General features: G+C 46.8%; 2 protein-coding genes and 1 long non-coding RNA gene across 7 annotated transcripts; 2 read left to right on the top strand and 1 right to left on the bottom strand.

Moving 5' to 3' along the window:
* The first annotated feature begins 21,254 nt into the window (after positions 1-21,254).
* LOC118664019 lies at positions 21,255-23,533 on the top strand. The gene is made up of 3 exons (XR_004970253.1): positions 21,255-21,406; positions 22,984-23,032; positions 23,485-23,533. It is a non-coding gene; the product is annotated as an uncharacterized LOC118664019 (long non-coding RNA).
* Positions 23,534-32,730: 9,197 nt separating this feature from the next.
* Positions 32,731-57,204, top strand: CAT (catalase). 2 transcript variants are annotated; one of them, XM_036326258.1, is made up of 13 exons: positions 32,731-32,889; positions 40,815-40,986; positions 42,094-42,204; positions 43,377-43,507; positions 43,974-44,078; positions 44,642-44,767; positions 47,714-47,905; positions 49,125-49,277; positions 50,524-50,662; positions 53,925-54,058; positions 55,155-55,262; positions 56,064-56,147; positions 56,471-57,204. In XM_036326258.1, the coding sequence occupies exons 1-13, from the start codon at positions 32,824-32,826 to the stop codon at positions 56,534-56,536; spliced, it is 1,587 nt and encodes a 528-aa protein (XP_036182151.1). In that variant the 5' UTR covers positions 32,731-32,823; the 3' UTR covers positions 56,537-57,204. The 2 variants fall into 2 exon arrangements, with proteins under 2 accessions (XP_036182151.1, XP_036182152.1); XM_036326259.1 differs by lacking the exons at positions 55,155-55,262; positions 56,064-56,147; positions 56,471-57,204 and adding an exon at positions 54,632-55,126.
* Positions 57,205-63,364: 6,160 nt separating this feature from the next.
* ELF5 (E74 like ETS transcription factor 5) lies at positions 63,365-87,865 on the bottom strand. Of its 4 annotated transcripts, none has more exons than XM_036326254.1 (7): positions 87,754-87,865; positions 80,862-80,986; positions 70,097-70,330; positions 67,217-67,267; positions 65,333-65,401; positions 64,174-64,369; positions 63,365-63,665 (listed from the first exon to the last, which is right to left on the bottom strand). In XM_036326254.1, the coding sequence occupies exons 2-7, from the start codon at positions 80,980-80,982 to the stop codon at positions 63,569-63,571; spliced, it is 768 nt and encodes a 255-aa protein (XP_036182147.1). In that variant the 5' UTR covers positions 80,983-80,986; positions 87,754-87,865; the 3' UTR covers positions 63,365-63,568. The 4 variants fall into 4 exon arrangements, with proteins under 4 accessions (XP_036182147.1, XP_036182146.1, XP_036182148.1 ...); XM_036326253.1 differs by lacking the exon at positions 87,754-87,865 and adding an exon at positions 85,582-85,829; XM_036326255.1 differs by lacking the exon at positions 87,754-87,865 and adding an exon at positions 85,671-85,772.
* Positions 87,866-142,876: the final 55,011 nt, after the last annotated feature.

Below are 142,876 nucleotides of genomic sequence, written 5' to 3'. Positions count from 1 at the left end.
TCTCGAAAAAGAATAGCATCTTCAGAAAGCAAGCCGCTCATTGTTTGATCAGCGTGGAATGGCCCAAGATCACGTACACTTTCAAGAAGGAACTATGCCTGTGGTTTTGGCTAGCCACAGCTAAACGTGGCCCAAGAAGAACCTTGCCGAGAGAGCACTAATAAAGTGTGAGATACAAACATTAATATCAGAAAAAAAAATATCTGAAAACAAACAGAAAACAGGTGGGGAGGTTTTCTGCAAGTTATCCCTGTCAACCTGTCAACCAGGCTTTAAGGAGATGTTACATTTCAGAACCAATCACCATCCCGTGTTGTGCAGAGAGGAGATACCTCCAGCTGGCTGCAGGGGTACAAGCCACTGACCTTTGGCGCATCCCTCTTGGATCAAGTTTAGTCTACAGCAGCGAGTACCACAGAAAGCAGCGAAGGTGGGAGACATCTGTTCTGGCCATTGCCTCCCAATCTGACTGCAGATGGAGAATTTCAAACCTTACCTAATATCACATCTTGGAATTGGTGATAAAGAAATAAGAATGAGCACAGATATTTAGCAACAAAAAAATCCATTGCAATATTGCTAGTAATTGTAAAAAGATAGAGGTATTGTTTAACAATAGCTGACTGCTAAAATAAAGAATAGAATATCCATGTCATAGAATAATATGTAACTATTTAAAATGATGTGGTAGAAATATGTCTTATCTTAAAATATGTTCATGATATAGTAAATGAAAAAAAAAAGAGATTATAAAACATGTATGTTTTGATTCCATTTTTTTTATAGAAATAGAAAACTTAAAATACTAAAGTGCTGCCCTGGCTGGTGCACTCAATGGTTAAAGCATTGTTCTGCGTACTGAGGGGTCATGGGTTCAATTCCTAGTCAAGGGCACATACCTGGGTTGCAGGTTTGATCCCAGGTCCCGGTGAGTGCAGGTGTGCGAGGCGGCCAATCTATGTGTCTCTCACACTTCTCTCTCTCTCTTTCGTTTTCTCTCTCATCTTCTCTCTCCTTCTCTCTTCTTCCCTCTGTCTGTCCCTCCTTTCCACTCTCTCTAAAAAAAAATCAATGGAAAAATATCCTCCAGTGAGGATAACAAAACAAAACAAAAAATACTAACATATATGCACCCAATGCAGGAGCACCCAAATTCATAAAAAAACTCCTGGAAGATATCAAAGGAGAGATCGACAACAATACAATCATAGTAGGGGACTTTAATACACCACTAACAGCACTGGATAAGTCCTATAGACAAACAATCAGCAAAGATACAGCAATCCTAAATGACTCACTAGATCAGATGGACTTAATAGACATCTTCAGAACACTTCACCCCAAAGCCAGGGAATATACGTTCTTCTCAAGTGCTCATGGGACATATTCAAAAATAGACCATATATTGGGTCACAAGCAAAGTATCCCCAAATTCAAGAAAATTGAAATCATAAAAAGCGTCTTCGCAGACCACGATGGCATAATATTAGAAATAAACTACAATAAAAACAACCCAAAATACTCAAACACCTGGAAGCTGAATAGCATGCTATTAAATATTGATTGGGTTACCAATGAAATCAAAGAAGAAATTCGAAACATCCTGGAAACTAATGACAATGAAAACACAACAATCCAAAACCTATGGGACACAATGAAAGCAGTCCTGAGAGGGAAGTTTATAGCTCTACAGGCCTATCTCAAAAAACAAGAAAAAATGGTAGTAAATCATCTAACTCTACAACTCAAAGAATTAGAAAGAGAGCAACAAGAAAACCCCAGAGTGAGCAGAAGGAAGGAGATAATAAAGATTAGAGCAGAAATAAATGACATAGAGACCAAAAAAAAATACAGAAAATCAATGAAACCAAGAGCTGGTTCTTTGAAAGGATAAACAAGATTGACAAACCTCTAGCCAGACTCACCAAGAAGCAAAGAGAGAGGACCCAAATAAACAAAATCAGAAACGATAGAGGCGAAATAACAACAGACCCCACAGAAATACAAATGATTGTTAAAAAATACTATGGACAGCTCTACTCCAACAAACTAGACAACCTGGAGGAAATGGACAAATTCCTAGACAAATACAACATTCCAAAACTCAATCAGGAAGAATCTAAAAATCTCAACAGGCCAATAACTATGGAAGAAATTGAAGCAGTCATCAAAAAGCTTCCAGCAAACAAAAGCCCAGGACCAGACGGCTTCACAGGGGAGTTTTACCAAACATTCAAGGAAGAACTAAAACCTATCCTCCTCAGACTACTACAAAAAATTCAAGAGGAAGGAACACTTCCAAGCTCATTCTATGAAGCCAGCATCACCCTAATACCAAAACCAGGTAAAGACAACACAATGAAAGAGAATTACAGGCCAATATCCCTCATGAACATAGATGCCAAAATCCTCAACAAAATCTTAGCAAATCGGATCCAGCAGTACATCAGAAAGATCATACACCATGACCAAGTAGGATTTATCCCAGGGATGCAAGGATGGTACAATATCCGCAAATCAATAAACGTGATACATCACATAAACAAATTGAAAGAAAAAAACCACATGGTCATATCAATTGATGCAGAAAAAGCATTTGACAAAATTCAACACCCATTTTTGATAAAAGCTCTCAGCAAGGTGGGAGTAGAAGGATCATACCTCAACATAATAAAAGCCATATATGACAGGCCCACAGCCAACATCACACTCAATGGACAAAAACTAACACCATTTCCCCTAAGAACAGGAACAAGACAGGGATGCCCCCTCTCACCACTCCTGTTCAACATAGTACTGGAAGTGTTAGCCTTTGCAATTCGGCAAGAAAAAGAAATAAAAGGCATCAAAATTGGAAAAGAGGAAGTAAAACTGTCCTTATTTGCAGACGACATGATATTATACATACAAAACCCTGGAGACTCCATCAAAAAGCTACTGGACTTAATACATGAATTTGGCAATGTAGCAGGATACAAAATTAACCCCAAGAAATCCGAGGCATTTCTATACACCAATAGTGAACTTTCAGAAAGAGAGATTATAAAAACAATCCCGTTTACCATCGCACCAAAAAAATTAAGCTACCTAGGAATAAACTTAACTAAAGAGGTAAAAGACCTCTACTCAGAAAACTACAGGACGTTGAAAAAAGATATAGAGGAAGACATAAACAGATGGAAGAACATACCGTGTTCATGGATTGGTAGAATCAACATCATTAAAATGTCCATACTACCCAAAGCAATCTATAAATTCAACGCACTTCCCATTAAAATACCAATGGCATACTTCAGAGATCTAGAACGAACTCTCCAAAAATTCATCTGGAATAAAAAAAGACCCCGAATAGCTGCAGCAACCCTGAAAAAGACCAAAGTAGGTGGGACCTCAATACCAGATATCAAGATGTATTACAAAGCCACTGTTCTCAAAACTGCCTGGTACTGGCACATGAATAGGCATATAGATCAATGGAATAGAATAGAGAGCCCAGAAATCGGCCCGAACCAATATGCTCAATTAATATTTGACAAAGGAGGCAAGAACATACAATGGAGCCAAGATAGTCTCTTCAATAAATGGTGTTGGGAAAATTGGACAGATATATGCAATAAAATGAAACTAGACCACCAACTTACACCATACACAAAAATAAACTCAAAATGGATAAAGGACTTAAATGTACGACAGGAAACCATAAAAATTCTAGAAGAATACAAAGGCAACAAAATCTCAGACATATGCCGAAGCAATTTCTTCACTGATACAGCTCCCAGGGCACTTGAAACGAAAGAGAAAATGAACAAATGGGACTACATCAAAATAAAAAGCTTCTGCACAGCAAAAGAAACCATCAGCAAAACAACGAGAAAACCCACTGTGTGGGAAAACATATTTGCCAATGTCATATCTGATAAGGGCCTAATCTCCAAAATTTATAGGGAACTCATACAACTTAACAAAAGGAAGATAAACAATCCAATCAAAAAATGGGCAAAGGACCTAAATAGACACCTTTCAAAGGAGGACATTCAGAAAGCCAAGAGACATAGGAAAACATGCTCAAAGTCACTAATCATCCGAGAGATGCAAATCAAAACAACAATGAGGTACCATCTCACACCTGTCAGACTGGCTATCATCAACAAATCAACAAATGACAAGTGCTGGAGAGGATGTGGAGAAAAAGGAACACTTGTGCACTGCTGGTGGGAATGCACACTGGTGCAGCCACTATGGAAGACAGTATGGAGTTTCCTTAAAAAACTGAAAATGGAACTCCCATTTGACCCTGTGATCCCACTTCTAGGAATATATCCCAAGAAACCAGAAACACCAATCAGAAAGGATATATGCACCCCTATGTTCATAGCAGCACAATTCACCATAGCTAAGATCTGGAAACAGCCTAAGTGCCCATCAGTAGATGAATGGATTAGAAAACTGTGGTACATCTACACGATGGAATACTATGCTGCTCTAAAAGGAAGGAACTCTTACCATTTGCAACGTCATGGATGGAACTGGAGAGCATTATGCTAAGTGAAATAAGCCAGTCAATGAAGGAAAAATACCACATGATCTCACTCATTCATGGATAATAGAGACCATTATAAACTTTTGAACAATAATAGATACAGAGGCAGAGCTGCCTCAAACAGATTGTCAAACTGCAGAGGGAAGGCCGGGGAGGGTTGGGGGGCAGGAGGTAGGGGGGTAAGAGATCAACTAAAGGACTTGTATGCATGCATATAAGCATAACCAGTGGACATAAGACATTGGGGGGTAGGGGAGGCTAGGGGACTGTCTAGGGCGGGGGGATAAAATAGACACATATGTAATACCCTTTGTAATACTTTAAGCAATAAAAAAATAAAAAAAAAAAAGTGCTAATGGGGCTCAAGGTAGATAAAGTAGATGGGATGACAGATTAAATTTGTCTTTTTTAAAACTTGTCTGCATTTTCTGATCTTTCTAAAATGAGTTTGTATTGCTTTGTTATAATAAAAACAATACACTTTAAAAATAGAAGTACAAGGCCTGGCTCTATGTAGTATCATGGAAATAATGAATGAACCAAAGGTTACGTAATATCTAAGTTTCTCCACATGGCAATTTGTGCTATTGTGATGTGTGATGAAATGTTTTAATAGCATATTTCACATCACATTGTAATTTATCGGTTTACCTGTCTGCCTCCCCTTCAGCCCCAGCTCCTCCAGGACGGGGATTGCTATCAGATGCCGGGGTCCTGCCCCAGCAGGTCCAGGGGTCCCCAAAGGTGTGGACGGAGTCAGTGAAGAAGGAATGACACAGAGGCAGCGTTCAGGTGATCATCATAGCCAGGATCTCTAGCCAGGATCTCCAGCCAAGTTCTGGTCTGGATCTCCAGCGAAGTTCTGGTTAGGATCTCCAGCCAGGTTCTGTGTCCATGTTCTCCTGCTAGGTTCTCCAGCCAGGTTCTGTCCAGGTTCTCCAGCCAGGTTCAGTCACCAGGTTCTAGTCAGGTTCTCTTGCCAATTTCTGTAGTCAGGTTCAGTCCAAGATCTTTTGCCATGTTCTCTCCAGCGAAGTTCTTCTGTCTCTAGGTTCTGTGTAGGTTCTGTCTTCTTAGTTCTATGTTCTAAGTTCTGTCTTCTTACATCTGTATTTATACCAGTTGATTCCAATCCTATCAATCTCTATTCCAAAGGTTAGGGCGTTTCTTATCTCCATTCCAGGGAGTAAAGATTATGTAGCTTAAGCATGATTGTTCGTAGTTAAAGTGATTAACTACCCGCCTGGCACTTAGTTGAGGGGTTTCATCCCCTCCCTTACTTCAGGGGAAAATCCCTACCTGGGGAAAGAACCTTTCTCGGAGAGGTGACCTTGGTTAAAACACACAGCGCTACGGGGAGCAAACATATTAAGAACAGTATGCTATATACGCCAGGTCCCTTGAAACATATGCTGTGCAGATGTTTCTATCCTGCAGCGACTGTGTCAAGCAGCAAGGATGGACCGGCTTCCGGCAACCATTCCTCTTTATATCCCTAGCACAAGGGTCAGGAATCTAGTAGGTGATGAGTAAACGCCGAATAATTGAGTGAGCACCCACTGAAGAGTGTTGAAAAATTTCAATTTTCGTTTCAAGGCATGGTGTGCACAACACACCACCTGTCGTTCTCTAGCTGGAATGTAGTCGACGTACTTATTTGTATGTTGAGAACAAACTTTGACCTGAAAAAAAAGCAGTGGTTCCTCAAACCTAGATAATGACCATAAATATGGGGGAACCCTACCCCCAAACAACCAAATCGGAATCTCCAGCTGTGAATAACACAATGGCAAAAATCCAATCCACCAAAGGAAGTCCTTGAGGCAAAATTAAAGTAAAAGGTCAAGGACCAAGGGCTGAAAGCAAATAATCCCCGTGTCGTGAATGCTACATCAAAGATGTCATCAAATCTGGGAATCCTTTAAATATATTTTTTATTGATTTCAGAGAGGACGAGGGAGAGAGAGAGAAAGAGAAAGAGAGAGAGAGAGTGAGAGAAACATCAATGATGAGAGCGAATCATGGATCAGCTGCCTTCTGCACACCCCACACTGGGAATTGAGCCCGAAACCTAGGCATGTGCCCTGACTGGGAATTGAACCACGACCTCTTGGTTCATAGATCGACACTCAACCACTGAACCATGCTGGCTGGGCTATTCCTTTAACTCTTGATTTCATATTTGGCAACTTCTAGCAAATCTTCAGAAACAAATTAATGCTAATGTGATAAAGGATATAGGTGTGATGATGACGTGTCCCCCTTCTAGGTCACATGTATATTTAATAGAGGCCTTCTAGAAATTATTCCTGAAGCCAAAGAATTCTCAGGGTAGATAGATATTTTGGACCCTGCAGGGGAAATGCTTAAGGCATCAATTGCTCAGCTGGCTGAGCTGACAGCTGTTCCCAGTCTCCTTATCTCCTGTTAACTCCCCTAGAAAGGCTGCAAAAGCTAAATACTGCTGTTCCGGCCTTCCTTGCAGGGAGGGGCGGCCGAGCAGCACAGTTCTAGCCAATCAGAAGTAGGCGGCTGTCTATTGGGGGTTTGGGTCTAAAGATTTTGCTTTTTTCATAAAAAGCAAAACGTTGATGCTGGTTACCCCCCCAGAGCCACGTCCTGCCCTCCACCAGGTGCCTTCAACCGGATACCTAGAGCTGTCGAAGGCATTTGTGGCCACGAGGAAAAGGCCAGAAGAATCAAAGAGATGCCGACCCAGAGATCACTGAGCGGCTGACCCCAGGCCAGCAGCTGCCCCCATGCCCAGGTTTGTGTTTGTTTTTTAATATCTGAAAATAATGTTTCTTAAACCGCTGTTCGCCAGCTGTCAGCCAAAGCCTTCCTGATTGAATAACGCTGTGGACTTATTCAGTAACATACCCCCAAGGGACATACAAGAGGAAGGATATACAAACTCTCACATAGGAGGCATGTGCGTCACGGTGACAGCGAAATACAACAAGGATCCATACCAGCTCGTCCTGTTGCCCAGCCTTCACCAAGGGCATGGGGCCATTTCCGACCTCAGGTTCCTTGTGAATCAGCACCTAATCTCACAGCTTCCCCTTAAGGAAATTGGCACATGACGGGGTTGGTAACATGCCATAAAGAGGGCAAACATTCCCTGGGGTCACGTAAAATGTAAATCGTCCTGTCCTCACTCTTCCCAGGTGGCTGCTGGGAGGGTTAGATTTTGCAGCCTCTAGTGCCAGGTAGACCCTCTTTGATCTTGAACCTGGAAGGCTGTGCGCCTGAGCACCTTGCCTGTCCAAGGACTCACTGAGTTCAAGTCAATACATCCCCCCCTTTCTGGTTAATATTGCAGCTCAAGTTCAGAAGGAATCTGTCTCAGTCACTGAACCTTAGCTGCAATAGTCTCACCAGTTAGAGTGAGATTTGACTTGTGTCTCCTCTTTTACTCCGTGACGTCAGTTCTTCTGATGAGAGCAAATGGTACCATCAGCAGCGGGATTCTCAGAGTGAAAATTATGACGTGTTCATAGACACCAGAGAACGGGGGCGCTGAAGCCCTTGCGGTCATGTCAACGTCACCATGAGTCACAGAGAGGTTTTACGGTTTCCCTGGGTCACACAGCTTGTTAGAGTCCAGAATAGAGATTGAAATCGAGGGGGTGGGGGGCTCTGATTCCTGGGTCAACACTCTCTACACTTCAGGCAGCCCCTAATCTACATGGCTGGCCTTGGCCTCTAACAGGCACGGAATTTAGCCAATAAGAGAGTCTGATGGCGTTAGAAGCAAGAATCTTTCAAAATTGACTGCTCAGGACTTCCTGACCTTGTGAAGGAGAGAATAGTTGGCACTGTGGTTTTCTGTGCACACAGAGGTGTGACTGCTTAAGTCATCTTAGCGTGACCCTTCATGTTGAAAGTTCAAGTACAGAACTACTGAAATACATTTGATAATTCTCTCTGCTTTTTGCCACTTCTCTGTGAGCTAGAGAGCTAAAGTAAGGTGCAATACCTGCAATGTTTGAGACATAATTGAATTTGCTTGACGATTCAACCGTTCCTCTCATGCTTCAGCATATGAAGAGAACTATCGTGAATGGATGACTTGCCTCTGTTTAAGGGTTCTCTAACGTGATTACAAGTTTTCTGGGGGAGGAAGCCATCTTTTTATAGAGAACAGCCGGATCCTATTTTGGTACCTTGCAAACATTTCAATGTAACCCAGATGGTAGCACATCCTTGCCAGGCTTTCTGCCCCTTCCTGGTGAGGTTTCCCTCTGGCTGGTTCCAGCTCCCACAGGACTGTTGGGCTGGCTTGAAGCAAGCCTCCTTTGCAGGGACCTGCCCCTAGCATTTGTAAGGACCTGCTCCTAAAATTGTGTAGGGCCCAGAGCAGGGCAGGGATAAGAGGGGGGCTCGCATAGCAATTGTCTGACTAGTTAACTATTAAGTAAAATTTGTACTATCTTCCTATCTTGATAAATATACCTTCATAACAACCTAGAAGGCCAAGTTGAAATTCACATTTTCCTCAGGCACCCCCCCCCCCTTTCTTTTCTTCCTATGCTCCCTCCTCTACCATCTCACAACACAGTCATGGACATCCCAGCATGTCTGGGCTCTGGACATTTACCCTCAAATAACCACCCCTCGGGGCAAACTTAGCCTCAGGGATGTGTACACCAGCAACATGGGCTGTAATCTGGAGGATGGACCCGGGGACAAAGCTTGTGCAGGCTGGACGTGGACTGGGGCCCTCTGGGAAGGGTGCCTGGGGCCTGGGCTAGAGGGAGGGAGGGTGTGGTCATCCTCAGACCAGCAGCAGCAGCAGCACCATCATCCAAGGGCTTGTTGGAATTGTACAATCTCAGGTCTCCCTCTTTACAAGCGCCCTGGGGGACCCCAGTCACACTGTGGTGTGAATAGTACTGCTTTAGGCTGGGGCTTGGAGTCAAGTTTAAGGGAAACATTACCTTTCACTATATTTTTCTCTCTGCTCAGTAACGATGCAGACATGCAAAGCGGTCATGTTTTCTTTTTTTAAAATTTATCTTTATTGTTGAAAGTATTACAGATGTCCCCCTTTTCTTCCCCATTGATCCCCTTCACCCTGCCCCTGTGCCCCCCAAGCCTTCACCACACTATAGTCCATGTCCATGGGTTATGCATATCCTATATAATAAAAGCCTAATATGCTAAGTGTCTGGTCATCCGTTCAGCCAATCAAAGCCTAATATATGCTAATGATATGCTAATGATATGCTAAGGCCACTCAACCGCTCACTATGATGTGCACTGACTACCAGGGGGCAGATGCTCCAACTGGTAGGTTAGCTTGCTGCTCGGGTCCAGCTGATCAGGACTGAGCAATATGGGCTGGACATGCCCTGGAGCCCTCTTGTGGTCCCCTCCCTGGCTGGCCAACCTCCTGCGTCCCTCCTCAGCCCGATCATGCATTGGTGGGGTCTCTTGGCCTGGTCTGCGCCCTCTCACAATCTAGGATCCCTCAGGGATGTCAGAGAACCGGTTTTGGCCCGATCCTGCAGACCAGACAGAGGGACCTCACTGGTGCACGAATTTGTGCATCAGGCTCCTAGCATGCATATAAGTTCTTTGGTTAATCTCTTCCCAGGCTCCCCACCCCCTTTCCTCTGAGACTCGTCAGTATGTTCCATGCTTCCATGTCTCTGGATTTATTTTGTTTGTCAGTCTATTTTGTTCATTAGATTCCACATGTAAGTGAGATCAGATGATACTTGTCTTTCTCTGACTGGCTTATTTCGCTTAGCATAATACTCTCTAGGTTCCTCCATGCTGTCTCAAAGGGTAAAATTTCTCTCTCTTTTTTTTAGCTGCATAGTATTCCATTGTGTAAATGTACTATGGCTCTTTTTCTCCACTCGTCTACTGATAGGCACTTGGGCTGTTTCCAGATATTGTAAATAGCACTGCTATGAACATAAGGGTGTATATAACCCCACAAGAAAAAAACAATCATTTATTGAATCAGACATTTTCTGAATATTTGGAGAAAAGAGCAACATAACAACGCATAACAATATTGAATCAGATTCTTTTGTTCTTCAAAATCCCCTCGGTTATTTCTAGGTCTCTCCCCTTCCCCACAGGCCAGACCCATACCACTGGACCTCAACAACTTCAAAAATAATTCCTTTTGCTTTACTAGGCAGAGCTCTCTCCACTGCTCCAGACTCAACTCCAGCCCTCGCCCCCCGCCGGCACCCCCCCCCCCTTCCTTAGCAAAGAGCTCATTGATGTCTCTGCTTGACCCCAGGCCGGGCTGTCTCTCCCCATCACTGTCTGCAAGGGGGAGAGGGGTGCATGATTCATACTAGAATTCATTGATCGAAATTATGCTTCCACTTGGGCAAAAGTAGCAAATATGTACTGTGAAATTCTTTCTATGAGATAGATGAAATAAAAGCTATTTTTGATCACTGCCTACTGATTTACATAACTTAGTAAAAATTACATGAGAAGGAAGCAAACAAGCTTGAATGAACTATACAGTTTTATACAGTTTTTTAAGCATGGCTTCCAGTGGTCTCTGCAACGTTCTGGCTGCTCAGATCGTTGTGTATACAGCAACTGTATTCCTTCGTTTGTAGTGCAATGGCCCATCAGGGCAACAGTCTTGATTTGAGTTCACTTTGCTGCTTTATGCCAGGTGATGACCCAGCACTTTCCTCTGTTTAAACTATGGTGACATGTCCTTGGTGCCCTACATCTTGACATCAATTGGCTTTACCTGATGCGCATGTGGCAGGTGTTAAGTCTACCTGAGTAATCTCTCATCATTAACCTCCTGGTGAAGTTACCTCCTAGAATTATTATGAGATTTTCACAATGTCAAACCAAAGTCTATTTAGCGGTGTTGCCAATGGTGAGTTGGAAGGTTTTGGTATTACCATAATCTCTTCTTGCCCTAGCCACCCCAAATTAACTACTAATTACGTGAAGAAGACACTTGCCTTGCCCAGCCGGCATGGCTCAGTGGTTGAGCGTCAACTTATGCACCAGGAGGTCACGGTTTGATTCCTGGTCAGGGCACATGCCCAGGTTGAGGGCTCAATCCCCAGTGGAGGGCGTGCAGGAGGCAGCTGAAGTATGGTCTTATAATTGACAACAACAACAACAAAAAGAACTCTAGGTATAAATGTGGGAACATTGCTATTATTTGACATGAGATCATGCCAACCCAGTGGCAGCCACACATGTTTGACAACACATTCAGGTTAAACCCATTAGAAGTTACCAAGTTTATAATCAGGAATACAAATGCCTGCACTGAGCTGTCATTGCATTACTTGGCCATCCCAAATGTGCTTCTATTAATTTTTTAAATGTGATCTTGAAAATAAAAATACAAAATACAAAATGTAAAGGTTCTTGAAGAGAATGTGTCGGCCTCTGAAAATAGGTCCCTCATGATCTGTTTGAGAAACAGTGAAATTACAGGCATAGATTTATACTCACCTGTTTTCTATATGCTCTCTCTTTTGCTTTGGGGCCTTGGGGGAAAGGGCCTAAGCCCTCTGAGGCAGTTTCTGAGTTTTAAAATTGGGAACACTGTCTCATGGGGTTGTTGTGAGAATTACACATGACATTGGATCTGCCACACCTGGTACACCTGATAGAATAGCAAGGTGTAGGTGGAGCAAAGCACATCCTATCTAATAAAAGGGTAATGTGCAAATTAACCATCACGCTGCCACAAAGATGGCAACACCCAGTCCTCTCAGCCCCACTGGAGTCCCCCAGTCCCGGGGGAGTGGCTGCTGAGAGTGGGCAGCGTGGGCAGCCTAGTGGAATGCTTGCTTCATCACCGTGGCGTTGAGGCAAGTGTTCCACCCCGGCTGCGGAGAGCCTCTGGGCAGCGGCATGGAATGGCTAGGGGGTGGGGGGTAGGAAACGCTTGTGTCATCGCGCCGGTGATGAGGCAAATGTTCTGTGCCCAGCCACGGAGAGCTTCTGGCCAGGCCAGGTGTGGAACACTTGCATCATTGTAGGCTGGGCTGAGGGACCTCTCCTCCCCCCCACCCCACTCCCTACCCCCCTTTCCCCCCGCATGAATTTCATGCACCGGGCCTCTAGTGGGACTATAATCAGGGGAATATCAGTCAGATCAGGCATTGCGTTTCTACTCATGTAACCCTGGGCAAGTGACCAGTTTGAATTTTGATTTTTTTTCTCATCTATGATGTAGAAATGGTATCAGTATCCTTCCCAACTGGATTGGGAGAGCTGGTGCTTGTGGACATAACCTCAGTGCTATGTATGGCACACCTCTTTGCTCTTTAGTTTCTCCCATTTCCCACTTCTCTCTCCATTTGCCTCCCCTTCCCCTCCACCCCCCCCCCACCTTGCCCCATAAAATACACATTCCAGGTGTTGCCTACATTCCTTATGAACCCTCGGTGCTTTGTGTCGATAGAATTTTTCCTGGCCCTTCTTTTAAAAATAATTTTTTTTGAGACAATTAGCACATTGACTCCTTGACAATTTTCTTATGAATTCAACTGCTCTATCTAGTACGGTGATGGAGAACCTTTTGAGCTCGGCGTGTCAGCATTTTGAAAAACCCTAACTTAACTCTGGTGCCGTGTCACATAGAGAAATTTTTTGATATTTGCAACCATAATAAAACAAAGACTTATATTTTTGATATTTATTTTATATATTTAAATGCCATTTAACAAAGAAAAGTCAACCAAAAAAATGAGTTTGCGTGTCACCTCTGACACGCGTGTCATAGGTTCGCCATCACTGCTCTAGTACCTTAAGCTAACGGATGTTGAATCCACTGGATGCCAGGAAGAAGAAATAAATAGGACAGTTTAGCCTGTCTTTCTACTCCTAAACATATTTCACAATTTGCCACAGTCTCACACATTTTTAAAATTACTACTAATCCCCCATTACTTCTAGTACAAAGGATTTGCTAAGACCTTTTAATAACCTGACAAAGAGACTTATAGGAATATTACATGATGAAAAGTAAGCTTTCATAAGGCTTTCCTGATACACATAAGAGATTAATGCCATTATTGCACCGTTACCTTTTAAATCCATCCATCAATCAAAGTTACAGTACGTGAAATACTTCTCATGTGTTCAGCTTTCTGTTGGACTTTGGTTTCAAAAAGAGAGAAGGTTTCATGAAAAACAACTTTATGTCACAACTGTACTCCGCAGTTGGCAAATACACCAGACAAATAGCGTATTGCATTTGCCAGAGTCAATGGTCATTGATTTCTGCGTGTGTCAGCAGACATTTACTGGGTTGAGGACTCGAAAATATGAAGCGAGGCTTTTTACTTTTATGAGCAGGAAAGTAGAGTATCACCAAAGAGGGTAAACCTGGGAGTCTGGAGCTGGGTTCTAGTCATGGCTTTCTAACTAGCTTCGAACCCCAGATACACAGGTATAATCTCTGAGGACCCTAAGTATTTATCCCCCCAGGATTTATTAAGGTATACTTGACAAATAAAATCTGTATGTATTTAAGGTGTACAAATGTTGCCATGGACATGGGGTTGTGGATTTCTCTTGGAGACCCTGATTTCATTTCCTTTGGGAATATACCTAGAAGTAGGATTGCAAGGTCATATATGGTAGTTCTATTTTTAATATTTTGAGGATCCTACTGGTTTCCATATGGCTGTACCAATCTACCTTCCCGCCAACAGTGCACAAGGGTCTCTTCCCTTTTCTCCACACTCTCACAAACACTTATTAGCTCTTGCTTTTGCATAGTAGCCATCCTAAAAGGTGTACAGTGATAGCTCACTGTGGGTTTGATTTCCATTTCTCTGATGATCAGACATATGCAGAACCTCTTCACATATCCGCTGGCTATTTGTGTCTCTAGTTTGGAAAAATGTTTATTCAGGTCCTCTGCCCATGTTAAAAAAAATCAGGTTGTTATTTGTCCTTTGTTTGCTACTGGGTGGTAGGAGTTCCTTATATATTTTGGATATTAACCCCTTATTTTTATTTATTTTTTTAATCTTTATTGTTGAAAGTGTTATATAAGTCCCCCCTCTTCCCAACTGACCTCTTCCAGCCTGCCCCCGCACAGCACCCCCAGGCCCTCACCACCCCATCGTCTGTGTCCCTGGGTTATGCATATATGCATGCAAGTTCATTGGTTGATCTCCCACCCACCCACTCTCCCCTGTCTTCCCTCTGAGGTTTGACAGTCTGTTCCATGCTTCTATGTCTCTGTTAACCTTTTATTTTTAAACTGATGACTTGAGGGGGATGGGTGGTTCTAGAAGCCCAGTCTATTGCCCTTTGGGGACAGATTCCTGCCAGTGTGATACTACTGCAATCTGGAAAGCCGGCCCCTAGATGATAAGTTCCTAGGGCAGGGATCTTGACTGCTTATTAACTGTTTCCCCCCACCCCCGCCCCACCCCCACCAGTGGCTGCACCTGTAGATGCCCAATAAAAACCTCTTGAATGCTGAACAACTGAGGCCTGGCTAGCCAGCAGACTTCCATTTCCAATTCAGACTTAGCTCTGCTGGTAACTCTTAAGCCAGGAACCTAAAAATTCCTAGCCAGCACACATGTGGAGAAACCACAAAGGGAACGAAAATCTGCAATGACAGCTTCCGTTGATGTCAGGTTGAAATTCCAAGACTCCAATCCGCCGTCTACAGGTTGGATTATTGATGATATACCCAAAGAGCGTGACTTACCCCTAAGTCCCCGTATGTTAAACAAAGATCTTTTCTCAATGGAACAGATGTCTATTGTATTGATGCCGCCCTACTTGATAATAACTGACTTCTCCAGTGGGTCCCTGACTCTCTCTTCCTCTTTCCTCCTAGCCTCAGCTGCCACCAGCAGTCACATGGGCCAGTGGCAGTTTTCCATGGGTCCAGATATATGATCAAATCCAAGGAAAACTAAAGGGAAGGCAGAGATCGTGTTACTTGTGCACACTGTTCTCAAATTGAGAAAGTGCAACCTCGGCTCCACTCCCAGAGATCCAGTTTAACTGGATGTTCCATAACTAGGCTGCCAATGGGCTGGACCCATCCCAGGAAGGGTGGGGAGAGTTACAAAAGCCATCCCTGCCCTTAGCACAACCCAGCCAGTAAGCAGGAGAGGGGACTGTTTTTCCTAAACTTAGTTCTCAAACTATGAGAACTCCTACCCCCAGTATTTGCTAGTACTGTTTTGTTCACAATTACTTTTCTTTTTTAGAACTGAAAACATTTGTGTCGAGTGTCTTTGAGGTTGGCCACACATTTGCACTTCTTTAAGTTCCCAGCTAATGGAAAGTTGGGAGCCACTGTGATTTTCTCAGGAAGCTTTAGCATGCCTCATTAGAACCACATTCTATATTAAGTGATATTTGACAATGTTGGGATTGAGAGTTTCAAAATACATATTAGTTTCTCAACAAAAGAAGTCATGATTAGATGTGTCAAAGTTTTTCCCTTTTAAAAAATATTTTTATTGATTGCAGAGATAGAAACATCATCAATGATGAGAGAGAACCATTGATCGGCTTCCTCCTGCATGCTCCCTACTGGGGATCGAGCCTGCAACCCAGGCATGTACCCTTGACTGGAATCAAACCTGGGCCAATGCTCTATCCATTGAGCCAAACCAGTGAAGGCTCTTTTTGCTTTTCTGATGCCTGTGTTTAGAAGTGAAGTTCAACACCATGGCATTTGACTTCCATTAACATTCAGATTAACCAATTACTGACGTATCATTAGCTAACTTCCAAAAGTGACTCAAAGATAATCATTATTTCTTTTAGTAAACAGGAGTTACAAATGAAAGAATTTAAATATTAGTAATATTCTTCATTCTCTTGTTTGGACCTTTTGTTTAGTAGATAGGAAAACTGTGTTTTCAAAGTTAAATAAGCCCGGCCAGTGTGGCTTAGTGGTTGAGCATCAATCTATGAACCAGGAGGTTGCAGTTCGATTCCAAGTCAGGGAACATGCCCGGGTTAGGGGCTCTATCCCCAGTGTATAGTGTGCAGGAGGTGGTTGATCAATGATGTTTCCATCTCTCTCTCCCTCTCCCTTCCTCTCTGAAATCAATTAAAATCACCTTACTACTGGGAATGCCATTGAAAATTTATGATTTGTTGTAAAATTTGGGAGAATCAATACCGACTTTCTTTCATATAGGATTTGTAAGATTTCAGGGCATTTCAAGTTTTCTTATGCCATAGCTGATCCTAAATACTTTTGAATTGATGATATGCTGTGATTCTGTGCTATTAGTTTTATGCAATTTTTAGTATCATCAGTATTCACAGTTTACAACACCTCCATTCCTGGAGGGGAGGCCCTGCTCCAGTTCCTATTTCACAGCGTGAGATTGGATCTGACTCTCCGCTGTGCTTTTGGTTCCTGCTGGCCAGCTCTGCCCCGCCCGAAGGAGACCCATCCAAAGCTTTATCAAATTGCTTGATTTAACTTCGACAGAAGGACCCCTGGGTGATGTTTAGTTCTCTGTTAGATCTGGATAATAGCTCCACATGGTTGGATGAATTGCTGCTAGATGATGTTTGATACCCTAATATACCTCCAATACCCTACTATAGAATGGCCAAAAAGGAAAGAATCTATCTATCTATCTATCTATCTATCTATCTATCTATCTATCATCTATATAAAAGCCTAATATGCAAAATGTCCCCCTCGGGAGTTTGACCGACCTGGAGTTTGATTGCTCACTATGATGTGTGCTGACCATCAGGAGGTGGCTTGGAATGAAGGAAGGCCCCTGCTGGCAGCCAGCAACCACTAGGGACCCTACCTGTGCACAAATTTCGTGCACTGAGCCTCTAGTAACTACAATAACAACAACTTAAACTCATTTAGAATAAGGCAACATAGGAAACATTACACAGCAGCTATGGTTCCATAGCACATGTTTCTCAACAGGCAGGAATAACAAGTTTCCTTTTCCTTGACAGAAGTGTGAGCTCCTGGGTCAGTCACTCTGGCTACCAATGGAGTATTTGGCCCTTGTCCATTGGCAAATGTGGCCATATTTAAAAAGGCTTTGAAGAGGAAGTTCTTGTGGGGGCTGTATCAATTTCAAGCCCATTTGATATCTCATGGGTTTAGGAGTCTGAGGTTGGCTTTAATGCCCAAGTAATCACAAGCTCTTATTGTTGGCCAGGCATGCGTTCTCTGGAAATACACCCATCTTTCCCTACCCAGCACTGAGCATTCAAAGCAAAGACAAGGGGTCAAACCTGAGAGCTTAATGGGGCCTTTGAAAAAATGTTTTCAATCATATTTCCATTTGCTTAACTCCTAGGTCAAGTAACCAGGGATTAGTTAGTCTTTAACTCCACAATCCTGAGAATGTCTTTCTTCTAAAAATAGGATGGGGCTCTGCCCGTCCCTCAGTCCTCAGTTGAACTTGGGTTCTGCCTCCTTGTTCTATCACATGCCGTGAGGGCTAAGCTTGGTCCTCTTTAGACTCAGCTTTCACAGGGACCCATCTCAACCGAAGCTCTCCTACTTCTTACTGAAATTTGACTTAAGGTTGAAAGACAAAAAAAGGGCAAATAAATGCAAGAAACAAATACAAAAAAACAGGTCAAGAGTCCAGCCTAGAAGAAATAGAGTAGTTTTCTCTCTTTTGATTCCATCTTTATCGCAGGGAAGAGGGCATTACTAAAAGGAGATTGCCTAACCCCGTGGTCGGCAAACCGCGGCTCGCGAGCCACATGCGGCTCTTTGGCCCCTTGAGTGTGGCTCTTCCATAAAATACCACGTGCAGGCGCGCACGTACAGTGCGATTGAAACTTCGTGGCCCATGTGCAGAAGTCGGTATTTTGTGGAAGAGCCACACTCAAGGGGCCAAAGAGCCGCATGTGGCTCACGAGCCACAGTTTGCCGAGCCGCAGTTTGCTGACCACTGGCCTAACCATGCGGGTGGAGGAAATGGCCTGCAGTGAGGCTGTGACAAGCTTCTCAAATAGTGAAAGAAACAGGGGCTTTGGTGTCAGGGTGACCTGGCTTAGACCCCTGGGCCTCACCCACTACCCGGGCAAGTCCCCTCCTAGCCCCTCCTAGTCACTGAGCCTCAGGTGTATCATCTACCCATCTCAGGATTGTTGCAAGGATTAACTGATTTGGGGTGTCAAAAAGAACCTGTCAACCTTCATAACAAACAGTGGGCACCAGTTCATCTGTTTGACCCTTGGCCCCAAGTTGCCCCATGAGGAATCTGTCTGTTAGAAAAGAGAGTGCACTGAAGTTTGTCAAATATTTAGAAATTTTTCCTACCCAGCACTGAGCATTCAAAGCGAAGACGAGGGGTCAAACCTGAGAGCTTAATGGGGCCTCTGAGAAGATGCAGACGTCTACTTTAGGACTTAAAAGTGCCCGTTTTATTATTCATCATTTCTCATAGCCTCTCTCTCAGGCCACCATTTTGAAATCCTGTTTCATACAGACAATACTTCTACTTTTTGCTCAGCCACATTCCATGCGTGTAACATGAGTGGCCTGTGAAACAAGCTGCCTCGACTGAGACTAGCCAGCGGCAGCAAGTGGACGAAAGTAGGAGGTGGATGGGAGTGGGGGAGGGACAGACTGGATGCCTGACTTTTAAGGCTGGTATGAGGAATGTCTGGCCAGTGTGGGAGTTTTATGCATAAGAGAAGGGAACTTTGCGATTCAGTTTCTAGGAATTTAAGCTACGGGAAGACATAAAAAAGTACACAGAGTTGTTCACCCAGGATATCCGTGACAGCACTGCTTGTAAACACATTGGAGGCCACCTAACTGGTGGGATTTAGGATGATTTTTGGTTTTGGTTAAGTTTATATGATTTTCTCTGTTTTCCAAAGCATTTGAAATGAGTATATGTGGCTTTTACAAAACCCAGCAAATTAATGTCCATTTTGACTTTTTAAAAGCGAGCTTTTGGTGAGATTAAGAAACTTCTTGAAAGATTTTACTTCTTTCTTTTCAAGAAAGTTATCTGGAAGAATCATTGTCTGGAAGTATCCCTACCATTTAGCATTTAGCATAACACGTTGGCAGATTTTCAAGTAAAAAAAAAAAGCAGCATTCTGCATGGTACCTTAGTGCACACATATTTGACAATTGCAGTGAGATTGGTACAGGCCACAGCGCTCAGCTGTGCACTGGGCCTCTAGTAACTACAATAACAACAACTTAAACTCATTTAGAATAAGGCAACATAGGAAACATTACACAGCAGCTATGGTTCCATAGCACATGTTTCTCAACGGGCAGGAATAACTAGAGGCCCAAGTGCACACCTGAGCGCTGTGGCCTGTACCAATCTCACTGCAATTGTCGAATATGTGTGCACCAAGATACCCTGCAGAATGCTGCTTTTTTTTTTTTTACTAGAGGCCCTGTATCAATCTCACTGACAATTGCAGTGAGATTGGTACAGGCCACAGCGCTCAGGTGAGACAGTGCGGGTCCTCCCAAACCAAAGGGCATTGGTGAGATGGCAAGATCCGGCCTGGAGGCCACTCTGTGGGGAGGTGGGCTGGACACAGAACTGTCATGGAGAGTTGACTGAAGAGAGGAAGTCCCACTTCCCAGGGCTGCAGAGTTCCATCCGGGAAGTGAAGAGTTTCGAGTCTCTCCAGGGGCCCCGCAGGGCATTCAAAGTGGAGGAGAAAGCTGCCCCAGGGGTTTTTCTTAGGACAGAAATATGTGCCTGATTCCACTGTTCTCACCTTGAGGTCTAAGACACAAGACGGTGGTTGGTAGTGGCAGCTGTGGCCACTATGGTGGTAGGATGACCAACTCCCTTGGTTTGCCTGGGACTTCCCCATTCTAGTGGCGCAAGTCCCACATTGAACCCCGGGAACCCCTCAGTCCCAGGCAAAACCAGATGGATGGTTGCTCTCCTTAGATGGTGGGCACATCAGCAGTGATCAGGGGAGGTACCAGGATGGGCAGCAAAAGATTGTGAAGGCCATGGCAACCAAACGAGAGAAGATGGCAGTTGCCATAGTGACAGGGATGGGGTCTATTAGAAGAGATGTTAGGATACAGTGATGCCATTGGTAACATGGAGCTGGGCTCCAAGTTATAAGCAGTGCCGACAGCTCCAGCAACAAGGAAGGGGTTTCCAGTTTTCCACTCTTGTCACCAGGAGATTGAAGGCATTGGGATGGAGGTGGAAGGCTGGTACTGGTGGCTAGGATTCCAGAAACTGCATTCATGGAGGCCACATATTCTTATTATTCTTATCTGCCTCTGTCTCTCCAGTTGTCCTCCCCCACAGGAACTGGAGAGCACTAGCTGGTTCTTTGCAGAGTTTATCTGGTTTTACTGGTCTTTTTGGGGCTAGAGTCACCTTTAGGTCATGTACACATTATCACTTATCTTTCTTGTTCATGGCCCTGTGTAACAAAACAAACAAGAAATCCCTAGCATTTAAAAAAGTCCCTCCCCCCCACCTCCCTCCCTCCCTCCCTCCCTTCTTCTTCTTTCTTTCTTTCTTTCTTTCTCTCTCTCTCTCTCTCTCTCTCTCTCTCTCTCTCTCTCTCTCTCTCTCTCTCCCTCTCCCTCTCCCTCTCTCTTTCTTTCTGTTGCCAGGCAATGGAGTACACCTTAGAGAATAATTCACTGAGTCGTTTTGCCAATGGGGATAAGTCAAGGGTTGGTAACTGCTCCAAAGTAAACATTGAAAACTAGCACTTGGGTAGAAAACAAATCCACAGGCTCTTTGCTGGTTAAAACTAGGTCCCTGGTTCACTGGTGGGAAAACAGGTTCTAGTTAGATGCTCTGAGGGCCTCGCATACCTGGGGCACTCGAAGTTCATGGTCTTAACCAACTGCAGTGGCCGAGAACAGGTTTTGCAATGTTCCGTTTTGCTGTCTCCCAGGTAAGTGGCTCTAAGTAGGAATTTCTCTGAGTAGAAAGGTCTCCTATAGCCAGGCTTTGCTTCCTCCGCTCTCCATGTTAGGCCCCTGCTGCAGCCACCATTCCCTGGGCCTTGCTGCAGCAAATAGTACTTCCCTCAGCATTTCCGAGTTGAGATCGAGTCTTGATCACCATTTCCTCCCCCTTTTTATTTGGTTAATAACATCACATAGGTTTCAAGTGTAGATTTCTATGATTTGTATATTGTTGCATTGTGTGCCCACTACCCAAAGTCAAACCACCTTCCATCACTATATATTTGTCCCCCCCCCACATTAATTGCCATTTCTGTTTTTCTGTCCTCCCTCCTTCCCTCCCTCCCTCCCCCCTCTCCTTCCCTCCCCACCGTTTTTCCCTAATGAGGGCAGCTCTGTAATCTCCATCAGCTCACCACCATCTCTTCAGTTCCTTCTATTCCTTTACAGCCCAGCCCCCACAGCTAAAGCTGTCTTCACAGCCAGTGTGTGGCTTGGGGCTCTCTTAGGGAGGCGTAGCCTTGCTCCCCAGATCTTTGTTTCTTTAGATCCACAAGAGTATAACACGCCTGGCCAGCGTGGCTCAGTGGTTGAGCATTGACCTAGGAACCAGGAGGTCAACATTCGGTTCAGGTCAGGGCACATGCCTGGGTTGCAGTCTTGGTCCCGGGGGTGGGGTTGGGGGTGTGTGTGTGCAAGAGGCAGCCAATCAATGATTCTCGCTCATCATTGATGTTTCTATCTATCTCTTCCTTTCCCTTCCTTTCTGAAATCAATAAAACATACTTTTTTAAAGAGTATAACATACTAGCACATCTGCATTTTTCTATGATTCAGCGTCCCTGGCTCCACATTCACAAATTTCGAATGCTCTGGAGGGAAGGGATGTTCGCTACAACATTGTCAACAATGACAATGCTTCAATGTACTTTTCATTCCCTAGATATAGTCACGAACAGAGGCAAGCGGCCGGCTGAAGTGGTTGGGCGTGGAATGTTTGGGCCATGGGGCATGGTGTCGGGAAGGCTCCCGCATGTCTGTACTCATACTTGTTTTCTCCTTTTCAGCTTCTATCTTTGAAAGTGTGCTGTTCTTTTTCTTTTCTTTTTTTTTTTAAACACTGGCATGGAACAAATAGAACTTTGACTTTGGTTTCACAATTTACATGGCTGATTTCATAAACTACCATGTTTCACATTGCATAATGTTCTCACAGTTTACAAGTAATTTTTTTTTTCATTTTTAGGGCATAGGGCTTTCACGTTGGTATGCTTGGAGGGGCAAAGAGTAAAATACTGGAGGGGAATCTGATGTACGGGGATATGCACTTTCCTGGTACAAACCACACACCTCCTCCCCTGCCCCCACAGTTTATGTTGAATGGCCGGTCTAGGCAGCCTGTGGTGAGCCTTCTCCCAACAGGGATGCTGCCCGGGGGTTCACTGTGGTGTGACAGATTTTTGGCACCTTTTGCTCATCTTGGGCTTCTGCTGCCTCAGCCCCATTCAGCCATCATGGTACTTTCCTTCGTTCAAGGTTTACTTTATGATTTGATTTTTGCTAGAGACCCTTGGATATCAGGAGCTCAGACTGCCTAAGAAATGCGTGTTGTTGTAAGTACTATGCTTTTCTCATGCTTAATTAACTTCAGACATAGACTTGTGTGGTAAGGGTTCCTGTCAATAGAACAACAAATAGGATAATCTCTAAACCACATGATCCAACAGCAAGATAGGTCATTGTTCTAAACACCATCAAAGGCGGTCATAAAATTGGTACCTATTTTGAAGATAATATCCAATATTTACTAAACTAATATCAACTAATTATGCAGTAATAAACAAGCCAGGAACAAACATTCCTTACCCCGGGATAATAATATGAAGTAAGCTTACAATGCTTTTTGTCAGATAGCCTCAGGGTTTCATAAATGGGAATATGTTAAACTTTGTTATATATTTGAGAATTAAGAAAAGTCATTTCTCTGTATAGCCTGATTGTCTAACTGAGTTTATATCTTCTTATTTTTAACTTCTGTCTTTGTGTCTTAAAATTGTTCCTACAGCCCTACCAGTTTGGCTCAGTGTATAGAGCGTCGGCCTGCGAACTGAAAGGTCCCAGGTTCGATTCCGGTCAAGGGCATGTACCTGGGTTGCGGGCACATCCCCAGTAGGAGGTGTGCAGGAGGCAGCTGATGGATGTTTCTCTCTCATTGATGTTTCTATCTATCTCCCTTCCTCTCTGTAAAAAAATCAATAAAATATATATATTTTTAAAAATTGTTCCTACAAAAAATCACACAAATCCTACAAAAAAGGCAAAGTTATGATGACGTAGGTGAAGTTTGAATTCAGTGGCTTCTACCTCCTCAGGTTTCTTTTCCTTGTTCCTGCTACTACTTCACTCCCTTATGCAGCCTAAACTGGGCCCCATTCAGGCTTTGTCTGAAGAACACCATAGAAAAAGAGTAAACCCCATTACGATTCCAAGGAAAATGGCAAGAAAGCACCAAATCAAAAAGCATAAGGAGAATATGAACAGGTATAAGCTAAGTGTACTGCTTAAGAAACAAGAATTTGAGAGAAAAGCTCAAAGACTCTACAAAAAGAAGAAAATAAAAATGTTCAAAATATTGAGCAAAAAGACTAAAAAGGGCCAACCAAACTTGAATTTACAAATGAAGAACCTTTTTAAAACATATTTAAAAAAAATAAATCAGACATTTTGTGCTTAATCAAGGGTTAAACTACCTGCTGTCTGTTGAGTTCTTTGGCATATGTAATGCATGTCCTCACAACTAAAGTTGTCAGTGTAAACTGGATCACTAAGCTATACTACATATAAAACACCCAAATATTTTTGCTCTTGTAAAAGACAATTTTCTATATACGCCCTACACAATATAACGTGTCTCTCATTTATTTGCCTCTGAAGGGAGGTTGGCCTGAGAATGGAAAGAACCTTCTACTAGTAGCTAGGTGACAGGTTCAAGTGGGTAACACTTTTGTATCACATGAAATTCAGGTGGAAGAAAATGTTTTGAAAATTTAAAAGAAGCAGGACACAAAATTACATATTTGTTATGACTGTCTCTCTAACACACACACACACACACACACACACACACACACACTACATACGCGCGAGAGAACATATTGGTTAAGAAAGATATCTATTACCACAATAGATGATTATTTATTATATATACCAGTGGCCCAGTGCACGAAATTTGCACACTTGGTGGGAGTGGGTCCCCCCGAGCCTGGCCTGTGCCTGTCACAGTGCGGGAGCTCCGCGATCCATCGCTCCAAAGAGGTAGGCCCTGCCCACCCATCCGGGGCTCCTCGATGGATTGTCCCAAAGAGGTAGGCCGGAGCCAGGGGAGGCCTGCGGACCTCCAGTGCAGGCATGTGGAGAGGCCTCTGCTGCGCCTTGCCGCTGTCCCGATGCTGTAAGTCCCTGCCCACTCACACCTGCTGCGCACGCAGCCTCCAGCTGATCGGTCGTTACACGTGAGGGCGTCCCGACTATTTGCATATTACCCTTTTATTAGTATAGATTATTCTGTATTTTCCAAGCTTCCACTAGTAAGCATACATTCCTTTTAAAAAAAAAATAAAAAAGAAGTTAAGGTACTAACAAATTCTAAGTTCTTGTTTCTGTGTTTACTTTTTCTCAAATGCCCAGGTCAAATGGCATAGAACATTCGGCCTAGGGGAGAGAAGGCACATGTATCCGTCCCCCTCTGTTCTCCCCACCCCCCCTCCCCCATCCCCCAGGACAGTTCCAACTATGGCCATTACCAGACCCCAAGGGACATCTGGCCTACCTTCTTCTAAATAATTGTTCTTATTAAAGTAGGACTAAGATGTGAAGATACGGTAAAGTAAGATAGCTCAGCAGAGGGTTCATGCCACTGCTGCACCTTTAAATGCAAATGCCACCTCCTTCTCCTGCCTCCTCAGGCCCAGTCACAGTGGTTGAATCAGACAGCTGTGGTGGCATCCACCTGCCCTTTCCTAAGGGCTTCTGAGTGGCAACACGCCTCTCTCTCTTTGACATTGTGTTCTTTTTTCCTCCCTCCTCCTGACTTTATCTCACAGGGACATTGGGAAGAGAATAAAATTGAATTACATAGAACATTCTCAGCTCCTCTGAGGGTGAATGGAATCTGAACAGAAATAAGAAATTATCTAGGTTTCTGTTGCCCCTCATTCTGCTTTATATACCTGTCATTCAACAAGACTTAGTTCATTCTCTCCATTTTTTTTTCTTCCAAATGGTGGTGAAAGATAATTTGTCTCTAAAGGTTCCTAGTTGACTACCCAACCTTTTCTCTTAAACATTTATTATATGGCCTACTTTGTAAGCTTAGTTTTAGGTTTAGTGATATCAAGATTAATATTATCTTTTGTACCAGTACATTTTGTTTTATTAGGTTCTGAACAGAGAACAGAATTTTCTAAATAACAATTCCATTTAACACCAACAAAAATACTTATGTGTTTATATTAATAAAATATAAATATCTGGGACCAAATTTGTTTACTGAACCAATCATTTGGAATTGCCTTTAGAAGTTAAACAAATATGGTTTAATGTATTTTTAAACTAGGGCTGATTTTTAGAAGTGTTTACATTTTTTTTTAATTAAATCTTTATTGTTCAGATTATTACATTTGTTCCTCTTTTTTCCCCCCATAACTCCCCTCCTCCCAGTTCCCGCCCCACCCTCTGCCCTCACTCCCCACCCACTGTCCTCTTCCATAGGTGCACGATTTTTGTCCAGTCTCTTTCCGCATCTCCCACACACCTTTCCCCCCCAAGAATAGTCAGTCCATTCCCTTTCTATGTCCCTGATTCTATTATGATCACCAGATTATTTATTCACTTGATTCTTAGATTCACTTGTTGATAGATGCATATTTGTTGTTCATAATTTGTATCTTTACCTTTTTCTTCTTCTTCCTGTTCTTAAAGGATATCTTTCAGCATTTCATATAATACTGGTTTGGTGGTGATGAACTCCTTTAGCTTTTCCTTATCTGTGAAGCTCTTTATCTGACCTTCAATTCTGAATGATAGCTTTGCTGGATAAAGTAGTCTTGGTTGTAGGTTCTTGGTATTCATCACTTTGAATATTTCTTGCCACTCCCTTCTGGCCTGCAAAGTTTCTGTTGAGAAATCAGCTGACAGTCGTATGGGTATTCCCTTGTAGGTAACTGGGTTTCTTTCTCTTGCTGCTTTTAAGATTCTCTCTTTGTCTTTTGCTCTTGGCATTTTAATTATGATGTGTCTTGGTGTGGCCCTCTTTGGATTCCTTTTGTTTGGGGTTCTCTGCGCTTCCTGGACCTGTAAGTCTATTTCTTTCACCAGGTGGGGGAAGTTTTCTGTCATTATTTCTTCAAATAGGTTTTCAATATCTTGCTCTCTCTCATCTTCTGGCACCCCTATAATTCTGATGTTGGTACGCTTGAAGCTGTCCCAGAGGCTCCTTACACTATCTTCGTATTTTCGGATTCTTTTTTCATTTTGCTTTTCCAGTTGGGTGTTTTTTGCTTCTTTGTGTTTTGAATCTTTGACTTGATTCTTGCGCTCCTCTGGTCTGCTGTTGGGTGTCTGTATAATATTCTTTATTTCAGTCAGTGTATGCTTAATTTCTAGTTGGTTCTTTATCATAACATCGAGGGTCTCATTAGATTTCTTGAGGATCTCACTACATTTATCGGCGGTCTCACCAGTCTTTTCGAGGGCCTTACTAAGTTTATCGGCAGCTTCTAGACAGTTCTTGAGAGACCTTAAAAGTGTGGTTTTGAGCTCTATATCTTCCATTTCTGACATTTGCGTCCTGTTTCTTTGTCTCCGCATTTTTTTATCTTTTCTTGGTGCACCCACTGGTGGTCTTTGTGCGCAGTCTTGTAGTTAAGCCTTGATTGTTGTCGGTAATACCAGGGGTGATTTGACCTCCAGGCTAACTGGCTATGAGAGTCAGCTGTGTCTGCAGTGGGAGAGCTTCTGTGCTGGATCTCTAGGGCGGTGCTAATCTAGTCTTTGCCTGAGGCTATCCGGCAAATGGGCAGGGCTTGGGCGGGGCGGGTCCCCGGGGATCTACAGGGCAGGGCCGGAGCGAGCAGTTATGGCTGCTCTCAGTTCCGTCCCTAGGGGCTCTGCCTCTCAGAGTCCCAGCAACTGCTGCAAACCTCGGAGAGAAAGGTGCCTTCGAGTTCTGACCGAAGCCAGACAGTCCCGCTTCTCCCGTTTGAGTCTGGGTCCCTAGAGACTCGCCCGGATCTGGAGCTCAGAGTCTGAAACTCGCTCCCGATTGAAAACAACAACGAGCCCTCCGCCGCCAGCCCACTCCGCGCGCGCACTCCGCACCTGAGTATTTCACTTCAGCACTGCGCCTCCTCTGAGTCTGGGTATGATATTCTCTTTCCTCCTAGTTGTAGAATTTCCACTCAGCCAGCCTTCCTGTGGCTCTGGATGATGTCTGTTCTGTCCTTTAGTTATATCTCTGAAGTGGTTGTTTGAGGCAGCAATCTCCGGCGTTAACCTATGCCGCCATCTTGGTTTCTCTAAAACTACTATAGAGGAACTATAACTTCAAACTGGAACTCCAACATTAACACATTATATGATCTTGGAACAGGTGCTTGACCTCTTTGAGCCTCCTTTTCCTCACTGCCTGGGGATGCTCGGCAGCGTAGTTGTCCTGGAGGCGGCGGCCGCTACCTGCACCGAGACCAAAGCCCGGTGGCGGCGGCAGCGGTGGCAGCGGTGGCGGGCGGCGGCGGATCTAGAAGTGTTTACATTTAAACTATATGGAAATTATAGTCATAGAGCCAATGAATAGAATTCTACCTATGAAGCCATTATAAATTCATTGTCATTACTTGTAAGCACATGCCTTATTTCAACATACAAGATATGACATGATCTGAGTGTCTTGCTCTCCATTTCTCATTCGCTGAAAATAATTCCTCAGGAACCCAAACCAACAGTAATGGAAACAGAGAAAACAAATAAAACACAGGACAATCTATAATAATACAAGTGTAATATGCTAATTAGACTGGACTTCCTTCCAGCCAGGGCTGCGAGGGAAGCCCAGGTCCTGGGTGCCTGCTGGCAGCCGGAGGGAAGCCCGGGTCCCAGAGGGAAGCCAGTGCCGACAGCTGGGGGAAGGAAGGCCTACTCTTGCATGAATTTCATGCATCGGGCCTCTAGTGTTTATATAAAGAACAAAGGTTAACACATGACTCCAGGTCACTTTTTATTTACTTTGTCGATATTTATCTTAGTTAATAAAGAAAATGATTAGCTTAATTCTTTCAGTGTTTATTTATTAAACAAACCATGGACCCTGGAAATGAATGGACAATGCTAGAATCCTAGTTCTATCTCTTAATAATTGTGTAACCTTGGGCCAGTTATTTATTTAACTTTTCTATGCCTCATTTTCCTAATCTATGAAATGAGGCATAGAGAAGTTAATCCTAACTTATAGGATTGTTGGAAGGGTTAAGTGAACAAATGTATACAAGAAATTTAGAACAGTCCCTGGCATAGAGTATTCAATCAATTCTAGGTGTGCAGGAGGCCGCCCATTGTCTTCACTAGCAGAGAAGTGCAAACAAGAATCCCAGAACGCTGGTGAACCTTGAACCCATGGCAAGGGCCTGAGTTATGCACCGATTGTCTAGTCCTGACAATGGGGGCTCAAGCTATTTCCTGATCAAATAGTCTCAGAGTAAATCCTTCTAATATTTACTGACCTTTACGATAGTCTGTCTGCTACTGCAATTGCCTACCTGACTGAGGGCTTTATGTGTAACCAACATTGAATAAAAGGCTGGTGAGGCCTGGGCACTGGTGGAAGTCCTTCCCCTTGAGTTGGACTTGCCCGCCTGGCCCCCCAATATTTCCAAATTATCTCTTGTCTCTTCTCTTTCATTTGTGTGCGGCTCCTCTTCCAGATCCTGAACCCTGAACCACGCGGGACGTGGGGGAACACATACACATAGGTGCCCCAGAATACAACAGGGAACAAGTCAAGAGTCCCTCCTCTCATGGAGTCTACACTCTAGTGGCAGTGTGGATGAGGTAGGTAGCAAAAGACATCACACAAATGACACAGCTAATAGCATCTTTACAATTGTGTTGAGTGTAGTGAAGGAAAAATATAGGGCACTAAAGATCAATATGTAGGCTGCTTTTCCAATGAACATCAGATGTTAAGCTTTTATGATTTAGATCAGCTATTTCATTCGGTGTGCCATGGCACACTGATGTGCCACAAGAATTTTCAAAACATGCAATGCGTGACTATTAAGTCAGGGGCACTAAGCTCTTTTCTCTTAAGATTGTCAAATAAAAAAAAATGACAACTTCCAACACAACAACAGCTGTCCGGTGTGAAGGAATCAAAGTATACCTATTTTTTTTTTTTTGTCAGATTGGCAAAAAATATATCTTTTTTGGTGTATCACAGAATTTTAGTAATTAGTTTCTGTGTGCCATGAGATGAAATAGGTTGAAAATCACTGATTTAGAATCTTGATATCACCCTTTGGTAAAATCAAGAACATCTGAAATTTACACTACTATTTATCCACCCATTATATGTAGTGTGATTTAAAAAAAAAAAAATCAAACTTAAAAGTTGAGAACTTTTAATTTAAAGATGACAGTATATTTATATATCAAGATGTTTAAAGATAAATCTTAGCACCTGAGGGGAGAAAAAATTCAATCCATTTGACTTAGAAGACAAACTAGTCCATGACTCATTAAATATTTTACTTTTCAGCTATATTGGTCTTTAAAGACACATAATAGTCTTAGAAAGGCAGGCCACTGTAGTGATTTAGGTTCTGAAATCAGAAGACCAAGGATCTAGCGCTGACATTTGGTTAGCTTTTAAGCGTCAGGCAAGTTCTTCCACCTCTTTAGCACCAGATTTTTCATATTTAAAATGGGAACAACGAAGTTTACATCATGAGATTGTTAAGATCAAGTGATAGTCTGGCAACCATCTAGCAGCCTCTAGCACATAGCAGTCACTGAAAAAAGGGGAGCTGGTATTCTGCCAGCCTGGCTCAAGAGGTTCAATTCCCGGTCAGGGCACATGCTCAGGTTCTGTCTTGATCCCCAGTTGGGGGTGTGCAAAAGGCAGCCAATGATTCTCTCTCATTATGGATGTTTTCATCTCTCTCTCTCCCCCTCTTCCTTCCTCTCTGAAATTAATAAAAGTATACACTGAGTGTCCAGATTATTATGACTACCTGACGTTTGTAAGCAAATCAGCTATAATTTCGCGCTGAAGTTGCTAGAGGGCCAGACCATTATAAATAGGGAAGCAGGTTGTTTACCACGACAGTAGAAGTGATTTTTTTCTGAAGATGTGGGTAAACAATGCGATTTAACAGCCTTTGAACGTGGGATATATTTGAATGTGAGTGGCCAGATTATTATGACCACCCCATCAGTACTTCATTGGGCCACCTTTTGCCTTCAATACTGTGGCAATTCTTCTTGGCATTGACTCCACGAGTTGTTGAAAGATGATTCGAGGAATCTGACACCATGCCTGATGAATAGCACTGTCCAGTTCTGTGAGATTTGATGGTTGCGGAACCAGCTGCCTGATGGCTCTTTTAACTTCATTCCACAAATGCTCAACTGGAATGAGATCTGGTGATTATGGGGGCCACCTCAGCAAGGTAAAGTCTCCCTCATGTTCTTGAAACCACTCCTGCACAATACGAGCACCGTGGCATGGCGCATTGTCTTGTTGGAAGAAGCCATCTCCATTGGGATACGCCATCAACATGATAGGATGAACTTGATCAGCAACGATACTTAGGTATGTTGTGCTATTCAGACGTTGTTCCACACGAATTAAAGGACCCAAATCATGCCAGGAAAACATGCCCCAAACCATAACACTGCCCCCACCAGCTTGAAGGGTTGTACTCATGCATGTGGGGTACATACTTTCATGCTGTTTCCACCAAATTCTCACTCTGCCATCTGCATGATGCAACTGGAAATGTGATTCATCGGACCACATGACTTTTTTCCAATGCCTGACTGTCCAATCCTTGTGTTCCTGTGCAAATTGGAGACGTTTTATCTTGGTAACTGCAGACAGCAAAGGTGTTTGAACAGGCCTTCGGCTTCCATATGCCATACGATGCAGTGTACAGCTAATTTGCCTGCAAACGTCAGATGGCCATAATAATCTGGCCACTCACGTTCAAATATATCCCACGTTCAAAGGCTGTTAAATTGCATTGTTTACCCATATCTCCAGGAAAAAATCGCTTCTACTGTCGTGGTAAACAACCTGCTTCCCTATTTATAATGGTCTGGCCCTCTAGCAACTTCAGCGTGAAATTATAGCTAATTTGCCTACAAATGTCAGGTAGTCATAATAATCTGGACACTCAGTGTAGATTAAAAAAAAGGGAACTGCTAATCCAAATGGGACCCTAAAAGGCTGATCTTTCTTGCTATGTTTTTAAACTATTAAGACCATCAAGACGCCTACCTGTTTGGCTCAGTGGATAGAGTGTGGGCCCAAGGACTGAAGGGTCCCATCGATGTTTCTCTTTGTCTCTCCCCCTTCTTTCCACTCTCTCGACAGAAAAATATTCTCTGGTGAGAATTAACAACAAAAATAAATAAATAAAGACCACGAAGAACTTGTCAATGTTTCATTTTTCTGTTTTTCAAAATGGTACGTTTTTCTGTGCATAGTCTGTCTTGAAGAAAAAGCAATGTCACATCCGAAACTAAGATTACTAGAGGAGCTCAATTGCAGAATCGGTGTCGACATTTATTCTAAATTCCCATCAATCCTTCAGTTGCAGATAATACTAACATTAGGGTATGTATGTCAAAACTCATTTTGCATGGGGGAATTCACCCCAGGATTTCTTAAACGCTGAGAGCCTACTGACAGAGTTCAAAGCTCCACCCAGCAGGGCCTCCCCAAAACTGGCAGGCCACCAGCAGCCCCGTCCCAGGGCGGCCTGCAAGATGCTGATAAGCAGAGGTCACCCAGGTCCGGGTAGCGGGGGTCCGCCCAGGGCTCACTAATCCGGGGGTTTGGCGGCCGGAGGGGTGTGGCTCCCCTGTTTTTCATACCGCTCCCCAGCCTGACCCAATCCTGGGGTCGCGCCAGGCTCTAGAAGCCCCAACTCCTCACCCCGCTGCTCCCGCCCCTATTTGGCTGCCTGGCCAATCAGGAGGAGGCTCTCCCGAGGGGGCGGGACGAGGGGCGGAGCTGATTGGCCGAATTGAAGTCTCGTAGTTCAGCTCCGGGCAGTAGCCGCGTTGGCTGCAGAAGGTGGCGTGAGCCGAGGCCTCCTGCAACGTTCTGCAACCCAAGCCTGTCGCCATGGGGGACTCCCGGGACCCAGCCAGCGACCAGATGAAGCATTGGCAGGGGCAGCGGAACGCGCAGGTACACCCCGCGCCCTCCGAAAGCGGGGCGACCGCGAGTAACGGCCCCGGATTCCCGAGCGCGGCGATGTGCCGGGGCGGAACCCCTGATCGCGGCCTGGGGCCGGGGCCGGGGCCGGGGCCGGGGCCGGGGCCGGGGCCGGGGCCGGGGCCGGGGCCGGGGCCGGGGCCGGCGCAGGCGCAGCTTTTCCGTCCGGACCGAGTTGCGTTCGCGGGGAGGAGGGGAGAGGGTTCCCGCGGGCCTGCAGGGCTGGCTGGCTGGCTCTGGGTTTTGCACTTTTGCCAGGCAGGACAGAGGTCGCAGCTTCAGGGAGAAGTGGAGGCGCGTGGAGGGAGAGGCCGAGAGCTGCAGCTGCAAGGAAGGAAGTGGGGGTGGGGGGAGCGGGGAGCGGGGCCGGGCTCTGTTTTGACCTTGCTCACACAGTGATACAGGCTTTCGTGTTTGCGGGCTGCCGTGGGCTCAGGGACAGTGTTCTGTGCTCTCGCTGACCCCAGCACCCATGACGGTGACGGATACTTAGTACCGCACAGCATTTGAAGGACTAAAGGAAGGAATTTTACCTCCGTGATTTCATTTGCATCGGGAAAACATCGAGCCCAGCATTTGAGAGGTGGAAGCGACATTAGGGAAAACGTGTATTTTCACACGTATTCATTGAGAGCCTGCATGTGCCAGGCAGTGTGCTGGGAGGAGGCGTACAAATACCAGTGAAGCCAGAACTCTGACGTGGTGAAGCTCAAAGTCTCATCTGGGAGATAAGATAGACAATCAGACGATTATTTATTCCATTCTGGGGAGGGCTCTTATAAAGATAGTTATATAGGTATCTATCTGTAAGGTGTAAAGGGAGAGGCCGACTTTGCCTGACAGGCTTCCCAAAGCAGGCGACATCTGAATCAGACCTTCAAAGAAGAGTAGGATTTCACCCAGTGGTGGTGGGTCAGGCATTCCTGGCCGGTACCCAGAGTCTTAAGGGGCATCTTTGAGGAGGTTGGATTACATGAGAGCACATCTGCTCTGAGCTTCCTTTTATCAACTTGGCCCAGAGAGTCTAAGGGACTTGCCCAGTTCCGGTGGTGGCTGGTGCATAGCAGAGAGAGGACTAGAGTTGAGCTTTCCCTCGCTCTTGCCTAGGGCTCTTTTTCAAAACTGGGTTACTAGTCCTGAAATGGGGTATTCATGCTGAGTGCTCATGGATTGCTTTATCGTTACTTCCCAGTTTGCGAGAAGGCTGCCATTCTCCTCTAAGGGCCTGCATAATCTCTCTTCTCATCCTGGCCTTTATTGTATGCCAGTAGCTAGTTCAGTTTTTTTAAAAATTTATCTCGATTGTTGGAAGTATTACAGATATCTCCCCCCCCCCAGTTGACCCCCTCCACTCCGCACCTGTCTTCCCCCCCTTCCCCCCGCCTGCCTTCACCACACTATTGTCTGTGCCCATGGGTTATGCATATATACATAAAAGTTCTTAATCTCTCCTCACCCACCCAACCAGTCTCCCTTTCCCTCTGAGACTCATCAGTCTGTTCCATGCTTCTATATCTCCGGATCTATTTTGTTAATCAGTTTATTTTGTTCATTAGGTTCCACATATGAGTGAGGTCATCTGAGTTTTTTATGAGCTTTTCATCATAGCGAACCCGAGAGACTTGGAGTCTTACTCATCAAGCACGTGCTCCTAGTTGTGGCAGAGTCAAACCCACACCTCGGCTCTTGGAGACAGGACTCTCTCCATACCCAGTGGTTGCTACATCTTGGTTCACACAGAAGTTTGCATAAACACTCGGTGAATTGCAAAAGATACGGGCAATGTAATGAGTTTTACATAGAACAAAATTGACTCCTTTTGAAAGGATCCCCTTTATTCTGAGACTAGCTCGCCTCTGTCTTCATGGTTTGGGAGAATCATGAACTGTTTGTTAAATCATTGAGACGCTGCCGATGAGTTACCCTCCATGGGTTGCCCAGGTCAGACACAGCTGGCCCGCAAAGCACATCTGTACTTGGGGGACTCACGGTTGGAATGCTGCTGTCTCCTCTGCCCGTGGCATTGTAATACACTGTGTAATTGTCCTGATTGGAATGTCTTCGTACTCCTCCTTTTCGCTGCTCTGAGTGAAAACAGCTTATTTTTTTGAAATGTCCTTCGCCCTATACCCCCCAAGAGGAATTTTGCATATGTCATAAAGCCTGTATAATTTTCCAGTGTTTTAGTATAAAAAAGTTTCTAACATTCAGAAAAGTTGAAAGAATTGTGCAGTGTATCTCCCTACCCTCTGGATTCTACACTGAACATATATGTTTTATTTCATGTATTCTCTCTGTCCATCCCTCCATATATTCATTCTCCTACTTTTGGGGGGTGCATTTCAGAGTAAGTTGTAGAGATCAGTAGACTTGACCCCATGAACACCAAGCATACACATGAACAGAGTTCAATGTTAATGTTTTTAAGGTAAATACTTAAACACAGAGAAATACACAAATATTAAGTGGATCATTCTATGATATATACACCTGTGAATCCTATTCCTTTATCAAGATATAGAAGATTATCACCGCCCTGGAAAGTTCCCTCATGCTGTTTCCCAGGCATTTCCTTCAATCCCTCTACAGGCAACTACTGTTGATTTTCTTTTTTAACTTTCGATTTTTGTACTTTTTGTTAATGCTTCATTCAGCAAAAGTGTTTTAAGACTGTGTTAGCTGGTTTGGCTCAGTGGATAGAGTGTTGGCCTGTGGACTGAAGGGTCCCAGGTTCGATTCCGGTCAAGGGCACATGCCTGGGTTGCGGGCTGGATCCTCAGTGAGGGGGTGGGAAGGAGGCAGCTGATCAATGATTCTCTCTCATCATTGATGTTTCGGTCTCTCTCTCCCTCTCCCTTCCTCTCTGAAATCAATAAAAATATTTTTTTTAAAAAGTGTTTTAAGACTAAAAAAATGTTTTCAGATTCATTCATATTATTGCATATATCAAACTTTATTATTATTATTTTTTATTGTTGAGTAGTATTCTGTTGAATAATGTACCATTTGTTTATCCTGGAGCTGGATACCTGGGGTATTTTCAGTGTTTGGCTATTATGAATAAAACTGCTATGAAAAATCTTATACAAGTCTTTTTGTGCACATATACTTTCATTTCTCTTAGGAAATACGTCGGCATAGAGTTGCTGGGTCATAGAGTATGTGAATGTTTTAAAATATGTCTTTATTGATTTCAGAGTGGGGGAGGGAGAGAGAATAATCATTGAGAGAGAACTATTGATCAGCTGCCACTAGCACAACCCCTAGTGGGGATCGAGCCCTGACTGGGAATTGAACCATGACCTCCTGGTTCACTAATTGACACTCAACAATAATGAGCCACACCGGCCAGGCCAGTCTTTTCATTTTAGCTATTCTGGTGGGTGTGAAGTGGTATCCGATTGCAGTTTTAATTTGCATTGTTCTGATGACTAGTGGTGCTGAGAAAAAGTAAACACAGAAACAAGAATTTGGAATTTGTTATTACCTTAACTTCTTTTTCCCAGAGTGGTTGTACCCTTTTATGCTTCCATCATCAGCGTGAGAGTTCTAGTTGCTCCACTTAATATTTGTGCATTTCTCTGTGTATTCTGTCGGCTTTTCGTGTCCATCTTTTTCTCTCTCTTACATGATGAGCCAGAGTGGTTTGAGGTTGAGGAGGGGAGTGAGTACCTGCAGTCATTGAGGGCTTCAGGCTGAAGGAGGTCACCCCTTTGTGGACACGTGACCTTTAAGATTGCCTTGGGCACCGCTGTCTAGCTACAGAGGGTCAGGAGCATGGAGGAGTGTGTGTGAGAGGTTTAGGGGCCAAGCCAGAAGTCGTGCAGGTCACTTCTCATATTCCATTGGCCTGAACTCTGTCACATGGCCACATCTAGCCATGAGGGAGGCTGGGAAACGTAGTCTACCTCTGTGTCCAGGTAGTTTAACCTACTGCATTATCCAAACCATACAAAACATGTTTGGTGAAAATCTATCCAGCCATTTTCTTGTGATGTGATGAAAGGCTAGATAGATTTTCATAATGTGTCTGTCTGCCTCTCTCTCTCTCTCTCTCTCTCTCTCTCTCTCTCTCTTTCCCTCCCTCCCTCCCTCCCCCTCTCTCTCTTCCTCTTTAAGGAAGGACATGATCTCTTTTTAAAGATTATGTCCTCTTTACTTTCTGACATGAAAATATTCTTTCTGTTAGAAAATTATGACAGTCATGGATTTTTAAAATCTCTCTTGCTTGGCCCACGCTTTTGCTCACATGGGCAGCGCTGTATCCGCATCCTCCTCCTCACTCGCGAGGCTGTTTTTACTTTTACTGGACTGTGCAAGCTTTACGTGTCGGAACTCCTGTCGGAGGGCACCATGCTGCCTTCTCCTCCTCCTTCGGGACCCAGGCGCAGAATGCCAAGCTGGGTGGATCCTCTGTTGGAACCAGAGTGTCAGCAAATGTGAAAGCAATTTATGGGGCGTCTTTCCTTGTGGTCAGATTTTGTTGCTGTTAAGTGAACTGGGAGTTTTGTAAACTTGAATAAGTGAGCATCGAATCGGATATGTTCCTAGGTACGACTTGGACCGTCTTAAACATCTTTATTTCTCGTTCTCTCAGAATACATTGAGGGGAGGGAGGTGATGCTGCAGGGGTTCCCAGTCTCTTTGGTTGGAACTTAACCGGGAACTTCGTTGCTCACTGCTTAGAATGCGATGGGCTGGCTCTTCCACTGGGATGCTTAGGCTTCCTTAGTGGCCTCTGCTCCCTTAAAAATTGGAGGCTTTGCATGTCTCAGGCCTTACCTTTTTAACCAGTTAACTGCCATGCGTCCAAAATGGAAACCATCCCACTTGCGTTTACAGCGGCTTAAAGGGTACAAAGGGTTAAGAAGTCTCCTTTTTTTACCTGGGAGAGAGGTTGGGTCTTAGCTCATCCTTTCCTGTCAGTGAGTCATAAGACAGTGCCTGCAGGGCCTATGTATTTTTTTTTTTTTTTTGAGTAATTGCATTGATGTGATGCTGCCAATATTTGGGATGGAGAAAGGGTAACTGATCATTTAATTCACTGTGCACATGTGCTTTCACTTCTCTTGGGAACTACCTAGGAATGGAATTGCTGGGTCATAGTGTGGGGGAGAGAGAGGGAGAGGGAGAGAGAGAGAGAGAGGCAGGCAGACACATGATGAGTAATGGAATAAACATTCCTAGCTTCTATTTCTGTTTGTCGAAATCTAGAACACTTCATATTTTTTCTCCAGGTAAGAAAAGAGAGGCTGATTGCAAAAAATAAAATGAGCAATTCTGTGTTTTTTTTTTTCCACTTTATGTTTTGTTCTGTATTTTCTTTCTGAGTATTATGACCACTGTAGTTTCTATTACAAAAAGTAAAGGAATATTTTACATTTGTGGATCAATTATCCTTCATTTCTTGATCCTCTTTTTCTTTCTTCCTCTTATTCCCTACTTTTTTTTTTAAAGGACCCTGCCAGTTCTCAGTGCTCCCAGACGTATTTAAGAAAGACAGTCTCAAGACAGAGAAAACCTCGTTTGCAATAGCTATTATTCCGTGCATTTTAACGATTTCATTTTCCAGAGTGTTATCCTAAATGCTTGCTGGTTATTGAAAACCACTGGCGATGTTGTGATCATTTCGTGTTGGCAACTCACCAAGAACAGAGGAAAAAAGTTCCCCTGGTGATTCCACGGATAGCTGGGGCTGAAAAATTAAGGTTTAAGTTTAAACTAAAGGTTAAATTGCACAAGTTCACTCCTTTTTCGGATTCATTTTTCTACTTTAAGTTTTAAATGGACAGTGTGCAGTGTCACATGTATTAGCACATGTGTATCTGCAAAAGAGAGTGGTGTGATTGGCGGTGACTGTGGACCCTTAAACTGTTGTCCAGTTCGGAGGGTTTGCTGCTGGATGGGTAGGGAGAGGGCCTGACTGGATGCCTGCACGTCTGTCATGGCTGTCGGGTCAGTTTCTCACAGCCAGTGAAGTGGTAGCATACATGTGCTTACACGTGTGCGGCCTGCATTTTGCAGACATTTAGCTCTTTTAATCCATGTATTAACTCTGGGAGGTAGTCATTTTTTTGTTCATTCTGCAGATGAAAAGTTGCAACTCAGAAATAATAAGTCAGTAGCTAGTAGCTGCTCATCTGGTAACTGGCAGGGCTGGAAGTTGGGCCCAGGCTCTGTGGGGGCGGGACACAGGATTTCTCCACGGTGCCGAGTTGACCTCTTCCCATTTCACTGTGAGCAGAACGCTAGCAGCTAAGGGGATTGTATTAGTGTGTGTGAGGGTCTTCTTTATTAATTTTTCAAATTCCAAGATCTCTCTCTTTTTAAAAAATATATTTTTATTGATTTCAGGGAGGAAGGGAGAGGGAGAGAGAGAGAGAGAAACATCAGTGGTGAGAGAGAATCATTGTTCGGCTGCCTTCTGCACGCCCCCTAGTGGGATTGAGCCCTCAACCCAGACATGTGCCCTAACCAGGAATCCAACTGTGACCTCCTGGTTCCTAGGTCTACACTCAACCACTGAGCCACGCCAGCTGGGCCCAAGATCACTTTTATTCAGTGCATTTTCCCAAAGAGCTCACGGTACTTTTATGGTTTAAGTGACTTCCCTCCCATCTTGCCTTCTAGAGCAGAGGCAGGTATTAACTGTATTTTAAGTTCAGGACGGATGCGCACTAAGTTATATTCTCCGCTCCGGGTGGTGGAAATTCTGAGCATAGTGCTTTTTTGGGTAAGTGAGGTCGGTACCGTTAACTTTCCTCAGTAGACGTTTTTGAGTCGTTCTCCCGGGACAGAGGTGGTGTAGCTTTGTTTCACCCACACATCTCCCCTGCCTTCCTGTGAGGGGGCCATGGAGAGGCGGTTGTCGGAGTCAGAGATGGAGTGTGTGACGATGGAACAAGGGTCATGTGGGGCTTAGAAAAACGCTGCTCCCACCCTAGAGAAGGGACAGCTTCAGATGTCGCTGAAATTGGAGAATTGAGTGGATTAAAACATGCTTGATTACGGTAAAATAACCTATTGTACTTCAGAGACATTTGACATCTTTAGAAAATTACTACTGTTATCCATCTTACCAGTAACAGTTTGTTTTCAGTGACAATGAAAGCTGTTGACCTTTTCTACTTGGGGAATGGAAAAGAAGTGTTGCCGATAGCTGGGATACACACTGCTTGAGGGAGATGGGCAGGATGGCCCACGTTGACATCCGTAGTGTAATAAAGCATGTGTGAGTGCTGAGTACCGCGCTCACTGCCATGGCTTCTCAGAGACCACCTTCTCGCTCTTCGTTTGGACCAGGGGTGGACAAACTTTTTGACTCAAGGGCCACAGTGGGTTCTTAAACTGGACCGGAGGGCCGGAACAAAAGCATGGATGGAGTGTTTGTGTGAACTAATATAAATTCAAAGTAAACATCATTACATAAAAGGGTACGGTCTTTTTTTTCAATAGTTTTATTCATTTCAAACGGGCCGGATCCGGCCCGCGGGCCGTAGTTTGCCCACGGCTGGTTTGGACACTCAGTCTTAGGCACGTATGATCCCTTCTTTGGGGATCCTTAGCTGGGGGTGGAGCCTGATGACTGGATTTGCAACAGGAGCTGAGCAGGTTCGCAGGTTATTTATCTTCCTGTTCTTCAGAGCAGACTTCTTAGCAGATTGGGGTTGAGATTTCTCAAGGACTTCTGAGACCTGATTATAAATTCCAGGCAATGGCCTGACTTGTATTTTAGTACTTTGGACACAAGAAATGTAAAGAGTTTGGGTAGAAAATATGAACATTGCAAAATGATGTACCTATGGCAGTGCAAATGACCGTCGTTTAAAATTATTATTATTATCACTTTTTATTTTGTACTGACTCGCCTGCACTCTTTTCCTTTCATGTTTGCTTAGAAACCTGATGTCCTCACCACCGGGGCCGGTATTCCAATAGGGGACAAACTTAATATTATGACAGCAGGGCCCCAGGGGCCCCTCCTGGTTCAGGATGTGGTTTTCACCGATGAAATGGCTCACTTTGACCGGGAGAGGATTCCTGAGAGAGTCGTGCATGCTAAAGGAGCAGGTGAGAGCTGTGTCCACTTGTTGTCAAAGGATTGTTTCAGAACACCGGGGTTAAAAATGATTTCTCATTTCATACAAGTGCCAAATCTCCATCCCTGGGAGAAAGGAAAAGGTGTCCATCAAAATAGGAATTAGTAGTTACGTGATGCTCATTTCCCTGGATGGAACATTATGTATAAAATACTTTGTTTTATTGAAAACAAAAGTAATCTCCCTTTTCTGCCATTACGCAGTTTAGTGAAGAAATACAAATATGATATACAGACATGGACATACCATAACTAGGTTTAGATGTTGCACTAACTGAGTAAACAATGGCACAGACTGTGCAGAATTGAGGATAGTTGGGTTAGGATGGTGGGTTTGTGGTGATTTTTCCTTTTTTGTTCAAAATATCTGTAAAACGTTTACCTTGCTTTTAATTACAGAAACAAAAGATGGAGGTGGTATTGAAAAGAAAGCTAAAAACTCAATAGGAAAAAGGAAGCTTGATAGAAAGGAAGAAACAGTCTTTCTCTTAGCTGCTTACTTGGACTCCCTGATTTTTTTATTTCCTCTTCTTCCATCTTCTCTAGTTTTTTCATTTGTTTTTTTTGGCCTGGCTTTCCATGGTGACTTTGGTGTGTTGTGCGGTTTGTTGTTTGGCTCTGTGCTGTCCTTCCTACGTGTTTATTGCTTTCCTTGTGCTTTCTTCTCTTCTCCTGTTCTTTTTTCTTCTAGGTCCTCCCTGTACTTCAAGGCCCTCTCAGGCCCTGTGTCCTTGGGGCCACCTTGATCAGTTACTGCCAGCCCTACCCCAGTCTCCCTGCTCTTGGCTCCAGCTGTACAGCCCTCAGTTTAGCACTGTAATAGGGCTTTGACTTTTACTCCTGTCATTTTGTGTTTGGACACCTCCCCTTGCCCTAGCATCAGGAATGCCATATTGGTAGGTGATACAGGAGTTGGCACTCTACAAATGCTTGTTGGTTTAAATTGATTTCATATTGGAGGCTCCCAGAAGGCCAGTTTCAAGGCTAACCCATCAGTTTCTCTTGTCACCCAGATGTCTGTTGAAGGTCTGATAGTCTGAGTGACGGTCTCATGAGAATGTCTGTGTCTTTCTCGTTAGGGGCCTTTGGCTACTTTGAGGTCACGCACGACATTACCAAATACTCCAAGGCGAAGGTGTTCGAGCATATTGGAAAGAGGACTCCCCTTGCAGTTCGATTCTCCACTGTTGGTAAGTCAGCCTGTTTGCGGGACTTGTATTCCCGCACCTTATTTGGGGCATTTGTAACGTAATTTCAAGAAAACCTTGTTAAGAAGACAGAAAACAGGCACTTCTTCAAATTATTGCCACGTGTTACAGTAGAAAAAATATCTTGCAACATGTAGGAAGTTACTTATATATCTCTTTGTTGAGGTCTAAGGAAATCACACTTGATCCAGGAGATCACGGTTTGATTCCCACGGTCATGGGTCAGTCCATGCAATGCTGTGCCATTTGGAAAGAACTTTGCCACAAGTGGTTGCCTCAGATGGAAGCATGGAGTTGGTGCTCCAGTAACCACGATGACAGCTGCCCTTTTTTGAGAATCAACTCCACGCCACCCATGCTTTACGGACATTAGCTGTAATCTAATGTGTAGTTTTACTTTGCAGAGAGGGATTATTTCTGTTGCAGAGAGGTTAAGTGATTTTTCTCATGTCACGGAGCTAGTGAGAATTAGATCTGCCAGGCTACATCTTAACACACCACAATGCTGTGATTCTGTTCAATCTGTTTAGGCACTTTTAAAATTCTTTGGAATGCAAATCTAAATGAAATCAAGAATAAGAACCTATATGTCAGCTCATTTTCTTAATATGAAACTCGTAATTCTGCTAACTTGTGTTCTCTTTGCTCACCACCTTATCTTCATAATTATTCTCTCCCCCTTATTTTAATTTAAATTTTAATTTCCTGTTCGAACAAAGCTTTCTCATTATGTTGAATGAATAATCTTTTCAGCTGTTATTACATACACAGGCAGACGTCCGGATATTGTGCTTTCGGTTCCAGACCATCCCAATAAAGCAGTTATCACAATAAAGCCGGTCATAGTCTTTTTGCTGGTGGAGGGTCTTGCCTTCCATTTGTAAAAATCGAAACATCGGTGCTATAAAGTGCAATAAAGCGAAAGCGCAATAAAACGGGGTATGCCTGTCTTGCTCTCCATTAATTCTTTTGTTTAATTTGTAGACCAACTTAGCTGGTGGGTGGTAGAAATAATAACCTAGGCACTTCCACACCTAATTTACGTCCAGGAAATGGATTGGAAAGGCTAGGTATCAGCGTTTCTTTATGACTCTAGGCTTCTTGGGGGCAAGGTGCTCTGCGTGTGCTTCATTTCCCCCATTTGAATCTTCTAGCTGGAGAATCGGGCTCAGCCGACACCGTTCGTGACCCTCGTGGGTTTGCAGTGAAATTTTACACTGAGGATGGTAATTGGGATCTTGTTGGGAACAACACCCCCATTTTCTTCATCAGGGATGCCATATTGGTAGGTGATAGTGTATTTTGCACTCTACAAATGCTCATTGGTTTAAATTGATTTCAAATCCTCCGTATAGATTGGCATTTGAGGGGCAGTCCTGGGAAAGACAGGAAGAAGAGAATTCAGTTGGAGGGATTGCCTTCTAAGACACATCTTTCTGTAGTTAATGTCTTCTTATAAGATCAAATTATGACAGTTACCATTGGGCTTGGATTTGGCATTTTAGTCTTCACTGACTTAATGGGAATAGTCCAATTTTCCTTGCAGAGCATGGAAGATTAATAAAAACATGCACTTTGCCCTAGAAACAGGAGGAGGGTAAATTTCATGTTAGGGTTTAGCAGTTTAAAATTCTAGGATGATGTTTGGAATTATAATCCATAAACCTAGCAACAGGCATTGAATAATATTCGATACCATAATTCCTGTAAGCGTAATTTGTTTTTTATTCTCTCTCTCTTTTTCCATTTAGTTCCCGTCCTTCATCCACAGCCAAAAGAGAAACCCTCAAACGCACCTGAAGGACCCGGACATGGTCTGGGACTTCTGGAGCCTGCGTCCTGAGTCTCTGCATCAGGTGGGAACACTGCTTGTCCCTTAGGTCACAATATGGCACCTGGGAGGGAACTGGGATCATGCCTCAGAGTGTGTTTCTCCAGTTTTGACTGTTTCATTGGAATTGGTTTCTGACTTTCTTTTTGGGAGGCTTTACTCAGAGTTCTTGATTTTGAATAATTTTATAATGACCGATCTTATTAATCTTGCCCTGATCATAGACCTTAAGTGATGCTAGAAACATTATCCATTGATATTTAGTAATATTAAGGATTAAAATCTCTAGTATGAAGTATTAGGGAAATGAGGGGAAAATAATGCTAAACAAATTTACTATTAAATTTTGAATAGCAAGTTAGGCTAGTTTTCAGGTTTATTTTAGTGTTTCTTTGTAGAGGTTAATGATTTATCTGTCATTCTGCTCTAAAAGTCTTGTTTTTTAAAAAAAATAAATGATGGTAATGGTAACCCTTCTTGTGGGTACTTGGTTAGTATGTTTCACGCTAGGGACTTTCTGGACATGTAGGAGTGTCTTAGAAACCTAGGATGTTTTAATTTAAATGGAAAAATATTTTTGTTCCTTAGGTCTCCTTCTTGTTCAGTGACCGGGGGATTCCAGATGGACACAGGCACATGAATGGATATGGGTCGCATACTTTCAAGCTGGTTAATGCAAATGGAGAGGCAATTTATTGCAAATTCCATTATAAGGTACGTGCTTTCCTTTGGGGCAAGGGATAAAAGGCTCCCACCACCCACATCTCCTTAATTCTGCGGGTTAGGCAGAGATGCAAAAGATCAAGGCCTCTCCAACCTTCCCCTTACTTCCACCCCCAAGGATGAGAAGTATTTATCTATTTGATTAGTACCCTGAATCTTTTGTTTTCTGCCACCTGTTCACCTGCTTAGTCAGAAGAACTGTGTGTAGTCTCCTTTTCATGTGGCTAGACGGTAAGACGACATAGCTGCTGTCCATTGTCAAGCTTTCTTCTCCTTCTGGACCCTGGGCTTTCTGCCATACATATTTGGGAAAATGTTTTTTTTTTGTGCTGGCTTTCTGGTATGGGCAGGTGCACACTGAAATTCTTTTCTCCCTGGAGAGGGGAGATCTAAGGTTTTTATTTGGGGTCAAAAGTAATAAGATATTACAGGCCTCCCGAGTAGGCCAATGGAGATTTCTATCTGGTTGAGCCTAGTTCTCTGGAGTTCTTTGTTGGAGTTTTAGAGTCAAGCCTTCGCAAACAGTAAAGTATCACGCTTTGCCTTTCCTAGCCCTTAGGCATTGTTCTGAACATAGATATATATTGCGGTCCAGTAGGGGACTATGGCAGAAGTGGGGCATTCTGTCAGCAATACCTAGCTCACCGTTACTTTCCAAATCCGATGCTATCTTTCCAAATACATTTCTCCTAACATTTTAATTCATCCATCCATGTATTTAGCATTTATTGAGGGTATATGGCGAACGAGGAAAATAAGTAAAATCAATTACAAACGTCAGAAAACAAAAATTCTGTTTTTTAAATTTACTTTTGTACGATCAGTTACCTTTGGGGAGGTTTTTGAGAACCTTTTAATTAACTGAAATGTTTTAAAGGGCTCTCTCTTAATCTTGCCATTTGTTAGAATAAGCAGTATCCCATGAGAACTCTAGAAGGTTATTAGAAAACCTCTGATTGTTTAAGAATTTGTTTCCAAAACTCCTGCTAAAATAAGAAGAGACAGAAGTGGACTCATGACAGATGGCGTCTCCCTGTTAATGACCTCACAAAGACCTGCTTTCTTCTGTCCTGTCTTAATATTTACTTGAACAACTTACTAGTATGTAGGTATATCAAACAGAAAAACCGTCACTCCTCTTTATACTTATGACTCGGAACTATAATCTTTGGCAAGGAATACGTTGGCTTGTGACTGGCTTGAACATGGCCCATGGGCTTGTCATTGCCAAAAGAAGTGTTAGAGTAGTACTAAATCCGTGGTCGGCAAACTGCGGCTCACGAGCCACATGCGGTTCTTTGGCCCCTTGAGTGTGGCTCTTCCACAAAATACCACGTGCGGGCGTGCACGTACAGTGCGATTGAAACTTCGTGGCCCATGTGCAGAAGTTGGTATTTTGTGGAAGAGCCGGTAGTTTTTGGAAGAGCTACACTCAAGGGGCCAAAGAGCCGCATGTGGCTCGTGAGCCGCAGTTTTCCGACCACTGGACTAAATGATTGTATATGGGACGGCTGGCATGGTTGGTGGCTTTGCAGTTAGACCAGTCCGAACTCACATCTTCCTTCTTCTAGATAACTGTGACTTGGGCATGTTATTAAAAGTTCTCTGAGCTCCAGTTTTGTGTCTATAAAATTGGGATAATAATACCTGCTGTCCATGGTCCTGGAGAGATGGGCTTGCTTACGGGTCTGCTCAGCAGAGGGTCTGAGGTAGCCTGAGATCTACAGAGATTCATGTCTCGATGATTCTGACCTAAGAGAACTCATTTCTAAGCCCAACAGATTTAATTAAAATCAGGAAGGTGTTGCAATATTATTGCACAATTTAATGTGTTAGCTCTCTGGATGATCTGCCGATGCGAACCTCCCTTTTTTAAGTCCTGGCTTTATTTCTAATAGTAGGAAGGGTTCAAATCTTGCCTCTGGCTAGAGAGTTGGGATTTCTGTGGTCGTAATGGGTTAGTCTTTCAGAGTTGATTTTTGCTAAGGAAGTCTTTCCATGGAGCTTGGCGTGATGGGGATCTTTAGATTAAGACACAGGTGGGAAATTTATTAAAGATCAGTATGGTATGAGATAATAGGAGCACTTGTGCAAGTGACTTAACTTCTTTGGATCTTGTTTGGAAAGTCAGAATACTAATTTTATCCACTCATAGTCAGAGAACTGCTTCAGAGTGGCTGTACTGAATGAAGTTCTTTCAGCTCTGTGAACTATGATTCTATAATTTCTTTAAAGAAAAAAAGGAAGAGTATGGGGATGGAGGAATACTAGCTGAGTACAATCTCGTAGTTGACTTGAGCTATTAAAACAAAATTTAAAAATTTCTTCATGCAAAAAGAAAATTTTTTAATTTTCTTATTTGTCCATTTAAAAAATACATTTTGATTTTTTCTGACTTGAAAAGTAGCATGAGTATAAAAATTCAAATAGCAACCACTCTGGAAAACCGTTTTGAAGTTCCTCAAGAAATTAAATGTGGAATTACCATCTGACCCAGCAACTCCATTTTGAGATATTTACTAAAAAAATCCACTGAATTGAACACTTTAAAATGATAAATTTTATGCCAAATGTTTTTATGGGGCTTGTCTGAAGACATTAATACAGCACTCTTTATATGGGAGAAAATTAAAAATAAACTGTATGTCAACAATTTAAAAAATTTAAATAGTATGGAATGATAAAGGGAAGGATATGACTAATTTTAATATGAATTGCAGAGATGGATTCCCTAGACATTTAAAAGAATCAGATTAAGTAGAATTTCTTGTTGAAAAATTCATATTTGTGTCAGATTTGAACAGTGGGATTCCAGTTAGAAGGAAAGGCCAGGCTCTGAGTAGTGTTACTCAGAATCCTACAATGAATTCCTGACTGACTAGAGTTCGCTAACTGTGCCAGTAAGTGTCAGTTTGAACGTTTTCTTGCGTTCTGTAGACGGACCAGGGCATCAAAAACCTTTCGGTTGAAGAGGCAGCAAGACTCTCCCACGAAGACCCTGACTATGGCCTCCGGGATCTCTTCAATGCCATCGCCACAGGCAACTACCCCTCCTGGACTTTTTACATCCAGGTGATGACCTTCAGCCAGGCAGAAAGTTGTCCATTTAATCCGTTCGATGTTACCAAGGTAAGTCAGTTAACAACTAAGCGGTTTTCTTCTTTAAGTCCCTTTGTACCTAATCTTAACAAATTTCCAGTCAAACACTCATCATGGCAGGGAAGTCTTTCCCAGCCTGTGAATGAGTGCTCACCAGCATCTTGCTTCTAGTTCCCGATTGTAAGCTCTTGGATTCGCCTAGGTCAGGGGTGGGCAACCTTTTTGTGAGTGCGTGCCAAAACCAGCAAAATCTCTGATTCAGAATTCTTCTGCGTGCCAGCCCTTATTTTTTGAGAACATGTTACGCCTACTTGATATCTCCTAAGGTGTATGTATGTGAAGAACCTTGAAGAAATAATAAAATTCATTCGAGCGACAAAAACACAGTATATGGTGATGAAAAATACATTTATTTTTTAATGTACACATGTACACTGATAGTCCGACAGAAAACTTTATGACTCCGTTTGATATTATCAGTGGGACTTTTGCTGCTGCATCACTGATGACAGAGATTTTATATCAGGTTTATATTTCGTGACCTTCAGAGATATGCACGAGCTACTACTTCCATCCGTCAGGCTACTCCTATTATGAGACTTAACAAAATTCATCACTGAAAACAAAGATTCACAATTGTAAATGGAAGATTATAAGAGAGGGTTTTGCGTGCCAGCAAAAGTTACTGGCGTGCCATGTTTGGCACGCGTGCCAGGGGTTGCCCACCCCTGGCCTAGGTGGCTTGATATATTGTTGTTGTTTTTTAATTCTCACCCGAGGATATGTGTTTATTGATGTTTAGAAAGAGAGGAAGAGGGAGAGAGAAACATCAATGTGAGAGAGAAATATCGATTGGTTGCTTCCCATAGGTGCCCTAACCAGGGATCGAACCCGCAAGCTAGGTATGTGCCCTGACCTGTAATTGGACCCACAACCTTTTGGTTTATGGGGTGATGCTCCAACTAATTAGCCACCTGGCCAGGGCTTGATATATTGCTATTAGCAGGGAGCAAGTTTTGAAAAGCTGATGTACTTTTGCCCAGGGAAGGTGTCAATATTTACTGTTCACTGTTGTGAAAGATTTAACCAATGCACTTATCTTAAGTTCTTATCATCTTATTGGATTAAACATTATTATTTTTACTTATCATCATTGGCTTCATTCTATTTGAAAGCTGGCATTTTTTGTGGGTGCTTTAATTTGCTTCAGTTGGTTGTCTGGTAATTGTGAATATCACATTATTTTTAGGTTTGGCCTCACAAGGACTACCCTCTTATCCCCGTTGGTAAAATGGTCTTAAATCGGAACCCAGTCAATTACTTTGCTGAGGTTGAGCAGCTGGCCTTCGACCCGAGCAACATGCCGCCTGGCATTGAGCCCAGCCCTGACAAGATGCTTCAGGTAAACCTGTGGATCGGGAGGTACTGAGGCAGGAGTACCTGCAGGTATACGCATGCGCACGGGTACACACACACACACACACACACACTCAAACACACCCTGGAATTTGGTGTGATCTTTTGTATGAAGAATTAACTAGAACATCACTTAAACTTTAACCTGGGTCCTTAGCTTTTGTGGGACTGACTGGAACATTCTGAGATGGACATTACAGTATAAACTACATTTCATGGTAAAGTCCCTCAGTGTGCTAACACTGACATTTAGTCCCTTAATCTTCAAGAAGTTATGTTAGAAAATGCCACAGGTATTTGTAGGGTATAGAAAGCACTCGCTGTTCAGTCTGTAACTGACAGTAGGGAGTATTTTTTAGTTGATTATAACACCTTGGTCATATTGATTTTATTCATTTCCTCTTCAATGGTGATGCTTGAAGAGACCCGGACATGGCTTTTCCATCTGTAAAAAGACCCGGACATGGTTTTTCAAACTAAATTTATTGTTGTCAGTGGTGAAAGGTAGTGGGTTAATTTAACCATTCGTCTTGGTAACGAACCTAGGCATTCGGTCCTTTTTCTTCACTCTCCGATATGCCCTTTTGAGTGTACAAAGAGTGAAAACTTTCCTGTGGGCTAGACATCATAGGAGAATAATTGGCTTAACAGTTACTGAGTAAACCAGTCCTTTTGGATTTTTGGACTGTGATCATGAAACAGAAGTGAAAGCTTGCACCCGGGTCAGACTGCAGTGACTGATGGCTGCTGCTGGACGCGTGTGGTTCCAGTTCAGGTGTCACTCTTTTTTTTAAAAAAAATATATGTTTATTGATTTCAGAGAAGAAGGGAGAGAGAGAGATAGAAACATCAATGATGAGAGAGAATCATTGATCAGTTGCCTCCTGCATGTCCCCTACTGGGGATTGAACCCGCAACCTGGTCATATGCCCTGACCTGGAATTGAACCTTGACCTCCTAGTTCATAGGTTGATGCTCAACCACTGAGCCACACAGGCTGAGCAGGCACCCCTCTTTGGAGGCACGCTAAGAGTTCCCTGTTCTATTGAATATTAACTTTCTTCACTTTGACATTGAGAACATCTGAGACTTTTATAGAAAATACGTTTTTCAATAGTTTTAGTTATATTAACTAATGTACATTGAATACCTACCGTCGTATAAAGTTGATTTTGTAGAATTTTGCTTCTTTTCGTTACTGCTCACAGTGTCCGTTTCATTTATGACTGCAGGGCCGCCTTTTTTCCTACCCTGACACTCACCGCCACCGCCTGGGACCCAACTACCTTCAGATCCCTGTGAACTGTCCCTACCGTGCTCGAGTGGCCAACTACCAGCGTGACGGCCCCATGTGCGTGGTCGACAACCAGGGTAGGCCTAAGACTCTCAGCTCCCTGGGAGGGCGGGGGCACTGCTGAGCAGAGGGTGGGACAGTGGTTTCCAGTCTGGCCCCGCGGGACCTCCGGCCCTGGGAAGGGGCTCACAGAGGCACTCCTGCTAACCACATAATTTTTGCCCAGCAGCAAAGGTCTAAACTGTCTGAGGACTCCCCATACTGTTGTATGTTTTATTGAGAATTCCACCTCTGGCTTTCCTTGCTATCCATCCTGTGGTGAGAGGCAGGGAGGAAGAACTTGCACAGTGACTGTAGTAGAGTCACGTCTAACATAGGGGTTAGGTGTTAAAGACTCTTCAGAAGTGGACAATTCCTTACATTACCCTGGCTTTCATTTCTCTGAACTTCTGCCGGGCTGTGGAGGAGAAGTCTAGCTAGAATTTGGAGGGGGTAGGGGAGCTAGAAAATAGGGGATGCAGAGGAAAATCAAAGGGTTCTCCCCCACTGTTTTTTGTCAAGTGAATATAGTTGAATTCATGTAAATCAACTGGTGAGATGAGACTCGGCTGCATTTTGGTTTTTGGAGCTCATTTGTCACATTTATGGGTTTTTTTCTCTTTAAGTTACACTTTTGGGTGCCATGTACAAATAGCATCTATTTCTAATTATTGTTCTAATTAGAGAATGCTTAGTGAATGTTTTTTCCTTTTAATGTTTCACAGTTTAGTAGAGATCGTAGTTTCCTTTTCTATTTTTCTGTTTAGGACATGTGTTTTAGTAATAGGCTGCTTACATTGATCTTTTCAGAAATTTTACTATTCAGTAATATCTATAGCTCTAGGTGTCTATATTCAAACAAAGTTAATTTTTTCTAAGATAAGGATTTTACATGTGCCCTAAAGGAAATTTGGAAACTGTAAGATAAAAGGGAGAAGAAAGACCCACTTGTGGTCCCAACCCCCACAGGCCACAACTGTTCCATTTTGTTACATTTCTTGCCAGTCTTTTATGAATTTTTTTACACATTTACGATTGTTTTGCATATATAATTTTGGGCCTTGCACTTGTTACTATTATCACTAAGCCTTTTCCATTATTTAACAAGTTTATATGCTCACTAACTGATTACATTGGGGGTTTACCCTGTTTCTGCTCTCTGAGGTATGGAGTGTATTATTGCCCAAAGTAATGGATACTTCTTGTGTCTGTCTTGTGCATCTTTTTTCTAAAGTGATTTTTTATTTCATTCGTATCCCTTGGCCCTTTGTTATTGAGACTGGCTGTTACTGAGAATTGTTCACTTGTGAAGAGTCAGAGAAGTTCATGCATGTTTTGGAACTTCATTAATAAGTAATAGCTTCTTTCTCTCTCTCTCATATTTTTCCATTGATTTTTAGGGAGAGTGGAGGACAGAGGGAAAGACAGAGAGAGACATCAATGTGAGAGAAACACATCGACTGGTTGCCTCCTGCACGAGCCCCGACAAGGGCCTGGGTCAGGGAGGAGCCTGCAACCTAGGTACGTGCCTTTGACCGGAATCGAACCTGGGACCCTCTGGTCCGCAGGCTGACGCTCTATCCACTGAGCCAGACCAGCTAGGGCAGTAATTGCTTCCTGTTTACCATTCTAGTGGTATACATGTGAAAAACTGTGTGTGTATTCGATACAACCTTTGCCTCCTTGTTTTAAAAGTGTAACATTTGGGCTGTGCTCTTAAAGCTCAGTGAAAGTGCTTAATTGTTCCCAGGAGTCAATGACTTGAAGACAACTTCCACTTTGAGTAAAGGCCAGAGCTTATTTGGAAATAGAACTTAAACATTACTCAATTGGGCACATTTTGAAGAACTCGCACTTAATGCAGAAAACCACTGCGGTGGCTGGTTATTGGGGCACTTTGCTTTCCGTGGAGATGTGGTTGGCCTGCAATGCATTTCTGGAGCTAATGACTGGGCTCCATAATCATGAGCTGTCCTCCCTCCTTCTGCATGCACTTGATCGATGTGAAAGGAGGCACCTCTTAATTACCGCTCTGGGCAGTCAATGTATTCTGGCAATGTGCTGGGTAAAATCCCAGCCCCAGACTGGTTTGCTCAAGCCACTGAGCATGTTTCTAAGCCCCTCCTGAAGGCAGTTGTGTGCGCAGATAATTCAGGCTTCTGCTCGTCTCGACTAAAGCAGAGTGGAGTTAGAAAAATAAATATGCCAAAATGGGAGGGTGGGGGGGAGCTTCATTTTTTTTTTCCCCAGAAGTCATAAAATTTTTTGATTATATTTTTCACTTCTTTTCCTATAAGTCCAGATAAATGATGCTGATATACTAGGAATATATCAAAGTTTTAAAAATTCCTATTTTATTTATCTTTGGAGAGAAGTCAGAGTGAAGTAGAATTGAATAAAGTCATAATAATACAGGAGAGATACCCGAGGATCCAAAAGCCTTAACGAAAAGCAAAGCAGAGCTGTGTCACGGGAGTATAGTGTGTGCTGGAATGGAGGAGGCAAACGACCCAGAGTTCTAATCCCCGACCTACCACTAATTACTGCGTGGCTTTGCAGCGGTTAAGATCTCAGGGCTCAGTCATTGAAGGAGCGGAGCTGGAACTTGGAGTTGCTCCCAAGAATTCTGTGACTCAGTGTTGGAATCGAACCTGAGCCCGCATGAAATCCTAAAGTTTGGAACATGTCCTTGGGTCTCATTTTCTATTGGGGGGCGGGAGGGCGGGGGTGTCAAATCAAACCTGAAGAAATGTATTTGTATTGACAAGCATCAGATTTCACAGATCTGATCATTGACGTGTTCAAGGGGAATTTGAGATCTCTTCATTAAGACCTAGAGCAGTAGTTCTCAACCTTCCTAATGCCACGACCCTTTAATACAGTTCCCATGTTGTGGTGACCCCCAATTTCATTGTTACAAATTGAACATAATTAAAGCACCGTGATTAATCACAAAAACAATATGTAATTATATATGTATTTTCCGGTGGTCTTTGGCGACCCCTGTGGGGGTCGCGACCCACAGGTTGAGAACCACTGACCTAGAGTGAGGCAGCCCATGCGAACGTTTGGAAGATGGCAGTATTCTCTAAGAATCTGAGTATTGTCTGTGGGTAAATATGGTACATTAAAAATAACATGTGCATGACAAGTAGATGTATGTGTATGCATGTATGTATGTACGTGTATGTGTGTATACATAGACTGTACATGTAATTGAATGTATTTCATATTGCATTGTATGTAGACTCCCTTCATTTTTTCTCCCCCTTAGTGAATCTGTGTGGTTTGCCTTTAAAGGTGGTGCTCCCAACTACTACCCCAACAGCTTCAGTGCCCCAGAACATCAGCCGAGGTTGGCCCTGGAGAGCAGCACCCGCGTCTCCGGGGAGGTGCGGCGCTACAACACTGCCAACGATGATAACGTCTCTCAGGTAGTGCCTTCTTTGTCTGCTAGGGGAGTCTGCCAGTTCCCCCTCTCAAAGTGTCTAACAGGTCTCCTGTCGAATCCAGGGAAGTCATCTCTAATCATACACCAGTCCCTTTACTGGGCGGAGTGGGAGAGTTGTGTTACTCTGCTCTCTCGATACAAGGGATGCCTCATTTCAGTTCTCCCAAATGTTACCTAAGGTACAGTGGGGGCCATTGGGGAAGAAGTGAGTCCATGGAAATCTAAGAAATGGGCAAGTTAAGCTTGAGGGTAGCAAATCTCAGAATCCGGGCAGGGCTGGCAGATTTAAGGGACTAGAGCTGGATTCAAAATAGCTCTGGGAGCCTCAGTAGCGGGAGTGGAGGTGTGGGGCGTCCGTTCACATGACTCTCTTACTCTTCCTTCATCTGTTTTTGCTTTCGAAGCTTTTCTCCTCGTTGCCTCATAGCTTCTGTTGTGACATGGCTGCGGTTTTGCCACCACTGTGCTTGATTTCAGAAATGAGCGGAGGCTATTAGAACTCATGCCTGATACTTAGCTTCTGTTTTTAATTTTAATCTATTGCTATTCATTTTAGCGGCAAACCCAATAATCTAAGGAAAACATCACTTAACATCTATCTTCTCCGAGAAATCTTGACTTTTGAATAACTAAGGATATAAATGGATTAGTTTCTTTTTTCCCTCTGGTTCTGGGTGAATTGAACAAAGGTTGTGCTAACTGGATATTTGATGATCATTTGCACAGTCTGGACTTCTCAGTATGAAGAGTGTGGTGCGATTTTTAACTGTAGGCTATGCCTTATACTTTATAAGCGATTTATTAGCAGTGACTACAAAAGACATTATTGAATAGCAGTTATGAGCTATTATCAACAACTGAATTCCTCCTAGTCTGCTTAAAATAAAACAAAAAGTGAAGAACTCAACACAAATGACAGTTTTAACTGTAATTTAAGATTATTCTTAACTTCTAAAAACTTCCATTCTTCCGCAAATGGGAAGTCTCACTTTTTCACCTAGAAGTGGCATCTGGGTGAGTTTTGCGTGGGATAACGCGGTGATTCCACTGCGCCCACCCTGTGTATGTTCGCTGGGCAGGTGCGGACGTTCTATACGAGTGTACTGAACGAGGAGCAGAGGAAACGGCTGTGTGAGAACATCGCGGGCCACCTGAAGGACGCCCAGCTGTTCATCCAGAGGAAAGCGGTGAGTGAGACCTTGGCAGCTGAAGGGCGGCCTCTGCTGGCTGGAGAAGAGAGTGCAGCTGCGAGAGAACCCGTAAAAGGAACAGTGTCCTTTCTATTTTATTTGAGCCAAATGGACTTAAGAAAATGGGAACTAAGCCCCACTCAGCCTCTGATTACTTTCTCTCCAGTGGATATGGCATATCTCCTGCGGAGAGCCAGACAATTGCCCCGTGAGGTAGCTGGGGCAGGTTGGATCTTAACTTCTTGATGAGAATGACTAGGGCACAGCGTGTAAGGAGCAAACTCTTCGCCTTCTTCTCACATGTGCCGAAGCTGTAAGGCTTCCTGTGGATTTATGATGCCCCTTCTCATCCTGCTGCCTGCTGGGGCCCAGCCCAGCAGGGAATTCCTGCTTGAAGTGTGTGGAATTGCCCAGCACGTGGCCATGACTTTGTATATTTTAAATTCAGGCGGCGTCTGGGCCCGTTTCTGAATACAAATCTCTGTAACTTGCGTTCTCTGAGGTCAGCTCTCTGCACGCAGTCAGCGCAGCTTGCCTCCTGTGCGTTTTCTCACGGGCGTGTGTGAGGGAGGTGCATTATCTGACTCACCTTGTGGGCGGTGGGCACGCGCAGAAGAATGGCCTGTCTCAGGTTGTGCAGTGCCCGTCAGCGTTGGCACTGGACCCCAGCCTTACTCTGTGTTGTGGACCGCTGTGTGGTTCCACTTCCCGAGGAAGCATTCCTTCTCCCCGGAGTGCACACCACGAACCTGACACTGTCCTGGGAGGGACTAAGGTAATGTCTCCGTTTATTTTCAGGTCAAGAACTTCAGCGATGTCCATCCTGACTATGGGGCCCGCATCCAGGCTCTGTTGGACAAGTACAACGCCGAGAAGCCTAAGGTGAGCCCAGAGCGGGCCGGCTGAGGCAGAGCGTGTGTGCCCGGGCTAGACGAGGCATCGTGTGGCTTCCTTCTAGGATGGCTCTCCGCAGGCACAGCTATTGGAGTTCTTAAAGCAGCTGTTCAGAAACCCACTTGAGATCTAAAGAACTCACCTGCAAAACACGTACTCTTTATTTTAGCTCTGGACAGTATAAGGCAGTTTAAGGCGAATGAGTTCTGAATTGTTGTTATTTTTATTTGAGCACAAATGAAAGCTCAGATAAATGCCAGGTTGCTGCTGCCCAGCGAGCTAATTAATCTGCTGGTCTTCTTTTAAAACAGAACGCGATTCACACCTTTATGCAGCACGGGTCTCACCTGGCTGCAAGGGAGAAAGCGAACCTGTGAGGGTCGGGGCCCTGGTCTGGAGCCGAGTTGCTCTCCGCCTGTGAAGCAAAGCATGGAATTCACACCCATAATCCACTCACCACTCGCCGCTGGATAGATTCTGCTGTGCTACATGTGCAAACGCAAGTCTCTCAGATGATAATCCTGTTTCTATAGCAAATAATGTAATAATGGCTTTTAATGAAAATGAAGGGGACGATGAAGATTAGGGCTTAAGAATCATTAAAAAAACAACAACATGTGTTTGCTTTGGACAATTGGTTGGATTCTTCACTTGAAATGATCAGAATGAAAGTTTCTAGCAGAAATATAACTAACATTGGTAAGAAAAAAACATCTTGGTGAAATTAGTATGTTTACATATCATCTCATGGCCTATTATTTAAAAATATGGTTGTTATATATATGAAGAAAAGATAAAGATAAGCCACTCAGAACTTTTAATTTTTCTGAGTTCCTTATAGGAAAAACACATTTTTAACACCTTGGTGGTGTCTTTTGAAGATAACCTCAACACCATCATGGCTTAATGTTTATTTCTGCTTGGAACTGATCAGATTTATAAAAACAACAACTTGGAATTACATTTATGCTAATACTGCATTGATTTTACAAGAGACCGATTTATAATTATTACATTTTTAAAATAAAATAATCTGTTCATAAGACTAGAAGAATGGTATTTGATTTCTTTCGGCTCCATATATAACTTGGGATGTCCCACCGAACTCTTAATCTGAATATCATCTGTTATCAGATGCTTACCTTTAAAATTGGAAACACCAATATCATGAGGATACTATGTTATTTGCCTTAAGACCCTGTGGACCAGAACTTTAATTATATTATAAAAATAGCAAACTGCCCACCTTTGAAAATTACTTTGATCTCTTGTTCATTAGCTGCTTATGAGTTTTTAAAATAAGGGCTCAGAACCTCAAGTTCTTTTCTTAAAACCCATGTTTGCTCGAAAGTCAAGTGGACTACTTCAAAGGTAAATTCTGAATACTAAGTGAAAACCTATTTTCCTTAAATACTCATTCCCTTCATCTCAGATCTTCAAAACTGGTTTGTACCACTCTTAGGAATGCCCTGAGACCTTCGGCTTTCATGAGACCTCTAGCAATACAAATTCTCAGTCTTTGAGCTCAAACTTCTTTATTCTTCTATCAGACTCTCCTGCCTAAATTCCTCCGATGTTTGAGTGCACTTGGAAACTGTTGTATTTTTACACATAGAAAGTAAATGTATATCCATTTGTACCCACTTTCCAAGTATTGGTGAGTACTTTCAATATAGTAGCTTCACTATAGTTATATCTCTCTATAGTATGAAATATAATATATAAGATAAACTGATAAAAATTCATATAACTTGACAATGGGAAAGAGGTTATTGACTTAAATATTGGTTATAAACAAAGACAGAAATTTTGAGATAAGTTTCTGCTTTGTTCTATTCTGTAGTGTAAACATAAGTCCATAGTTAAAATCACATGTATCTACCATGTTTCTTGTATGTAAAAGTCTGACACATGGGAGTGCCTCGAATTTTATTCTGGAGACCTCTTTTGTGATTTTCAAAGATAAATACTGGTGAGGTTAACTTCCCCAGGTAGCTTTTACTTCCTAGGAAGCACTATCTAATTATATCCCTTTTAAGTGACATTAAGATACATGCTACCCATGGTGATGGCTAGCCAGCAACGATGGCAAAAGTGCAAGAATGCAAGAAAAGGAAACCTACAGTTTTTCCTTTCTCGGGAAATTGGGATGACAGTTGCACAGGTGTTTCAAGCCTTGATTTTTTAAAAAATATATATTTTATTGATTTTTTTACAGAGAGAAAGGGAGAGGGATAGAGAGTTAGAAACATTGATGAGAGAGAAACATCGATCAGCTGCCTCCTGCACACTCCCTACTGGGGATGTGCCTGCAACCAAGGTACATGCCCTTGACCGGAATCGAACCTGCGACCCTTGAGTCCGCAGGCTGATGCTCTATCCACTGAGCCAAACTAGTTAGGGCTCAAGCCTTGATTTTTATGATGCTCACCGACATTGGCCAACGCTAGTCATATGGCTAAGCCCAAAGTCAAAGGGTGAGGAAGTATAGTCTGCCCATGGAGCTGATTGTTGTGTGTGTGTGTGTGTGTGTGTGCGCTTGCGCATGTGCATGTGTGTGAACATATCTGAACAATTTAGCACAGACTTCCCCTCCCATCAGTTTTCCACACTCCCGGAAACTTCACTGGTCATCACCCTCTTCATGCCATTACTTTCCCTTCTGACTGTGTTTACATTTTATACTTTAAAGTCCTAGTTACTCCAGACGCAGCCTGGTAAAATACGCCTCTTCCTGGGCTGAGAAGACTGTGGCTGGAGCCAAACACAGCCCTGCTGCCTGGGCTTTTACACACGTGACCACAAACCTCAAGCGGGCCCTCGGCGCTGCGCGGAAGTTAGTCTCTCTGTCCTCAGCAAGCTCTCCACGGGTCCGCCTGCCCTCTCAGCTCCTTATTCACCGAGGATAGAGTAACTCCCCCATCTGTCCCTCCACCCGAATGCCCAGCTTGCCAGCATCGACAGCCACGTGCTCTTCTTTCCTTCCCGTTGACAGAGGTGAACTGTGCTCCCACCGGAGGTCAGACCCACACACGCACCGTCCTCTGCCTCCTCGGGAGTTACCCCTGCCCTCTCTCGAATCACCAGTTCTTCCCTTCTTTCCGTGTCAGTCCTCTTGCTGTGCAGACCTGCTGTCACGCATCCACTCAGAACTTCTCTTCATCTCCCAGGCCTCTCCTGTCATTGCCCCCTTTATTGAAAAGTATCTGAAAAGGGTTGCCTTTACTTCGCTATCTCCACCATCTTCTCTCCTAGTAACATAGGGGAAGTTTGCTATGGAACACTCTATGGTGATCCTTTTTACGGAGGGGATCTGTATTCTCTCATTTGACTGTTTGCTAAGCGAATTTTGCATTTTCTGTTGTTTTTAGTTATTTGGTATTGCTTGCTTAAAGTGTGCTATTTTAAACAGTCCGTTGTATTTTCTGTTCTTGGATGAATTGTCTTATGAAACTCTATGTTTAAGTAAAACCCTAATTTTTTTTTTTTTTTCTAATTAAAGAGTCACATTTATTGCAGTCCGGGACTATGAGGGGCCATTTTGCTTTCCCAAATCTCATAGTGATAAGATGGTGGCAAAACCAGACTTATGTAGACAAAGATCACAAAGGTATTGATTACATCTCAAGGTTTGGAATGAGGAACCTGGTTTGCAAAAAAGCAGTTTACAGAAGCAGAAGCAGCATGTTAATTATAGTTTGGGTCACTGAATTGACAGAAACACTTTATCTAGAGCCCTTGGGTCTGGAATGAGGAACCTGGGTTAAACTTAGGCATGTTATCTAAATTACAGTTTTGGGTCTCTGGAACACTGAGTCAGCAGGGACACGTTAACTGGAGCCCTCTGACCTTGGGATAACTGTGCTGTCCTTCCCAGGTAAAGGAAAATGTGCTTTCTAAGACCAGTGTGACCACTACAAATGGGATTTCACATTACAGTCAATAGGGTATTTAATCGAATGGGATGATGTATATAATTCAGAAAACCAAAATAACTTTTCTATTGTTAAACAAAGCAAATAAGTACAGAAGCCAAACAGCGGGGTTAAAGTTAAACTATCTACCATACTTCATTCCCTACTGGAGTAAAACCCTCATTTTAAAGGGCAGAGCGGGCTGAATGATGGCCCCCACCCAAAGGACATGTCCATGTCCCAACGTCCGGGATGTGTGAAGGTGACCTGCTTTGGAAAAATGGTCTTTTCAGGTCATTAAGCTAAGGGTCTTGAGATGAGCTGGGCCCTAAATCCAATGATAAGCGTCCTCAGAGAGCAAAGGGAGGAGGAGGGGCGGCCCGTATGGAGAGGGAGGCTGAGATGGGAGCTTTAGCCACAAGCTACCGAACATCTGGAGCCCCCAGGAGCTGGAACAGGCCAGGAGGGCCCATCCCGAGAGCCTGTGGCGGGAGCCTGGCTCTGCCAACACCAGACTTGCAGCTTCCAGAACTGTGAGAAAATAAATTTCTAGGTTTTTAACGGAATTTTTAAAGATTTTTAAATTGATTTTTGAGAGAGGAAGGGAGAAGGAGGAGAGAGTGAAACATCGATGTGAAAGCAAAACATAGATTGGCTGCCTCCTGCATGTCCCCTACTGGGGACTGAGCCCATAACCCAGGCATGTACCCTGACCAGGAATCGAACCAGCAACCCCTTCAGTGCACCAGACAGATGCCCAGCCAACTAAGCCACACCGGCCAGGGCAATTTCTGATGTTTTAAGCCACCAAATTTGGTGATTTGTCTTGGTCAGCCTTAGGAAACTAATACAAAATGGATTTAATGGTTTTATAAAGCGACAACTTCTGGAGTAGCAGAGGGATTCATTGTTTGAGTTCTCTGAGTTGCCTGATGCCCCCTCTGGGGGTAGGACAGCATCTCCTAGGTTGTACGTTGCTCCCCAGTCCTGTTCAGTGCTGCCTGCTCTGCCCCCACCCCAGTCCCTGCCGTCCTCTGAGCTGCTTGGTTCTGCCAAGCTCTTTGCCCGAAAGCTCCCAGTGCCCCTCTTGTTCCCTCAGTTCCAGTTTCCTGGACACTCTTAGCCGGACTGTGGACTCTGATCCAGAGCATTAATATGGTACGTAGGTGGCCAGGACAGGGATCCCAAGTTAAACATGTACAAGCTCTCTGTATGCATGAAACTAACAAACCAACCACAGTAGTGCAAGAGCAAGGCTGGAAGGCGGAGGGAGGCGGTGCCTGGAGGCTCTGCCCAAAGGGAGAGTTCCACGCAGCTCCAGACACTGGGAAACTAGTGCTGCCAGGTCTGGCTTTTTAAGAAATGGGAAAAGTGGATTTTTCTGTAAATCTCCTGATTTGTAATCAAGGAAACTAATTCACAGTAAGACACAGAACAAAAATCAGAACAACAAGCAAAAAGGAGTTTTTGTGTATGTGTGCACCACACAAAAATGTATCTAGGCCTCACTAGCCCATGCGTGTGTTTTGTTTGTTTGTTTGTTTTTTAAATCCTCAGCTGAGAATATTTTTCCACTGATTTTTAGGGAGAGTGGAAAAGAGAGGGAAAGACAGAGAGAGATATTGATGTGAGAGAAACACATCGATTGGTTGCCTCCTGCACACACCCTGACCAGGACCCACATTGGGGAGAAGCCTGTAACTGAGGTATATGCCCTTGACTGAAACCAAACCTGGAATCCTTTGGTCCACAGGCCGACGTTCTATCCACTTAGCCATACTGGCTAGGGCTGTTTTTTGAGGAGACCTCTGTCTTATGGAGGTAGGATTACTCCATGTATTTCTTGCATATCTTGGGGCACTTTAAAAATCCCCATCTCCTACGCTACGAAACCAACGGAAGGGTCCTCAAAGGGTTAGGCTGCCAGTATGTACCTTAGCTGGGTATGTCCAGCTGAAGTTAACAAACAGAGACAGTTCAACATGTTAAATATTTTATTCACATTGTTTACAAACTATATCCACCTGGGAAACACATGAGTCCAAAAACAGATTATTTTACAGTCATTCACATTTTTTTAAAAACAAGTTCCTTTTTATTTTTTTTAAGCCTCACCCGAGGACATGCTGAGAGAGAGAGAGAGAGAGAGAGAGAGAGAGAGAGAGAGAGACATCAATGTGAGAGAGAAACATCCATTGGTTGCCTCCCGTATGTGCCCCGACGGGAGATGGAACCTGAAACCCTGGTATGTGCCCTGGCTTGGAATTGAACTGGTGACCTTTAGCCTTTAGGTGCACAGGACAACACTCAGCGAACTGAGCCGCTCTGGCTGGGCTCACACAACTTGCTTTTGAAGTTAAACTCTAAGCATGGAGGTCCTCAGCACAGGACTATGGTGCAGTGCCTCGCCACACGAAGCTTCCTGCTCTGGTGACATAGAAGTCCCGGCCGTCCACCTAGTTGGAGGTCACTAATGGCGTCCCTACCAGTGGCCCATGAGACTGTCAGTGCACCCTGTAACCTGTGAATGTTTAGTGGCCATTTCTGTCAAGGAAATATGTTTTGGAGCTTGAGGACACATCAGGTAGGAAGGCAACACAGAAGAGACTCAATTTCATTGGCTGTGACTGAGCTGTCAGGACCTTTCCATTGGGCACAGACAGAATCAACGAATTACGATTTCATCGTGTTGACAGCTTGAGTCATAGAACCAGCCGTGATTTGGAAATTGATGCAAGTGCCTTTGCCTGTCGGATGCCCCCCCCCCAACCCCCCCAGGCTGCCCCAAGCAGGAGAAGAGGGGAAATAAACTCAGCAAGAATGAAGAATGTGTCTAATGGTAAGTGTGTTATTCGGTAAGGATGCTGTGGGAGTGTTGATGAGTGGCCATGAAGATGTGCTGGCTGAGAAACGTCTTGTTAACCTACGCTCAGCTGGATGGCTTAGCCCTTCCACTAATTAAGAAGCTTTTCTATGGAATTTTAATGATGTAAAACCTACAGTATGTTTGTCTTAGCACGTCACCCCTTCCTGTTACATTAAATACGAACGAATCACTTCTTCCCTTTGTGAGTTGCCAAAGCTCAGAGTGTGGAAACTGGAGCTTTGGGGATGGGAGCACCAGGTGAGTCTAAAGGCAGAGCTGGGTCCTTTCCTCTGAGCTGCACCCGTGGCTCTGGCTGCTGAGGTTCTGCGCCTCTCGAATAGGGAAGCCATGTTTGTCAAGGTACCAGGAAAGATCCTCCCGCCCCCCCCTCCCCCCCCCCCCCGGGTAAAAAAAAAAGCAGTGGGATTTCTTAAGGGTTGCTGCCATCACCCGTGAGGAGACAACAACAACTCTGAATCCAAATGTAAGCGGAGATGTGGAGCAACTTTATCAGCATGTTTGCACGTTTAAAAAACAAACAAACCGAAAACCAAGACTTGCAAATGTCTATTGCGACGTGATTGCTTTAAAACAGAAATCCATCAACAGGAGCCAGACGATGGAGCCGGTCATAGCTTGTCTTCCTGCCACCCGTGTGCGTTTTTTCCAAATTTGTACACTAACCTTCGGTCGACCCGTTCCAGAATTCCCGTTTTATAGTAGTACCTGAGAAAGACAGCAGACGAGAACCAGGGGGTGGGGGTGGGGGAGAGGAGGGCGTGCACCCCAGGCCAGCACCGGAACATAAACACTCTCCCCATTCTTCTCAGGGGACAGCCTGGGCTCTGGTTACCTGGTATTTTCACACCCTGGTCTCAGCTTACACTGAAACCTTTCCCAGACACCTCAACTACAGAACCTCCCACATTCAGCTCCCAACGTGTTCTGTGTGTGTGTGTGTGTGTGTGTGTGTGTGGTGGCCGGATTCACAGTGATCCCCGGGAACACTGCCAAGAATGAAAAGGACGGCGTGTCCATTTACAGACCATAATCCCACCTGGAACTAAGAAGGGGAGTGTTGTCTCATGACCTTTGGATCATCTCACACACACACACACACACACACACACACACACACACACACACAAAGCTGCAAAAGCAGTTTACCGCCCTAGGGCTGGCCATTTGATGCAACCGCCCGGGGGCTCGTGGCATTTCGTGGCAGTTAACTCACCTCAGAGCTCTGCTCAGCTTCTCGTACGTCATTCTGTCGTTTTTCTTCCTTTGTCCCCACATCTTGGCCAGGGCCTCGGATTTCACCACCCGGAAAATGCCCTGCTCCCTGTCTTCCCACTCCAGGATGCCGCAGTTTTCTTCGGGAGACAGGAGCAGGTCGCGCACAAATTCCCAGAGGTGAGAACTTTGGAGGCCTTCGGAAGGAAAGGAAGTGACTTAATTTTTTTTTTTTTTTAATTTTGAGAGAGTTGTGCCACTTCTCATGAACCCATGAGAACACGAGAATTGCTGCCTTGTGGGGGTAGGACGGAACCTCGCCGAGCTGGGAAACATCTGTCTCAAAACTGACATTTGGGGACGCACTGATGAGCAGTACCGTGGCCTTGCCCCTGCTCTGTGGCACCACGGGGTCATCCTTAGGGAATTCATGAAATGACCGTCAAATAATCTTTTCATTCTTTCTGACAGGCGGTGGGCTGTATCAGGCTCCCACAGCCACAACTGTCTGGGTGGACCAATCCTACAATTATATTTTTTCACAAAAAGCTGGTATTTCCCTTGTTCCACTGTATTGTGGCTTCGGCTGGTTCTGGAGTCCAGCTGCCTGGGATTGGGGCGTGGACTGACCTCTTCCTAGCTCTGTCATTGCCACCTCTCTCCTCACCTGTAGAATGGGATAATAAGAGTGCCTACTTCATAGTGGAGGTTAGAGGGTTAGGATTTAATACAGATCAAGTGGCCGGAACCAAGCTCAGCAGGCCGGTGGCACTGGGTAGGTGTCTCAGTTCTGGGAAAGGCTAACAGGACTGCCAACTCCTGGTGTTTTTTTCTGCTGCTGCCCCTGAGCACTTCAGTGTGAAGACCTCCCCCTAGCCCTCCCACCAATAGACCAGGACAAATAAACCTTTCCTCTTCATGGTTAGACACTGTCTTTACTTCCTCATTTTAATTCTTATAGTACCATTCCCAAGTGAGAAAGAAATAAACGTGAATTAGACAGCATTCATCAAAATCCTTGTCAATTTCTGTACTGATTTCTAAGCGGGAAATAACGGGTCCCACGTAAACAGCCAGTTTCAAAGCCTATGAGACTAGGTGGCCTTGCCTCGTGAATGGCTTTAGGAAGTTAGAAATGAAAAGGGTGTCTCTACACTTACTCGTTCGACTGTGACTGTGACAGTCTTGACTTTTGATGCCACTTGTTTTCAGGCAACTGGAATCAGCATCTGGAACAGAATGAGTCACAGCTGTAGGAAGAAATGGAGAGGCCACATGCAGGCCTCAAGTCACACCCGAGTGGGCACATGGATTGAACACCTCTCTGGGAGGTGGCACCACGCTAGGCGCTTTGGGGGTGATTAGTAGGTGGGGGTGCATAGATGCCAAAGACTCAGTATTTGTCTTTCAGGAGAGTTTGCACCCAACACTAGGGACCTAAGCAAAGCACAGCTCATATCATGCTCATAGTAGGTGATCAATAGATGTTTATCGAATGAATGAATGAAAGAAAAGAAAGAGATGGACGAGGAAGCAAAGCAATTCAGGGCTTCAGATTTAGACACACCCGGGTCATCTGTCACCTTCTAACTTTGTCACCTCAACCTACTAAGCGTTCGTTTCTACCCCTGTGAAAAGGCTATGGTACTAGGACTTGCCGTACAGGGTTATAGGAAAGATGACCCGAAACAATGTCTGTAAAGATTCCAGCACAGGGTTTGGCTCACAGTAAGCACTCAATAAAAGCTAGCTGCTATTGTTAGTATTCTTGTCCTGACTCTAGTTATGGCTAGTTATATATTCAGTATATATTCTAAAGAACTTATGGGACACAGTATTCCTTCCTAGCCCCTCCTCCTCCTATGCTGTGAGGAAGGCAGGCTGACAAATAGACGCCCCTTTATAAGCGGAGACCTGACCCTGAGAAAGGAGTGGTCAGGTCAAACTCACGGCTGCTTAGAAAAGAGAGCAGGGGCCTGCCCTGGGCTCCAGCCTTGGGCCTCAGACTCAGGAATGGCCCCGGGGCCTCGGTGGGCTCAATTCTTCTAGGGGCTACGCCTGGATTGGGCTGGGTGGTGAAAGCTGGGGTTCGATGGCTGCAAATGGGTGAGAAGGGGCTCCACCAGCACCAGGGAGCTCTGTGGAAGCTTTGTTCACGGGGAATGCAGAGCTGGTCTTGTGAGGGCTCCGTGTTCCGTGGGGCACGGGGCGCCTGCCTAAACCCACAGCACGTGGTACCTGCACCTGGCTGCCTGCACTCAAACTGAAGAAAAAGCCCTTCATCAACCAGACCATCTGAATCCTCAGGTGACTGCTTGGGACTTTCAGGAGAGAAAAAAAATAAATTATAAGAAACGATCTGTCCGTCTGCCCCTCAGCGTGCACCTCTCTGGCGTCACCATGTGCCCTGTCTTTTTGCAGATGAATGAGCTGAAGTCCGGGAGGGGAGGGGCCTCCCCAGGGCCTACATCCTGGTCCCCAGGCCAGAGCCTTTGTGTGGGCTCAGCAACTAACAGCAACCACCACTGTCATCATCATTGTCATCGTCTTAAAAGATCAAAGCCACAAAATCCTCTTTCCTGAACCTCCATCTGCAAGACCAAAACAGCGAGGCTAATTTTCAGAATGAACCAAACCATTTGAGGTCCTCCATCACCTTATTATTATATACTCGGCCTGCTAAGTGAGCTCATATTCCTTGTAGACGCGCTCAACCACAGGCCTCTAGTGGTCAGTCATTAGGATGATTGTTGCTCGCGGACACCAGTTTTGGAGCATCTATGCTGCTGGCGCATGCCAGGCGCTCTGTATGCACTGTTTCTGGATCTTACACACCAGGTTCAGACAGGGAAACTGAGTCTGGGGTAGGCTAGGAGATCACAGGCCCCAGCCCCAGGCTCTGTCCACCACATTTTTTCCTGCTTCTCCTGGGCTGGGGTTGTCTCAGGCCATCACCCTCTCAGGGTGGTCCTGAAAAAGCGATCAGGCCCCTGCCCAACAGCAGCCACAGCAGAGCCCCGGGCAGCTGGACCTGGGCTACTCACAGTCTTTGATGCCGGCTTTGGTCTCTTCAGCATCATTGAAGAAGGAGTAACCTGGGAAGGAAAAAGCAAAGCACAGCTCATATCATGCAATCCTGGTTTCCCCTGGCCAGGCCCCGAGAGACGCCAGGAAGAAGGGGAGGGATTGTCCCCTCTGTGGGATCTTGGAGACCACCTGGTTTTTATAGGGCCACGGGAAGCCAGCCCTGAGAGGTGACAACCTTGTCTGTAAAGGCCACCTGGAGAGAGCCCCCTGGTGGTCAGTGCGCTCCCAGCAGCCTCTGAGATTTTCCCAGTGGGCACTGGGGAGGGAGTCCTAGCTTGAGTCCAGGAGGCCTGGGCCCTGAGCTGGGCTGGGCCACTGACCCCTGTGAGGCCTTGCCCAGTCACAGTCTCTGGGCTCATGGTCCTCATTGGCAAAGCCACCACTGAACGCCCGTTTGGCTCTAAGAGTCTGTGGTCTATGACTTGGCTCTAATTCCCCGGGGATTGGAATGCGTGTTGGGTGCTGGTCAAAGGGGGAAAATGGACATAGGAGGCCACGAGAAGAGCACAACCTGCTCTGCAGATTGAATGAGGATTCGGGACACTGCCGGGCCTCGGTTTGCTTGTCCGAAAAATGGGTGGGTTGGGGGTGGATTAGGAGTTTCAGATCATGTTTTCATGAAGCTGCATAGGCCAAACCACTCCTGCTTTCTGGCTGGGGGACCGATGTGAGGACTACCTTCTGTTTACGAAGGTGACTGGCACAGGGAGGACACATTTGTGACTGTGCATTGCTAGTGCCTCTCTCTGATTTGTTCTGGTCAGCCACGTGCCTCAGCTCACTCTGCCCAAGGGGCTGCCGAGACCAGAGGGGGACTGGTGAGGGGCTGCTCCTCTCCTCCACCCTCCACCCTGCTGCCTGCTGACCTCGCCTGCCAGTGACCCGTGTCCCATGTTTCCGGGCCCTTCGGTCCTCCTGAACCGACTGAGCCAGGCAGCACGTGGGGCCCCGGAGCTCCCTGTGGCTGCTTTCCCGTTGAGGAGCATTTGTTTTGTGTCCTTGTCTGCCAGAGCCTAATCTACGGGGTAAGATAAGGCCTAAACCAGGTAACAAGCAGTTCGCCCTATAATTTACTGTCCAAAATGGAGAATGAAACACAGCACTAATAGTTAAGTTTTCCAGGATAACAGGTGAAAACAATATACCCTGGGCAGACTGGTACATGGTAAAGATTGGTCACGGTGCATGTATTTCAATACACAGCAATGCTCCCGTCTGAGGAGCATCGAAGGAGGAATCCGAGAGGGGGGCAGGGCAGTGGAGCCGAGGGCTTTGCTTGCCCCTGTGCAGGGAGGGCTTACTCTAACTGCAGCCTCTGCTCCCGGCTCCTGGCAGGTCACTGTCACGGGCGATAGTGAGGCAGAGGCTGTGCAACGATGGACGGCAGGTCTGCGTGTCCTTTCCGCGCTCCTGGCGGGCCATGGCTCTCAGGGCAGAAGCTTAGCAGTGCCTGAGGGCCACCATCCTTAGCTCCCCTGCCCTCGGACAGGCATGATGGGAGACGATCAAGGGGGAGGGCAAAGTCCCCCGACCCCGAAGGTCTCTGTGGGCTTCTGTCTGAGCAGGAATCCTGCCGCAGCAGCCCCACCACGCAGGGGGCTGTGAGGCTGCTTGATTATCTCCAGGGACAGGGAGCTTCCTACCTTTGGTATCTTCTGAAGCAGCTTTTCCAAAAGAAGGTGCTAACTTTCAGAAAGGACTTTTCCTCCAGTTGAGCTGAGATGTGTTTCCTTTATTTGTAAAACTGTCTGCCTCTTGGTTATATTCACACGGACAAGGACAAGCTGTCATTTACCTGGCTGGCGCCCCTGTCTGCTGCACCAGGTAACGTTTCCCCGGCTCCTGTCTAGGGGCCTGTGGAGGTGTGTACCATCCATCATACAGACTAGGCCGGGGACATTCAGAGAGTCCGACGGCTCGGGGGGTTGGAACCGGGGTTGGGACCAGGTTTGAGATCTTCCTGATCCCAAAGTCCTGGCTTTGTACTGACTTCCCATGAATCAGCCCCCTTTGCTGCGTGACCTTGGAGAAGCCACATGGCCGCTCGGGACCTCCGTTCCTTTATCTGCGACACGGGGACACAGAATTATATGTGCTCAAAACCCCTGTCCGCTCGCGGAGCAGGCTGGAGCGGTGAGTCATGCGCCTAGAGCCACCTTCGGGCTGTTTGGTCCTGGACCATTAGGAATGGGATCAAATAAAGCAACCGTCTGACTCCCCCAGAAACGGGAAGGAGAAGGGTCTAGTTAGTTTTCATTCTGTGTAATGAAAGGTCAAGCAGAAACCTCTTTGTGTCCACCCTTTATAGCTGCCAATCTTTAATATATATATATATATTTCAGAGAGGAAGAGAGAGGGAGAGAGCAATAGAAACATCGATGATGAGAGAGAATCACCGACCGGCTGCCTCCTGCACGCCCCCTCCTGAGGATCAAGCCCGCAACCTGGCCATGTGCCCTGTGACCGGAACCATGACCTCCTGGCTCATAGGTCAACATTCATAGGTCGAGCCACGCCAGCCAGGCGATAGCTGCCAGTCTTTATGAACATAATACATTATTTTGTTGTATAGCCTGGGTGGTCCCTGAAAGCTATTTTCAATTTCCTTTTTTCTTTTGAAAAATGTACCCAACTTGCCTTCCCGTATCCTGCTCCCTTTCACCTACAACCTCCGATCCCGTCATTCTAGAGCTTCTGGTTTCCAAGAGGTTTTGGTTAACGGGATTTGGCCAAACAGAAAGTGCCAGTGAGGGAGGTTTGCACTGGGAGTCCCACGGCAGGGAGGGACCTGATGGGTCCTGTGGTCCCGGCTGCCACCCCACCCTCCAGGCACCGACCTTGGGAGCGGATGTTCTGGAGGATGAAGTACAGGTACTCCCCGCAGAGGCCCGCCGCCTCCACGAACTCCTCCTGGGTCATGCTGCACAGCTGCAGGCCGCTGACGTTGAAGTGGCAGAAGGAGATGCAGTTGGTGTCCAGTTTGTACTGGTCGCAGCAGAACTGGAGCCATTCCCAGACGTGGCGCTTCGTCCAGTACTCGGGGTGGACGGACGTCCAGTAGGAGTCGCAGGCTGCGCCGGAGGAGAGAGAAGTGAGGGACGACGCCCCTGGGAGAGCCTTGGGAAGGTCCCCGAAGGCGGCCCCGGGTGCATCAGCATCCTCATCCCTTGCCCACGAGTTGAAAGTGGCTCCAGCCCTGGGGTGGTGGGGAGTGAGAATGGGTTCTGCTGGGGCCCAGGCCACCTTCCATTCCGCAGTAAAAACCAGAGGGGACTGCATCCTGCGGGTGGACATGAGGGCAGAAGAGGGAGGGCCAGGGGCACTGTGGCTTGGGAGTGTCCAGGCCTAGTTGGGTGCCTAGGAAGAGGGCAGTTAGAGGGGAAGGAAAGAACAAGGCCCTTCAGTGATTCCGTGTCAGACGACATGGTGTCAAGATCACAGGCTTTGGAGCCTGACAGGCCTGGTCCAAATCCTGGTTCTGTCGCTTCCCACTGGGGCCAGGTCCATAGCAACTTAAGCGTCAGTGTCCTCATCAGTAAAATGAGGATTACGTGCCCAGCACACAGGGCTGTTTGCAGGCGGGGTTAACACATAGAGGCTGTGTGGCTCACAGGAAACTATCCGTCCGTTCAATAGTTGCTAAATGCCTCCTGTGTGCCGGGCGCCCTCTGAAGCTGGTTTGATTCGCTCTGCTTTTATGGACAGTTTTCAATACTCGCTCCTGGTCTGTGCACCGCCTCTGGCCACCTGCAGGCAGGGGCCGAGGGCTGGCGAGACGTTGCCCAGAGACCAGCAGACTGTGGGTCTCCATAACAGCTTTCTCTGGAGGAAAGCGGGGACTGGTTGCAGTGTTGTTTCGCGGTGGTTCTCAACCTTCCTAACGCCGCCACCCTTTAATACAGGTCCTCACGTTGTGGTGACCCCCAACCATAACATTATTTTCGTTGCTACTTCATCACTGTCATTTTGCTAATGTTATGCACCGTAATGTAAATATCTGATATGCAGGATGTATTTTTCAGGGGTCGCGACCCACAGGTTGAGAACCGCTGCTAGGGTGTTTTAAAGAAATTCTATCCTAAGACCAGTGCCCCTTCCCTCCTTCAGAGGACCCCCGTACACACTCAGACAGAGGGGGCGCCATCCTCTCCGGGAGGCGGCGGTGCCTGGCCTGGGGTACAATGCAGGAGAAACAAAGGGTGGTGGACACAGGATACGGAGGAGGTGAGGTACCAGTACCCGGCCAGGCTCTTGGACATAAATAGTTCTCGCGATCGCATCGTACTCATTCATGCGGCCCTTCATTCCACAACAAGCCTCGGCTTCCTCACTGGTAAGATGGGGAGAATGGCGGCGCCTGCATCCTAGAGCTGTTCTGTGGATCAGATGAGTGACTCTATATAGAAGCACTTAGAAGGGAGCCCGGGAGAGTTTAGTGCCTCTATTAAGATGACCATCGAACACCTGCTCTACGCAAAGCAAGAACTCGTGTGGGAAGGAGTCAGGGTAAAGAAGAGTTTGGTCCTGTCCCCTGGGAGGTCACAGATGAGGAAGCGGAGGGTCGCGGAGGACGTGGCTGCGATCCCACAGCCAGTGTGTGGCGGAGCTGGGGTTTGAACCCCAGTCTGAACTTGAAAGCCGTTACTCTTCCCATTCCATCACCCTGGTCCTCAGAGGCTCAGTGCAGAGGAGAGATGAAACAGGGAGCGAGGGGGGAGGCAGTTGGGGAGCCAGAGAGATAAGAAGGCCCGCGGAGAGAGGTGGGGAGCAGAGTACAACGCCGCTGACGGCCCAGGTCACGGGGACGACAGAAAGGGTCACTCACGGGTTAGTCTGCGGAGCTAATGGCAGTGAGGCTGTCTGAGCCCCCCTTAAATGCTGCGTTGGCTGCCACTGTCCCCAGGGGATGGTTCTCTGCCCTGTGAGGTGTACCGCTCCCCGACACCCCCATGCCAGCTTCTCAAGTTCCTCAAATCCCCCCAAATAGGTAGGATTGCGCATTTCAGAAGACGGAAATGGAAGCTCCCCTTAAAGCTCCGAGTCCTTCCAGAAGTTGATTTTCCTCCCCTAGAGTGGATTGAGGGGCAGTCAAATTTAATAAATATTTTTAATGTATTTATAATTTTTCATCTGAATTCGATGTGCACGTGGCTCAAAGGCTCGATACCGTGCCAGGTGGCTGAGGCCAATGTCACTGCCTCTATGCCCGCTATGCCTTGGTGGGGAGAGTGAGGGTCTGCTGGCACTGCCTCTCTGGCCCCCTGGCCTCTGGCTGGAGCTGGCCTCCTGGCCAGGGGGGTGTGCCTGGTGGCCAGCAGGGTCTCCTGGGACAATAGTGCGGCCACTCCTGAGTCTCTGTGTACTTTCTGTCCGCTGATTTCTGACTTGAGCCAACCTAAGAAGGGCCCTTTTCTTGCCTGGTGTTCTGACGAGAGATTTTTATGAGCCTGACATTCTCCGTCCTGGTTCCGAGCTGAGAGCTGACAGAGGTGCCCTGCAGGTGGAGGGCACAGCTTGCTGCTTCTTTTCATGGAAAGGGTTCTCCGAGCCTCCATGCCCTCCCCTCTCCGCCTCCACACCCTCATTATTTTCTTTGGCGCTTGGAGAGGGCCATGTTGTTTCTGGAAGCCAAGCTAAGGGTTCGGAGAAATGCCTGGGTGGGGTGGGTGGGCACCGACACCCGGGAGGTGTTGCTGGCAGGACTCCCTCCTCAGCTCTCCCCTGCATCTGGCCACAGAGCCGGCTTTGTGTGCTGCTCGGCCTGGAGGGAAGCCAGGACCAGGACAGCCCCAGAGCGGAGAGGAAAATGCTCTTCTCGGGGCCTGGGGCGCTTCTGGGCTGTGGTGTGCCTCGCGGTCCTGTCCCGGCAATGCTGAGGCCGCAGCGGTGAGGCTGGCAGGGGTGAGGAGGCCCCGTTGCTCCCTCAGGTTGCCTCCAGCTCAGCACCTTTCCACAGGTGCCTCCCTTGCTCAGGACGAGGCCCCCATCTGCCTTCTTCTACTTCCTGCTCCTCCTCAAGGCCACAGCGCAGGCCCCCTCTCAGCCAGGCTTCCCTCCCTGCACAGCCCCCTCAGGTGCCCTTCTCATTCGGACACCCCCCCCTCGCTCTCTCTCCAGACCGTGGTGAGCCCCAGGAGGTGGGGCCACCTCTGCTTGCCTCACCTCTGCTTGGCTCTCCCAGGATCAGAGGTGTGGGGGCCTGGCCCACCGTGGGTGCTCAGTGAGGGCAACCGGCTGGCCGAACGACCGGTGGTTGTTACCTCCACTTTCCGGTGGGGACACTGAGGCTCTGGGAGGTCCGATGGCATTGAATACAGCCGCACAGCTGGTCAGGAAGGGAGCCAGCCCCACGCTAACCCTGACCTCCTTGGCTGTGGGCATTCTGCATCCTATCACTTTGGTTGAGGAGGACCAAACTGGATACACACCTTGAAGTCTAACTAAGAAGGATTTGGATGATGGCAGGTATCAGATATATCATCTAGGTTTGAAACATCAGAAAAAGGGTGGAGAGACTGGTGATGACAATGTTTGCAACCCCAGGGAAGGACCTGAAGCAGACACTTTGCCCTTTGGTTACTTGGAAGAGATAAACTCAGGGCCAAAAAAAAAAAAAAAAGGGTAATACACTCACAGAACATGTTATCTTTAATAAGTTGTATCTTTTGAAAATATAAAGTGTTTTCCTTCATGCGTCTGCCATTCATAAAATAATCTAAGCTGTTTGGAGAAGCTGAGGTCTGAGGCCCTTTGCGTACATCTACCGGTTAGAGATGATGGCATCCAGTGCCCGGTAGACTTCATCCAAACGTCCACAGGCCACTGCTGAGCAGCAGGCTGGCCAGCTCCTTGGAAGTCAGAGGCGGGCCAGGACACTTGTGTAAGGGCCAGCTGCGTTGGGAAGAAGAACTTGGGACGTAACAGGGACAATTTTAGAGGGATTCCGACCAGGATGCGATAGCCTGGGATGCACATGCATTTAGAAGGAGGATTCGAGCTTTCGGAGTGGGGCTGGCACGCTCAGATGCCCACAGAGCCAGCAGGTAATGCCCATGCCTGAAGGGGCCCACGTGGGGATGTTGAGACGTGCCATGCGGGAAGGTGGGCCCTGTGGTGCCAGGTCCAGATTGTTATGTGAAACCGCATGATTTTTTTTAAGTGCTGGCAAGTGATTTCATTTTTAACAAACACCCTGAAGGCCGAGGGAGACTCTTTCACAGGCTGGGCCTCCCTGGAAGCCACTTTGTGGTGGAGAACTTCACCTGCTTTGGGACAGCTGTCTCCTTGGAGATCATTGTTTAGAGTGGGCGTGCTAAGAGTGTCAACTTTTGTAAGTTGAGTAGCATTTCCTTCCAATTAAAAGTTATTTGGAAGAAAAGCAGCGCTGCTTTGCTGGGAGTTGAGGTGAAGGGACGAGACAACTTCCCCTCCGTAGCACCACAAGGCAGCGTGGAAACCCTGCTCTAGAACACGAAACTGGGGCTCCTGCTGTTTGGATTCCCCGAGAAGGTATGTGGTCTCACACTTAGTGGTCCTGACTTCTTGGGATTTATCTGCAAAATAGGAAAAACAGGACCTCCTTCTCCTGCCCTTGAGAGGATTAAGTGAATCAAAACACAGAAAGAACTTAGAACAGGGGCAGGCATGCAGTAAATGCTCATTAAATGCCACCCATTTATACTTGCTAACATTCGGGCTACCCATACCACTACTCTAATTGCATTTCCCCAAATACTTCTGACATGTTCTCTCTCTCTCTCTCTCTCTCTCTCTCTCTCTCTCTCTCTCTCTCTCCTCTCTCTCTCTGTAGGCCAGCACCTCTGTTCCCTTCCAGAGCTTTGGGTTCATTTTCTTTATGAAATAAGGGTATTATATTATTAACCATGCTAATCCGTCCTTGTACTGCTAACATGAGTAAGGTAGCCAGTGCTGTTCAATACATGGGGCACAGGTGAGTCTGTGTGACTTTGTAAATGATCCATGATCAGGACATACCCCAGGCCCTTGCTTCTGACACGGGTGGGAAGGCAGGGCTAAGCCCCGGGTGGACAGCAGGTGACGGGGTGAGTAGGCCGTATGTGCATCTTCAGCGGAAATGCCAGAGAGTGGGCCCACTAATCCCCCACCTCCATCTTTTGTTATGCAAGTCCCCTCGCCTTCTCCTCCACAGGGATTGCTGCCCCTGTGCCCTTCCTATGTAGACATTTTGGAGCCAATGCTGCCTATTTTCTTGAAGACTTTCTTGGAGCCTCACTTGAAACAAAAATTTTGGGGGAGATTTTGACTCTTTAGTAATGACAACAAAATAGATATGCAGCAGAATGCCAAGTCTGTGTATTGCAAAAGTAGTGTGAGCTTAGAGATTTATGGTCCCTGGATCCTCTGCCGGAGAGCTTGACCTTTCTCCTCTGCTGATGTGGAGCACGGGTGGGAAACTTTGTGAAGCCACGTGAACCTGCGGACTCTGGTTCCCACCGTCCACTCTAAGCCTCTGCCAACTGACCTGGAGAGAACGAGACCTTCTGATGGGAGGAGCAGGATGGTGTGGAGTCACTGAGCTGGGGCTGTGGGGAGGGCCCTTCCTGATGTGCAGTCCTGGCTCTTCAACTTATTAGCTGTGCAATCCTAACAGAGTTTCCTAACCTCCCTGGACCTCAGCTTCCTTCCTGTGTAAAGAGGAATCACGATAGCGCCCAGCTCTTAAGAAGTTTGCTGGGAAAAGGAGAAGAAACGATGAATGTCAAGAACTTGGCTCTGTTCATCTGGACGATAGTAAGCTTTTGATATGCCGCCTGAGATTCATTGTTATTTTGGGGCTACATTTGTTGTCAGGGAAATGAGGCCTTCCCTACCCGGGCCTCAGTGTCGCCGAGGGACAACAGAACAAAGTGAGCCAGGGACCGGGAGGGGGAGACAGACAGCCGGGGTCAGAGGAGGCCGAGGTAGGCGGCTGGACCACGATGAGCATGATTGATGAGCAAAGGGAGCTGGGGGAGGTTCTGGCCCAGGGCAGCCGGTGCGTGAACTGGGCGGCTCAGGCACCATCAACTGCGGCTTTGTCACGGAAAGGAAGGACCTTCTGCGGGGAAACCTGAAATGATAAATTGCTTCCAGGTTTTCTCCCGGAGCTGGTCTAGCCCCGTCCGAGAGCCCTTCTTGGCTTTCCTTCTAAGCCTGTGGAACGATTTAGATGAGGAGATGGGGAAAAAAATACACAAGAAACCAAAAACCTGGGCAGTGTAAGGACCTGGATGGAGAAAAGAGGAGAAGGGATGGTGGGGTGTCAGCAAAGGGCTGTGGTCGGAGGTGTGTGCGGAGTTAGGAGGTGGGACGGGGAACGCCAAGCCCCGAGTGGTCCCGGGGCCACGGCTGCCCAGAAGGCTCAGACTTGTGTAGGATAGGGGAGCAGTGGCGAACGTGAGGCCTCCCCCTGGGGGTCCTCTGGGCGTCCAGTCATTTTGTATTTATTTATCTGCTTTTGATTTAGAAATCATTACTCTTTCTTTCTCATGTGCTCTCAAACTTCTATACCCAGCATGTGAATCTTGCTTAGAAAAGCCCCCATAGAACCCAAATGCCTTCCTCCCTGATCACCTGGGAGGAAGCTGATAGCTAAGATCAGTGGGTTTTGCACCTTTCTTCGAAGTTCTTTCTTCAAATAAAATCTCCCATTGGGTCACAACCGCTAACATGTTTACGGAGCGCTCAGTGTGTGCCAATCACTGCTTCACTCTGCGTTTTCTCATGCTGTCCTCAGCACCATGCTGCGAGGTCTTAGATCAGCGGTTCTCAACCTGTGGGTCGCGACCCCGTTGGCGGTTGAATGACCCTTTCACAGGGGTCGCCTAAGACCATCCTGCATATCAGATATTTACATTACGATGCATAACAGTAGCAACATTACAGTTATGAAGTAGCAACAAAAATAATGTTATGGTTGGGGGTCACCACAACATGAGGAGCTGTATTGAAAGGGCCAGGAGGTTGAGAAGCACTGTCTTAGATCCTGCCACCCATTTTACCAAGTAAATGAGGAAAGTAAGGCACGGGAGGGTGAAGCCCCTTCTCCAGGTCACACATGAGCAAGAGGCAGAGCTAAGGTCATAGAGGTCTCCTCCCCTCCTGCAGCCACGCCCTGATAACTGCTGTGTCGTACTGTCTTTGGAATGAAAGCACGGCAGCCTTCCCGGAAGGTGGGGATGGAGAGGAAGGAGCTGGAGGCTGGTCTTCTCAGCTGTCACTCCAGGTTGCCAAGGGACCTCCCAGGAACCCCCAGAGCTGCCCAACCTAGAAACCTCTGCTGCAGAGTATAATCCAGATTCCAGAGCACAGGGGGCACCACATGTGGGAGTGGCCACCTTGGCGATCGGGGGAGAGAGAGTGTGTGTGCGTGTGCGTGTGTGTGCATGTGTGTGCGTGTGTGTGTGGGTTGAGGATGGAGCTCTAGCACGTAGGGGTGAGGCCAGGAGACTTCATGACTCGTTTGATGCTTGGCCGCTGGAATTTGCTTGGAGAAGTGATCTTTTGAAAATATCCTATGCTTGTGAAATATTTGCAGCATCCCTTTGATAAAATTTTCCAGTATTTGCAATTCTTTTCTTCTAAGAGCCGGAGGGAGGGCCAGGGTGCATTCATGAAATTCTAAGTATTTTGCAATCTGATTGTCCAGTCCCAGCCCGCAGTCCGGCGACGCCAGAAGTCCTGCTTCAAAGAGCAGGTCACCTTTTGGTTCGCACCGACCCCGCTGCCCTCTGCTAAAGCCGTGTGGGGAGGCTGTGAAGACCACGGGCTTCCCAACGGGGCTGAGGGTCCCTCCCTGCCCTCTCGTGGACACCACCCATCTGCTGGGCACTCCATTTCTTTCTCCCTTTGGTCTCAGAGCATCTAGCCCGTCAAAGATTCCGCATTGGAAAGGGTGAGACCGGTGTTGCTTTTCTTCAACGTGAGAAAGGAAGAGAGATGAGAAAAAGCTGTTTTTCCAAGAGCCGGGAGCGCCTACCCGGTGCCAGGTGCTATGCTACACGCTTGCTGGGTGGGATCTGCCGATGCTGTTCCAGCTGGGAGAGCGATGTTAGAGAAAACGTGGGGCCGCGGGCTGGGGAGTGGCAGAAGCTAACAGGAAGCTGCCCCTGGGACAACTCTGAATTCAAGATGAACTTCCCGTGAGGCAGGAGATGACCTCTGAGCACGTAAGGTCAGCAGAGCCGTGTCCAGAGGTGGAGCTGGCTGGCTCCTGACACATCCCTCTCGGCGGGGGCTTGTGCAGACACTTAAAGCCATGTGTCGTCTGTCTGGGTGAGAACCCGACGGAAGCACCCCCTGGCCCTCCGCCCTCCTCCGCAGATGGGGCTCGCCCAGCGCCAGGCGCTCACTGGGACCACCAGCCTCGGCCTGTGGGAGGTCTGACATCCCACTGAGCTCCGCAGCTGGCTGCTCCCTCGGGGAACACCAGGAAGCTGGATCGCTCCTGCAGGCCGTTTCATTTCCACTGGCCTCCTGCCTGGGCGGCCTCCTTCCTATTCTCTCGATGGGTGACGGAGGACGAAGGCTACATCTGTGATACCGCCTGATGTGGGAATCAGAGAAGCTTCTGGAAGGGATCCTAGAAATGACCTGGTCTAACCCCTCATTGCATGATGGGAATGAAGAGTCCTCAGACAGGAGAGAGCTGAGCCAGTATCTAAGACTGCTGGGTCTTAGCAGCACTGGCAATCCCATTGGTGATCACTTAGGTTAACTCTTTTTTTAAAAAAAATTGCAGTAAAATATTCATACTGTAAAATCTACCATTTTTTGAGTGTACAGCTTAATGGCATTAAATACATCCACACTGGTGTGCAACCATATCACCACTCTCCATCTCTAGAACCTTTTCATCCTTCCTTTTTAAACAACCACATGTGCTTGTCATGTGCCCGACTGTGTCCCATACACTTCATTCTCTGTGAGAGAGGCATCATTACAACTCCATTTTGCAGATGAGAAAACTGAGGCTTGAGAGGTAAAGGTGGTGCCTGGCTCCAATGACTATAGAAGCTGTTGCGGAGACGTCCACAATTGCAGAACAGGCAGGGCAGGGACCCCCAGGATGGCAGGTCTGCGATATGCATGGGTGAGAGAAGGACAGGACCTGGCCTACCATCGTGCCACATGTGGGGAGGGGACAGCGCCCTGAAAGCCTTCATGTTCCTCCTTCAAATTTAGCCTCTTAACCAAATATTGAGGAGAGAAAATCAGACACATTTCCCAGCGCCTTTCTGAGAAACCAGGTGCTTCTTAGGCCCAAAGGAGAATTGCAATATGTATCTGAGTGAATCAGGTTCAAATGCAATGACCTGGACCCTGCCGACGAGGGTGCAAGATGTCATGGGTGCACTTGTGCGCATGGGGCCGGGGTTGGGAGTGGGTGCAGGACTGAATTAGGTAGGTAAGTGTCTCCAGGCTGTCTGTGCAGCCCTGGCATCTGGCCTGCAGGCAGGGGCTTCCTTGGGGTGGCGGACATTTCATAGCATCCTCGGAGGCTGGGCCTCCCCTGGCCTCCCCCCTCAGGGAGTGTAGCCCCCCCCCCCTTGTCTCCTGACCCTGAGTGGGGACCTGCTGGGCGGGGCACACAGGGTTAAGGACCTTTGAGGGCTGACAGTTGATCAGCAATTGCGTCACCGCCCTCCCCAGCAGGGTGTGCACCTGCCAGCCAGGTTTGCTTTGAGGTGCAGTCACCGGAGCACCTGGGGACAGAGGCCCTAGAGGGTTTCTGGGGCAAAGCTCAGCTGGCCTCCCTTTGGCATGGGATTTGCACAAGGACCCGTCCTTGCATCCCGGTGGGGAAAACCGGCTGAGAGAGGAGGAAGGGTGCGGAGGGCAGCCTGGGGGACCACCGCAGGACTCATATTTGCTGAGCACTTGCTTGTGCCAGGCTACGCATTTTACACACTTTGGCTTCTTGATCCTTACAGTAACTCTCATCACCCTTGCTTTAGGGATAAAGGAGATAGAATCTCAGAGAACAACAACAGGGTTAATATCAACGACCCAGCGTGATGTCATTCATGAGCTGACCGAGTGGGATAGTTAAGACTACAGTTGCTCCAGTAAATGTGCATGAAACCCAACAAGCCGTGAGCCCGTGGGAAAGTCACTTAACCTCTCCGTGCCTCAGTTTCCTCATCTCTAAAGTGGGGATCACAATTGTTTGTTTCTCATAGGGCTTCTCTTTGACGCAGGTAGTGTTCAGCCAATGTTAGCTAGAGCCACGAGGCTGGAACGATCACAATACACTAGGTTCCAGGCTCAGGGTTCCTTTCTACTACAGTGTTTAAATACAGAAACTCCAGGAGACTGGCCATTACCACCTGCATTTTACTTAATAGCAAAATGAGGCTCCGAGAGTTGAGCAGAGCCCCAAGGCCACAGTACTGGGCAGGTCGGGGTGAGGTTCCAGTGCTTTCCTTCCTTCCACTCAGGCCTCCCCTGGCCCCCTGCCCTCGACACGGGTGAGGGGTGGCATTTCCAGGCCCCTAGCATGGTCTTGTCACCAGCCCAGGCCAGCACCACCTCCTGCCCCAGCCCAGCCCAGCTCAGATGGGCCTCCCCAGGTGTACCTACCTGTCTGGTGCTCAAAGGCAGGATAATACTCTTCATTGCTGAACAGGTCAGTCCAGGACATCAGGGGGTCGCAGAAGGACGCGTTGGGCAGGAAGGTGCTGTGTGTCACTGAGTCCAACATCACCCTGCAACGACAGGAGAGGATGTGAGGAGGCGGTGACTGCTGGAAGCCACTGCAGGACCCCAGCGGGCCATGGTGGCTTAACAAGGACAGCAAAGACTCGCAACCGGCAGCCTCCTGGGAGCCAGGCCCCGCTCTATGTGCTTTCCATGATTGACCATTTCTAGATGAGGAAACTGAGGCAGAAGGATTGAGACAATTGCCCATAGAATATGACCCGCAAGTGGCAAAACGGGGATTTGAGGATGGGAGCTCTTATTAGCCAATACTGCTTCTTTCGTTACTTTTCCTATTCACTCACATCTGACCTCTGAACTCTGGCTTATAATGTCTAACAATGTGCTTCTGGAAACACGGCCAGAGTTGCTATCAATGAGCGCACTCACACACCCTTATCTACAATTCTGAAATCCCAGAGCTCTGAGACCAAAAGTGTGTGTGTGTGTGTGTGTGTGTGTGTGTGTGTCTTTGGTGCAAACGTTTCTGAGCAAAAAACAGTTGTGAATTGATCTTACGTAGTTTTATATACTGTTACATAAATGTTACATCTATATGTATATAAACTATACACTATACATATGCAGACCATGTATAAAAATTATACACTATAGACATATATAAATGAGATATGTGCTATATAGTTTTGTAACCCTAGTCGCAGTGTGGTATTCTGCCTGATCAATATTCATGTGGTGTGCTGCAGGAACATCGATGGGGTTAAGTTGAGCCAGAAGAAACACCTGGAGAGGGGTGGTCTGTCTTCTGCTGCATGTACACCGTCACCTTCTGGTGCCTGAACCAGAGTGAGTTCTGCAGCACGCCCGCCCCAGGGGTTTGGGTAAGAGAGTGAGCACCAGTGATTGTAACACACAATCACTTTGGACTCCAGGCTGAGTACTTCAGGACTTCCATCCATTCCTCATGGGCTCCTCAGAACGTGAGCTCTGAGGCGGGGTCTGTATCACGGATGAGGAGGGGACTCTCTGACATTCCCGCTAATGTGCCCACACCACCCAGCTGGCAGGGGTGGAGTCTGAGTGACAACTCAGGTTTGTGTATGTGACGTCAAGACCTGGTGGCTATGCTCTCGTCCCTGCTCACACTGGCAGAGGAGACACTGGGGAGACGGTGTCTGGTCGAGGCTGGGGTGGGGGCAGAAGAGATGGGCCTGGGGCCCCCCACTCTCGTGCACTCTTGCCCACCAGTCTCATCTCTCGAGTTTCTCTTTGCTGCTTCCCATGTCCCCACAATTCAGACAAAAAAGAATTCGTACCTGGTGGATTAAAAATATGTGTTGGCCCCACTTCTCTTTTCTTCTTATGGAAGTAATGTTGATGAGATATGGGGGTTCTACCCCCATTTTGTGAAGGGGACCCTGCAGCTCAAGACCACACAGCTGGTAAGTGTCAGAGCAGAGACTGGGCTCTGGGTCTCAGGGAATTTAAGATGGGCAGGAGCTTATCAGTCATTTAGCCCAGTGTTTCCTGACGCGAGTCACGTGTCTCCCATCACCATAATTTACTTAATACATTCAACAAAATCACCCCTTTTTTGTTTGAACATAAATACGTTTACTTAAAAAGAAAACTTGATATCACCATTATCCACCAAAAGTCACTATTCCTGAACATATGTAAAAATGGAGACATAAGCACTTAAATAAAAATTGTTCATCCATGCACCACCTAAGTCAGAGGTTAGCAAAGGACAACTTGCAGGCCCAATCCAGCTCACCTCCTGCTTTTGAATGGCCTGCAGCTAAAAATGATTTTACATTTTTAAATGGTTACGTATTAAAGGGCTATGTAGGTACTTACACAATAGCCTGGATTTTGCCTGTTGGCTCACCAATCCTATAATAGGTACTCTCTGCCTCTTTACGTGAGAGTGTGCCTACCTTCGACCATATTCACCTCCTGTAGGTACCATGAGTGCTGGAAAGAACTGAGTTAGTGCATCGCTCCCCTCGCTCTATCATCCAGAACTGAGAAAGCTAAGGCCCAGGGAGCTTGTGTCGCTTGCTTCAGGTCACAGGGCCAGTCAGTGGCAATGTTACCTTGCATGTAGAGAGTTCTTAAGTTTTCCAATCCTCAACTCTCAGCCCATCAGCTTCCCTTTCTAAAAACACAGTCACGACACCCTCAGGACATCCCACGCATTCTTACGTACCAAGTAGGACCTCAGTACTGAGAGGGGCAGGGATTGTGTGGTTCCAGAAAACAAAGCCCGATTCTTTGGGGGCGCTGGCAAATCTATCATCATCATCATCATCATCATCATCATCATCATCATCATCAAATGTTCATGAGAACCATGCTCCTGACATAGATAAGCAACCAAGTTCAAAGCCTCACATGCAGGTCCCTTTCTGTGCCGTCCATGAAGAGTTGCCAGACCCCACGGGGAACCTCTTCCGAGGCCCACAGAGGGTTAATGCTGCAGGCGGATTATCGTGCCCGTGGATCTCCCCCTGGGAGCCATATCAAACAGAGGTCAAGGCTGCCTGCGTTCGGACTCTGATTTTCCCACGGATTGGCTGGCTTTATACCCTGAACAGGAGGCAGGCTGAAAAGGGATAGGGGTTATGAGAAAGGAAAGAGCCCCTGGAGCCCAAAGCCCCTTCCATTTCCTGGAATCCACATCGGGAATTCCCGTAAGTGAGGGCTCAAAGGGAAAAGGCCCCCTGCCTTTCTGGGCCAGACGCTCAGAAAACTGAGGAAGAGGATGGCACACCTCTGACTTGACTTCATGGTGGGTTTGGAGAAATGCTAGCTGGGCTCGGAGAAAGGCCAGGTGGGCTCCACATAGAAGAACAGAGAAAAGCATCCCCAGGCCTGCAAAGTCAGTTAGAAACCCTCCAGCTACAAAATACGACAGTAGGAGTGAGCGGTCCATCTACACCTGACAAACAGCTCTCAAAAGTCAACCATTAAATTCAGTTGAGTCATATAAAAATTAGGCATATGTTTGATCAATAGGACATTTACCTCCTTTAAGTATTTTTCCCCCCTTACACCAGTCCACTCACTTGCTCTGTAATTTCCCTAGTTTTGGACACAGGGCTGTATCTGATTCCCTTTGGTAACTCCTTCTATGGCCAATTACATCCTTTAAGTTTCCTTAAAGGGCTCTCTCATGTGAACACTGTGCTATTTTTCTTCTGTAATCATTTCTTACTTTGGGGGAAAATGCCTTTTATAAAAGCAGCAGAAGTTGTTTGTTTTAGGAGAGGGTTTCATTAACTCTGGGCTCTCCACAAAAGACCTTGGCCCCGTAGCCAGCGTGCTCCAGGTGTGAGTTCAGGAATAATGGCTGCTTTGTGCCCAGTAGCTCAGCTTCCTAGGCCCTCTAGGGTCCTTGTGGTAATTGAGCATTTTAGCTCTTAAGATTTCTTTTCTTTTTTTTTTAGAATTTTTAAAATCGTCACTCGAGTATATGTTTATTGATTTTACTGAGAGAGAGGAAGCAAAAGAGAGAGAAGGAGAAAGGGAGAGAGGGAGAGAGAGGAAGAGAAAGGAAGAGAGGGACACATCGATGTGAGAGAGAAATATTGATCAGTTGCCTCCCCTGCACACCCTGACTAGGGATAGAACCCACAACCTAGGCATGTATCCTGATGGGGAATCGAACCCACAACATTTTGGAGCCCCCATTTCTCAGTGAGAACATTGAGGCCCAGTGACAGGTAGGCCCCACCCTGAAGGTAGCCCATACATCCCCAACAGGGGGTGACATTGACCCCAGAGGGGAAACATTTGGTCTATGGCGGGGGGGGGGGGGGTGGGGTGGGGGAGTTGGTGTCAAAAAATCTTCGATGTTATTATGTTTCATGAGCCTCCAAAGGGCCACAGCATATTAAGGACTTACAGCATTTCTGTGGGATTAACATTTCATGGAGGGGGGAGACGACTAAGAAAAATTATCTCAAAAAGCTCCTTAGTGGGGGCAATAACGAGAAAAAAAAAGGTTGAGCAGCACCGGGCTAGACTTAGAGTCCGCAGCACGACAAGGAGGGTATGCAGGGCGGGTCCTGGGCCTGCTGCCCCGGCCGCACGTGTTTGTTCTCCGAGAGGCTGGCGGCCGTGTGATCTTGGAGAGAGCACTGGGCTGGGAGTCACGATTATGCCTCTTGCACCTCTCCAAGCCTCAGCTCCTCTTCTGCTACATGAACTCACGGAGGCGGGGGACTCCACGCCGGGCCCTGGCTCCATGGTTTCTTCAGGCACCCACCCGACCGGGTCGACACCCAAACACATGCCCGCACCCACAGATGCATAGGTGCGGGTGCTCTTTCAGTCAAGCAAGCTCATCAGACTACTGCAAACAGGTTAAACGTTTATCTCTGAGAAGGCCCCCTGCTTTCCTCTTCTCCCTTCCCTCCTGTGCCCGCTACTTCCAGCAGTGGGTCCTGGGTTTGGAGCCAGGCCCCGGGGGCACTCTGGTCCCTCACTTACTGCTCATCATCAGACCCACAGCTGTGAGAGTCCGCTCCCCCCACATGTTGTCCCCATGCTGGCTGCCTCAGAAGTAGAGAAAGTTCAAATACATCCACACAGGGGTGGTTCCCTGCCAGGCACGAGGAAGGCTGGCCGGAGGTACCTTTCAAAGTGAGACCTTGAAGGCAGGGAGGCTGAAGTCCCCGCTGACTCCAGGGGCTTCCTCGCCCTCCCGAGAGCCGGCTCACTCACCACGTCCGCCCGGGGAGGGTCCGTGCAGCCAGAGGGACTTCTCGCCCTGCACGAGTCAGAGGCAGCAGCGGCAGGTGCGGTGCCCATGGCCTGCGCAACCAGCACCTCTGCCCAGCCTTCCGGAGCGAGAGGGGAAGGAGAAAACCACCCAGCCTTGGCCAGTTTGTCAGAGGAGGAAAATTCCTGCCTGACCCTGGCAGAGATCATCAACTTCACTCTGGGCATGTGACCAAACATTTTACCCACTTAAGCATCGACGCATTGGCTGTTTATGCACCAAAACATCACCAGGCAGAACCAGGCCGTCGGGATATAGCCTATGGGAAAGGGGGCCATGAAAGGCCTTCGCTGAGCCCATCCTCTGAGCAGTCTCATCGGGAAGCAAAATTGTTTTCCTCCTTCGATGCTTCAGTGACACCAGAGTGCCCACCAGGTCCCCAGCCCTGCGGGCCTGGCAGGTCCATTTCCCACTCTTCGGATGCCCCCAAGAAGGGACCCATGAAGGGAAACCCAATGGACTGTTTCAACACTTTCTATTAAAGGATCGTGGGTGGGGTGCTTGAGTGTTTGCTCTTCTGGGAGAAACCAGAGTGGCTGAGAACTGCCTTGCTGACGTCTTGCCAAAGTCCTCGTTTTCCCCCGGCTTGCTCAGGGAGTTCGCCAGTGGGTTGGTGTTTGGTTGCTTTTCTGAAGGTGCAGCAGAGACCCATAGGAGGTCTGCCGTATGGTTTACGAGGGGCTCCAATGCGAAGCTCGTTGGTTTTGGATCAAACCCATGGTGGGGCTCAATGTTACCTCTGCCCGCACAAGCAAAGAAACATGGGACCCACGTCTTAGGGCTCAGCCAGCCAAAATGATTTTTGTTTCATACGAGGTGTGGTGCATACAAATCCACGACCCTCTTTGAGCTCATCTCTAAAACGGGATCCTCAGGCTTTCCTGAGGATTTAATTAAATTATTTAAATATGCAGAGGACACAACACATATATTCCCTGGGCACAACACATATATTCATTTCTGGGGTTGGGGGGGGATCAGTCGTCATCAATGCATCTAAAAGTTTGTTATACAGGGGACTTGTGAGAAAACCAGACAGCCAAACTTCACAAACTCCTGTGGAGAACACCTTGAATCACGAAAAACATTGTCGCGGAGACCACGAGGGCACAGAGTTAAGCCTTCATTCTGCGGGGCAAACCGCCCCTCTCCACGGGGCCTCTAGACTAAAACACGAAGCTGTCTCTCTAAAACACGCTAACTGTCTAGGCCTCAGTTTCCCCATCTGTAAAACGAAGAGGTTGTACCTTGGGGTCTCTAACATCCTCTCCAGTTCGTAAAATTCTTAGCACAATCAAAGGTGGGTCCCCAGCCCCCAGTTAGAGAGGGAGCATGTGCCACCAGTGGCCGCCAGCAGGGGGCGAACGAACAAGAACCCTCTCACACAGCAGAGTCTGAAAAGGTCTGATAATACAGTGGAAAAACCCTAATCACTGCTTTTCTGGAAAGATTCTCTATATACGAAGGTGGCGGGAGAGGGCAAAATGGGTTTCTTTTAAGCTGTTACATACACATGAATTCCTGAAAAAAAAAAAAAATTCCCCAAATTGTAATAAGGCAGCGTATTTTCTCTGTATCAAGAGGGAACTGAGCTGGCCAATGGGGAAAGGAGGAGTTTGGCCAGCGGGAGGTGGGCTCTCCTTGAAGCTGAATATTTTTGGGGTGTAAAACCCAGGCTTCCTTCCTGAAGATAGCTTTAGGAGGCGTAGGGCAGTGAGTGCCTGTCTGCAATCTCTTGGTTCCCCTTGGTGTAGTCAAGTGATCCTGGAGGCGTGGGGGCTGTGGAGAAGGGGGTGGGTGGCTCCACAGCCTGTGGGGGCAGAAGTGTCCCCCCCTGCTCCCCCAGACAAGCAGTTAAATCCCAGTCACCCAGCTCCCGGGAGGCACTGTGACTAATGGAACCTGCAGGGGAGCTGGCAACCTGGAGCTGGAGACCGACCCACCGACCCAGGCCCCCGGCCCCAGCCTCTAAGCCCTGACACCCCTTACAATTCATCCAAAAAAAGCAAAGAAAAGGGTGCTTACGTGAGGACAGCGCTGACTAGGTCCGAAGAGGAGGCTTTCAAGGCAAGAGAAAGCAGGTGCTCCCGGCACCAGCGCCCGGTGGAAATAAAGGCACCTGTAGCCTTGTGATATAAGTAACACCTACAGACAGGTCCGTTTGGTTTTTCAGGTTTACGCACAGCCCCTTTGATGACGGTGACATACAGTGTGACACGGCTCCTCGGAGGGGAGGGGGGATGGTTCTCACGTGCAGAAAGTTTACCTTTATCCTGCTTTTGTGCCCAGCTCACCACCCTCCCTCGTGGCCCAGGGGATTCAGTAAACAAGCCCAGAATTCTTGCCCCTGTGCTCTGCCCAGCCCTGCGTTGGCTGGGGATTCTCACTCATGCAAGCCATAGGGGGAGCTCTCAGAGGCAGCCAGCCTTCCCCCTGGTTTGGTGGAGTCTCGCGCTTTTGAGTAGGAGTTCATTTCCCTTTCCCCTTGTGTGGCCAGGAGGAAGGGCAGGATGGGGCAGTGGTTAAGAACACAGGCTTTGTAGCTAGATGGCTTTGGATTCAAAGTCTAGGTGCATCATTTTCTAGCTGTGTCACCGTGGATAACTTAATCAGCCTGTCTGAGCCTCATCACTCTGGTGCAAAGAATAGTACTACCCACTGGCTGCTCTGAGGGTCACAGCAGGTAATGCAGGTGAAGCCCTGAATAAGCTCTTTGTTAGCGATGATGATCATCGCCTTTTCCTAGATGGGGCACAGGACCCCTTCTCTACCATGTCCTCCAATCTGTGCCTTTGGACCAGGCGAGGGGAACAAGCTTGCAGAACCATTGTTGGGTCTTTCTTCCACTTTTTCACTCATCAACAGGGCATTGGACATATGAGCTTATTCAACTTCTAACATCTCTGGATGTGATGAGCCACATGATGGCTTTCTCCCTCCAACCCTGCGCCCCCCGCCCATGCCCCCCGCCTTACCGATGGAGAGCCAGTCAGGTGTCATGAGGTGGGACCTGGCTTGGATGCCAGCTCTCAGGTGTCTAGCTAAGGACTACCTGATTTGGGGGATTTCCCTGAGAGAGTAGAAACCCCACCTAATTTAGGCTGTGAAATAGTGTCCCTGGTCAGCTACAGGACAGCATTTATGACCCTATGCCTTTCTGCTCTGGGCTTCCAGCTCTCTTGGGCAGCCAAGACATGTGTCCAACGTGCAGATTCTAAGCTTTAGAGTAAAAGCGGGGACTGGTTTGTTAGGTTTTCTTTGGAACACCGGGCACTGGGACAAACATACAAATACAAAAACAAGTACAGTCCGGAGAAACAAAAGGTAGTTCATCTGAGAACTCAGGTGTCATCATGGAAAAATAGTTGAAGGAAGATAGCAGCCTAGGCTGCTGACTTGCTGTGTAACCTCAGCCAAGTCACGTAGCTTCTCTGGGCTTCATTTTCCCCAGCGATAAAAGGAGGAGGTTGGATAAGAATAGTGATTTTCAAACTGTGCTCCAAGGAACCCCCAGAGGTTCCCCAGAGCCCCCATCAGGGCTGTTGGGCGCGGGGGGGGGGGGGGGGTGAGGATGGGAGTGGAGTGGATTAGGCTCTAGGCCTCTCCTCCCTGCTTCAATAAGAGCATCTCATCTTTTACACAAATCTTCAGGATGAGATTTCATTTGAACAAAAGAATTTGTACTTAAAAGAATTTGCAATGAACTAGATTAGATGGCCTTTGAGAAAGAACTAGACTAGCTGGAAAATTCTGTGATCTGCCTCTTCCTCTTCTGTGTCTCGGGGACCCTGATGGTCCTATAACCACGTTCACTGTTGTTGGGCATCTTCCCATCTTGTCACAGGCTTCTGAAATGCTTCTCATGTTTGTACTGTGCATGCACGCAAGCATTCTTCTCAGTAGAGAGATGTGCAAGGAAAACATATTCTTCCATTGTTTTTAGAGAAGAGTCTTTTGGAGAAATTACACTTTTTTCTACGCTGTCGCGGCTGAAAAGTTTCAGAGTGAAAAGTTTTCTGGCATTGAATGTGTATGACAACAAACTGTCTCATGGGTCTGAATGTATAGTACGGCATCTCTGAGTCTGGGAAATTACAGGCCTGTGGACAGTGGAGGGAAGGGGTGATTAAGATAAAACCAAAATAAAAGAGGAATTTGACTCTAATTAAGTCTAATTACTATACAGAACCTAAATTTGATTGGAGTGGAGATCTTGGATGATATCAAACACTAAGCTTGTAAAAAACTTGTATTATGGATGTCAATCAAAGACAAGAGATGGGGATTGGGGACAGGGAGGAGGCGGGCAGAAGAAATGGAGCATTTTAGAATTTCCAGCGGACCCTCCTTCTGGTATCTCAGCCACACAGTAATGACAGGTAACACTAGGCTTATGAGAGCTACTGGCGACTAAGACCAGATTCCGGGGGGAGACTTCTTAAGTTTGAATCCCTGCCTTGCCATTTGCTGACTGGGTGAGACTGGGAAGTTTGTTTATTTAACATCCTTGCATTCCAGTTCCCTCTTCTAAAAATGAAGAAAAGGAATACATCTTTTCTAGGGTTGTTGGGTGAATTAAATGAGCTCACACCTGGCATGTGTTGAGAACTCTTATGCTCTTTATTACCTTGTGCTGGCCTGTGACACTTGTTACCGTGACCAAACAAGGAGGCCATTAGTCTCTGCTGGTTCTAGTGCCTTGGTAGCCTATGCAAGCAAACTGAGACCCAAGCCAGAGTCGATTGTAAATGCACTTGTATCCAGAAAAAAGGGAATTTAAAAACAACCAATCACAATGAACTAGGCTTTCCAAAATTAGGCAATGGCTTAACGCTATAGCCAACCCAGCAGTTTCCTTGCATTGCTTTCGTGTCTGCTCTATAAAAGTCTTTCCCCTATCAGTGGCCAAGCCGGTGGAACTCAGGCCTGCCCAATGTTAAAACCACACCATAGACACCGGCGCTTGATCCAGTTGGCCCCTCTCCTTTTGCTCTGGCCTCAGAAAGGATCCTTCCCTCTCTGTTGCTTCAAGATCAGTGGCCATCACAGGCACAGTCTGCCTTTCAGTGCAGAGTGGGAATTCTGGCACTTCCTTGACTCTCCCTGGTGTCCAGTATGGTTCTTGGGACAAAGAAGACACTCTATCCATGCATGTACCACAGAGTGAATGAAAAGACAAGTCACCTGAGAAGGCCCGAGGTTCCTATCCAATTCTTATCTATGTTATAAAAACCCAGTGGCCCTAATGCTGTAACGACCAAAGACTGGCACGGGCAGGCGGGGCTGCGCGATTTCACATGCTGGGCTTCTAGTTAGATATAATAGATTCCATGCTTTTCAAACCTGCCCTCTTTAAGCTAAGCCAATTTTTAAAAGTCATTTCTTCTCTCCTCCAATCTGCCATCTTCACCACCACCCCAGCAGGCAGCAGAGGCTGAGGACAAAAGTGAGTTAAAAAAATACATTTAGGTAAAAACTTCATAGACGATGGCATTAAGCAGGAGAGATTTGCAGGGTGGTAGTGAGACATATGGCCTTGAATTAGGCCCCCTGTTTCCATTATCCTGATACTATTAGAATTACAGCTGTTGCAGAAATTACATTTTCCTATGCTCCCTTCATCCAGATGTTTAAGAATAAACAGCTTTCTAACAGTGCCTACGTGTAACAGCAAACTCCTGGCACCTGCCACCTGGAAGCCACTAGATGCGGCATCAGCTTTTCAGGGCCTCGTTTCCTCCTCTGGAAGGGCTTACTGTGATCTCTGGTGCATTGTAAGTTCTCACCAAATGGCAGTTATTGTGGTTGATGGAGAGACATGCAGATATTGACTGAGATGCCACCTTTCAGCATTACCATAGGAAGTAGGATAATGGTGTCCTTCTACAATCAATAACCATAACTGCTACTCTAGATCAATCATTTAGTAGGTGCCAAGTACTGTTTAGGCATGCTATGTCTATTAAGACATTTAATCCTTATATAATTTCTCTGAGGTAGGTGCCATTATTATTATCTAACATTTACCAATGAGAAAACAGGCATAGGGAGTTTAAGTAACTTGCCCCAAATCACACATCTTATAGAACTCAGCAGGATTTGAGCCTAGGCAGCTGGCATTAGAGTCCACAAGCCTCACCATTAGGCTGTCATGTGGTACCTCTGAAGGAATCAGAATCTAAGTTGAAGAGATATCAATTTTCTTAGGCGTCTCAAGTTGCTGGCAAGGATAAGTTATAAACCTATTGTCCCCTAAACCACCTAACACGGACCAAAGCACAAATAAGTACTCAAGCAATTCTTGTTGGCTGATTGTGTGTTTGCTTTATTTCCTATTTGGGTATATTTCCCCAGTCTCCTATATCCAACTCATCATTTAGCTGCTCGTGCTGTCTGTTCTCCTAACCAGGAACCCTAATTCAGTATACAGCAACAGTGAGGTGGCTCCCCTGATAATTCCTTCTTGGCTATGAGTCTCATGGAAGTAATGGAACTTTGTGTGATTTCCAACACTAAGATAATTGTGGTGGGTCAGCATGGCAAAGTCAATGGTTGGCAGAAGCATAACGAAAAGGAGGATAAGAATACTGATTTTGTTGTTATTAGGTTAAATTATCATAACACTCATGAAAGAGCAGACACAAGGACATGACTATTTCTAGACTCCCTTCTTCCTGTAAGGATTCTGGACATGACTATTTCTAGACTCCCTTCTTCCTGTAAGGATTCTGAACATGACTATTTCTAGACTCCCTTCTTCCTGTAAGGATTCTGGAAGTTAACTGAATCAAAGCATTTGTGTTTTGGGTCAGCTTGAATAAATCTGAAGCAATGTGGTTGTACAAAGGCACAGATTTTGAGAGACTCGAATGAAGGGGTTTTGAAGACAGAATTTTCTCTAGTTGTTTTCCTGCTAAACATCAGTCCCTTGGCAGGCACGAGGGTTTGCTTCCAGAGAGAGTTGCAGGGGGTGAGGAATAGATGATATTGACTCATGCGATCAGTGCTAATGGTGCTGCCCATTGAAATCTTGGGTATTGAATAACCCAGTCTCTCCAGCCATGGCTAATTAGCTTGGTTAATCTGGAAATCACACTAATGAAGGTTAGGCTATCAGTAGATAATTGATCAGTCTTTAATTAAAGACAATCTTCTTATAGGTGAGCTGACATTGGACTTGCTAGGTGAGCTTAACTATTCGAACCTCAGTTTTCTCACCTATCAGTGGGAGTGCTCACACATGTATTTTGATAATGTGTGTGGCCGCATTGACTTCCATGTCTCCAGATTGAACTCCTGCCTTCTGCCAGCTAAATACATATGGTAATTATATATATATATATATGATAGGCCGGTATTGCCAGGTATATAAAAAAAAAGACTAAGACCTAGTTGTGGCCTTTAAGTAAGAGACATTTTAACAGAGAATTCATGAGGAAACATTTAGAGGTAGTTTATGATTCCAAGCCAAATTTCGAGTTAGGGGCTATAGGATTTCATGAGAAGGAGGTCAGTAAGGGCTGGAGCAGCCAGAAAAAACTTCCCGTGAAATATGGCACTTGAGCTGGGCCATGAAAAATTGGAATGACTTGCTAAAAATGGTTGGTTATTATGTGCCAAGCACAACAACTGTCGGAATAGGAGCTGTTATTATCCCCATTTTACAGAAGGGGAAACTGAGGTTCAAAGAATTTCAATAATTTGCCTAAGGGCACACAGCTAACAAATAGCCGAGTCTGGATTCCATCCTAGGATTGATGCAAAGGCCACCCCACTGCCTACTAAGCTCTGTGACGTCTGGGATGGCCAGAAGGAGATGCTCTTTCAAAATAAGAGGAAACCTGGGGTGTGTGGGAGGAGGGAAAGAGAGTGGGGTAGCCCAAGACTGCTCATGTGTCACCCAGGCAGCCCTGGAGTTTTGAATTGTGGTGCCTTGGGTATCAGCCCCTATGAACAAGGAAGGTCTCCGAGTTGAGGAGGCCTCAGAACTTGTCTGCTCTTCAGGGGCACGTGTACAGGGCAGCAAGATGAGACACGGTGAGAAACACTGATTTTGCTCTTTCTCTTTGCCTATATATTTTCCCAGGATCATACTGTTGTTTCTTATGGAGGTTGTGGCTGGGTTTCCTTCTTCCACCAACTGTAAAATAATATTGTTACTATTGTTTGCCTGCCTTCTTGTACTATCTGCCACAGTTTAATCTGCCATTACAAAGTATAAAGATCTGACGCACTTACTGAAATGCCCTGAGTTTGGTTCTGTGCAGGAACGAATTTAGAGAAACAGTCTTGGTTGTAAACACAGGATGGTCTAAGAATCTAGGCCTTATGCTTTGTACAAAACTACAGTCTGTCACTATTACGAAGTTTTCTGCTTTACCACTTTATTCCAGAGGTTGTCATCAAATCCTATCAGAAATTCCGGTACTTATAAATCTGAGGGCAGAACCCTCAAATTTGGGAAGCTGCCATTCTCACTAAAAGGTCACATCCACACGGACTCACCTGAGCCTTAAACTTGCAAACATGGGGAGGTTCCAACTAGGAAGTTTCACTCCCCAAGGTGACATTGTCACTGAACTATTGGAGTTAAAGTGAAGACAACTGTCTTCTTTGGTCCTGGACATCACTCTCCCCTGTGTCTCTTTTCATAAAATTGTGTTTTAATCCCTTTTTAGCGTGGGAATGGAGATGGAGGAGGTCGGTTTCATTCTATGTTGACAACTATCTCTTTGGTTCCACCAACAGTGAGATATGGGACTTAGCTGAATGTCCTCAGGTGGGGCAGTAATGAAACAGGTAACCATGATGTGCTCTAAGAGCAAAAGCCAGACGAGACAGTAGCTAAAGAAAAACCAGTGTTGGAAAGAGCACTGGGTTTTGAGTCTGATGGATGTGGGTTCAAATGTCTGTCACATGGTAGCCATCTAATTATCTCCTTGAGTCACAGTTTCTTCACCTAAAAACCTGGATAAATAAATTGTGACTTCATAGAGTTGTGGTGAGGATTAAATGAGATAATATAATATAAAAAGTACTTAGCTCAATGCCTGGCATATATTAAATTCTCAAGAATAATGGCTATTCTTCTTTTTCTTCTTCTGATTATGATTATTATTATTAAACTCATTCAAGTCCCACTTTTCTAATCAGCAAAATGAGAATAATATTAGCTGCTCACTAGATTAATGGAAATAATACAGGTGCATGCACTTGGCACATAGTAGACATTCATCCATCCATTTGTTCACTTTCAGTCTATTATCTGGTATCTATCAAAAGTTTATCAACCTTGGGAGTTAGGAGAAGGACACTCTGTTTGACCAACAGACCTTAATCATCTTAAAAGGAGCAATGCTTTTGTGACATGCTCATTCCGTCATCCACACCTGTTTTCTGAGCTCCAATATGTCCTTCTGGGAGCCAAGAAGATCCAGGAATGTCAACAGCCCACTTTGTAGAGTGGCCGACAGACCTGCCACATGACCATAGAGATCTCAGCTGGCCCACTCTGCATCTTTCTACAGAGCTCTATGAGTGGGCCTTTGGCGAGTTCACCTCTCTGTAGCACCCAGGGGAGCATGGGTGTCACCTGCCTCTGTGGGAAGGAAACAGCTGCTGGAGTTTTCTGGTTTCTGGGTTGTATCCACCCCGGGGTGCAGCTGTCACTTTGGGCAAAGTTCAGGCAGTACCTCTGTGTTGAGGCAGAGGGCAGGTTTTTCACAAGGCCTCCCGAAGGAGGAAATAATCAATTGGGGTCAAGTGTTTCAGTAGAGCAAGCAGTGAGTTGCACAATCGGCCAGCAGATACGGGCCAGCTGGTCCGGGTATCAAATGCTGCCAGTAGACGGGGGGCACGGACAGGGAGGACCAGGCTGGCTCTGTGCCTGTTGCCCAGTCTCTGGGCAGTTGCTCACCTCTCTCTGTAGAGGAACCAACTGAGCCTTGACCACTAATATTGAATGAAGTTTAAATCAGAACTGGTGACTTTGCAGGGGATACCTTTAGTGTCTAGGCCCCAGGGAGTTCATTTTTCCTGCCTTCAGGTGAGTGGCATTGACGTCAAGTCAGGCCAAACAGTACTCAGGAGGGGCACTACCCTTGTAGGATCCCTTACAGCTGACAAACTGGTTTACGGTCATGGACATTTAAGATAAGCCAAGATAGGTCTGGAGTGAGATTCCAAAATTTGGCTGACAATTCGTGGCTAAAGTGGGCACTGTGATTGGAATCTCCGTAGACTCCAGCTAAGTACAAATATAAAAAGTCTGTTTTTAAAAATATATAGTTAAATTTGTTTTTATTGATTTCAGAGAGGGAGATAGAAACATCCATGATGAGAGAGAACCATTAATCGGCTGTTTGCTGCACACCCCACACTGGGGATCGAGCCCGCAAACCCAGGCAGGGACCCTGACAGGGAATCGAACCATGACCTCCTGGTTCATAGGCCAATGCCCAACCACCGAGCCATGCCGGGCGGGCAAGGAAAAGTCTATATTAAAAAAAAAAGAATTATGACAAATTCAAGGGGTAGAGGAGAAACAGGGATAATTTCAGTTCCAGTTGCATGAACCTGAGCAAACACACGCACGCACCGGCCAACAGTGCTCCCACAAAGACTTCCATCTGTCATGCACAGAACTCCTAGACACACTCTCAGCCACTCTCCTTCCCTAGACTCGCCTCCCTGCAGACCCACTGCACACAGCACAGACCCCCCACACCCCCACTGTCCTGTACAGCCATCAGATAAACAGTCCCCTTAGGAAGCTGATTAATAAAACTATTTTATCTATAATTACACTTGACTGATAATAATGTCCTCAGAGCCTGCATGGTTAGATGGACTCAGATTGTAACGTCCAGATTAGGCCTGGACTCCCTTTGAACTCCGGCCACGCTGCTGGTCTCTCCAGCTCAGAGATCACTAATGGCTCCAGCTGGATTCGCCCCGTGGAACCGGGCGGGTAAGGAGAATTCCAGCTCCCCGCGGCTCTCTGTTCTGCCCGACGCTGTACAGATGGTATCTGTGGACACACTGGCTAACATGAGGAGGGAGGCCCAAGTCAAATGACCGCCTCCTGGGAGCCCACCGCTGCGTACCTTGGTGGGTCTGTTTTCACACCAATGCCAAGCTCAGATTCCAAGGAGGAAGTCGCTGTGGATGAACGCTGCCTCGCAGACGGACACTTGAAAAGACACCGTGTTTAATTCCTGGGTCTTGGGCTCTTGGGGTCAGGCTCCAGGGAGCCATAATTAACTCTTTAAAGAGTTCCCGGTGTCCTGCAGGTAGTAAAATGCCTGATTCTTTATGATGTAACGCTCAATGGAGGCAGCAAGGAGGCCTTTTAGGCTAATTACACGTTAGAATGAGGTTAATGACATGCCGGGGATTCTTTGCAGGGCTCCTCTGACATTGACAAGTCACTTAGACACATACTAGGGCTAAAGGCAGTGATGGCTTTAAAAGACGGTGGAGGGTGGGGGGTCAGGGTGAGGGTTGGCAGGGGGTTGGGGGGGTGCGGGGGGCTGGAAACTGAACTGGACGAGCCCCGGACATCATTCCCTAAATCTCATCTCTTCCTTGGGACTAGATCCCCGATTTCCAGGAATTAAGAGGTCTACATTTTTAAAAAATCCTCACCTGAGGATATATTTACTGATTTTTAGAGAGAAAGGGAACGAGAGAGGGGGAGGGATGTGAGAGAGAAACATCGATTGGTGGCCTCCCACACGCGCCCTGACTGGGCATCGAGCCCGCAACCTCCTTTTGGTATACGGGACGACTCTCCAACCAACTGAGCTACTCGGCTGGGGCAAAAGGTATACATTTGAAACTGAGATTCCACGGCATGGGCCTGGAGGCGTGGGTCTCAACACGCTCCTATGCGTTTTATATCCTTGAGTCAAGGTCGGTAGAAAAAGCCTGCTACCTAAGGGGATACTGTACTTCTGGAAGGAGCAGACAGCATGGCGGCACAAAATCCATAACCCAGATGTGGATTAAAAGGAACAACAGGTTTACAGGGGAATGTCCAACGTGCAGGGGTCAGTTCCGGTAGCAGCCGCCGGCAGGAGCGGAGCACTGCTGTGAGCCCATTTCGCAGGCGACCACCTGGCGATGACAATCACACAGGGAGGCCCAGGAACTACCCCTCAGGCCTCTGTTCAGGCCAGGCCGGCGCTTGGCCCGCTGCACAGCTGTCCCGTGGACTCAGCCTGGACTCCAGGGTCACTTTACTGACTCCCCAACAGCACGGAGCGGAGCCTCAGGGTCACCTTGGCACTTGAAAGAAGGTACCCTTTTCCTCCTGGCGGAAGGATTGGGGCAAGGCCAGCTCTGCCCACCGGATGCCAGTGTCTGCTCTCCCACCGGGTGCCCTTTTCCCTCCGCACACGCAGACGGTCAGCACCTACCTCCGCTCACCGGTGCCTCCCGACTGGGCTGGGCGCGGGTCCTCTGCCGTGGTCATCGCTCTGCTCAGAGAAGGCCCCGGCTGAGGGGACCCCCCCTCCTCAGCGAGAAGGACACCGCATGGCTGCCTCCAGGCCGGGGACCCCTCCTCTGGGTGTCCCAGCCCTGAGGAGGCTCCCAGATGCAGCCGGGTCCCAGGTTGGCAGCCGGCAGGTGGGGCGCCCACCTCCACAGTGCCCACGCGGTGGCAGAAGGCTAGGCGAGCCTCCTGTTCCGATGGGAGCTACCAGAGGTGGCGGCGGAGACCGGGGAGACACCTGCTCGCTCCCCGAATGCTGCCGAGGGCTGAGCCAGCTGCCGGGCCGTGGTCTTCCGCGGAGGCCGGCCGGCGTGGTGTCTGGAGAAGCCACAGAGAAATGTGTCAGACAGAGCTTGTCAGCACCTCAGCGCCCTGCCAAGCAGTAATTAGCAGCGCCTGGTGCCACCCCGGAGAGCGAGGGTAATCGCTGCTCCCTCACTTTATAGAAGGGTAAGTGGAGGCCCTGGGAGGTCAGGGAACCACCTTAGCCAGTCAGAGGCTACCCTGGGCCCTGAGAGAGGCTGACTCAGAGGTTACCCTGGAGCTTGGGTGAAGCCAGGCCCTTGGGGACACCCCAGGCAGCTCTTCCCCAGAGAGATTGTGGGCCCCAACAGTTGGGGAGCCTTCTGTCTTCCTCGGGGCTCCCTCTCTCTCTCAGCTCGGCCTCCCCGTCACCCTGTCTGACTCTGCTTTCTACACTGGCCCGGTGGGCCTTTGTCTAGAGCACAGCCCTCCTCTTGGGGGAGACGCTAGTCCCCATGCGAAGAAGAGAAACATCTCCCAGCAGCTCATGCTGGGCGGGCTGCCGCCTGCATTTCCCGTGTGAGGTTCACAGAGCACGTTAGCCTAGTCCAGTGATGGCGAACCTATGACACGCGTGTCAGAGGTGACACGCGTGTCAGAGGTGACATGCGAACTCATTTTTTCGGTTGATTTTTCTTTGTTAAATGGCATTTAAATATATAAAATAAATATCAAAAATATAAATCTTTATTTTACTATGGTTGCAAATATCAAAAAATTTCTCTATGTGACATGGCACCAGAGTTAAGTTAGGGTTTTTCAAAATGCTGACACGCCGAGCTCAAAAGGTTCGCCATCACTGGCCTAGTAGGAGCTCCAAGACGTCGTCCAGGAAAGAAACCTGTTTGGTTCTGCTTACCCAGCATTGCCCAAACCTGGGAGCCACTTTTTCCAGTAACATCCATTAGCGTAGCACGCGGCTCGTGTTCCACCGGACACACCCTGGGAAATCCTGGGGAGACGGTCAGTTCCCCAGGAGAGGGGACTCGGCCTCTTTCTCAGGGGGGTTCCCTGTGCCACCCGCTCGGGCAGGCTCAGTAAGTTGGGCAGAATTGAGCGGCGCCATCATTTCCCTAGTTCCTCAGGCAGGAAAGCCTGAAGTCATCTTTAATACTCATCCCTCAGAGCCCTTGCCCCAAGCCAGCCACCGCGTCCCGTGGACCCCTCCCCTCCTGTGATGCTTCGCTCATATCTCTTCCTCTCTTCTTACCCCTCCATAGGCGAGGTCTTCCCTGGCCACCCTCTCCTGCATCGCACTTCCTGGCAGAGTGGCCCGTGTGGCTCAATCCATAGACCACAGTACCCCCAGTGACTGCTGCAATTATGCAATATGGCCGCCCCCCCTCCCACCACTTCACATTAGTTTCCTTTATCTAGTACTTTCTACGCGTTAACATTGTGTTTACTTATATATTTATTTGCTTGTGGATTACCTCCAGGACATCAACTAAGAGCCATGCAGGTTGCTCATTGCACAAAGAATGTGGGCCAGATGTGACCTTGTGCCTGTTGGTGTCATTCTGAGTCCACAGGTTGATGGCAAATCCCAGGGTACAGCAAGGGGGACGAGGTGGAAATCCAGCCAGAGTCTGCCTTCTAAGCTGAGTTTCCTGGAAGGGCCCACACTTCCCATGAAGATGCCATTATCCAGGTAGCGCTCGGGGGAGGTCTGCCTGACCAACTATGCACTTGTGGGCTGTGTCCACCCAGCGGGGACCCTTTGTGTAATTTTCACAAAGGCACCCTGTGGGCCAGCCCCTCCTCTATAGAATGTAAGCTCCATGAGTTGGGTCAGGCAGACCCATGAGAGGGTGACATTTGAGCTTCATGTCACCAGAATGACCTTGGTGACATGATTTGATCTCTGTTCCCTGAAGACAGCCCATGCATTCCTAAGGGTCCCCAATCTTTAAATCATACTCTCCTTTAAGTTTGAATTTTTGTCTCCGTTTTTCCCCACTTATATACATTCTATTTTCCCTTCAGTGTTTCCCTGGAGTCTGATTTCCTCCAGCAGCCTTCTCAGGGCCATCAGCTTCTTCACTGACATCTACGCACCTCCAACACGCTAACCCATCCTGTGCTCGGCCCTTAGCACTGCCTTGTAACCTGGCATTGCCTTATAACCCTTTGCTGTATCTTTCCTGAATCCACACCTAGACTGTAAAGCCTTGTACACATTATGAGTGCAATAGATGTTTGTTGGTGACAAAGATATATCCTCTAACACAGGCTAGATGAGGACCGGAAAATCGCTTTTATCACACACCAAATTAAACTGATGACTGTGACTGCCTGAAGAGCTGTGTTTAGAAGGATTCTGATGTTATGTATAAAGAGGGCCATGATCTCTTTTTTTATTTTTAATATATTTTATTGATATTTTTACAGAGACGAAGGGAGAGGGATAGAGAGTTAGAAACATCGATGAGAGAGAAACATCGATCAGCTGCCTCCTGCACACTCCCCACTGGGGATGTGCCCGCAACCAAGGTACATGCCCTTGACCGGAATCGAACCTGGGACTTTTCAGTCCGCAGGCCGACGCTCTATCCACTGAGCCAATCCGGTTTCGGCAATAATATGTATTTTGTGTGTGTGTGTAGAAAATGCAGACAAATCCCCAAAAGAAGAAAAATCATAGTAAGACCAGACCACAATGAAGTAATCCTATAGTTACAACACCCCCCCCCCCCCACACACACACACTGGAATTGTTCTGAACACCTTTCCGTGTCTTGTTCTTCAGCATGATGTCCATGCCTCCATCCTATTCTGCCTTATGCATTTGCTATAATTTATTTAACTAACTCCCGTGTGTTTGATGTTTTGGTGGTTTCCGGTTTCCCACTGTTACACACACCACTGCAGATCTTTTGGACGGTGGCAGCTGGGATCAGGGCAGGGTAGCACCTCCCCACTGCCTGGAGTAGAGCGAGCTTCCCGGAGCCCAGCGAGGGAGCCGTGATTGGCAGGAGTCTCAGGCCAAGCCTTTTAGCACAAGGGAGCAGCTCCCACACCCACAGCAACCATTTTTAATTTTTTTGAAGGAAGAGGATTTAGGAAAGATTTATGAGCCAACTGAGAAGGGCGGGAGAGTGTTTTCAACTTTGCGTTCAGAGGAAGACAGGCGGTGGGGCAAGTGCAGATGTACGGCTGTGCAGTGGTGCTGCCTGTTGCTTCAGCCCCCCCATGGGGTGCAAAGGTTAACAGGGTCATTTTCTGCGTGAAATACACCCCTCCTCCAAGGGGCAGGGGGTGAGATGAATTTGTAGCTTTCACCAAAGGTCCCACAGGAAAAAATAGGCGTTACGTTTGCAATCAGGAAAAAGGCATTTTGGGTTTCCTTTGAGGTAGTCACTGTCATGTGCATTGTTGTGATCCCATGCTCCCATTTCAGGGGAGCGTGTCCTCCATTGGAGGCGGGACCAACACGTGGACTTGACCTTGAAAAGAAATGGTCAGGGAGTAAAATTCTGATACATGCCACAATTGTGAAACAGGAAGATGAACCTTGAACTCGTTAGTCTGAGGGAGATAAGTCAGCCACAGAAGGACCCCTAGGGTACGATTCTACTGACGGGAGGTACCTAGAGCAGTTGAATTCATAGAGAGAGAAGGAGGAATGGCTGTTGCCAGGAGAGGCAGGGAGAGGTGGAATGAGGACTTCTTATATTAAATAAGAACTTAATGGACGGACGCACAGGATTAGTTTGCGAAGGTGAAAATGTCTGGAGATGGATGTGGTGAGAGTTACACAGCATCGTGAATATGCTCAATGCCACTGAGCTGTACATCTAAAAAATGGTTAAAATGATAAATTTTATGTGAAAAAAAGAGAGCTCTTCTAGGAGCCCTGGTCAAGATGGTGGGAAAAAAACAGAGTCATAGGGCAGTGTAGACAGGAACTAGAGCAACCGCTCACACTGCATGTAAGGGACTGTGCTGAGCCCTGTAATACCACAGGGCTGAATTGTCCTGAATTGTCACACAGCTCTAGGAGGTGGGTGACGACTTTCCCTGTGTTACAGAGGCGGGAATTAAGATCTAATGAGGTCTGGTAGCTCCCCAAGGCGGCCCTAGAGCAGACTTAGAATTCAAACCCAGGTCCGGAGTGTCCAGAATCTGCTCTCATTACAATCACGGAGACTCGGCCACTGTAACAGGATGTACATTGCATATTTGTTGCACTTCATCCACATAATAACCTGGTCCATTTGTTATTATCATCCCATTTTATAGAAAACCAAACGAAGACTTGGGAGTTAAGAGTCTTGCCTACCTGTGTCCAGCGAATGAGTACCAGAGGCTGGATTTGAACCCAGGTCTGCTGGCCTTGGAGCCCAGGTGAGGTTTGTCTATGGCTTCCTGGCTTTGACCAAGCTGCAGGGCGAAGCTTCTCCGACAGTCTCCTTTCTGTCGGCCTCTCTGCTGCAGCAGGAAGGGGCAGAGTGTTTGCTGCTGTTCTCTTATGTTAAAGTTTAGGATTTTAAGATGGCCCTTGGCTCGTAGGTTCTCTTCTCCAACTTCTTAGAAGTTGTGCGAGTCCTTGCTTGCCTGCCTTCATTACACTTCTAAGAACTCCTGACACCAAGACAGTCTTCACTCGAGACACTGCAATACAAAGATTTATGGACCCATCTGTCTTGTCTACCAGGTTCGAAGCTTTCAGAGGGTGTGGGCTCTGTCTGATTTATCTGTTTCCTCAGTGTCTGGCACTGCGCTCACTCACCGGAGGGACTCATTAAATATTTGTTGAGTGAATGAAGCCAGAGTGGCCAATGAAAAGCTTCCTTTTCTTATTAACTGGTCAACGATCAGCCGTATCTGGTTCATAAGTGAAATAATCCATGGAAAAGAGTGGTCAGCATTTGCCCCTGACCTTGCTGTTCATCTGAGAGATAGTGATGGAGCCCCTGGCTACATGAGTTGGGAAAACAGAAATAAATATGATAAATCCCTGCTTTTCAGGAGCTCACAGTCTAGAAGGTGGAACAAAATCACACACAAACCGCTGGCCTAGTGGCCACAAGGTAAGCATGGAAGAGCCGTTTTCTGGAAAAGGACAAGAATGGAGACAGAGTGAAGATCCCAGGCGCTAGCATCTAGTCTGCTTGGGGCGTGTGACAGGTTACGTAAATCCTGTTAGGCTCCGTTTCCTCGTGTAATAAAAATGGTGGGGTGTCATGGGCTGAACTATGTCCCCCCAAAAGATGTTGAAAATCCTGACCCCCAGGACCTGTGAATGTAGCCTTATTTGGTCAAGTTAAGGTGAGGCTGATGAAGGCGGGACTTCATGCCATGTGTCTTCACAAAAGGGAAAGTTTGGACACAGAGACAGACTCTTACAGCAGGAAGACAATGTGAAGATAGAAGGAAAATGCCAGCTACAAACCAAGGGGTCCCGGGGGCTCCCAGGAGATGGAAGAGAGGCACGGGACAGATGCTCCCTCCGAGGCTTCAGAAGGACTCACTCCATCAACATCGAGATCTCAGATTCCTAGCCCCAGAGCTGAGAGAGTACATTTCTGTGGTTGAAGTCACCTTGTTTGTGGTATTTTGTTATGGCAACCCTAGCAACTAAGACAGGGGCAACAAGCGCTTATCTCATGCAGACGAGAAGATTAGATGAGACGATATTAGCAAAGTGCTGAGCAAAGTTCTTGCTACATAGAGGTAGCCAGTGGGTACTGTGGGGGATTTCTGGTGTGTGTGTGTGTGTGTGTGTGTGTGTGTGTGTGTGTGTGTGTGTGTTTGCCCACCCAGCACTCCTTTTCTCTTCTTTTGGTAACAGCCCCTCAGCATTCCTTTGGTAAAGTCACCCCCTTCCTGTTCCACTCATGGCTCTGCCCTGTCCCAGCCTGGCTAGTCACAGGTGTCCAGCTCCTGGCCCTTGCAATGGTGCCAGGAGGGGGCACAGGCCCCAAACAGGGTGATCAGAGTTCTCACGAGGGATGGGTACGGTCCTGAGGAAGGGAGGATCTCTGTTCCTCTTGGAGGAAGAACAGGAAGGACAATGAACCTGGAGCTTCTTGGGGCCATTTTTCCTGACCTGGTGGAGAAAAACGTCTTCAGGATAAGGCAGCGGTTCTCAACCTGTGGGTCGCGACCCCTTTGGCGGTTGAACGACCCTTTCACAGGGGTCGCCTAAGACCATCCTGCATATCAGATATTTACATTACGATTCATAACAGTAGCAACATTACAGTTATGAAGTAGCAACGAAAATAATTTTATGGTTTGGTCACAACATGAGGAGCTGTATTTAAAGGGCCAGAAGGTTGAGAACCACTGGGATAAGGGAAGGAGGCTAATGTGAAAACAGAAGTAAATCTGAGTTGGAAAATGTGTGTGTGAGAGAGAGAGAAAGAGGGAGAGATAGAGAGAGAGAGTGTGTTTGAGCCCCAGGAAAGAGCACTCCTGAATCCAGTGCCCATGTACCTTGAAGTTGCGGAAACCAGCACAGTTCTTACACTGATTTGCGTTGGACTTGATCACATGCGTCTAGAAGAGCCCTGCCCTGGTCATTACCTTTGATGCCTGCCTTTCCTCAAGGACATGCCGCTCTGGCTGAGAACAGTCACGCGGGGGGCGGTGATGGCTGTGTGCATGCAGACGGAGGTGTGCATCACAGTCCCGTGGACCACAGAAGGCTGGGAGGACTTCCCCTGCAATGGCCCCTCAGGGCTGGCTTCTCTCTGACTCTCCCTCACGTTTTCCTCATGCTGTGACAGATATTTGGGTCCTTCTCTTTTGAGCAAAATCGTCTGTGGGGAATAAGGCTGGTCCTGTACAGCATTTTAGAGGATTTAAGAACTCAGAACTCTTCTCAGATTAAATGGAGAATTGCAGGGGTCCGTGTTGGGAGACCCTTTGGGATGGCTGTGGAGAGGCATCCCCTGTCTTTTGAAGCACCGAAGAACTAGCTCTTTGTAGTTGACATTTCTGCCGAAACTTGATTTTGAGTCCTCTTGACACAACCATCTCCCTGATGATGGAGCTGCTTTTCTCATCCAGAGGGATCCCGAGAAGCTCTTGGGCTCAGATTTCACTGTTGACCTTCACCCAACTATGTGCCAATACTCCGATGCAGAAGACAGATGACCCCTGCACGTCTCTTGCTAATAATTCACTATATATTTAGCCTTCTCGTGTAAAGGGGACTGGGGAATGTACATGGTCATTAGAAGAATTGGATAGTTTCAAATATTTATTACTCAGTAACTAGATTGTGTGGGAACACATAGTGCATACGACATTGTGGAGTTAGATTTATATTTATCAATTTCCTGCCAGGAGGCCGGAAGAAATGATGACTGCATTGTGGCTGCCTGTCAACCATCAAAGATGCTACGCTACCCACCAGAGAGAATCTATCCAGCAACCCGGTAGTAACTATGTTTGGTGTCAGATGGGCACTAGAGTTACTAGGGCGATCACTTTGTAAGGTCTAATGATTATGTTGCAAACCTGAAAGTCAGATAATATCATATGTCAACTCTAATGAAAAAAAAATGTACATAAAAACTGTGCTCCCAGGCCTCTGGGGAGAAACAGATGAGGGAAAAGAGGATATTTCTTAGAACATATCCCATGTTTCCATACTTGCTGCGCATATGCTATAAGTGAGGCATTGGTTTTTCGATGGATGGACATATTAGGAACTTTGGGAAGCAAAGTACCAAACGCATAGAGAGAGCCTAACGTTGGTATTGTGCAGGGCTTCTCCAACTGGAATGTGCAAGCCAGGAACTTGTGGGCTGTATTTTCCAGAGATGGCTCCATGCGATACCCCAGCTCACATGCTCTTCTTACGCTGTAACTTCGGCATTTTCCACCCCTTGAGTCTGGGTGGGACCGTGGCTGAAGGAGAAATGACACCACGGGACTTTTGGGAGTGTTTGCTGTTGGAAATCAGCCAACAGGCTGCGGAAAGACTCAACCTCAGGATCTTTGTTGGAGCAATGGAAAAGAATTTCTCTCTCCTGGATGTGTCAGCTTGGAGCTGCTGAGGGTCCGTCACATGGCAGGAGGCGGTTCGAGAGTGAGATCCACACAGAGATCAAATCCTGGTAACTATCGGAGCCCCTGGATCCAGCAATGCCTGAATCTCCGTGTGAGCTTTTAGTTCGACGAACCAGGAACTCTTCCTTCCTTTTTTTTTTTTTTTTTTGTTTCAAGCTAGTTTGAGTTGGATTTCTCTCACCTGCCTCAGAAGAGTCATGGCCCATATAGTGGACAGTACTGTTGGCAGCACAGAGTCCATCAGCCTTGTCTTTGAAAACTGTTCAGGGCTATAAAAACATCCCGTATATGGCTCATCCTACTGCCATAAGAATATGCTAGAGGAGCCTTATCCCTCAGTTAACTATTAATGAGCACATCCCAAATGCCAGCCTTTTGATGCTCTAGGCCAGGGATGGCGAACCTTTTGAGCTTGCGTGTCAGCATTTTGAAAAACCCTAACTTAACTCTGGTGCCGTGTCACATACAGAAATTTTTTGATATTTGCAACCATAGTAAAACAAAGAGCCCTAACTGGTTTGGCTCAGTGGATAGAGCGTCGGCCTGCGGACTCAAGGGTCCCAGGTTCGGTTCTGGTCAAGGGCATGTACCTTAGTTGCGGGCACATCCCCAGTAGGCAGTGTGCAGGAGGCAGCTGATCGATGTTTCTCTCTCATCGATGTTTCTAACTCTCTATCCCTCTCCCTTCCTCTCTGTAAAAAATCAATAAAATATATAAAAAATTTAAAAAAACAACAAAAAAGCCAAAGATTTATATTTTTGGCATTTATTTTATATATTTAAATGCCATTTAACAAAGAAAAATCAACCAAAAAAATGAGCTCGCGTGTCACCTCTGACACGCGTGTCATAGGTTCGCCTCATCGGGTGTTCCACCCTCTTTCCCCCAGGACCCCCGACATTTCCCGGGCTGCCCTGACTCGGGGACACACACCGTGCACCTGTTTTCAGTATGCCTTGCTGCGAACTGGCTGAACTTGGGGGGACGCCTTGGAGCTCAGGAGCGACTCATCTTCAACAGAGCCCCACGCTTGCCTGGGACCGTCACGGGAGGTGCGTGAGAAACTGTGAAACACACATGAGTAAGTAAGTCGGGACTCGGTGCCCATTTGGAGCCATTAAAGCATCCTGTGAAAGCTGAACCTCTGGAGAGAGGTCCCCTGATAGAATCCTCCAAACTGAAAGGGCAGAGGAGTAGCCGCCTCTGACCCGTGCACCTGTGCACACTCACGCCTGGCCCCTGGGTTCTTGATTGGAGCAAAATTCGTGTTACCATGGCGGCCAGCCCCAGGCTCTTTCCTATCACCCTAGAGATGCCTGCTCAAGCATTCCTGCAGAGATTTGGTTCTGCGCTGATTATTCCTGGTATTTTCAGCCATGGCCCCTGGGTCTTCACAGCAGGGAGGAGTCGCCAGAAGGATTGCATTCTTCCCTGGGGACAGTTCACCGGAAGCCGTGTGTTCTTCCCTACGTGCTGGTCCTCTCGGAACCCTTACCTGGGGGATGCGTCCCTGACTTGACCCCTGCCCTCAGGCCTTGGCATTTTAGAGCCTTGGAACTATGGGAACTGACAGCACACACTTTTTACTCCCATCTCCTTTTACTTAGCAAATTTTTGGGATAGTGCTCCTTAAGGGTTGGGTGGGGTGCTCCGGGATTTAGAAGCAGCTTCTTGAACTCCCCCTTTTAGAAACAGCCTCCAAACACTGCCCCGTGGGCCATGTTGGAATCCTAAGGCCGTGGTCGGCAAAGCACGGCTCGCGAGCCACATGCGGCTCTTTGGCCCCTTGAGTGTGGCTCTTCCACAAAATACCACGTGTGGGCGCGCACGTACAAGAAACTTCGTGGCCCACGCGCAGAAGTCGGTATCTTGTGGAAGAGCCACACTCAAGGGGCCAAAGAGCCACATGTGGCTCGCGAGCCACGGTTTGCCGAGCCGCAGTTTGCCGACCACTGTCCTAAGGGGATCCAGCTAATACAGGCTCAGTAACTTGCCTTCCCTTGTCTCCGGAGGGCGGGGCAGCTACCTTCTGGGGAGAAGGTGCTAGCGCTGGAAAGCTGCCCCTTCCCTTTGCGGCCGTGTGATCTCAGGCATGCAGCTCAACGTGTTGCCCTCACTTTCCTTATCTGTGTAATGGAGATAATGAGGAGCCTCCGGCTGAGCACTGCTGAGATAATTAAAGCGACCCGGCAGCGCATTGAGTACAGTGCTCGGTGCATAAGAGCTCAGCAACAGCTGATGTTAACGTACCCAAATCAATGAAAACGCATTTAACATTTAATAGGAGACAGGGCACAGAATTAGGCTGCAGCCTCTGAGTCTCCCTGGAATGGACGTCTTGGTGTGTTGAGGCAGTGTGGTGAGTGTGGTGAGTGTGGTGAGTGTCCAGACCTGGCTGTGACCAACTGCACCTTTTGCGCAGCATTTTCTTTATTCACGCAACAATATCCACTGTCTGTCTTACTCTGTGTCCACTGTACGTAAGCGACGGCTCCCACGGTCATGTTATGGGAATCAGGATCCACGCCAGGGATATAGTTTGCAGTTTTGGCTGAACGATGGATTAGCGTCCGAGATACTTACTTCCTCACTAGAATTTATTCTGCCGTGTCCCAACTCTGCGGACAGGGACAAGAGATGTTTGCTTTACCTTAGGGGGAATGCCAAGCCTGAAAATAATACCTTTGTTGCTGCTGTTTCTTAGACCGAGGCAACTTAAAGGAAGCTTAAGGGTGCAGTGTATGGGTTGAGACAATGCTCTCTGGCTGGTAAGAAAGGAAACCGCAAGGATTAGGAGGTATATTGCTCATTTTTCTTTCTTTTTTTTTTTTTTTTTAAAAAACAGGGACAAGAAAGGGACTTGACTCTTTGTGTACTGGGCTGGCTAGTGGTAGGACATGAATTCATTCCTATGTGGACTCATGGGTCCCAGGTGAGTCTCACATGCAGCCAGGATTGCAAACCACTCCCCTAGGGCCGGCTGAAGAGGAGAAAGCTTGCCCATTGGTCCCACCTCCATGTGATCAGAGTGTTTTTAAAGTGATCACGAGATATAGGAAACTAGAGAAAATCTCAAGTTGCTTCTGTGGAGAAATAAAACCAAAAATCGATGGAGGGACCGTGTCCTGGGTGGGGTTTGTAAACCAACGCAGAAGCTGACATTGGGCCTGCTGGGTCGTGTGGTGTCTGATAGCCCTCTGGTGGGTGTGCAGGCCCTCAGATATGAGACTGGAGTGAGCAGATCAGGGCGATGACCCAGGGCTGGTGAGAGAGATCAGGTCCAGCCGCATGGATGACTAGGGGGACGAGGAGGGGGGTGGAGGGTGGGGGCTAAACAAGGCACACCCAATCGTTGGCTCTTCCAGAGCCAGGGGAGACCAGAGACGTGGGTTTTGATGAAATCCATCAACAACAGCACGAAAACATTCAAGAAGAGGACGTGAGCCTCAGTGTCCATTATTCCATCTTAAGTCGCCAAAAGCAAATGGGGCAGGAAACTGGGGAAGGAGCTGCATGAACGAAGTGAACTTGGCAACCTGGTGAACTTGCCAACCTGGTGAGGAACACAGATGACACTCGGCCCACTGAAACCAGACGTGTGACTGTGCTGGACAGAGAGTCAAAATCTTGTGGGGTGGTAATGGTGGCTTTATCGCTGCCCGTGGCCATGTGGTCGTTCCAGTCTGCCCAATAAAGGGCCACCCGCTCTGACACCTGCTGAGGATGGACAAAAGCTCAGTATCCTTTTCATACACGGCAGCTGCTCTCAATACATGCCCCCAAACGCTCTGAAAAAAAGTTTGTATGCATATTCATATACATTTACTATTTTTTGGTTCTGTGGGGATTGTGTTCACAACATGGAACCCTTAGCCTGACTCTGCATGGAGGAGCATCGTTTATACGCAACACCTTGTCTGACCGTAGAGTACAATTCTGTAAACAGAACTTTGCCCCTTAAATTCTGTTTGCCCCTTGACCTTTAGTGGATTCTTACATATCTGCACCGGGCTCATTAGATAGTACAGCATTTATTTCTGGTAACTTAGTCAAACTGAACTGCAGAGTGTTTTGTAAACTAGGGAGAGAGTCAAATTATTTTAGAAACGGTACTTTGTGCAAGCGCTGATGGGATCAGAACGTACCCTGGGAGTCTGGAGGTCCCTGGCTGGAATGGGAAGCGGGGAAGCAGGGCACCACGAGGGGACAGTGTGCACTTTTGTCAACCAGATTTTAACAGCCAGCAAGCCAACACTAGAAGATGCTCCTGAAATCATCAGAGTTGCCATTATGTGTACACAGCCTGTTTGCAGGACACACTGCTAGCCATCCCTTCGTTGACCATATATTGTGAACTTTCTTTACAAAACCTTTTCCTCTGGCTCCCAGCCTTTCCGCACTTATTTTTCCCACCCCCAGAAGTCTCCCTTCTCTTTGCTTAGTCAGTGACAGTCCACTTTCTTCAAGAAAAGAGAGAGCAAGAACATTGGGGTTCCTCTTCTATTTCACAAATGCAACCCGGAGGCAAATGCCCGTTCCTCAGGGGCCGGGCCAATGTTTACTCCACTAACAGCTCCTTCTAACCAGCGTTTCTCAAGCTTCTGGCCCTTTCAATACAGTTCCTCATGTTGTGACCCAACCATAAAATTATTTTCGTTGCTACTTCATAACTGTAATGTTGCTACTGTTATGAATCGTAATGTAAATATGTGATATGCAGGATGGTCTTAGGCGACCCCTGTGAAAGGGTCGTTCGACCGCCAAAGGGGCTGTGACCCACAGGTTGAGAACCGCTTGCTCCTGCCCTCGAAGCCCTACCACTTACTTCAGGCCAGTCCCCTAGACTTCTGGTCTCTAGACCGTGGCTGAGCAACGGACCCCGGACCCCGTAGAAACGCAGGGATGGTGACAAACATTTGGATACCAGGACATCAGGAGACCAGATTTTGGTTCTGCCTCTTCCCTTACCAGGTGGGTAATTATAGGCAAAGAGAGAAAAATCACACACTTATGTTGAGTATCTGTGAGAGAATCACTTAGCCCCTCAGCTTCATCAGCTGCACAAGGAAGGGTCTGTACCAGCTGCTCTCTACAGCTCTCCCAGCTCAGACTCCTCTGGCCCCACCTGCTCTGATGTCTCCAGGTTGTGGAGGTGTTAGTCTTGTCCGTGCTTCGGCCCCACGCCCACTGCTCAGGCTGCTGGTCAGCTCTTTCCTCACCTGTGTGGCTGGTAGCCTTGGGCCTCAGCCATTGGAATCCAGCCTTTGTCCACTCTCTCTTGGCGTGGGCCAAAGGGTCTCTAGGTGGAGTCTCTAGGCCTAGACCTTTGCTCAGAGGGCCTCCCACAGGAAACCATGGCCATGACGTCCTCTTCCCTCCTCCACGTCCACCCCTGCATGTCTCTCTCTTGCTCACTCCCACTCACGCTCTTGCCCTTTCTTTCTCCATTCTCCCTCCTTCTCCCATCTCCTTTCCTTCCCACACTCTCAGTCCTGGACCTCATCAGCTCACCTGCTTCAATTCCAAGGCCACTGAGCTACCGATGCTCCACCACTGCAGGCAGACTGCGCTTTCTCACTCTGGGTCCCTGGGAACATACCGAACCTCTGCTTGCCTCAGTCTCCTCGTTTATAAATGTGATGTTGGTTCCCAGCTCACAGGGTTGTTGGGACAGTGCAATGAGGTTATACGTGTAAAGTGCTAGCTGTGCCTGGCAAAGGGGAATTGCTCAATGTTAGCTAGGGTGTGTTTTTTTCCCCCCTGCAGCCAGTTGACTTGGCTCATTGAATACATATGGGTGTGATAAATTGAGCTATTAATGTGCCCTTAAAACTTTGCGTCATCTTTCCTTCAAGCATTTAAAATATATGAGCAATTTACTTCCCAAGCCTTCTTATTCCATTCAGCTATCCTCCCTATTCCTTTCTGCAAACACACGCATGCTTCAGCTTGACTGAGCTGTTTGGACTTTCAAAACTCATGGGGCTTTCTCATCTTTTCTTGTCTTTGCATTTGGCCTGTGTGCCCTTTCCCCGGTCTATCTTCTTTGGCTGTTGTGGTGGGACAGGTTGACTTCTTCTTGAGAGATGCTTCAGGAATTAGCTCACATGCCACCTCCTCCAGGAAGACTTCCCTGACTGCTGCCACTCCTCAAGGCAGAGATAAGTGCGTTTTAAATACTTTCTGAATATCATTGTTACAAGGCTCATGCCATGTCAGTATTATTATTTCTGTTTACTTGTCTCTCTTTCTAAACTGGCAAGTCCTTAAAGACAGGCTCCATGCTTTATCCACTTTCTTGTCCTCAGCATCCAGCGCAATTTTTTTTTTGTGTGTGTGTGTGTGTGTGTGTGTATAATGTGTTCTTAGTAAATATCAAATGAATGACGAGAAGGGGAAAACGCCTCCTAAGAACTCACCTCAGAAACTGCAAAGTCACTGACCTAAAGGGCCTTCGTTTTACTATTTCAGTTCCTATTTCTTTTCAGATATATGCTCCTACTGTGGGCACAGTGGTGACAAGTTTGATGTTTACAAAATCCATAGCTGCTAGAAGGAGCCGATTAGGAGGGATGGGGAGGAAGAGGCTGTTTGAGATAAGACCGCAAAGCAGAAGTGACCCCTGACACCCTGATATTGATAGGATCAGAAAAAGCCCAACACACAGGACTGGGGGCTCAAGTACGGGGATGTTTAGAGAGTGGGAAAATAGCTCTAAGTAGCACAGATATTCCCACACAGCCCAACTGACATCCAGCGGGGATGCCCTGAGTTACGGAAAGGTTAAGTTAGACTTCGCATACTCGGCTTAAGAAAACAAAATGTTGAGCCCTGGCCAGGTTGCTCAGTGGTTAGAGCATCAGCCCGAGGACCCAAGGGTGGGAAGGTTTGCTCCCCGGCAACCAATCGATGTGTCGCTCTCACATTGATATTACTCCCCCCTCTCTTCCCCTCTCTGTCCCCCTCCTCCCTCCCTTCTATTCTCTCTAAAAAGTCAATGGAAAAAAATATGCTCCCATGAGGATAAAGGGCTGAAACCTATTGAGTTTTCAGCCACATGGAAACAGCGTGGGAGCCTTCAGTCATTAAGATGCGACGTGGACCTTTCAAGACAGAAACTGTGTGGCTGGTCTGCAGACATTCCTGCAGCCTCATAACGATGTCTGGCTACGGAGGGGTCTTGTCAAAAAACCACAGAATGGCACCGAAACGCTGTCTTCGGACATTGCTTTTCAAACTCTTCTCCTCGGAACACTGGGGGTTCCTCAGCATCCTCTCCAATATTGACTGTGACATGGGGAGCGTGGGGCCTACGTTCTCTCTACTTACTACCTTCAGCCCCCTATGTTCTGTGCAGGAGTTTGGGCGTCGGTCTAGGATTTTGTTGAAGAAGAGTCCTCAGTTAAAAAATGGGTGACAGTTTTCTCATGGCAGGTAAACGGGTATCCAGATACATGCTCTTGGGAGGCGGCCATGAAGAGCATCGTCTGAGGGAGTTAAGTCCCAGCTGCTGCGCTTCGCCACGCTGTACCTCAGTTTACCTATTTCTAAAATCGGGATCAGTGTAGTCCCTGTCTCACCGGCTGCTGTGAGCATGAAATTAGTTGAAATAGGCAAGGTAATTAGGAACGTGCGCAGCTTGTAACAAATCTATGCCGGTGTCTGCTGTTTACTATTTAAGGAGCCCCTTGATCAAGCACGCCCTGAAGCCGGCAGGGGAGAGCTTAAAAGCCAGTGCGACCCGAGCTCTGAGGAGTGAGCGGGTGTTTGCCACGTAGAGAGGAGCAGGGCGTTTCAGTCGGAAGAACAGGGCAGGAGGGAACGACCATCGCTGGGCCTGTGCTCAGGACCTAGCACCGCGGAGAGGCAGAGCGTAGATAGATACGTGCTGTGCAGGATCCAGGCACTAGAAGGGAAGACAAGGATGAAGCCAGCGGTTGCTTTAGAGGTAAACTCCCGGGGTCGGGTGTGAGGCAAGCAGGAGGGAGCGGAGGAAGAAGATTCCAGTTTCCTGGTTTGGCAACTGGGTGGATGGGATGCTGTCCATCAAGATAGGGACGCCAGGAGGAGGAGTAGGTCAGGGTGAGGAATGGAGCGAGTTCACTCCTGGGGCAGCTGGATTTGAGGTGCCTCGGGGAGGTGGAGGTGGAGGTGGAGGTGGAGGTGGAGGCGGAGCTACCCATTAGGCACCGGGGGACGCTGGCTCTAGAGTCCGGAAGGCAGGGGCAGGCTAGAGACTGATTCGGGGTCACCTACTGACCAATCCTAACTCACACCGAAGCTTTGGGAGTGGTTCTGTTCCCTCAGGGAATGAGCCTAAAGCAGTGGTTCTCAACCTTCTGGCCCTTTCAGTACAGTTCCTCATGTTGTGACCCAACCATAAAATTATTTTCGTTGCTACTTCATAACTGTAATATTGCTACTGTTATGAATCGTCATGTAAATATCTGATATGCAGGATGGTCTTAGGCGACCCCTGTGAAAGGGTTGTTCGACCGCCAAAGGGGTCGCGACCCACAGGTTGAGAACCGCTGGCCTAAAGTGACAGGTGAACAGACTGGAACCCTGGGGAGCATCGACAGGCAGGGGCAGGCTGAGGTAGGAGGCAGCACGGGAGGCCAGGACGGGCTGCAGGGAACCAAGGGGCTTGGCTGGAGCAGGTGGGGTGCAGAGCAGCCTGCAGAGGGGCCCTTCCCGGGATATGTCCACCCTGATAATTTATCCCCCAAATATGATCGCTCTCAAAGGGCACGCAGGGATTTACGGCCTTGGAATCACTGTTGGAAAGAATCTCAGAGATTTTATGGTCCAGTGGTTTTTTCAAAGAAGTGTTTAAGGCAGACGATCTTAAAATAAAAAGAAGAGAAAGGAAAGAAACCTTGTGCCAAATCCCAATAGATGAGAGAGCGATAGCACAAAGCCGCCGCTGCCAGCTTCTCCCAAAGTCCTGGCGCAGCCCAGGCACCCATTCATCCCTCAGCTATGGACGGGTCGGCAGGCCCTGTGTGCTCGGCAGGCCCTGTGCTCCGTCTGGATACATCTGTGGGCAAAACAGTTTCTGCCCCTGGGGCTCACTGGTTCCCAGTCTTGGCTGCACCTTCACCTCACCCGGTGAGCTCTGAACCATTCCCAATGCCCAGGCCCTGCCCCATACCAGTGCAATCTGACTCCCCCCCTCCGCCCCCCTCCCCCCCTTGCCCCCACGCTGGGACTAAGAAAGTGCTCTAGGTGATTTCCCTGAGCAGCCACGTCTCAGAACTGGCTCAGGTGAGACCGCCCAGGGCACAGAGGTCCTTCCACCGACCCCCAGGGGCAGAGCCTTGAGCCAGTCCAGCCGCTTGACTCAGCGCCAGGGCAGGGTTTAAGGGGGCCGAGGTGGCCAGTGCAGGGCTGGGCCTGGAGCCCTGCATCCTGTCCCGACTCCCAGGCCAGAGTTCCCTCTTCTTGTGCTCAGACCTGTGTGGCCTCAGCCGGCTCCCTGCTGTGTGGCGCTTAACCCCGTTGGTCACCCAGCTTTGATGTTAAGTAAAAAATCAAGTGAAAGATCTGCATTGTTCTCACTTTTTTTCCCCACCTGGGCTGTCTTCTTTCTCTGTGAAAGACCAGTTGAATTCTTTCTCTAAATGGGGTATTCTTCACTGAGAGGACGCACAATGGGCCTCTTTCACCGGCAATCCAGTCTCCAGTAACAGAGGCTGTGGGCCTGCCAGCAAAATCTCCTTGTGAAACTGGCATGCACCCGGCTTCTGAAAATGAACCGTGGGCACTGACGCCCGGGGCAACGGGGCCCCACGGCATGTGTGGGGCTCCCCGAGAGCCAGGGGTGGCTTTGATGCTGGCAGGGAGAGGGCTGCTGACAGGGCTCTGAGCCCACATTGGGGTCCCCTAGACTGGCTCTCCACAAAGGGCAGCCAAGCCCTTTCTCCATGTGGCTCACCACAAACCTAAGTGTGGCCACCACTGTGTAAGCTAGCCACAGCACCTGTGTGACTTTGGTTTAGTGCCATAACCTCTCTGGGCCTTTGTTTCAGGCTGGAACATTGGGAACGTAGGGTTACTGTGAGGATTAGATGACAGGATGAATGCAAAATGTGGGGTAGCCACACTTATGTGCCAGGTGCTAACTTAAGGCCCCTTTCTATATAATTAATGCTTGAACCCATAGAACTAAGTCAGCAAACTAGCTGTTGTAGATTGTTATCCCTCGTGTATAAATGAGGATACTGAAGCCCAGAGAAGCAAAGAAACGTGTGTGTGTCTGATGTTACCCAGTCATCAAAGGAGCTGGACTTTGAACTTGGGCCTCCCACACGGGGAGGTCAGTAGTGGGTGAGCTGTTACTGTATTACCAGAGGTCGTGTAGAATTCAGAGGGGAGGAAGAAACGATGGCAGGGCACATGGGGAAGACTTCTCTTATTACCTTAGAGGTTGTATCCATAGCTGTGATACTTAAGCCGGAAGCTGAGGAGTTTTCTACTGAGAACAGGGGAAAAGAAACCAATATTTGCTGGGATCAACCAGGTGCTGGGCACCACGCAAAATCTCCTTTGTGTGCATTTCTGCATCATTTTATCCACAGGAGTAAATTTGCCAAGGTGGCGTGGTGGGTTTTTATCCCTGTTTTGGGAATGAGGATTCAGAAGCTCAGAGAAGTTAAGCACCATGCCCAAAGTCACAGGGCGTTTAAGCTGGACTTGGAACCACCGTCGGTTTGGCCTAAGAAGGAGCTGCCTTTTTGCTTGGCCTTCCTGAATGGACTCTGAGAATTGAGGTCACTTATGTCTTTTCAGTCCACTCCTTTTTTAAAAAAATTATATTTTTATTGATATATTCTTTTTAGGCAGAGAGGAAGGGAGAGGGATAGAGATGGAAATAGTGATGAGAAGGAAACATCGACTGCATGCTCCCTACTGGGGATTGAGCCTGCAGCCTGGACATGTGCCCTGACCGGGAATTGAACCGGTGAACTCTTGGTTCATGGGTTGATGCTCAACCACTGAGCCACACCAGCTGAGCCACTAACTTCTTTATGGATTCCCTTCCAATTTCCTAGGCCCTGCAACAGTCAGAAAGGGTGGTTTCCTAGGCTGTTTCCTTGACAGCCACATTGGGAGGAGAGCAGCACAGATACTAATATTAATAACTAGAGGCCTGGTGCATGGATTCGTGCACTGGTGGGTGCCTTGGCCTGGCCTGTGCCCTCTTACAATCCGGGACCCCTTGGGGGATGTCAGACTGCTGGTTTTGGCCTGATCCCCACAGGCCAGGCTGAGGAACCCACCAGTGCATGAATCTGTGCACCAGGCTTCTAGTATTCGTATAATATCTTTGGTTAATCTCTTCCTGCCCTTCCCCCTCCCCACTTCCCTCTGAGATTCATCAGTCTGTTCCGTTTCCATGCCTGTGCATTGAGCGTCTGACCCCTGGTGGTCAGTGAGGGTCATAGCTACCGGTCAAATGGTCACTTAGGCTCTTATATATATAGACTAGAGGCCTGGTGCATGAAATTCCTGCACTGGGTGGGTGTCCCTCAGCCCAGCCTGACCCCTCTCACAGTCTGGGAGCCCTCAGGGGATGTCCTACTGATGGCTTAGCCTCCTCCCCCCCCACCCCCCGCTCCCTGGAGCGGGCGGGGGGGGGGGGGCGGGGAGGGGTAGGGGGCCTAAGCCAGTCTGGCTGCAGCGGCTCAGAGTTCACCCCACTGGCTGGGTCCGCGGGTCTGCTGGGGGCCTTGGTCCTGCCATGGCGCAGCTCAGAGCACACTCCCCTGGGCGGGTCCATAGGTCCATTGGGGGTCTTGCTCCCAGGGCAGGTGGCACAGCGTGCCTGCCCACAAACCCCCAGCAGGAGTGGCCTTGGAGTTGGGCAGCACCGCTCACCCGCAGGGGTCCTTGCTCCCAGGGCAGGAAGGCTCCCAGGGCAGGCGGTGTGGCGTGCCTGCTCACAAACCCCCGGCGGGAGTGGCCTTGGAGCTGGGTGGCACTGCACTCCCACCAGGGGCCTTGCTCCTAGGGCAGGCTGCACGGCCAGGGCTGGGGGCGGGCTCTGAGCTGTGCTGCAGTGACTCAGAGCCCACCCCCAGCCCTGGTGTGTGGTGGGTGTCCGCTGGGGTGGGGGGCGTGCTCTGAGCTGGTTGTGATGTCCCGGCCTATTTGCATATTTCTCTCTTATTATATAGGATAATCACAATAATTATGACTAACATTGAACACTGTGTTCTACATGCTCAGTATGTTCTGGACACTGTTGTAAGAACTCAATAGACCTTATCTCATTGGTCCTCACAGCACTCCTGTATGGTTGGGATTATCACTCTCCCCGTTTTTGCCAATGGAAAACTGGCACAGATCAGCTCTGAAACTTGCCTCAGGTCACACAGCTTGCCACTGTGGAGCTGGGATTTGAACCCTGTGGCCAAACCCAGGAGCCACTTGGCAGAACTTGCTGGAAGCTGATGTTGGGGTCTTTATGTCTCTTGACTTGGCTTCTGATTGGCAGCTGCCACAGAGGTGTTCCACGGGGGAATCAATCGCTGGGACTCATTCTTCCACTTCCTTTTGAGGGAACAGTTGTTCCTGGGGTGTGGAATTGCACAATGAACTTGAGAGGGCTCTTGCTCTTTTCAGACTGTAGGTTTCCGTGGACTCTGCTCCTGTTCTACTTGGCCCTGACCTGCTCACTCAGCTGGGATCTCAAGCCTACCAGGTCCTTCTCTCCCCCTCTTTAATGAGGGGAGCTCCCCTCATAGGAGGTGGGGCTCCTGTGCTTTCTCGCCTTGTTCTCAGGCCACACCCTCCTCTGTGGGCTACCTCTGTGTCCCCAAACCTTGGATCCAGAGCTGGACCCAAGTCCTATGGTTGGATGGCTGGGTCAACCGGAGCCACCAGCCCAGCTCTGGCCCTGGGAAACGTGGCTACCTACAGTGGGCACAGCATCCCACCCCAGGGCTCGGTGCTATGCCATGGCAACAACTCCACACCTGGATTTACATCACTGGGAAGGGAGATGGCTTTTTCCTTAAAGGGATTTAATTCAGTCCCCTCACTTTCAAGGGGATGCAAATATAGTAGCAGTCTTCCTGCCCTTTATATTCCCTACTTTAAAAAAACCCACAACAAAACCAAACACTGCCTTAATCACATTATGAACAGCAGTGATTTATTGAGAACGTACTATGTGCCAAACACTTGACATCTCCTTTTAATCCTCTTAAAAATTTTGGAGGGAAAGGCCTTGTTGATCCTGTTTTTATGGTTGAACAAACTGAATGTGGAGAGATTAATGTGCTCCAAGGCACACAGTGAGAAGTGGCCAGGATGTGAGGAGTTGAGTCCAGGTCAGCCTGACACCAAAGCTCTTAGCCACTAGCCATGCAACTTTCCACCTGTCTCCTCACCTGTCTTCCCCTTCCTCCGGAAGTCCTGAGTGTCTCATGGATGGGCGAGCACTTGGGCAGTTTGGGTGATACAGAGAGCTATTCTAGCTGCTATTTGCTGCCTGCCCACGTGGTGTGCCTGTGATTTCTTAAACCTGGGACCAGGGGGACCTTGTACGGTGCGTTTGGGGCAGAGAAAGACAAATCACTTGTCTTTCTCTCTCAGGCCGGCAAGCACAGCCCTGTCATGTGTGAATGTGCATGTGCGCTCGCCTGTTCCACCCTTACTTGCTCCTCCTGACAGATAGCTGGTCCTGTGCCCGACTTTGATTCCCTTCTAGTGAAAAACAACCCCGACCTGAAGATAAGAATTCACTAAAGCAAGATTGGAGGGTGAGATAATGTGAAGCTTGCAGTGAGTTCATTTTAACTGGTAACTTATTCCACCCAAGTGTTCTCCTGTGTGAGGAGTGCGCCTGGGTCTGGGCAGGCATGCAGGGGAAGCTGAGAAAGCAGCTGAGCTCTCCAGGAGAGCCACGGGGTTCCTTATGCAGATGTTTGGGAGTCCAGGCCTTGGGCCAGAGGTGGAGGCTGGGGGACAGGGCTGGTGCAGGCCTGTAGGGGTCATTCATTCTGTAGGAGGCACCCATCCTTTTTGCACATCTCCTTAGGTTTGTTTCTGCATTCTGAGCCTTGATTCCCCAGTGGAGGACCTACATGCCAGCTTTCTCAGCCCCCTCTTGAAGCTGAGTGGGTAGTCATGACGTAGGCTCCTTCACTGAGACACCCCCAAAGCAGGCTTTGATCTTGAAAGGGTAATACGAGGAGGGGGACACTGCAAAGGAGCTGTTGTCAGTGGCAGCAGGGGTTGTGCTGGCAGAGCCAGTGTGTGGCACAGTCATGGAGGTGGCAGGGGTATCTCTGCAGAAGCGCTTCTGCCTCTCTCTCTGGGGCGAGCTTGAGTCGTACTCTTGTTCCTCCTGTGGCAGAGCTTCCGAGTCTGACTCTGACCCGCCAGGAGATTTGAACTACTCAGTGTCCCATAGATTTGTCGAGGTTTGCTGAGTGGCCCACATAGGGTCTATCTGTGTATGTTCCATGCATGCTTGCGTGTGTATTCTGCTGATGCTGGGTAGTGTTCTATACATGTTGATTAGCTTCTTTAGGTTGACGGTGTCGTTGAGTTCTTGCATGTTTCTGTTGATAGTCTCTTTAGCCGTTGTATGAATTGTTGAGAGAGGAGTGTTGTAGTTTCCAACTATAATGTGGGATTTGTCTATTTCTCCTTTCAAGTTTTAGTGGCAAAATATTTTGCAGCTCCGTTTGCTGAATGCTCCTTTAGGATTACTATGTCTTTCTTGTGAATCAATTCTTTTAAAATTATGTAATGTCCTCTGTTTCTGGTAATTTTCTTTGCTCTGAAATGTACTTTATCATATAATTATATTCCTTGCTTTCTTTTGATTAAAGTTTGCATCACATAGCTTTTCCTGTTCGTTTTTTCTTCCAACTTACCTATATCATTATATTTGAAGTCAGACAGCATATAGCTGAGCCATGTTTTTAAATCCACTCTGACAATCTATCTCATTTAATCTCTATATTTAGACTATTTACATTTAATGTAATTATTGGTATTACAGCCTTAAGTATATTGTTTTATTTTTTATTTTCTATTTGGTCTCTGTTTTTTGCTTCTCTATTTTATTTAGTCTGTCTTCCTGTGGATTACTTGAATATTTTTTAGAATTACATTTAATTTATCTGTCATGTTTTCAACTGTACCATTTTGATAGCTCTTTTAGTGGTTGATCTAATATGACATTATATATACACTAGAGTCCCAGTGCACGAAAATCGTGCACTCAGGAAGGGGGGTTGGGTCCCTCAGCCCAGCCTGCACCCTCTCGCAGTCCAGGAGCCCTCTGGGGATGTCTGACTGACGGCTTAGGCCTGCTCTCCTAAGCCGTCAGTCAGACATCCTTAGTGCTGCCCCAGAGGTAGAAGAGGCTCCTGCCACCGCCATTGCGCTCGCCAGCCGTGAGCCCTGCTTCTGGCTGAGCAGAGTTCCCCTGTGGGAGCGCACTGACCACCAGGGGGCAGCTCCTGCATTGAGTGTTTGCCCCTTGGTGGTCAGTGCACCTCATAGCAACCAGTCATTCCGTTCAGTTGATTTGCATATTAGCCTTTTATTAATATAGGATAACATCACAGTCTAGTGCAGGGGTGGGCAAACTTTTTGACTCGAGGGCCACAATGGGTTCTTAAACTGGACCGGAGGGCCGGAACAAAAGCATGGATGGAGTGTTTGTGTGAACTAATATAAATTCAAAGTAAACATCATTACATAAAAGGGTACGGTCTTTTTTTTTTTTAGTTTTGTTCATTTCAAACGGGCCGGATCCGGCCCGCGGGTCGTAGTTTGCCCACGGCTGGTCTAGTGCTATTGACATTTACCAATTCAAGTATAGAAGCTTATTTCCCATTTAAGCCTCATTAGCCTCTGCCATTTATAATACAACTAGAGGCCCAGTGCACAAATTCGTGCACCTTGAAAGGAACTGTGGGCTGCGAGGCTCCATAGGCACAGAGGCAGGTCTCAGTCTATCCTCCACACCCCCGCCGCAGCCCCCAGCCCCCTGTCTGCTGGCAGTTCTGCTCCCACTGCCGCCGCTCCCACGTGCTGATGGCGCCAGCCCCACTCGCACCGTGTAATGGCGTGGAGTGATCGGGGCTGGTGTGGTCAGATGGTGTGAGCGGCGGCTGCTGCCCTGATTGCCCCTCATGTGCAGGGGAATGTGGAGAAGCCCTCAGGGGCGATCGGGGCCAGCAGCCTCCACTTGCACCCGCTGATGGCGCTGAGTGATTGGGACCGGTGGCGGCGCATGGAAGCAAAGAATTTTCAGTAACCACCAGAGGCTTGCCCCAATGATAGTGACTGGCACCTCGCCTTGGTCTGGTGCCCCCACTCACCTGCTTCACCATCCCACCGTGGCCAATGCCCGCCATGTTCTGCAACACCCCCTGGTGGTCAGCGCATGTCATAGCCACCGGTTGTTCGGTTGTTTCACTATTTGGTCTATTTGCATATTAGCCTTTTATTATACAGAGAATTGCCTTAAATATTTCCTCTAAATACATTTAGAACTACATCAGACAATATTATACTTTTTGCTACAACCATCAAGCACACACAATTTAGAAAACTGAAGAGAAGGACTGTTCTTTTATGCCAAATTTTACTCTCACCATGTTCTTTCTTCCTAATGTCCCAAGATTCCTTCTTTTGCCATTTTCTTCTGTTTAGAGAACTGTTGTTAGCTATTATTTTAGGATAGACCCACTGGTGACAAATTCTCTTCGTTTCCTGCATCTGAGAGTGTCTTTGACTTCTCATTCATTCCTGAAGAATATTGCTGCTGGATTCTGAGTTGACAGTTCTTTTTTTCCAGCATGTGAATAATGCTGTGCCACTCCTTCTGGCCTCCCCAGTTTTTAATGAGAAATCCACTGTAATTAAATTTTTTTCTCCCCAGAAGTTTGACTATGATGTATCCTGGAATGGCTCTCTTTGGTCTTATTCTGTTTGGGGCTTGCTGCTCAGCTTCTTGAATCTGAGGTTTAAGTCTTTTGCCAAATTGGGGAAGTTTTCAGCTATTATTTAATTGAATGCTTTTCTAACCCTACCTTCCTCCTCCTCTCCTTCTGGCTCTCTGGTGGCATGAATGTTAAATCTTTGGTTTGACCGGCCCCAGAGGCTCTGTTGATTTTTTTCATTTCATTGTGTTGTTCACACAGAGTTATTTCTATCATTCTATCTTCAAGTCTACTATTTCTTTTCTTTGTTTCCTCCATCCCATGGTTGAGCCCATCCATTCAGTTTGTTTTTTAAAAATTTTCAGTTATTATATTTCTCAGTCCTATAATTCCATTTCTGTTTTTTACTTGTTTTAAACATGTTCACCACTGCACGTTGAAACATTTGTGTGATATCTTCTTGGAAATCCTTGTCAGATGATTCTGTTTCTGTCATTTTGATGTTGGCCTCAAACATTTTGATGTCTGTCTCTTTCACATTCCAGCTGAAATTAATTCTTGTTCTTTGTGGAGAATTTAGAAAATACAGATGAGTAAAACAGAAAGCATCTCAGACCAGAATAACTATTGCTAATATTTATATACCTTATGTATATATAATAAGAATGTAATTATGCTCTACTTCTTGCCTAGTAACCTGCTTTTCACATAACCAGAGATCTTTATATCTATCCATTCCAATAAGTATAGTTTAGATCATAACTTTTAAATGGTTGCATGATATTCCATTGCAAGCATAGTTGCTTGCATATCTGTTCCCTATTGTTGAACGTGGAGATTATTTCCAAGTTTTTTTCCATTGTAAACAATTCTGCATGGAACATCTTTGTAAATAATCATCGTGAGCTCATCTGGTTACCTTGAGATAACCCCCTAGAAATGAAACTGCTGGGCTGTAGGGGATGCACATTTTTTTTTAAAAAAAATTTTTTGATACATATCTTGACAGTCTTCCCATCCTGCTTCTAGTACTAGTGGCATTGCTTGGCTCTCACTCTGCTCCAGAGTGTCCTCATTCCCAGAAGCTGTCCCACCTTCAGGCTGCCCTCCCCTTCTCTATGTCCACTAGTGCTAGTTTGTGGCAGGATGACATGTGACAAATTAACTTACGGGTTGTGACAACCTCCACTTTCCACTTGCTCACATCTTGAGGACCTTTTCTCGTTCTAGGCATGATGGAACTTCCAAACTGATGTGGCACAGTTTTAAGTTCAAGTGCCGAGGGTTCAGATGGAAGATTTCAGAAGCAGATGTGATCCGCCATTTCCTTCCCTCACTACTAACCTCTGGTCCTCAGGGAAGAAGAGAGGTGGAGATGATATAACTGGGTAAGGCGTGAGTGCTAATGGCCCTGTCTCCGTGGTCGGCAAACTGCGGCTCGTGAGCCACATGCGGCTCTTTGGCCCCTTGAGTGTGGCTCTTCCTAAGCCTTTGGAGTACCCTAACTAAGTTAATAACAATGTACCTACCTATATAGTTTAAGTTTAAAAAATTTGGCTCTCAAAAGAAATTTCAATCGTTGTACTGTTGATATTTGGCTCTGTTGACTAACGAGTTTGCCGACCACTGGCCTATCTCATGTCTCCCTCCATCTTGCAAGATGAGTCTTGGCAGGGGGGCATGATAGAATCTGCCTGGAGGTCACGAGGACCCGTGACAAGCATGCCAGAGTATAGTCTGGGGAGCCATTAAGGAACAGGTAAGTTCTCTATTTATCAGAGAAAGGCTGCCATAGAGTAGAAATGTATAGTATAGTAGGTCTACTGGGGAGAAAAGGGTGTAAGGACAGAATTCCAATCTCCCCCAGGCCTAAGAGTATTGAGGATTAGGCATCTGAATGTCCCTGTGGCATCAAGTTGGGGTACAGAGGAGAAGAGAGAGGAGGAAAAGGAGAGGAAGATGAGAGTATAGAAGAGAGAGAAATGAGAAATGAGAGCTGGGAGGCCTACATGAGCCCCTGACTGAATGTGTGAGGACCCCATGGCAGAGGTTGGAACGTGGGTCATGCTTCCAGGCATCTGAAGAGGACATGGTTGCATCTCAGAAAATTTGCTTACATGGAACACAGGTAAGGACCAGCTGAGATGAGTTACATTTGGAGCCAAAGGCCAACATGGGACCAAGACATTTGCAGATAGCGAGGTAACTGTACACAGGGTGACATTCACACACACACACACACACACACACACTCTCTCTCTCTCTCTCTCTCTCTCTCTCTCTCTCTCTCTTTTATTTAAAAACACTAATTTTGACTTAGTTTACTTGAGAGTAATTAGATTAATTATTCTATTTGACCGGAATAGGGATCCCAGGTAGAAAGTATACTCATTTGAGAAAGAGCAGGGTAGGGGGGGGAAAAAAATTTTGAGTTCTTGGTGATTGACAATTCTTAGCAACTCAACTTATTTCTTTAAACTATGTCCAAAGAAAACGTTTTTCAGATTTGAGCCTCAACATATCTCCAAACAAAAGCTCCTTTTGTTTATTTCTATGTTTTATATACACAGTAGTTATCAAACTTTTTAAAGTCCCAGTTTGTTCAAACAAAAAGTTTTATGGGTGGCCAATATTATATAAAGCAAGTACAAATCAGCTGGTGGGGTGATGGTGGGGGGGTGGGGATGATTTTCATCAATCATTTGAGGTTCGTCAGGGGGATCTATAGAACCCTGAGGAATCAACAGACCCAGAGTTGCCGTGTATGGCTGTGCAGTGTGTATACTGCAAAAACCTGGTGGCCAAAACCTGTATGACGAGGCAGCTTAGTGCTAGAAAGGCCATTGGCAGAGAGACTGTACATTGGTACAGAGATTGTAAATCCAGTCCGTGTTCCACTCCTCAAGACGTGGGCTCTGGCACGGGGCTGTACCTACCTAGGGGGAGGAATGCATTTTCTTTGCACAGAGTAGAGTCTGCTTATAAGCCATGTGTCCACAGAGCCTGGTGCATGCACAGGAGGTTTATTTTCAAATTCACCCACCCAGATGGGGAACCTCTTGCACACAGGCCACATACAGGCACATGGTGGTCCTGCATGAGCATGCTTTGAAAACCACAATAAGTGTTCATTGGTACATAGACTTTGAATTTGTAATTTTGAGTCTCCAGTTTGCTGGTAAATGTTAAAACAAGTTCAGTACACTTCCTTATCGCAGACTTAGAACATTACCGCGAGCGTGTGGGCGAGGGGACCACAGCCTGTTGGAAGAGCCGTGACTGGCACTGTCATTGAACTGTGGAGAAATGTGTCAGGCAAGATTTTCTCTGGGAAGAATCCCTTGCTGTGATTTTTAGGGTAACCGTAAAAATCAGAACTAGGAGACCAAAAGATCACGTTAGTGAAACATCCTTATTTTATAATCAGGGAATGGGGGGCCTGAGAAATTATGACTCATGCTCAAGGCCACAAGATTCTAGGTGGTGGAGCTGGGACTCAAATCTAAAGCTTCCTGGCTATGGTCCCAGGGCTCCTTAGTTGGGGCCCTGCTCACTGGCCTCCTCTTCCGAAGACAGATATTTACCTCTTGGAGATGCTCTGGGCATGGTCCTACGCTGAGGGAGGAGAATGCCTCCCACCCCAAGGGGAGCCTAGCGAGGTGCTATCGTGTGGTGTCGATGAAATGGGTGGTCTCTGTACCAATGGCCTTTGTAGCGCTAAGCTGCCTCGTCATTCACCCCTGGTGCTGAAGGCAGCCCTGTTTCCTGGGCTGCACCAGGGCCACCTCAAACAACAATAATAACAACAAACTAATGATGGCGAGCACCATCATCATCATGCTTGTCTGGGCAGAGGACCTTTGATCTGGGGATCTCTAAGCATGTTGCCAACATAATCCAGCAGCTAGTGTCATTATACCCTTTTTACAGACAGAGAAAATAAGGCACACAATGTTTAAGCGAGAGGCTCAAGGTCACACGGGGCATCATTAGTGGAGACATGTGAGGAACTCAGGTTAACTCTGAAATAAAATCTCTAGGCACTTAACAGGCTTTGGTTGGCAAAGGCTGCTCTTTATGAGGACTGTATATGTTTATAAACCACGCCGTAAAAGCGAATACTGATCATTAGACTTTATTGAAAGGGTGTCTTTCACAATCTTAAATGCTGTGAGCATGCAGCAGACGCTGCCCTGCTCCCAGCAGCCAGTGCCACACGTAGTCCTCTGTGATCCTCAGGTGGGTCCCCAGTGGTTCAGGAAGGGGAGCTTTCTCTAGCAAGACTCAAAGCTGGCATCGTACGACAGAAGGACCATTGGTCAGAGTCTCCGGGGACCTCAATTTGTTTTCTCCTCCCCCTCAGCTTTAATGAGGTATAACTGACAAATAAAATTGTATTTATTTAGAGTGTTCAATGTGATGATTTGACATACTTTGCGAAATGGTTACCACAATCCTGTTAATTAGCTCATCCATCGCCTCACAGTTACCTTTGTGTGTGTGTGTGGTTTGAATGCTGAAGGTCTACTGTCTTAGCAAATTTCAAGTGCACAGCACAATATTATTAACTGTCCATCAGATCCCCAGAGATTATTCATTTTATACCTGAAGCTTATAATCCTTCGACTAGCTTCTGCCCATCTCCTTTGCTTTCCAGGCCCTGGTAACCATCATTCTACTTTCTGTTTCTGAGTTTGACTTTTTCTTTTTTTTTTTTTAAATACACATATAAGTGAGATTATATGTATTTTTCTCTGTCTAGCTCAGGGGTGGGCAAACTTTTTGACTCGAGGGCCACAATGGGTTCTTAAACTGGACCGGAGGGCCAGAACAAAAGCATGGATGGAGTGTTTGTGTGAACTAATATAAATTCAAAGTAAACATCATTACATAAAAGGGTACGGTCTTTTTTTTTTTTTAGTTTTATTAATTTCAAATGGGCCGGATCTGGCCCGCGGACCGTAGTTTGCCCACGGCTGGTCTAGCTAGTTTTATGTAGCATAATGTCCTCTAGGTTTATCCATTTTGTTGCAAATAGCAGAATTTCCTTCTTTCTTATGGTTGAATAAGATTAAAAAATAAGATTGTTTTCTAAATTTCTCTTTTCAATAGTTCATTGTTTTGTTTTTTTTGTTTTTTGTGTTTTTTTTTAAATATATTTTATTGATTTTTTACAGAGAGGAAGGGAGAGAGATAGAGAGTTAGAAACATCGATGAGAGAGAAACATTGATCAGCTGCCTCCTGCACATCTCCTACTGGGGATATGCCCGCAACCCAGGTACATGCCCTTGACCGGAATCGAACCTGGGACCTTTCAGTCCGCAGGCCGACGCTCTATCCACTGAGCCAAGCCGGTTTCGGCATCAATAGTTCATTGTTAGTGTGTAGAAATGCAATAGAGTTTTATAAATTGACTAGAGGCCCAGTGCATGAATTTGTGCATGGGTGGGGTCCCTCGGTCTGGCGGGCAATCTGGGCCTATTGGGGCTGTCTGGCGGTGGTGGGGGGTTGGGGGAGGGACTGCGGGAGGTTGGCCAGCCATGGGAGGTTGGCTGTGGGAGCGCACTGACCACCAGGGGGCAGCTCCTGCACTGAGTGCCTGCCCCCTGGTGGTCAGTGCACGTCATTAACGACCTGTTGACAGGGTCGTTTGGTCATTCAGTTGTTTGGTTGCTTAGGCTTTTATATATATAGATTTTGTATCCTGCAACTTAACTGAATTTGTTTATTCTAACTGTGTTTTGGTGGAGCCTTAATGGTTTTCTATATGTAAGATTATGCCAAATGCAAACAGATATAACTTTACTTCTTCCTTTCTGACTGAATAACTTTTATTCCCTTTTCTTGCCTGATTCCTCTGGCTAGGACTTCTAGTACTATGTTGATAGAGGTGGCAAAAGTGTACATACTTGTCTTATTCCTGATCTTAGAGGAAAAGTTTTTAGTTATTAACCATTGAGTATGTTATTACCTGTGGGCGTGTCATATATTGCCTCTATTATGTTGAGTTACATTCCTTTTATACTTAATTTGTTAAGAGTTCTTACTATGAAAGAATGTTGAATTTTGTCACTTGCTTTTTCTGCATCTATTGATGATCATACAACTTTTATTCTTCATTGTTTTAATATGATGTATCACATTTATTAATTTGCATATGTTGAATTGTCCTTGCATTCCAAGGATACGTCAAACTTGATAATGATGTATGATTCTTTTAATGTGCTGTTGAATTCTGGAAGCTAGTGTTTTGTTGAGGATTTTTGCATCTATATTCATCAGGGATATTGGAATGTAATTTTCTTTTCTTGTAGCATTCTTATCTGGCTTTGGTATCAGGGTCATGCTGGCCTTGTAAAATGAGATTGCAAGTGGTCCCTCAGGTTGTAATTTTTGGAAGGTTTTAAGAGGAATGAGTAGTAATTGTCCTTAAAATGATAGATTTCATCAGTAAATCTGTCAGGTTATAACCATCATATACGTTTCATTGTTCAGCAGGTATTTGTGAAGAAACTGCTATGCAGATTCCATTTGGTCCTTACAACAACCCTGGTGAATGGGAAGTAAAGGGTGCTAGTAAGTAAAGGGTGCACACCTGGGGACCTGCAAGAGTGAGAAGTTGCTTTCCACCCCTAGGCAATATTTTGACCCCATGTGAACATTGGAGCCATGGGATAGGGGCTGCTACATGGGAACTGTGACTATAGCTCAGGGGACACGGCTACTGCCACAGTAGGAAGGGAGTGGGGGAAATAGATCACCTGCCTCTCTCTCCTCTGTCTCCCAGTCTCCTCCTAGCACTGCCCATTGGCCGAGTGTAACTAGAGGGCAGAGGGCAAAGGAGGCTGGTAATGCAGTACATAGTGGCTGCCTGTTGAGGCCCAGAGCAGGAGAGTTTTCAGAGCTGGAAAGCAGAGCAGAATCAATACCAAGCAAGAGGCTCTTCACCTGCAGAGCCTGGGGACCAGGAATCAAAGTCCCCACCAGGGATTTGCTTAAACACATGCCCCTGGCCTCTCTTACTGTCTCTCCCACAGCAGCAGTAAAAGACCCAAGGACCAAGGGCCGGTGGGCAGAGAAATGCCTGCCAGAAGCCTGATTTCTTTGACCTGTATTTCCCAGAAGATGAGGGGGCAGGCACGGACCAGCCCTTTCTCCCAAGACAAATATATCTTTCCATTCGAGGGAAGGGTAGGGTGGACAGACATTTGTCAGATGTCCATTACATGCGGGGCACGGAGTTTGCCTGTGTGCATTCAGGTTGCCTCTGAATCCTTTGGTGATTAACTTAAGGAAATCACCAGCTACAGAGACAGCTGCCTTTGGAGGAAGCAGGCAGGTCGAGCTCTAGGAAAGCTGGTGACGCTAACGCAATTTGCCTGGGAAGCCTTCCCTGCTCTTTCACTCCTGTGAGGCCCAACCCAACACCATGGGCCAAGCACCCACACATCTCTCCCATGAGGAGAAAAACAAATGTCTGATGAAGTTATTCACTCCAGGTGTTAGGAACTTAATGTGTTACCCCTCCCAGGAGAATCCGTGGTTTCCAGCATGGCCAGAGAGTGGGTGGTGCTGAGCCCAAAGGAGTGAATCACTAATAGTGGAATCCCAGGCATTTGAGGAGGTCATCTTTCTGGGGTGGGTTCCTTCCTGACATTGTTCATCTTATACAAAGACGGCAGCCACACATATTGTCCTCCAAGAAGATATTGTCCCTGTGGGTGTAGTGATGGTGGTCTGGCTTTCAAAACCAAATCCATCCCTTTGAATGAGAGGTCGCTTAAACATCCACACAGCCTGCCCCAGAGTAGAGGCGAGTCCCTGCCCTCCTCTCTGAAACTGGGTTCCTGTCACCCGGAACCCCATGCTGTTGTTATGCAACAGCCCTGTTGGCAGCAGTGTTTGGGCCCCTTGTTTTCAGGGCCAGGCCATTTCCAAGAAAGAGCCGTGGCCTTTGAGTAGGACTGGGCCACTGAATAGGGACCCTGGTGCCAAGGGAAGGAGCCAAGAAAAGGCAGAGAGGAGGAAAGTCCTGATTTTTACACGAAGATGAGACAGCTGCCCCGGTGGCAGCCAGATGGTACCCCTGTGTCCTGCAGCAACCCTGGGGTCAGACTGGGGCCGGGGAGGGCTGCGAGCAGGACAGAAGAGCAAAGTCTCCAGCATCTCAGTGGGAGGGTTCTGAGAAAAGCCACCCTCATCAGGGGCTGGAGGCTTGGGAGAGAATGCCCCTTGGCATTCAAGTCCAGCACCCCATGGATTTCTACAAGCCAGGCTCATGGGAAAGGTTTTTCCTATTATATTCAGCAACATCATCAACAACAATAATCACTACTCCCATTTATTGAGCACTTACTCCAAAGCCTTCACCTATTTACATAAGTTCTTACAAAGGTCTTATTCATTCACCCAACACATATTTATTGAGTTCCTACTTGGAGTCACGCACAAATCTAAGCACTTAAGGCAGATCAAGGGACGGTGCGGACAGAATCCCTATCCTCATGGCAAGAACATCATGTGCAATTAGCAATGCACAACTCTAGGCTATTTTAGGAATTGGGGTGCCCTGACATTGGGCAGCCTGGCAACCCCTCTCTGTGGCGCTCCCATTCTAGTGGAGGTCACAGAATACCAGTGAGGTAGGTGTTACTACCCTCTGGTTACAGTGTGAGACATAGAGGGGGTAAGCAACTTGCTGAGTTTTTCAGCCAAAAATGACCGAGCCATGATTTATCCCCAAGTCAGCCTGACCTAAAGCTCTTGCAATGTACCCATGTTGTGTACGTGCCATTCTCTCCGTGGGGATACAAGAATGGGGCAAACACTTCATAAAACACGCGATTGTCTAACCACTCTGCCGTGCAGTGTGAAACGAATACAAAATAATATTGAATGTAAATGGTAACTGAAAAATTAAAATAAATTAACTAAAGAAAAATACAAGAAATAGCGTACATCCTTAAGACGGTTTGTCATAAGCTCTCTGGAGGAAATGGAGGGCTGAAATACTAGTGAGGGAAGAGAGAGCTACTTGGGTGCTGGAGACGGGGCTGGGGGGCGGGCGAGGGTCGGGGGCGGGGGCGAGCAGGGAGATGTCAGAGGAAAGCTTGGTTTGCTCCCGGCAAGTTTCACCTTCCTCTCCATGTTGCCTTAGACTGAGTTTACCTACGCAGCCTCCCTCTTTTGGAAAAATAATTTTCATGACAGTTTGGGCAAGGGATGGCAAATGCCTGGCACAGTTACTGCCACCCCCCTTGTCCCCACACGTTCGCACAGACGCCGCTTTTCCTGCCTGGTGGGACTGTAGCCTCAGATCCCCCTCAAGGCAGCATTCCATGCAGCCGCTGCCAATCGGAGCTGACGTTGGAGATAAAGCCCGTTCCCTCTGCTGGTTCAGACATTTCGCTGACTCCTGTATAGTTGCTCACGCCCGAGGCAGCCCATCTCATTGCTGAGACCTCCACAGAACTTGGAACTCAGAGCACAGTTCTGTGTTGATTCTCTGAGTGTCCCCTGGATCGATGGCTTTCAGTGTGGACTACCCTTGACTGACTCATGGTATCTATTTGTCTCCTCCACTGACCAAGCTGGTTTTCAGGGCTCTGCCGAGATCTCTCATTGCTCCACGTTCTATTACTAATGAGGCGTTGCTCCTTAATTACTAGGTGTTGGATACCAGCATTAATTTCCTTTATTTCAGTGCATTTAACAAAGAACTCATGAGTAGTTCCGCGCTTCACACGAACTGCCCGATTTTTCATTTCCAGGAGTGCAAAGGTCCCATGGCTGGCAATCCGGGCAAACGAAAGATATCTGGGAATCGGAGTGGCGGGAGACTAGGCGAAGGGATGCTACAGCATCAGCAGATGTGAAACCCATCTTCATCCTGGAAGCACTCGGACTCTTTGATACAAGGACTCTCCGCTGCCTTATTTAAAGTGGAAATCAACAAGGATGTGGGAGTAGCAGGTGCTGCGGTAACACCATATTCTAATGGGTGAAAATGAGCAAAACTATGATATTAAATGGCTAATAGCTCTCCTATAAAAAGTCATTCCAACCTAGATGAGTCTAAATTTTCTACCCGCGGCTGTTCCACCTCCCGAGCATAGCTGAGCCCTTAATGATTCAGAGTTTCAAGGCCCCAGGGTCCCAATTCTGAGAAGCGCCGAGTGGGGAATGTTTGCTGCAATGTGTTTTCTGGTTACAAAATCCACCAAGAAATTGTCTGTCTGGATTAAATCCAAGATGTAAAAACAAAACTAAAACGAATGGTTTCTTTCCCATGAAAGCCAAAAAGTTAAGGAAGGTAGAGACTCGTGGGATGCTAATGAATGAAAGAGCTCTTTCTCTCCGCCTTGGAGAGACTCTGCTCTTGGTGATTAGCTGGGCACGTTCAGCATAAAGAGCCCGAGGCTGCGGCGGTCATTATCACCGATACTCTCAGTGATCCTGAGAGGCCACTGCACCTCTCTGAGCCTCAGTTTCCCCCTCTATAAAATGGGCAGAGATATCAGGCAAGGTAGAGTATTACCCTAAGTGTATCATTGTTACCCTACACATCTTTAGAAAGACATTGAACATGCTTTTTATTCAATCACATGTTTACATTTGTTTTTTTAAAATGTGGTTTATTGGATTTTCCATGGTGGACTAACTATATTCATTGTATACATTTTAGAGAATACAAAAAAGTAGAAATAAGAAAAGTCACACAAAGTTCTTCCGCCCATATACAGCTTCTCTTAAATTGTAGTTTACCTCCTTCTAGCCATATTTTTGTGTATTTTTATTGCAGTAAAATTTACATACCATCAAACTTACCATTTTAACTGTTACTAAGTATATACAGTTCAGTGGCATTAAGTACATCACATTGTTATGCAACCATTACCACCATCCGTCTCCAGAACGTTTTCATCCCAAAATGAAACTCTGCACCCACTAACCAATAACTCTCCATTACCCCCGTCCCTTGCCCCTGATGGCCACTATTGTAATTTTTGTCTCTATAACTTGGACAGTTCTAGATGCCTCCGATAAATAGGATCATTTCCAGTAATTTTAAGAATAGGTCTTCTTAAAAGATATGAATTGAACATAATGAATATGGAATTCAGTGTCCCAATTTCTTAACATTTTTAATATTATAAACATCTTTTTGTATTGCTTCATTCTTGATATGAAAATATTTTTAATGGCTGAGCATTATCAAATCGAGTGAATGCCTCACCCATCATTAATCTTCCACAATTTCCAATCGTTGGCCATTTGAAAGAATGTTGTGGAAACATGGTTTTGAGTAGAACTTTTATCATAGTGAGGGTCACCTTCTTTGTGCAGATTCAAGAAATTCATCGCTGGCTTCAGCAGAATGAGAATGTTTTCAGGCTCACGGCCTCTAGTACCAAATGGCTAGGGAGAGCTTTTCAGGCGGTGCCATTCACAGCTGGCGTGGGCTTTCTCCCGGGACTTAGGGATGCTGATCTCTTCATCAGGGCTGACTAGCGTTTTCCTTGAAGCAGCATTTGCAGAGCAAGCCTTGTTTTCCCTTTAGATTGTGTGTTTACTTGGGGTGACCTGGATGTTTGCTGATGAAGGTTATGAAGTGCTAAAGCCACCCCCCTAAACCACACCTTGGCTCCTCCATCAGGGCACCAGGGACCTTTGAAACCTCTCCCACCTGAGTTTCTGTGATTCCAGGGCTCTGCCACCACACAGCCCACCAGCTGGACCCAACAACTTCAGCTTTCTCACGTCAGCCTGGCTCATCCATACCTCCCAGAGTCAGGGAGCGTGGACCCGTGCTCGCCCTTCCCAGGGAAGCCTATGTCGCAATGAGCACTGCTGTGCATCCCCCCAATGCTTTCTTGGTAGCACCGTCTGCTAACACTGCTCCCTCCCGTGCCCTCAGCTGCTCTCCAAGAAGACATCACGGAGGCCAGAGATCCCAATCTGCCCCGTTCTCCCTGCGGCACTGTGTGCTCCGGCCCTGCCAGAAAGCCGGCCTATTTTTACCTATCATTCTGATACCATCTCGGGGTGTAATTGGAATTGAGCTCTCTGTGTGGAAACTCTTAGAACACAAAGGATTGAAGAGCGCTTGGAGGCTGAACTCCGGGAGGACTCTTGCTGGAGGCCACTTGGCAGGGGCGGCTCTGGTTTCTTGGAGCCACAGTATGGCCCACAGGTGGATGTTTCCTTCGGGAGAGATTTCCTGGTGTCTCAGTAGCTATGGGCCATGGCGAGCACGGCCACCTCCTGCCTTCTCTGCATTATTTGATGACTATGTGGGTGGGCTGTCCTGTGGTTTAATTCCAATGGCAGAGCACTCACCGTATGTTGGTTCTTCTTGTCCCCGTGGGAGCCCTGGTCTGCATGGCACTGTGTTTCCCTGGAGATGTTGTCTGGGGTCCTTCAAACTGCATCAGGCCCCTCTGATTGAGGACACCCAGATGTCAACCAGATTCTAAGTCCACGGTCTTACCCTGGAGAGCCACCTGGGTGTGAAAAGTTTTATGAGTTTTACCCACACCAGTAACATCCGCTCAAAGTTGTTCTCTAAGAATATTTATTTCAATGATTCATGAGGTTTCTTTCCTGAGTTTTTCCCTGCACAGTACATATGCAATGATTTTTAAAATCAGATCCAGTGTAGTCCTCCTCTTAATTGTATTTCTCCTGTGAGGTTGATTCCAGCACAATAGCAAACAAATGGATGCTCATTTACTGGACAACGAGTGATTTCACGGATGGAAGGGAACACTGTGATTTCTACGGATCCACATTGGATCCGTCTTTTTATTTCTCAAGTGAGTTGTCAGTTCTGACAGCGCTTAGTAGAAAAAATCAAGTCGTGACTTTTCTTTTTCTTTTTTCTTTTTACATTTAACTATGATGGAACTAGAGCATGCACAGAAGTTGGCAGAAAAACAAATAGAGTTCTATCTTCAAGCTTCAGGAATGATCAATTCTTGGCCAACGGGGCCCCTTTTCTGAGCTTCTCCCTGTCAGTGTCTGATCCCCAATCCACTCCCTGACTGCAGATTCTTCTGAAGCATATCTTAGACATCGTGTCATTTCACACCTAAGTATTGCATTATTATCTCGAAGAGGTAAGCATTACCTTTAAAAATAGATATACTGGTATCTACTTTGTAAATGAAGAAAAATTCGAGACATTTCACAGAGGACTCAGGAAGGGATGGGACTCTATTTCTTTCATTAAAACATGTATGAGACAGCGAATCTATGTTTATTGTTTCCAACCTACGCGCCTTTGTAATTTGTTAGATAAAATTAAAGAGGGGCTGTTATGAAAGGCATTATTATAATTTTTGTTGAAACCAAGAATTTAATTCTGCAGAACACAATTATTATCATGATTCAGAATTATACACATGAAATATATTTTCCCAGAGGTAAGCTCAGATCCAGTCGATTTAATTTTCCATTTGCCCAACTGGGTGGTTAACCATGTTAGTTTGGTCCAGATGGGTGGTCTCTAAGATTTTTTGACTGCACATTTTTTTCAATCAAAAATGAAGTGTGTATTCATAATATGAACTATTTATTTTTAAATTGAATATAAACTCTATTATGGTGGTAAATGAAGTTTACTATAGAACATAAAGTAGAAACTAAAGGATAAAATGATAAGCAAAAATGAATAGCAGTTCTAACATTTTCTTCCTGCTCTCAATGAAAGTACCCCAATTTGAAAACCACTGGGAAAAGCAGTGAGAGGCAACATACACCACACAGACGCATCATCACAAAGCTGGACTGTCTGGGTTCAAATCCTGCTTCACCACCCCTTAGCTGTGTGATCTTAGGCACATCGCTTAACCTCTCTAAATCTGTCTTCCTGTCAGTCATATGAGGGCGTTAATACCTCACAGGGTTTTGTAAGGCTTAATCCTTACGCAGGGCCTGGTACATGGTAAGCATTTGATTCATTGTAGTTAATGATAATTATGATCATAATAATGACAATAGTAGAGGGCTGGGCTGTATCTAAGTTTTTATTGATTTTTGAAAAAGTTATCTTTATTGTTGAGAGTATTACAGATGTCCTCCCCTTCCCTCCCACCACACACACACTGACTCCCTTCATCCCACTATTGTCTGTGTCCGTATATTGATTATGCATATATGTATATACGTTCTTTGTAGGTTTTTATTGATTTTTATAGAGTACACAGCATGATGCACACATTGGCCCTTATTCAAGTGTTGTGGTGATGGTGATGCTGTGATGATCGGTACAGGGCTGGTCATGCTGAGTGTGATCAATAGCACAGTGTACATATCGTCACTCACTCAGTTTTATTTGCGCTGATGATAGGGGTGACAGTGTGATGACGGTTACAGGGATGGTCACATTGGGGTGGATGAATATGACCAAGAGGAAGTCAGTCCCTACCGGATCTACGTCATCAAACTTGCACCCGCCTTTCCTAAGAACCCTTCCCTTAGCCACCCGACAAATATGCTGACTAACTTGTTTGGCCGTGTCTCCCTTCCTGGCCTCTGGTTCTTGCTGATGTGTTTTGCTGCTGGGCCCTCCTGCTGTGTTCCTGTGTCTCTGTCTTTCTCTGCTGCGCTTGCCTGAACACAGGCTTCATAGATGGAGCGGAGCTCTGCGCACTGCAGGGCCATTCATCAGCCAGTGGCTATTTGGTACTCACGTGGAGGAGCCTGCCTCTCCAACCCTCAGGACGATGGGTAGAGTGCCGGAAACCTGCCCCGTGTGGCCCTCTGTGGCCTCATGCAAGTTGTGGCTCATGTCTTTCCTGTTGAGAGAGAGAGCAGACATTGTAGGGAGCAAACTCATATACTTGGGCAAATGCCCAAACCTGGTCAGGCGGGAGCACCTGGAATGCACTTGTTCAGGGAATCTGCCACTCAGCTCTGCAGCTTCCACTGCCCAGGGGTCTCAGGGGCCTCCTGGGAGCGGCTGAATCCCCAGTGATATGGATCCCTAGAAAGCTTTCTCCTTTCCAAAATCGAGACAAAGGAAGGCTAGTGTTGTGCCCAGTGGTGCCAAAAGGTAAGGCTAAATTAAAATAAAAATGTGCCTTCAGCTCTTTGTCTAGGGACTTGCGTTGTTCCGTTAACCCTGTCTGCTGGGCTTTAGGGAAGTGTACCCCCCGCCTTCTCCAGATTGTATATTTTGAAGAAATTTAAGAGTCTGAGGTTGATCCATCAGCGGAAGCACCCAAACTCTTTTGTTCTAGACATTGATTTGGGAATTAATCTCTTTAGCAAATTCCAACCCAGTGGCACCTCATGACCTCTCATTTTTTATTTTTACTTTTCTGTAGGTCACTTTGTGTCCACCCAGGGTGTCTGAAAATGAGCTGTGACACCTAACAATATATGCTTATTTCTTCAAATCAATTTTCCAACTGGGGTGTTGCCCAAACCTCAAAATTACCAGGTTCCAATTCTAGGGGATGGAGTAGCCATTCTATAGAATGAGATGACATGTTCTTAGAATTCTAACTGTACACGGATTATTCTTTAACACAAAAATATTATTCTATGGATTTTAAATAGTTTATCAGTTCTATACTTAACTCTAAATATTCTTGGGGCTAAAACACACCTATCTAATAATAATCAAACAGTCATGCGATTCCAAACAAGTTGGAATTGCCTTCCCAAACTTTTTTGTGGGGGGTGGGAGGGTTGGGGGGGGGGGGCGTTCCTCAGCTGGCTGAGAGACCCCAGGCAAGGGAAGAGGAAGAAATTTCTTTTTGTGACTCTAATGGAATGGACTACATCATTTTTTTAAAAAAAATATTTTTTTGATTTCAGAGAGGAAGAGAGAGGGGGAGAGAGAAACATCAAGCATGAGAGAGAATCATTGATCAGCTGCCTCCTGCACGCCCTTACTGGGGGTTGAGCCTACAACCTGGGCATGTGCCCTGACCAGGAATTGAACCATGACCTATGAACCATGGTTCATAGGTTGATGCTCAACCACTGAGCCACACCGGCTGGGCACAGAGCTTATTTTTTAAACTGAGGTAAGAACGAGTGCCAGGCTGCTGCCTGGCTGGTGAGCTGGATCTTCCACCAGGACTTAGTGGCATTGTTTTGGCTAAACGTGCTCGCCTCTGGGAACAGGGCCTGAGCTGTTTTGGTTGGTTGGTTTGCCTCTTTGTAGTTATTGTAAGTCTTTTAGTCCCAGGAACTGCTTTGAACAATGTTGAAAAGAAAAAGTAAATATCAGTTAAAGACAAAAACGAGTTAAAAACGTGCCCGTGTGGAGTGCATTGATGGCATGCGTGCGTGCCGAGACTGACCGGTTGTGGTGACCTTTCCGTATTCACGCCACAAACGAGTGCAGGTCCTCAAAGTTGTGCTGGGCATTGGACATGTAGTGTGTGCCAGGCGCCCTGCGTTTTCTCAGGGAAGCTTCACAACAACCCGGTGATGGAGGCTCTTAACCTGCTCTTTGCAGACAAGTAAACAGAGAGGGAAGTGCCCTGCCCGGGTCCTGCAGCCAGCCAGCAGCTCGTAGGTGTGGAGCGAGGACTCAGAGCGGGTCTATGAGACTCAGCAGCTCACGTGCATCACCTGACAGGTTTACTGCCTTTCCTCTGCATCTTCATTAGGTATTTTTAGCACCTAATTGCCCCTGCCCTGAGCTGGGTGCTGTGAAGGGGAGTTACACAGGCGCACGGGCCCTGTGACTGTGAGGACACCCACTGACTCAGCCCTGGGACACAGCGAGGCGGAGGTGCAGAGAGTCCCCAAGGTCCTATTGTTGGGGGGACTTGGATGCTAACGTGCTTCAGGGATGGGGGGCTGGTGGGCAGGGATGGAGAGGAAGGAAGGGGCTCCGCTGGACCAAGCAGAACCCTCCATCACCATGGAAAGCTTTCCCCTTCTAACATTCTCTTCAAGCCAGGCTTTTCCATTCCTCTTCCTGTTCAAGCCTGGTGTTCTTCTTTAGGTCTCAAAAGCTGATTTTGTTTTCCTTTCGTATGAAAGAGCCAGGTGGACACCCAGAAACATTTGAGAAATATAGAAATAGAAAAATAAATGACTCCAACACTGCTTGCCATTTCTCAGCCTTGGTTACTTTCAATGTATTGTTATTTGTTTTACCAAACAAATACATGTTCATAGTTTAAGACATTCAAATAGTACTTCCTATAGGCCAGTGGTTCTCAACCTTCCTAATGCAGCAGCCCTTTAATACAGTTCCCCATGTTGTGGTGACTCCCAACCATAAAATTATTTTCGTTGCTACTTCATAACTATAATTTTGCTACTGTTATGAATCGTAATGTAAATATCTGATATGCTATATGTGTTTTCCGATGGTCGCGACCCACAGGTTGAGAACCGCTGCTATAGGCTTAGAATGGCCAACAGTGGCCCGAACTCCCTTTCTTCCCACCCTGTACCCTTCAGTCTCTCGGGTGCTGTTCTGGATTTGTACCTCCATGTTCCTAAAAAAAAAACCAAAACATGCTTAAATGGCTTTATTAATTTAGTTTATTTATTTTATTGAGTCTGTTGAGTTTTGCCATTAAAAATGAGGACTTAGATCCTTTCCAGTGCCCTCTTCCCCCTGTGCCCACTCTCACCACTAAACATATAATCCCCCTTCCCCATCCTCCAGGTAGTAATGGCCCCATTTTGGGGTGAGTCTGGGGTCAGTGTTTACATAATAACTATACAAATAGTGCTCATAGCTGAGCCACATAATGTGCTAGGAGTATATATACTTTCTTTTACAACTCCTCCTCTCCTCCCTCACTCCCATCTCACCATGGCATTCACAACTATCTCATTTTCCCTTCATTTCGTTTTCTAAATATCTCTCCTCAACTCTTTTTAAAAAATAGGTTTTATTGATTTTGGAGAGAGGAAGGGAGAGGGATAGAGAGATAGAAATATGATTGACTGCCTCCTGTATGACCCACAGAGGATCGAGCGAGCCCACAACCCAGGCATGTACCCTAACCGGGAATCAAACGACGTTCAACCACTCAGCCACATTGGCTGAGCTTCTCCCATCTCTTTTCTTCCACTCTTCTCTCTGTACAGTCCTCCCATCAGATAGTCTAGTAGCTGTATCATCTCCCCTGGTGCCATCTCTCCCAGAATCCTCCACCCTGATCAGTGGCCCTTCCTGCCAGCTGCTCCACTGTCTTCCTGGGTTTTCCCATCTCCTCTCTGTCTCCCCAGCAATTTCAGTCGCCCAGTTTCTGTGTTGGAACAACTGGGTCCATATCCCATGCCATTCTGTTCCTTGCTTTGATTGAACTCACCATCTACAAACTTCCTGAGAAAGAGCAAGAGGTAAATTGTTAGAGTCCTGGACTGAGTTTTGAAGTCACCAGCCTAGAAGCATCATTGTGCCTTTCTTTGTACACCAGGACTCCCCTGGCACTTCCCAACCAAAGAGAACCCCCCTTCTGCCCACCTCCCAGCTCGTGGTGAACCCATCCCCTAGGACAACAGTACTGCATGTCCTCAGCTGGCATGAGGCCACGGCCCATGCCTGACAAGTGCCAATCCACAGCACTGTCTTAATAATACCTTAGCCTCAACACCCAAGGTTTATGCTGCATTAATCACCTAATAAAGAAACCTTCACAGGTTTCTAATTACCAGCCTCGTCTTCACACTAGGCCCATTTCAAGAGGTGCCATTTTATACGCTGGAGTGCTTATAGTCACTCAACAAACATTTATTGTCTACTGTATACAAGACACCATGGCAGGGCTTTACCATGGTGTTTCTGATTCAGTCTTTACGGCAATCCTGTGAAGTGGGCATTATTGCCGTTTGTAAATGAGGAGACAGTTTCAGAGATTAAAGCTTCTCTGGATATTCATTCAACGCACTTCCTGAGCACCTACTGTGTGCTAGGTGCTGGGGATCCTGCAGGGGCAGACACACATGTCCCTGGCCTCGCCAAGTGTCTGGTCCGGCCAAGAGCAACAGGCATGAAACACATGATTTTGTAAATAGTTTATGAAATACATTTGAGACAGTGCTGTGAAAAAGAAGTGTGGGTTGCCATTTCCCGGGCTGAGGAGTCAGAGGCCAATTTCGGGAGGTCCTGCCTTAGGACCGAAGATCAGTCGGAAGGGAGAGAGGAGGAAGAGCACAAGCGAAGGCTCAGAGGCAGAGAGGGGCTCTGAGTGAGGGAGGGACGGAAGGGCAGGTGTGGCCAGAGCCGCGTGTGAGGCAGGCAGCTGGACGGGCCCCAGGTCAGGAAGCAGGTCACGGAGGGCCTGTGTGCTCCGTTATGGAGCCTGCACATGACCTCTGAGAACACGAGGGCGCGATGGACTGAAAGGATGAGATTTGCTGTGTCAAAACGCATTCTGGTTGTTGTGGGGGCACGACCGTGGAGGGGATGGAAGTGGACACAG

Source organism: Myotis myotis, unplaced genomic scaffold (genome assembly GCF_014108235.1).
Source record: "Myotis myotis isolate mMyoMyo1 unplaced genomic scaffold, mMyoMyo1.p scaffold_m19_p_10, whole genome shotgun sequence".
Taxonomy (NCBI): domain Eukaryota; kingdom Metazoa; phylum Chordata; class Mammalia; order Chiroptera; family Vespertilionidae; genus Myotis; species Myotis myotis.
This window is presented reverse-complemented; position numbering and strand designations above follow the sequence as displayed.

Coding starts and splice junctions, on each gene's coding strand:
- CAT (XM_036326258.1), top strand. CDS start 32,824: ATGGGGGACTCCCGGGACCCAGCCAGCGACCAGATGAAGCATTGGCAG. Junction 42,205..43,376: donor AGTTCGATTCTCCACTGTTG/GTAAGTCAGCCT, acceptor TGAATCTTCTAG/CTGGAGAATCGGGCTCAGCC. Junction 50,663..53,924: donor GTGCGTGGTCGACAACCAGG/GTAGGCCTAAGA, acceptor TTGCCTTTAAAG/GTGGTGCTCCCAACTACTAC.
- ELF5 (XM_036326253.1), bottom strand. CDS start 85,757: ATGGGCACCGCACCTGCCGCTGCTGCCTCTGACTCGTGCAGGGCGAGA. Junction 80,987..85,581: donor TCAAGGTCTCACTTTGAAAG/GTACCTCCGGCC, acceptor CTGTCGTTGCAG/GGTGATGTTGGACTCAGTGA. Junction 70,331..80,861: donor TGCCTTTGAGCACCAGACAG/GTAGGTACACCT, acceptor CCTCCGGCGCAG/CCTGCGACTCCTACTGGACG.